Source organism: Phoxinus phoxinus (genome assembly GCF_949152265.1).
Source record: "Phoxinus phoxinus genome assembly, chromosome: 10".
Classification (NCBI taxonomy): Eukaryota; Metazoa; Chordata; class Actinopteri; order Cypriniformes; family Leuciscidae; genus Phoxinus; species Phoxinus phoxinus.
The window spans coordinates 35,628,152-35,772,330 of record NC_136885.1 but is presented as its reverse complement, the minus strand read 5'-3'; the positions used below and the strand labels follow the sequence as shown (position 1 = coordinate 35,772,330).

The following is a 144,179-nucleotide window of genomic DNA, read 5'->3' as shown; positions in this document are numbered from 1 at the left end:
AGGGGAGGAGGGAAAATTCTGTGCGAAGTGGGTGCAATGGATCCTCCAGTATCCTCAGTGCCAAATTGAGGGTATACTGGTCAGTAAGATTTGTGATGCTTTTCACATCTGATCCAGTAATTTTCCTACCCATTTTTTTTCAAAAAATGTTTCCAAGTTATACAAGATTCAACTCTTTTTTAAATAAGTTATACAAGATTCAACTCTTTTTTAAAAATAAGTTATACAAGATTCAACTCTTTTTTAAATAAGTTATACAAGATTCAACTCTTTTTTAAATAAGTTATACAAGATTCAACTAGTTATACAAGATTCAACTCTTTTAAACAAGTTATACGAGATTCAACTCTTTTTTAATAAGTTATACAAGATTCAACTCTTTTAAACAAGTTATACGAGATTCAACTCTTTTTTAATAAGTTATACAAGATTCAACTCTTTTTTAATAAGTTATACAAGATTCAACTCTTTTTTAATAAGTTATACAAGATTCAACTCTTTTTTTAACGCGTTATACGAGATTCAACTCTTTTTTAATAAGTTATATGAGATTTAACTCTTTTTTAAATAAGTTATACGTGATTCAACTCTTTTTTAACAAGTTATATGAGATTCAACTCTTTTTTAAATACGTTATATGAGATTCAACTCTTTTTTTAATATGTTATACGTGATTCAACTTTTTTTTATAAGTTATACAAGATTCAACTCTTTTTTTATAAGTTATATGAGATTCAACTCTTTTTTTAAATAAGTTATATGAGATTCAACTCTTTTTTTAATATGTTATACATGATTCAACTTTTTTTTAACAAGTTATACGAGATTCAACTCTTTTTTTATAAGTTATACGAGATTCAACTCTTTTTTATAAGTTATATGAGATTCAACTCTTTTTTTAACAAGTTATATGAGATTCAACTCTTTTTTTATAAGTTATACGAGATTCAACTCTTTTTTTAAATAAGTTATATGAGATTCAACTCTTTTTTTAACAAGTTATATGAGATTCAACTCTTTTTTATAAGTTATACGAGATTCAACTCTTTTTTAACAAGTTATACGAGATTCAACTCTTTTTTTAACAAGTTATACAAGATTCAACTATTTTTTAACGAATTATACGAGATTCAAAATCTTTTAAACAAGTTATACAAGATTCAACTCTTTTTTTAATAAGTTATACGAGATTCAACAATTTTTTAAGTAATACGAGACTCAACAATTTTTAATAAGTTATACATTAAACTCTATTTTTAAAAAGGTATACAAGATTCAACTCTTTTTTAACAAGTTATTTCAAAAAAAATTTAGTTGAAATAGGTAGACATGTTTTACAGTAGTTAAAAAACAAACTAAACAGAAAAAAATAGAAATGCTGCCACAAAAATATTAACTCAAACTGTAAGTTAGACCTAAATAGCAATATATATAAAAAAATTAATACAATTATTTAAAATCAATCCAAAATTAATATGAAAATAAAAAATAAAACTAATTCAAAATATGATATACTAAAACTAAAACTCTGATCTGAATTACACAACATAATTCTATAAATGATTTATGAACCTATAATTTCACATTGAGCGTTAGCTAATAGGTTATGATGTTTGACATGCAATCCATGCGAGTATAACTCCATAAATAATCATTATTAAATTAAATAAAAAACAGCAGCAACAACATGCCACTGGGGAGCTTCTGGCCTGATTTCTGCAGGATTCAGCAGATATACTGTATACTGTGCATCGTCGCAGATTTCCTGACCCAATACAGCAAAGACTCAATGTGTGTTTACAGTTTCCAAAAGTTTGACTGTTTAACACAGTATTGGATTAAATACACAATAACCATCTTCAATTCCGAGGTATAAACTTTAAACATGTGACAAATGTAGCATACTAGCATTTTAAATGCTTTTCATTGGATATATTAAGCCTACACAGTTTGCATTAAACTACTAATGAATGAACAACCAACAAAATACACTATTTTAGTTCAAATCAAAGCTAGCATAACACACGAACAAGCAAGACATATTAGTCATGTGATTAACCTTCGCGTAGCCCCTCACAACCTAACCCTAAGCTCTACTGCTAACATGCTAACAGCATTTAAATCATGCTAGCAACATGTTAAAACATGCTAATGCATGGTAGCATTGTGAGAAATCATGCTAGCACTGTGTTTATTCTGGCAAGCAACATGCTAGAAATGTGCTAATTCATGCTTGAAACATGCTAGTGAAGTGTTAAATCAAGTCAAGTCACCTTTATTTATATAGCGCCATCTAATTATCTAGAAGAAAATTCTGTCATCGTCCACTTTAAGTAAGGCAGATCAATAATATTGTTGAATATTAAATGTCTCCAACCCAGCAAGCCAAAGCCAAGGCAAGCCAAGTTAAATCAGGCTGGAAAGATGTTAGCAACAATGTTCTATAGGATGCTCACATGTTAAAACATGCTAACAGTGTGCTAATTTGTGCTAGAAGCATGCTAGAAATGTACTAAAGCATGCGAACATTGTGCTAATTCATGCTAGAAACGTGCTAGAGAAGTGTTAAATCATGCTGGAAACATGTTAGCAGCAATGTGCTTAAGAATGCTAACAAAACATGCTATAATTAAGCTAATTCATGATAGAAACATACCAGCGAAGTGTTAAATCATGCTGGAAACACTTTAGCAATGTGCTTAAGAATGCTAACAACACATTAAAGCATGCTAGAAATACGCTAATTTGTGCTAAATTGTGCCAATTCATTCTAGAAACCTGCTAACAGCAATGGTAACCACATACAAACTATTTTTGTTTAAACTTTAAAAATGATAACTGGAATTTTTTTACTAAAAAAATGCTTGAAATAACACTTCATTTCAATTATCCTTCTCCACTCATATGCAAAGCATGCTGGGAACTATACATTTAGTAACTAGAAAGTTACTACAACTTTAAAAAAAAAAATTTCAGTTAAAAACACAATGTTAAGTTGATGCAAGGATCATTATGTCAACAGAACTCAAAATAATGTTGGCAGCTTAAAATGTTTAACTAAAGTGATGCATTTTAATTTTTACTCAGCCATGTATTTATTCAAGTTGTGGTAATGAATTTTAGAGTGTACAAAAATAGAAGGCAATAAAGTGCATAATTTATAGTTATCAAAACACAACAGAAATGGTGCACTTTTCCACCACAGTTTTGAGCTAACATGAAAATAATACTCATTAAAAAGTGAATGGTGACATAAAGTGGGCTCCAAAATAATGATGCATTACTCAATCAATACCTTTTATTGCTACGCTCCATCTAGTTGTTTAAGCCGTCAGCAATCAGAGAGAGAAATTATTCATGCTTCGTTCTGAAGCCAAACGCTACGGCTTGCCAAGAATCCAGAGAAACTGTTCAAACGATGAGTCCAGCTGTTCCTGCAAGACTTACACCGGAGCAATTAACAAAACATGGCTAACAGTTCTTTATCTGCAGGTTGGTTGGATAAAAAAAAAAAAAAAAAGCAGAATGTGTTAAACTGTTGATGGCTGAGAAACAAAAATCAATAAATGCCATTCAGATTTAACAGGAATTACGCCTGACAATTCAGTGACTGGGATTTTAACAAGTCAGTGTTCATGGATGATCATCTTTTGATGGTCCTGGAAAAATAAAGGAAAATCAACAGCAAAAAAAAAAAAAATATTACAAAATATATAGGCTAATCCTGCATGCACACTTGACAGAAAAGTTGTTTCGGGACCATCAAGGATTTCAAGTCCAGTCGAATGTTTTTCGAAAATTATGATGTTAATGTTTATAATATCTTGACATCTTGCATTATAGTTTCATTTAGTTGCATTTTGAGACGATATAAGCAATCAAACAATTGAGATTAGCTATACAGCCCTGCTTTACGCGAGTTTACTGTATGTATGTGGATCAAATCGAATATACTATATTTATCCAACTGTATATGGGTGATAATACAGATACATTATGAGACAGATTTAAAAATAAATGGTAACACTTTATAATAAGGTCTTATTTTAGTTAATGCAACTAACGTGAACTATATATTCGCATAGCAGTTAAAACTTTAGTTAATAAACATGTTCATGTTAGATCAGAGTGCATTAATTCATATTAGATATTTCATCTTGAAAATGTATTAGAAAATGTTGAGATTACCATAACTAAGATTAATAAATGCTGCAAAAGTATTGTTCATGTTAATTAGTTGTTGACAAATTAAACATTGTACAATATTACCAAATAAATCTGGCAGTTGAGATTTGCTTATGTAGTTTATATTGCTTTAAGTGAGTGTAATGTAAACTGTAAACCTAAAGTGATGCATTAATAATTCACATTTTTTAATGATATTAACAATCATGCAGCAGAGGTTTACAATATATATTGCTTTGCATATAAGTATGCGATGTGGATAAAGTTTTCGAGAAGTGGGTCGAGAATTCCCGGTTTATATCTGACACGGAGATAAAGTAGTGCGGTAAGGTTACGTTTTGAATTAATTAATTCTAGAATTTATTTGAATTAATTATCAAGATATATATATATATATATATATATATATATATATATATATAGAGAGAGAGAGAGAGAGAGAGAGAGAGAGAGAGAGAGAGAGAGAGAGAGATATTTGTGTGAATTACCTGTGTCTGCGCAGCATCTCTCTACTAACAATGAAGCTGTAAGTTGAATTACTTAAAAACAGCAATTTAATAACTAGCTGCATATAAAGACAATATAAGTCTATGCGATGTCCGTAAACGTGAGTAAAGTTAACGTGTGCATGTGCATCAATAAAGGCAGCGCATTAATATGGTACATTACCGAAAGAAACTGCATTAAATGGTTATACCATTATTATTATTATACCATATTGGTTGGTTATACCAACGGCAAAAGCTTTCATGTCCTCATATAACCACTTGTACCGCCTGACTGCTATAGATTCATATTGACAATGATAGTGTTGTAATAGCATTGCGTGAACAGCATTAATGCACATTTTCCAGCCAACCAGAGTCAAGTATTCAGACAGACCATGGTAGAATTTGTTATTCACTACTCAGTTGTTAGTTAAGTTGGGTTATTAATTTGTTATGTGGAGATATTGAGAATTCGGAAACCTTTGAGGTTTTGTGCAATTTAAAACAATTTGACATCTATCCAGAAACTTCTCAGTCCTATTTAAAAAGAAAAAGAAAAAAAGATCACAGCACACAAATCAATAGAGGGAAGTTTAATTCTATGGCATCAATCCTCAACCGTCTAAACTCCAAACTCTCCAAACTGATGTCCGTGACTATAGAAAGTTTTCCCGGCGTCTGGGTGAATCACAGTGGCACCGATGAGAGACCGAGATAAGCGATCATCTTCGTGACCAGCTCAATTATTTACTTCAGCAACACTTCTACAAACTCTCACAGCAGACTGAAAGTTTCAATCCAGTCGCATCCATCTGGCCGGCGATGATAAAAGATGTAACAGGAGGAGAAATAAATGTCGAGCTGCGAATCCAAGGTCAGCAAGCTCGCCTATTCTGACTCCGGCCTCGAAGCGTGCGCCGTTGCACAAAAGCAACACAACCGGCTCCAGAATAAGTTTTTATCTGGGCTTGTCACTAGTGAAACACGGTTTCACAGCAGTCATTAAATCCTTTAGCTAAGGGAATCGTCCCAGCGTGCTTTACACCCCCCCTGTGCTGTAGTGGGTGTCCAGTGATTTGTAACAATTGATATTTCCTGACACGAGTCCTTTGGGCGGTTGCCTTTAGGGTTGGTATTGACGGATCGCATTTGGCGGTCGAGTCGACTTTTGAGCTAGAACAGTAATTCACCAGTGGTCTCTCTTCAATGCCACCGTCCAGACGGGGAAATAAAGTCATGGAAAGAACATTTTCGGATGAGTCGGGGTAGTCCTGCGTGACTTTTGGCTTAAAATATGAGAGAAAGAGAGATGTTATATCAAGACAATTTGCAAATCATTTACGTTTGGGAAAATTGGTAGCAAATTTATATGATCGAGTTGCTGTTATTAGACCTTTTTTTCTAAAAATCTTAAATTTTCCTACAATTCACACTGTACATATTCATATGAAATTGCCATCTTGTAAAATAGTTACATCTTCCCGTTGGGATCCTCTCAGTGGCAGATGGATCACATTTTTTTTAATGGCCTTCAATAGAGAAAGATGCATTTTGCCTGCATATGTATCTACAGCATCAAGATCTGTCTGTTTAGCATTTGGGGTTCATGAAAAACTTGACCACTTGTGTCCATAATGCAGTTTATCCAACTCATTTTGCAATGCAGAATTATAAGCTCTTTTCATTGAATGTACAAGACTTCCAATTCATTGTCCGCTATAGTGAAATAACTACAAGATCAAAGTGCAGTAAATGTATTTGTGATACAACCAGTGTTCATGATTATGATAATGAAATCAAATATGATCATTAGAAATGTGCAGTATAAAGCAGCATAACGGACTGTTTTGGTGCAGGTAAAATAACCGGAAGTGAATGACACTGGAGGCTAATATATACATTTCTGAAATATCCATGATTTTCCAATTTTTGTGATTTTTAGTAGAAACCCTGCATACTGAACGGCAATAACGGAAGACATATTAGTGGAAGATACATTTCTGCTTGTGAATATCTAGTATACTTAATTCTAAGTCAATCAAACAAAGATTTGATGGTATTTACATGCCAAACTTCATGATCCAGTGAGAAATTCTCTCAACATGGGTCTCCTGCAAACATCAAAACCTTCCAGGATGAACTGGTGGTGGCGCTACAGAGTTGGTGCTAGAGACCCCAAATTTGGTCAGATTACTATTTAGGACCATCTCTATCAGTGCACCAAATTTCACCATTTTCCTGTGTACGGTTAAGCCTGCCATAGACTCCCATCTGGGAATAATAATAAGAAAACCAACAGAAACGGCATCTTCAGTGCTTGGCATCTAACTAAATATGTAAATGAATCACAGAGACAACATTTCTGCATTGACAAAGTAAGAGAATTCATTAATTGTTAATGAGATTTAACAACAGCGACATTTTGTGATGCCATTTTTAATTTATGCAAATGAGCATTGATGCAAATAGTGGCGAAATTGGGAAGAAATCCCAATTCTCCTGCCAGAAAGAGAGAGCATGCAGTATGCATGCGATGGGTAAGTGAAGGGTTCAGTGCACGGACAACACATTGTAATGCATGGAAAATTGCATTAGTTTGTAAATTACAGTGCATTATCTGTCTGTCACACAGTGAAGATGTCACTTGTGCTTCTGCGCCCATGATGTTTTTTGTTTTTTTTGGTATTGCATTCAATTGTAGGTTTATAAGATGGGAAAAGCCGCATAATCTTTTTGGAAGTCATGCCACACACTTCTGAGCTCATCGCCTTTGATGCGAGTGTGTGTGTGTTTGTGTTTTGTGTGTGTTGACAGCTCTGGTCGACGAAGCCGCTTGCACTTGTTTATCTGTTTACTCTACCCTTGTCTTCTCCAGCGGCTCTGACACAACACTTTGTCAAGAGTTCAAGAGAGGATCTTGCAATCTTTGCGCGTGTTTGCAGATTCATGTGCACACGCATATCATTTATTCAATATAATTCAGCCATTCCACACTAAACAAATATGGTTTTGTACAAGGCTGCAAGATTGCTTTGGTTTGGCTGCTTAGGACTGTTTTACAGCATGTTTGCCTTTGAATGAAATATTTAAAGACACACAAAGCCAACAGAAATAGAGCAAACCTGTTGTAGAGGGAAGTAGGAAATGAGTTTTAGCGAAGCAGCAGTTCTGAGGGTTTCACCGAGCTCAGGACATAAACACCCCACGGCGCGCACTAAACAAAGTAAATCCTCTAGTTTCTCACTCGCAAACATCATCTAGTTTCCCTAATACTCCTGCTTTACTCACGAATGTTTCCTTGTCACCACAGAGGAGCCTAGTTTTGATTAACTGCGAGGCTGACGGGACTCTGAGCGAAGCTGCTAGACCATGAATGGTCATCTTTATCATACCTGGAGAAAGCCATCCATTAGCATTCACATTCATCTCAAGCAGGAGGCATTAAATCTGCCATCCGTGCTCAGCTCTGGACACAAGAGACAATCACCTGAGCTGTAAATGATGCTGATGGAACATCATCTCCAACCCTTCACGAGTGACTATGAGCTATGATGCCGAAGACAGCCGACAGAGAAAGTCTATTTCACACTTTCGGGAGCTTCCAAATAAACATGTCTCTGGATATAATATTGCAAAAATACTTCTGAGGGTCTGTTGCTTGCTGCTGGGTTTTCTCCCAATGTCTTTTAGTGGGGAGATGTGTACACAACCAGTGAAATGTTTGGGGAAATTAATACTTTTATTCATCAAGGATGAATTAAATTGATTGAAAGTCTGAAAATTACAAAAGATTTCCATTTAAAATAACCGCTGCTCTTTTGAACTTTCAATTCATTCGAGAATCCTGAAATTTATCAAAGTTTCTGTTTTCTATGGAAGCTTGTTCCCGCCACAGAATAAAACATTTGAAAAAAATTGCGACTTTTATCTCACAATTGCAAGATATAAAGTCACAATTGCGTGATATAAACTCACAATTCTGAGGGAAAATGTCTTTGTAACTTTATAAAGTTATAACTTTATAACTCGCAATTGCGAGTTTATATCTCACAATTTTGAGAAAAGATGTCATAATTGCAAGATATAAAGTCACAATTGCGTGATATAAACTCACAATTCTGACTTTTTTTTATATTATCTATATATTTTCTATATCTCACAATTCTGACTTTATAACATGGAAATTATTACTTTATATCACGCAATTATGACATTTTTTCTCAAAATTGTGAGATATAAACTCGCAATTGCAAGTTATAAAGTTATAACTTTATAAAGTTATAATAAAGACTTTTTCCTCAGAATTGCAAGTTTATATCTCACAATTCTGACTTTATATCAAGCAATTGTGTGTTATGAAGTAATAATTGCGAGATATAAAGATGCAATTCTGAATTGTGAGTTAATTTCTTGCAATTGCGAGTTTATATCTCACAATTTTGAGAAAAAATGTCATAATTTTGTGATATAAAGTAAAAAGTTTTTTAGTGATATAAAAAAAATTTTTATCACGCAATTCTGACTTTATAACTCGCAATTGTGAAAAAAAGGTCAGAATTGTGAGAATAAGTCGCAATAACTTTTTTCCTTTTTTATTCTTTTTTATCATCATGTCACTTAACGTTAGCTTCATTAACGTATCTGTAAATAACCGAGATAACGAATGTTAGCATGTTGTGCTGAATGACTCATGTAAATACTGTAGCACCGCACTAGCGGAGCGGTAACGTTAGGCTACTCTCGGTAAAGATGGTCAAAAGGCTTGTCCTGGAAACGTATGCAACTTAGACCTGTACATATTTAATTTGATCATGAACCATTAATTACATATTGAAGCACAACATTTTAGGCAAATTTCTACCAAAACAACTGGGGAACTTTGTGGTGTTGTTTTTTTGTGTGTGTTTTTTTTTTTGCGGTTTATCACGTTTACACTGACCTGTACATTTTTGCCTGGAGCTGAAGCTTTTCATCGACCTTCTCAACAATAAAATTATTAATATAACCCTCCAATGCATAGTTAAGGCCCTTTTGGTGACTTCCAGATGATATATAATCTTTCTGTCTCCAAAAATCATCAATTGCCTCCTGTGAAGTGTCTCCGACTGTGACCGCGGCCATAGCGCCCGCCACCGAATGTTGACCGTCCGAGTGAGTGGAGGGGGCGTGGCTTAGCCATACGTTAATTGTATTTAAGCGTTTGTTTTGCCAACCAAATTAAAAGTTTAAATAAAACTGACAATCTTTTCCTCATCCATACAACCAATTAAAATTGTTCTACTTCACCATTGAAGCCATGAGACTTGTAGCCAAATGCATTCTGGGTCAACTCTCCTACCCAAACAACGTTTGAGAGCAAATTGGACAGATGGATGAATTATTGAAATAAATAACCGCTTTACAACCACCTTCAGCCCCTCTTCTGAATCCCAACCACGCCACAGTTCACTTTCAATTATCTCTGTGAATGATAGACGAGTTAATCGTCTTCATCAACTCTCAGCCAAGTAATTCTGGAGATCCACATCTAGTTTTCTCTCTGCTAATGCCAGAGAAAATGATTATATTCCCGGCTCGTACACCAAGCCGATGGAATGACACAGATACAACGATAAAGATTTTAATGGAGAGATTAAACGTCCTGCTCAGCCGACTTCTTCATTTTTACAGAAAATATCTCTGTGGTTTACGGAGAAACGTATCTTGCGATGCACGTCTGGCCCAGAGCTCAGACTTTAGAGAGTTTATCTGGTTAGCTCATCTCCTTTCATGTCTGGCATTCAAAACGCTTGTCTGCATCACGATAAGCCACATTCAGGAGGAGCGTTCTTCCTCATCCTACAAACACTTTCACAAACTTTTAACACGTACAGCTCTGTTCCGCTTTGGTAAGAAGTTGTGGAAAATATCCAGGGTTAGTCATGGCTTTTCAGACTCTACTGAAATCACATGGATGTCCCAGAGTGGCTTTATTGTTGGTTGCAGAAATGGTTTCTAACTGCAAAACTGGCCAAAGCTTTTAAAAATCAGATCAGAAACGAGATGCTTTGTCCGCTATTCCACAAGCAATCAGTTTTCTTCCAACTAAAATGTTTGAATATAAATTGGAGCAGTGCGAAACACATCACGAACAAGACGAACGATTATGAATGCATGAATCAAACTCACTCAGACGGCAGACAATTCATTGCACGGCTTTCCACTGAGCTCTTATTATATCCCTGTATGTGGGCAGAGAAAAAACATATTACAGTGAAAAAGGAGACAGATCCCACCAATTTCTCCACTATTTGCGTCAATGCTCATTTACATAGAATTAAACATGGTATCACCAAATGTCACTGTCGTTAAATCTCATTAAAAATTAATTCTGTTGCTTTGTCAATGCAAAAATGTGATCATTTACATATTTAATTAGATGCCAAGCACTGAAGATGCTGTATCTGTTGGTTTTCTTATTAACGGTAGTCAAAGTCAAAATTCAACTTTGATCACAAGAATATTTCCAGCGATCATCTGACCCAGTTTTGTTGAGATTTGGACATTTTGAAGCAGGAGTTTAGCATAAAAACAGATATGTTTTAAAATGGTGACTACTGTAATGTGTGGAGTCTTGATTTTAGACATTAATTGTGATCATTATGAGGAGAGGAATCTGGTGTACTAAGAATTTAGTTTCTAGGACAATGGGTTCAAAAGTAATCACCATAAGTGAATTTTTGAACTGGTGGTGGCGCTACAGAGTTGGTGCTAGAGACCCCAAAGTTGGTCAGATTACTCTTCAGGACAATCTCTATCAGTGCACCAAATTTCACCATTTCCCTGTGTACGGTTGGTTGATAAGACTGCCATAGACTCCCATTTCGGTAGTGTAACAGTGATTTCCAACCAGGGGTACTTGGAAGGATTTCGATTTTGCGTCATTAAACATAAAAACTAAAACTTAAAATATGTTAGGGTTGACGACAGGTTAAAAGAAATTAAGGAAATCCATTGAAAAACTCTGATACAGTTTAAAAACTACTCATGACTTCACATTCGATTCATACAGTCCAACTCGATGACTTTTTACAAGGGAAAAGTTAATGTTAAACAGCAGGTCTTCTTAAAACCTAATGTTCGGCCTCATCTGAAAACAAAGCTCAGCGGCGCTCACAGAAGGAATTGGATCTTTTGACGGCGTGTGACCTCTCCATTATTCATACGCTGTTGTCCGGAGCGCAGGAACACTAATCATACACATACGCCGGGCTATAAAACCACAGATACGCCGGCCCAGGATTCACACAGGCAGCTGGACGCCTGCAGTGCCGTGGAAATGAGCGCCTGCCATCACTATCAGTCACACAATGGAGAGAGCTTCATACATTACAGCGGGTTTATGGTCCTTCAACTCTATGTCAATGCCACAAAAACCTCTGAGAGCCGTTTTATTCCACCTTGTGCTTTCCAAAGTCCTGCTTATATTGAACTCTGGCACCGGCTGTCCCGCTGAGCCCATCAAGCCATCAATCATGTTTTGTCAACCTTGATATTGACTGCCCAATGGAGACGTGACAAAACCGCGAGTCCCAAAGCACTTCTCAGTGGCTGCATCCCAAAATGTCCTTAAATAATATGCGAAATTACTGTACATGGTCAAAAAGCATGCCAAAGATGAATTTTGTTAACCTTCAGACGCATGTTAGCAAATAAGAGCTCAAAACTGACTCGTTTAATTGTCATTAAAGTCCCTAGTCAATTTTATTCCTTTAAAACTCATCTTTGAGTCACCAAAAGGACAAGTTTTTTCATGCCTTAATATATCTTGAATGTAACTCGACACCCTTGCCTCATTTAGTATTTGCGGCTCTATGAATATGCAAATGAGCCCCGCCTCCTCTCACTCACTCAGCTCAGAGATCCACTGGTTGACGATCACGCGTTGATCTGATTGGTTACACAGTTCTATGAATATGCAAATGAGCCCCGCCTCCACTCACTCACTCACTCAGAGATCCACTGGTTGACGATCACACGTTGATCTGATTGGTTACAAGGTAGTGTGTGACGTCAGAAACACCAGCGATTTCAAACCGTGTTTTTGAGACTGTCTTTGGTTCACTGCAGTTTTAAGCAGAAAATACTCAACAATGCTGTCCACTTATGAACTTACACATGGTTTAAGCGTATTAAAAACACCATATAGACACATAAACAACATTAAAAGCTGGATTTACACCACAGGGGGACTTTAAAACTGATTGACCAGTAAATATTAAATAAGGAAAAAGGTTGCAAATGCTCTTTAGAGGAGTGTAAGAACTGCATGATATTAGAGGAAACATTAGCTGCATAAAACAAACAAAACGCCATTAAAAAAAAGGCTTGGAAATAGTTGAAATCAAATCTTGCGCTATAGGCCCTGCGTGTCTTTTATGAGGCAAAACAACAAACTGCAATTGATGCCGTTGAACTTTGTGTCACGTCCGGCCATTATTAATATTCTCCAACCCCTAAATAGCTCATGAGTCGTGACACAAGCTGGAGAAAAAGGGCAAATCATTCCTGTGCGTGACGGCAGAGCATTCGATCCTTTCATCCGGAGTCAGAGGCGAACGAATGAATCACAAAAGCTAATGAGTTACACATGCAGTGTGTAGGTAACGTTACAGAATCTGAATACTGCAAATGATAAGCGAGTAAGATAAGATTTATTTATTTTTATTTAGATTTACTTTTATAAAAGCAAGGATGCATAAAATTTATCAAAATAATCCTCAAACAATGTATTGTTTCCACAAAAATATGGAGCAGCACATTTATAATAATCATAAATGTGTCTTGAGCATCAGATCATCATATTATAGTGATTTCTGAAGGATCATGTGACACTGAAGACTGGAGTAATGATGCTGAAAATTCAGATTTGATCACAGGAATAAATTATTATTTATAATAAGTTTAAACAGAAAACTATTTTAAAGTGGAATAATATTTCACATTATTAAAGTATTTTTGATCAAATAAATTCAGCCTTGGTGATTACATTTCTTTCAGAAAATGAAAACTTTGGCTGTGTACTCAGTGCCAATGAGAATACTTCGACCTCAATGACTGTCTTTTCTGATAATTCATGGTTTAAGTGCTCACGTCTGGGTTAAATTCTTCATAATCTGTCACGTCACCTTCATTTATACAGCGCTTTTAACTATATATATTGTTTTAAAGCAGCTTTACAGTGATAATATGAGATTAGAGTAACAGAGAGTGTTTAGGCTCTACAGCGGCTCTAGAATAAAGTTATTGCCCAGATAAAGTTTTGATTGATTCACTTCCTAATACAAAGATCATTAGTTATTATTAACTTGTGGGCCGCTAACACGACACCGTTCATTTGCACACAACAGTGTTTGGTGCTCGAGAGCGCAAACTTTGAAACAGGATCCAAGATGCAAGTTTTTAACTTTTTTTTTTAACAAAAAAATGACTTTTTAATTTCAAAAACATGAATCTGCTAAAACGGTAGCGGCGTACACAAGCATATTACGTGTTTAGTCTATGCGTGTTTGATTATATATGTGCGCAGATGTGCATATTACATGTCTGGCATAATACAGATTATTTTGTCGCTTCCGTGAATAAATGTGAACTGGAATAAAAAATTTTTTTTGCATTTTTGATAGTTTTGTTCCAACAGAACAAACAAAGCTAACTAAACAAAATAGAAAAAAAGACAAAAAAACAAGGCAAACAGGACAACAGTTCAGGCAGACCTTAAATGCACAATTCTCAAATCAATAAAATAAAATAAAATAGATAGGTTACAGGGGAAGATGCATGAACATTCACAGGAATAGGCTTCTCGTTTTGAGCCAACAACAGCTTTCAAGAAAAATGTAAGCAATCGTCCAAAGTGAGAGAAACAGTCCAAATCGGGCGTCCATATCCGTGAATACGTCTGTAGAATGTAATATGCATGTTTACAATTCCATCGGGATGAGCTCGTTCACAAGGTTATGCCATTTTTTAATTGAAGGAGTTTTCTCACTTATCCAGAACATCAAAATGTTCTCTCTTGCAGCAAAAGTTAAAATACTAAAAAGTCTTTTATGATATTTATTCAAAATAATACCAGCCGGCAGAATAAATGAACAAGGATCAACATCAATTATCATTCCCAGAATATTGTGGTCTGCAGGACCAATTACATACAGTGAAGATAATTACCAACGGATATTTAGCATGTTCTGGGAACTGGAATCATTTGAATAATGTTTTATCTGTACAGAAGTAAAGGGAAGTGTGTAGTTGCAGTGGCCTTTTCCGCAGTATTTGCTGTAAAACTGGGACAGGACACCAAAAACAGGGATTGTCCCTGTAAAAACACTATTAAGCTCCAGAACCTTAACGGCAGCCTTGCTGAATATAGAGGAAGCATGTATAAATGGCACTTCATAAACAACCAATTTATTCTAAATATTGCTCCTTATACACACCGACTCACGGCTGGCGTCTACTATAATTTAGCATGTTGCTAGGCTTCGCTAATATACAGTCCATTTTACTTGCATAGGACAATTTTCTATACTTATAGACATTAATAAATTGTATTTATATTAAACAATGTTCTCGGTTTGCTATCTTTCAGTGCAGTGTTCTTATAGAAAACCTCATTTAGGCCATAATTATGCAGCCAGCCTTTATGTAAAAGCTTTCAAATCTAAATATTGAAATGCTGGCTACTTAGGGAGCTCAATATGTTTTAGAACAAAGCTTATTTTTAGGGTTTGGGGGGGGGGGGCACCTCAGTCATGCTGATGCTGAGAATACATAACATTTACAAAATGTTCCAACATAGTGCAGATACAGAAACATTAGGATTCACCTCGAGCTTCAGTCGTTGGTAGTTCAGCGGCGTCATCCTGCAGAGATCTGGGCAGAACTGCAGAAAAACTCAAAGTTCAAAGGGTTTCAATGTTAAAATATCTTATAATATTCTATGTTAATATGCAGAGGTTGTCCAATCTGATGTGTTGAGCGCCTCAATCACACTGTAAACCCGAATAATTTGGCAAAATTCACTCTAAAAAATGCTGGGTTGTTTTAACCCAAATTTGGGTCAAATATGGACGAACCCAACCGTCGGGTTAACATTTCTAATTAAAAAATGTAACCCAACGGCTGGGTTTGTCCATATTTGACCCAAATTTGGGTTAAAACAACCCAGCATTTTTTAGAGTGAGTAGTCAATACATTTTTATTTTGTACTCATACATTTTACTTGTTCTTAACTTGAAATGTTTGAGTACACTAATTCATACATACAATTTTAATGTAACCTCAATGTGAACATTTGTATTAGGATTAACTTAGCTAGCTATAATAAGCTAGTTCAAAAATGCTAACTTGCTAACATATTAACAATAAACAATGTTTAGCACTTGCTGAATGAGTGCAGCGTTAAAAAGCTTTTAACAAACTTGCTCTCAAACCAAGCTCATGCACCACTCGTCACCAAGTGCTAAATACTCATAAAAGTTAATTTGACGGAACTAATTAGTTTAATTTAAGTTAAAACCAATTAATTATTTTAAGCGTTATGGTTTACAGTGCAGCCCAACAGCAACACTGACTCAACCAATGGCATTGGTTGGGGGGGCGGGACTATCTGTTTGGGTGACCAATGGCATTGGCCGGGGGGCGGGACTATCTGTTTGGGTGACCAATAGTCTCGTGTAGCCAGACCTTCAGACTGACGGCTGAAGGTCTGGAATTCATAGCAGCTTTCTTTGTCCAAGGCCCGCCCATAAGGCCGTTTGACCGACATGTCAAACAACCAATTACAGTTCTTTTCGTTCAGCGTCACGTTTCGGGGCATGTCCCCACAACAACAGACCGGCGTGCAACAAGTCTCCACTAAGTGCCTCAAACAAAACTCCTGGACATCTCTTAAAGAGTCTATGCCGTGAACCTCGCATACTTTTGAGAATCCTACGTTTAGCTGATCTTGATAAATGCTCATTGTCACTCATGTAAACACAACAGTTTTTCTACCGCAATCACACGTCTGCGCTTTGTTTCCCGGCGGACCGGAAATAAACGCGACACTCGCGCCCCCCGGAAATCCTATAAAATTCAACCAATCAGATGACGACTTCGACATTCCTGAAGTGTTTCCAGTTAAGTGTACCATATGCATCAGACGTTTAGCCAACGTTCCGTGGGCGTGACGTCTGAGGCTGAGACTAGGTGACCAATGGCATTGGTTGGGGGCGGGACTATCTGTTTGGGTGACCAATGGCATTGGTCGGGGGCGGGACTATCTGTTTGGGTGACCAATGGCATTGGTTGGGGGCGGGACTATCTGTTTGGGTGACCAATGGCATTGGTCGGGGGCGGGACTATCTGTTTGGGTGACCAATGGCATTGGTTGGGGGCAGAACTATCTGTTTGGGTAATCAATGGCATTGGTCGGGGGCGGGACTATCTGTTTGGGTGATCAATGGCATTGGTTGGGGGCGGGACTATCTGTTTGGGTAATCAATGGCATTGGTCGGGGGCGGGACTATCTGTTTAGGTGATCAATGGCATTGGTCGGGGGCAGAACTATCTGTTTGGGTGATCAATGGCATTGGTTGGGGGCGGGACTATCTGTTTGGGTAATCAATGGCATTGGTCGGGGGTGGGACTATCTGTTTGGGTGACAAATGGCATTGGTTGGGGGCGGGACTATATGTTTGGGTGACCAATAGCATTGGTTGGGGGCAGGACTATCTGTTTGGGTAATCAATGGCATTGGTCGGGGGTGGGACTATCTGTTTGGGTGACAAACGGCATTGGTTGGGGGCGGGACTATCTGTTTGGGTGACCAATGGCATTGGTTGGGGGCGGGACTATCTGTTTGGGTGATCAATGGCATTGGTCGGGGACGGGACTATCTGTTTGGGTGACCAATGGCATTGGTCGGGGGCGGGACTATCTGTTTGGGTAATCAATGGCATTGGTTGGGGGTGGGACTATCTGTTTGGGTGACAAATGGCATTGGTTGGGGGCGGAACTATCTGTTTGGGTGATTAATGGCATTGGTTGGGGGTGGGACTATCTGTTTGGGTGACCAATGGCATTGGTCGGGGGCGGGACTATCTGTTTGGGTAATCAATGGCATTGGTCGGGGGCGGGACTATCTGTTTGGGTGACCAATGGCATTGGTCGGGGGCGGGACTATCTGTTTGGGTAATCAATGGCATTGGTCGGGGGTGGGACTATCTGTTTGGGTGACCAATGGCATTGGTCGGGGGCGGGACTATCTGTTTGGGTAATCAATGGCATTGGTCGGGGGCGGGACTATCTGTTTGGGTGACCAATGGCATTGGTTGGGGGCGGAACTATCTGTTTGGGTGACCAAAGGCATTGGTCGGGGGCGGAACTATCTGTTTGGGTGACCAATGACATTGGTTGGGGGTGGGACTATCTGTTTGGGTGACCAATGGCATTAGTCGGGGGTGGGACTATCTGTTTGGGTGACCAAAGGCATTGGTCGGGGGCGGAACTATCTGTTGGGTGACCAATGGCATTGGTCGGGGGCGGGACTATCTGTTTGGGTGACCAATAGCATTGGTCGGGGGCGGAACTATCTGTTGGGTGACCAATGGCATTGGTCGGGGGCGGGACTATCTGTTTGGGTGACCAATAGCAAGTCACATTTATTTACATAGTGCTTTATACAATACAGATGACTTCAAAGAAGCTTCAAGAAACACTAACATGAAAACGAAGGCTGTAAAACTCAGTTATGAAAACAACATTAGCAGGTTCAAATCTGTTTAATTGTTAATGTTGCAAAGTTCAGCAACAACAGTCAACATTTGAAGTGGATCAAAACCTTTCATCAAAGTTCTACATGAGTTTTGAACAATACTCGATCTTGTCTTGGACAACTTTGATTAACTTTTTTTTGATCCACTTCAAATGTTGATATAAAAGGAGTTAAACTCAGTAATAATCAGTGTTCAGATCACTGTTGATTCAGTTTTGTTCAATAACTGAGAAAAGTTTCCACCATTATCCAGCAAAACTCAGTTGAAACAGTGTCAGTGCAGTTAAACTGATAATATTACTATTAGTGTTCAGAAACCGGTTTCAATTAGTGGCGTTATAGTGGCAGAGAAATGACTCACTTTAACTTTAAGGAACACATTAGAAGCAGAAAAGAAAAAAGCTTAATTATCTCGCTAAAGCTTTATTATAATTAGGCCTAATGGTTTGTAACTATTCCCTTCATGGGCTGTCAGAGCTTTACTCGTTCATTGTATGAAGATCTGTTCGTACGCTTAGCTAATGGATGTCTTAATAGTTGTCCCTTGTGTCACACAGGTTTTGATCACAGATGCTTTCAGCTCGTAGTTCTGGATTAGACACGTATTTGTCATCTCATTACATGCACATTGTCAAATCTACATAAAACTAAAGTTGTTGCGACTTCTTGCGTCACCAAACGGAATTTTTTCTGAACGCTTCCTCCATCAGTCAAAGAGATTTGGTGATATTTCTGCTTGTTTTATCATCTTCATCTAGTCACAGATCATGAGTGTGATCCCTCAGAAAAGCAGAAGCACATCTCTCCTCCTCAACTGCATGATTTGAGTTTGTATGCGCGTTAAAAGTGACAGTTGCCTTATTAAGTACTTCTATAAATATGTCCATTAGGGAACATCTGTCTTCGTAAATAAGTGTGTTTGCGCCCAGATCATTAGTTTGTTTGTGTTCATAAAGAGTTCATTGAGCGCGAGAGCATATGGTCCGCTCGCCGGGCTTTAAATATTCCTGCAACGATCAGCTTTTGACAGATCATTTGTTTCGGTGTGACAAGGTTTTGCAGCAAACAACTTATTCATGAGATGCAATAACAAACAAAAATGTAAAAGACCATCTAAAAATGCAACTCGTCTCATTGGAAAGTGGAGATTTCACATTTGCAAAGTCACTTACGCCATCAGCGAGAGCTCCGAGCTGTTCCTCACGAAGGCCATAAAGGAGAGGGGAAAAGAAGCTCTGAAAATTGCCTGAGAATTTATTCCTCGGTTCCTGAGGTAAGCAATGTGAAAACGCTGACACTTGGGGAGAATTTACCGGCGTCCAAACCTTGAACGAGTTTCTCAAACCCAAGGTTAACCCGCACAGAAAGCATTTGTCTAAATCACCTGCAGGCGTCTGCAAAAGCCAGTCTGGGTCACTGTGACAGTAAGTGCTCTCGGATTATCTGCTCGAAATGTTAAAAACATCAAGCTTTTAGAGTCACAGCTCATTCAGCGGCTTCTGGACATCGTTACTGGGCGATTTATTAACAGTGGCCGCTTGAAATGCAGCGTGCCGTTGGTAATCACATCCACTGGGAACCTGGGGGTTTAAATCAAAATTGACTATGCTTATTTTTTTTGGGGGAGGATATGGAATATTGCAGGGCTTTTTCTAACCGATTTACCCATGCAGTTTTTACAAATCTTTGCATTTGGTATCAAAAACATCAGCTTTGCCTTTTCCCCTCGCAACAACATCCCTTCTCTGCTGACAATAACCCGACCTGTCACTCACATGACATCACAGCAATTAGCAAACAACAATCATCCAATCCCTGATGGGCAGAATCAAGCCCCGCCTACATTTGAGCTCGTTCAAGCAGACGTTTCAAACACACGTCATAATACGGAAGAAAAAATGTGTCATGCAAAATTAAGACCAATTTTTTAACAAAGATTTTAAAAAATCATTAATTCAATATTTTTAACCGAAGTTCACCATATCAATAAAATGTATGAACTGGTTTGAAAAGAGGTTATATGGGCTGGAAAATATAGATAGAAAAATATATTAAAATAATAATTGTATGGCTCCATTAGTTAACATTAGTTAATGCATTCCATGAGATACAGTAATCTTTGTTAATATTAAATAAAAATACAACTGTTCATTTTTAGTTCATGTTAGCCCAGATCCTTTAAAATGTTAATTTTTGAATATAAAATGTTGTAATTAATAATGCTTTAGAAGTATTCTTCACTCTTATACTGTAGTTCATGTAAACTATAATGCTAACTAATGTAATCTTAGTGTTAACAAACTATAATTTCTTTCTATTTTTTATGATATTTATTAATTCAGTGTTGTATTTCTTTCACTGGTATCTAGAATTTTGTTGTCATTAAAACAGTTTCATGGCTGTTAATAATGGTTATGGCTGGTAGATATTGTGGAGTCACGAGCTATTGGCCGGTTAGTGGGCTTTAGGCCAGACTGCAGGTGTGTCGCGCCGTCATGTTTATACTGGGAAAGTGAGGTCACTGAAGCCGTCACTGGTTTGTCTTTATCAGCGGCTCAGCTCGCAGAAACTCTCTCAGGACAACACACTCATAATTATCCCAGACAGGCTCGTGCTTTGTGACGAATCATCATCATCATCTTCATCATCATCATCATCTTCATCATCATCTTCATCATCATCATCTTCATCATCATCATCATCATCTTCTTCATCTTCATCAACATCATCATCATCCTCATCTTCATCATCATCATCTTCATCATCATCATCATCATCTTCATCATCATCATCTTCTTCATCAACATCTTCATCATCATCATCTTCATCATCATCTTCATCATCATCATCTTCATCATCATCTTCATCAACATCTTCATCATCATCATCTTCATCATCATCATCTTCATCATCATCTTCATCATCATCATCTTCATCATCATCATCTTCATCATCATCTTCATCATCATCATCTTCATCATCATCTTCATCAACATCTTCATCATCATCATCTTCATCATCATCTTCATCTTCATCAACATCTTCATCATCATCATCTTCATCTTCATCATCATCATCTTCATCTTCATCATCATCATCTTCTTCATCTTCATCAACATCTTCATCATCATCATCTTCATCATCATCTTCTTCATCTTCATCAACATCTTCATCATCATCATCATCATCTTCATCATCTTCTTCATCATCTTCATCATCATCATCTTCATCATCATCATCTTCATCAACATCATCTTCATCATCATCATCTTCATCATCATCATCTTCATCATCATCATCTTCTTCATCTTCATCATCATCATCATCATCATCTTCATCATCATCATCTTCATCATCATCATCTTCTTCATCTTCATCATCATCCACTAGGCGGATTTAAGCGACATTACGGGAGGTCTGTCGGTATCTTTATGACAAACACATGCGCACACACACACACACACACACACACACACACACACACAGTATTTCTTGTCTTGGTCTGCAATCTTCCGTATTCTTCCTCTCATCACGCAAATCCTTCATTCATCTTTCCCGCCCACACCTTCGCTAAATCAATATTTTCGTTAGGTTTTGAGGATTTACCAGATTACCTCCAGAAGTGCTGAGGCTCCTCCGCCGCACGTCGAAGGGAATCTGCAGTTGCCATGGCGATTTCACAGATGAGGAAGAAAAAAAAGGTTAAAGTAAGAGAGTCATGACTTAACAGCGAGATAACTCGTTTCATTTTATTAATCCGATGCGATGTCCATCATTACTGACAAGCTGATGTGAGCCGCGCAGCTGCTGTGTTTAATCAACACGACATATTTCAACGGGTGGCCATAACACACACACACACACACGGAGGCCATCGAGATCTCGAAACATCTTCTGCTCTATTCCTCACACAACATGAAGTGCTTTCAGGAGTAAAGGACACACAGTCTTCAATGGGGATGCATCGTTACACTGTAAACACGGAAGAATATTCTCGAATACGTTTACCAATAAAACTCGTTCTACTTTAGATTACTTTTCTAATTTATGGAAGCTCGTTTCCGCCACAGAATGAAAAATGAACAAATAATTGCTACTTTTCTTTCACAATTACGAGTTTACATCTCACAATTCTGGCTTTTTATATCAGCATTCACTTGAGGAAAAAAAAAATCTACTCTGTTTTTCTGAATTAACGAGTTAATTATCTCAGAATTACGAGAATTTTTTTCTTGAAATAAAATGTATTAATTCAGAAAAAAATATGAAATAATTAAGTCATTAATTCAGAAAAACAGAGCAAAAACTTTTTCCCCATGAAAAATTATCTCGTAATTCTAATTGAATTTTTTTTTCTCAAGTGAATGCAATACGCTTCCGTAGAATTGCATAATTGTGTGTTATAAAGTCAGATTTGCGTGTTAAAAGGTCTTAATTTTGAGATATAAACTCTTTATATAAACTTTTTATGTATATGTAAACTCGCAATTTTGAGATAAAAAGTTGCAATTATCTTTTAAAGTGTTTTATTCTGTGGCGAAAACAATATCTGGGTGAAAATGGTTTCTACTCATATTTTTCCCCCATGCACACTAAAAAACATTGGCTTGACAAACCATTTCTTGAATGTTTAATAAAAAAATAGTATCAAGAAGCATCAAATTTGGAGATTACCAAGAATATTATTAGAGATTGAGAGAAACCAATCCAGCAAAACTTCACATTTTAAAGAGCCCTGCAAAAACAAATTAATAAAACTAATTGAGCCACTAGTGCATTTGACCAAAGATATTATTTATCATATTGAACCATGTTAGATATATAGCATAACCCTCGTATATCCAGGTGTAAAGGACAGAAATACAGTTAGAAAGGAATTGGAAAAGCCTCTCAACGCTTTTGTCTCCAAATTAATGTTGTTTCGCCCACGCTCTGCTGCTAATGGAAATTATGAATACGTGAGTATAATCTTTACAGGAACCAGATCAGACTTCTTTCCGCTAACTGAACTCAGTGCACATGTGTCTTCGAAGTGACAAATATCTGTTCAGTCCACTCTTGATGTGACAAGTCCACTTTTGAAGCACATTCAAAGTGTTTTTTTTTTGTTTTTTTTTAACTCAATGTGATCAAAAAATGACAGGAACGCATTACTGCACAGTAAAGTAAAGACATTCAATAATAATACAAACAAAAATAAATGTATAACACATTGGTAGCATTAAAATAGCAATTAATCAATGTTAATGCATTAAAGGGACACTGTGTAGTTTAAATATTTTATTAACTAAAATCAATGTCTTTATACATAAATATATCCTCAATGGTGTACAATCACCTCTCCCAATGATCTGACTTATCCTCGTACGTACGCGAAGCATTTCTTATCTTTATTTACATGGGACGGGTGAGTCCACGGAGGCTTCCATGTCGCTCCGCCATCTTGAAAAACTATAATAGCAGAGAGGGACAAAAAGCACTAGCCTAGCGTAGCGCGTGTTCGTCCAGAGCCGGCGTCACGTGACTGACACTGAAGCGGACGAGGAGAGAGTAATGTGTGTCACTGCCCCGGCACATTTGAAATGTTGCACTGCACGTACTTCATAATTCAGGATCTTATGCCGAGACACAGGAGAAATGCCAACATTTAATTTAATTATCAAGCGCCCCCTTTTTTTTAATAGACATGAAAATGCACATTTCGAATTTAAAAGGTTGTAATTCAAGAATGCTTTGGAATATAGATGTAAGATTGGTCTTGTTTTAAAGAAAAAATTAAGAAAGTTAAACAGAAAAAAAGTTATAGCAGTTTGAGTTTATGAAAATGTCCAATGTTAAATAATTTATTCATATTTTATATAAAATATATATTTTCAAAACCTGGAGGACTCTAAAAATGCAAAAAAATCAAAGTCAAAAATCTGGACAAGTTGTGTTTCAAATGTTAGGCTGATATCTCTTGAAATGAGCGTTCAGTGAGATTTAGTTTGGGCGCAGTACCACACTTCTCCACTAGTGGACATTACTGCCCATATAAGGGCGCCCCCATCTCCATATGTTGTTTGAGTCTGAACCATTATTTTTACAATTTTCATACAATTTATGAAGTAGATCCTATTCAGAAGTAGTGTTGGAAGTTTGGCAGATTTTGAAATGAATTCAACCTCTAAGAAACACAGAAGATCACGTATGTGCATTATAGCTCGCTGCCACATCACTAATGCTGAATCTATTATTATTTTCTTTATATTTAAAACATTTTCAGAGCTTTTTTTCTAAAAGAATTGAATGGATGCTGTCTTTTGAACTCTTGGCATGAAAACAAACTGAGGTTTCTACCATTCTTTCATGATTTTTCATGTTCATCACTATTTCAAAATAAAGGTCTGAACACGCCTTAGGAGTATGAACATATTCTTGCTGCAAATTGATAAATTACGGCTCCTCTGTAATATATTTTAAAAATCACCAAAAATGAAATCTAGAGATTGTAAGCTTTCAAATGATATATAGTTTGTCAAGATTGGTTTAGGTTTAGTATAGGATATTACTGGTTTAAATATATAGTGGCCGGTGCCAATATAAAGGAAACGTGACCGGCGAATTCAAAAACCGAGGGTAATAACGGGATAGCTTTACCCAGGTGGAAAGGAGAATGAAGGAGAAAGACTTTGAAAGGGACTCTGAAGTTTCCTGCTTTCTTCTCGACGGGTAAGTCAATGTTACTGTCTAAATTACAAGCTTTTTTTCATTGCTTGGTTGTGTAACTCATTATATAGGCCGCATAACAGCAGAACATGTGACGTATAGCTAAACTCGACGGAGGGCTATTGTTGTCAGAGCTTCTTGGTACATAACGGCTACCAAAGTTGCAATACGCGTTTGAAAATGCGAGGCGCTGAGAGCACTATTCGCTTGAATGCAAAATACAATTTCACCGCTAGATGGGAGTAATTCCTACACACTGTCCCTTTAAAACCAAGATTTTTTTGGCTGAAAATTATTTAATTAATTGTGCATCCCAAAATCTACTATAAGCCTTATTTTAAAGTAAGACATTTGTAAATTAAATGTGTTGTGGCTTCCGATGTCAGTCGGTTTCCAGATATATTTATCTGTTCAAAAACGCTCATTGCAAACTGGTATTTTTTACATATTATTTTAATGTATTGTTTTAATTATAAACACACTGGTTTGTAACGCAGTTTTTCCGTTTACTGCGCTATATTGCTTTTGTGCTGCCGCCTTTTCCAGATTTATATTTCGCATTCATTTTCTCCATAGGGATTTAATATAAAGTGTTATAAGCCATGAACCAAACCAACCAGCTGCTCACATTACAAACTTTGATTTGAAGCTAAACTTGGCAAGAAAAACTATAGAGAAACAAACTACTCATTTAAAAAAAGTTGATATATGTATAAAACATTTATTAAAACAAGATATATGTACAGGTGATTATGGCGCACAGCTTATGAAAACCCCAAATTCTAAATTAGAATATTGTGAAAAGGTTTTCATGAGCTGTACGCCATAATAATCAAAATTATAACAAATAAAGGCTTGTAATATCTGACTTTGCATGTAATGAGTCTATATAATATATTAGTTTCACCTTTTATGTTGAATTACTGAAATAAATGAACTTTTGCTCTATATTCTAATTTTTGCAGTTTCACCTGTACATTATATCTTGTTTTAATAAATGTTTTATACATATATCAACTTTTTTAAATAAGTTGTTTTATGTTTCTCTATAATTTTTCTTGCAAATTTAGCTTCAAATCAAAGTTTGTTTGTATTATAAAAAAAGTATAACAAATATTTTTACTGAATTATTTAAATGAACTTTTGCACGATATAATTTTTTTTTGAGTTTCACCTGTATATATGCGTGTGTGTGTGTGTGTGTGTGTACACATATTTCAGTATTTGAGTGTAGGGAGATGGAGTTGATTACAAGACTGAAGCCCCACAGAAACCCTGATAATGTAAAATAAAGTTGCATCAACAGTTTAGAAGTCGAGAGCCACCGATGCTTTAAAATGCACTGAAAGTGTTTTTACCATTACAAATAAATCGACCGCAGATGCAAGCCTTCGACCGCATGCAATCTCTCTTCCTCTGCAAGGAAATCTCAACGTACCCTCTAAAATGTGTGAAACGAAAGAGCAGATAACCTGCAGTCTCAGTGCATGTGATTATTCCAGATCCGACAGCCTCATTAAGACCACAGGCATTCACGGCACAGACCCAGTGTGAAGACAAGCCTGTCTGCGGAGCTTTCACAAGTGAAATTCCAGAAAAACGTCACCGCTTTATTCCTTTCGACAGCAGGATTCTTCCTGCAACTCGGATAATGAACAAACACCACAAAGAAAAACAGACAGTTATGAGAGATGCATACATTTTTATTGTACAAATTGCACAAAAATCTGTACAGGATCTCTCCTTGAGCTCATCATAATGGTGTGTGTGTGTGTGTGTGTTTAGAGACGGTTTCTCTCTTTAGCTGTTGTGACCCTGAAGACCTTCGGCCATGAACAGCTTCCCGAGGTTCTGCGAGGTGAACTCCTTAATGTTCTGGCAGTAGTTGTTGATTTGTCCTTGTGAAGAAGAAGAAGAAGGAAAGATAAGTTATAGACGACAGGACTGAGCGACACGTGTTATTCAGATGTGATCCACACATGCACAGATCTGGAGAAACAGTAAAACTGCAACAAAACAAGTTTGAAGTCACAGATCCGTGGTTCTCCATCAATCCCGAGGAAACCCAGTCTGAAAAATGAGCTCATGATATCAAACGGATGCGAAAAGCAAAATAAAGTTACAATTATGCACGGTTTTAGCTAATTCTGCTTATTCGATGTGGAGATAATGGCGTTTAATTGGCTAACGGATGAGTGTGTAACAGTCTTCGCTGGAAGGACTGAAAATTGTAAACGAATCAATAACGGTTTCCATCCAGCTATTTGTGTGCATTTTTGGAAATCGCATAAATGCATAAAAATGTGCATAAAAATGTGCATAAAAATGCGCATAAATTAAAAAAATGCGCATAAAGAAACTTATGGGCTCAATCGAGGTGGATGCATTTTTCATTCGATAAGATGACGTGCAAAAACTACGATAGAAACATATACTGAATAAATCCCAGGGGCCTCATTTATAACCGCTGCGTACGCACAAAACCGGCCCTGAGAGAGCCGTACGCCACTTCCGACGCATAAGCTGTGATTTATAAAAACAAACTTGACGGGAAAATGTGCGCACCTGCACGCAAACTCTGACCCGTGCGCACGAACCGTTTAGTGAATATCTAACGGCAGATGAGTCCTAATCATAAGTGCATGTTCACAATAACAGTTGAAACACAATAATGATTTAAACTATGTTTTACTTCATTAATTAATCTCATTAATGGAGTTAAACACTAGGCCTACATGAAATTTACTGAAAAGTTTAAAAAAAATATATACATATTCAATAAATAGCCTATAAATATGTGTTGTGGTGCAATGCTTTGGAACACTTTTCCTCTGGCATGCTGTGTTTTAATGTTTTAACTACAGAGATTATTGCTTCTCATGATAGTAGCAGATTGTGCAAATATAATGCACAACAAGGTCGATCCGTTTCCATTACAAATATAAATCAATTAAAAATACTATTTGGTCAGTGGAAAAGATTGAGAAAAACGTTCTCTGAAATGTTGTTTTATATGTTATGTATTTATTCAAAAACAAGGCAAGGATCGGCTACTAAATGATGTTTATTAATGTAGTGACGGCACATCCGTATTTCATATTTTCCTAACGTCTTGTACCGTTAAACATGTTATCACGTGGATGAATAATCATATGCAAATGATATGCAGATGAGGATATGCATAGTAAAACGAGGCGTTGTAAGCTCATATATGGTTATTTCGGGGAGGAGACGCATGTGCGCACAATCGTCCGCTGAGTGGGGTTTGTAAAGTGTAAAGTTCTGGCGTACGCACGCTTTTAGAAGTCTGAATATTTTTTGCGCACGGCATTTTTGGCTTTTGGGCGCACGCACACTTTTAGTAAGGATCCTACGCACAATTTTATAAATGAGGCCCCAGGTGACTGTCTCAGCGCCAGCTGTGATTGGATAACTGGAGTGGACCAATGGCATCGCAGCATCGCTCTTTTTTTTAGTTTGATCTGACCACAGAACCTGTGCCGTGTGAAGGTCCAGTCGTGACTGACAACTGAGTTTGCTTTTGGATGAGCAACATGTGGGGGTGTAGGGGTCGTTTGATATTTTTTATAGGCTTTCTGACCCCAAGACTCCACTAATCTGCAATTCTCCATCTGTGATTCTTGAAGAGTCTTTGGCCACTCTAACTTTCATCCTCACCGTGCATTAAGGCAATATAGACACACGTCCTCTTCCTGGCAGACTCAGAACATCTTTAGTGGATTGGTCAAAATGGGGATTTTCAATTATTTAGCTATTTTCTAACAGCCACTTTTTCTATTTTGTGAAGCTCGACAATCTTTAGCTGCACATCAGAACTATATTCTCTGGTGTTACTCTGATGGATGATGAAGGGAATTTGGCCTTTGTGTTTCCTCATATTTAAACTCCTGTGACACAAGAGGTCATGGCTGGACAATTTCATGTTCCTAGTCACCCTGGTGTGCTAAAAAAATGTCAATATTAATGGGAATATACTTCAGAGATATTTACTCATAAAAATTCTAGGGGTGCCAATAATTCTGGCCATCGTGTTTTGGAGAAAAACATTTATTTCATAATGTGATTTCCTCCCACTTTCAATTCTTTTACTTCAATGAAAGGTTTGATTTTTGCCAATTTTTTAATGAAAGATCAAAAGGATAGATGCATATTTATTTTTACAGACATTTTTGATCAGATTTACCAGGGGTATGATTAATTCTGAGCACGACTGTGTCATATATATATATAAATAAGCAAAAATCTGAATTTCTGGCCAAATTGGGACAGAAGAAAAACAATCTGTATTGCAGGAGCTATGACTACATTTAGAAACAAAATGAAATTTAATTAAATGAGATTAATCATGTTAATAGCAAAAAAGAAAAGATGATTCTCTGATAAAAGAGGGCAAACCTTCCCGCTTCTCCATCAGGATAAGAACATAGTGTGAAGATTTAAGACCTGCAGTAATTCCCATTCCCATTTAAACTGATCCGTTTATTGCTGGATTGACCACTTCATGGATCAGTTCTTCTGGACGGAGACACTAAACGTCCGATCGGAGTGAGGGAGGGCAGTGAGAGAGGCGGTGTGGCGGAGGCGGAGGTGTGTGTACCTGCGATGAGGAGTGTGTCCATGCGCGGAGGAGCCTGAGGAGGCTTGAACATCTTGCTGATGTCTTCCTCAGGTAACGCTGGCTCTCCACGACTCTGGCGCTGCGTGTTTTCCTGCTGACGCCTTTGGAGATACTAGAGGATGCAGAGAAGAAGAGGAGATCAGCCGAGGAAGGTGAAAAAATAAATAAATCAACTGTGGAAACTTTTCATGGAGGAACCGGCGAGACTCGGGCCGTATGAGGAATATACAGAGATTTCACACTATTCTCAGATGATTGAGATTATTATTTTCATTACAACAATAAAAAACCCTAAAAATATTATAGAATGTGGCTTATCTAATCCCAATTTAGAGTCATATATATATAATTTATACAATATATATATATGAGTATAAATAATTAAAGAGCAAAAAAAGAAGAAAAATAAAGAAATAAAAAGGACAAACCAGGAATGAAGGAGAAAAGGAAGGAAAGAAATAAAGAGGGAAAGGAAGACAATAAAAAAATAAAGGAAAGAAAGAAGAAAAAAAGAAAGGAGGAAAGAAAGCAAAGGATAGAAGGAAAGGAAGGAAGGAAAGGAAGGAAGAAAGAAAGGAGGAAAGGAAAGAAAGAAAGGAGGAAAGAAAGAAAGGAAGGAAGAAAGGAAGAAATGAAAGGAAGGAAGAAAGAAAGAAAGAAAGGAGGAAAGGAAGGAAGAAAGAAAGGAGGAAAGGGAAGAAAGAAGGAGGAAAGAAAGAAAGGAAGAAAGAAAGAAAGAAGGGAAGGAAGAAAGAAAGGAGGAAAGGAAAGGAAAGAAAGAAGGAGGAAAGAAAGAAAGGAAGAAAGAAAGAAAGAAAGGAGGAAAGAAAGAAAGGAGGAAAGAAAGAAAAGGAAGGAAGAAAGTAGGGAAGAAAAAGAAGAGAAGGAAGAAAGAAAGAAAGAAAGGAGGAAAGTAAGGAAGAATGGAGGAAAGAAAAGAAAGAAAGAAAGAAGGAAATTAAAGGAAGAAAGGAGGAAAGGAAGAAAGGAGGAAAGGAAGAAAGAAAGAAGAAAGAAATTAAAGGAAGAAAGGAGGAAAGAAAAGAAAGAAAGAAAGAAAGAAATTAAAGGAAGAAAGGAGGAAAGAAAAGAAAGAAAGAAAGAAAGAAAGAAGGAAATTAAAGGAAGAAAGGAGGAAAGGAGGGGATGAGTAAAGAAGAGAAAGAGAGGAAATGAAGGGATGAGTAAAGAAGAGGAAGAGAGGAGGACACTATATGGCTGTAAAGCGAGTGACGCGTCACATGTCCAGCTGTGCAGTTCACGAGTCCTCCATCCGCCACAGTCTCCACGAGCTCGAGCACTCTCCTGCTATAAAGATGCTGTAGATCAAACATGAACATGAAGATATATGAGGGATTCATATCCTAGTGAGTTTGTGCGACTGATGTCACCGCCGAGGATAGCGGCCATTTCTGCTGAAATTAGGCTCATGATTTAGGAACGCAAACTGCCAACACAGCGGCGATCCTCTGCGACATTACCCGGAGATTGATGCGGGTCACCGGGTTTATGTGGCGCACCGGGGCCGGAGTGTGTGTGCAGTGTGTGTGGAGACGTGATCGATGACAACAGTAATTACTGTAGATTTCAGTGTGGATGATATAGACGACCGCTCGTGACCAAGCCTCGGTCAGGACACACTTTAAGTTTCTTTGAAAGGCTCAACCATCCCGTCAAACTAGCGGCGTAACACACACTGGAGAACCTCTCCCTGACTGCAGAGTGTTTCGTTCCGGAAGAAAGCAATGTTTTGTAAAAGTGCTAATGAGGCGAGAGCACAGAGGAATACTTCACCCCGAAAACATAAATCATAACCACACCATCAAGCCATTCGAAAACCAGGTGAATTCATGGAATCCAAAATGAGAAGTACCAGTGTCGGGAACAGTGTGTGCCGGAAGCAAATCTCCAGAAGGAAACTGATTTTTAACAATAAACTTATAAAGTGTTTAACTGAAGAATTAATGGTGAAAAACTACATTACCCATGATGCTGCACAGCAAATTCCACCAATCAGAGTCAAAGCAAGCAAAATGCTCGTTAGCTCCGCCCACTCCCATGAAGCACTGCGAATTATGTAATCGAGTCGATCTCTCTACACTCTCAAAAGTGTGTGTGTGTGTGAGAGAGAGAGAGAGAGAGAGAGAGTGTGTGTGTGTGAGAGAGAGAGAGAGAGAGAGAGAGAGTGTGTGTGTGTGTGTGTGTGTGTGTGAGAGAGAGAGAGAGAGAGAGTGTGTGTGTGTGTGTGTGTTTTAGAACTGCTTGAAATACGATTGAAATCACTTCAAAAAAGGAAATGTAGAGTTCAGTGCAACATGTGCAGCGGAAGTCTGTCATATCGGCTACATAACATTATAATGAGAACATAATTGTGTGTTTGGGACGTGGCTTTTAATGGTGAGACTTTTTTTTTTTGTAATCAGGCTCTCAAAATGTATATAAAAATTAAGATTTTAGGTTAATCGGCCAATATATCGGTTATCGGCTTTCAAATATAAAGAATTATCGGTATCGGCCAAAATCTTCATATCCGTGCATCCCTATGCAAAACTTCTCCATTTTTGGAGCTCAACAACTTTCATATGACACTCAGTGGCTGTCATTTCGGCCGGTTCACACAGATACTGCAAAATTACATTCCAGGACTTTTAAAGCACTACTTTTTTGGTTTTCAAGGACGACAATCAAGAGTTCTAACTTATCTAACAGTATCTTTCCTATCCTCCAAAATCCACTTTTGTTTGGTTTAGGAAACCGCTTAAAAGATGGCTGAACAATAATCAAAACTGTGAACATTAGGTAAGAACTATACCACAAATTAGCATTGTGCACTTCCAGATAGGTAGATTTATATATTGATAACAAGGACTTCGGGATGTCTATGCACAGGCATTTTAAATAACTATTATATCAAGTACTTTATATAGTAACACTTTTAATTTTCTTTAGCTTTAGATGTCTGTTAGTTATGTTTTTTTTTTTTCTATGTCTGGGACTACGGATGGAAATTAGCATTGTGCTAAATCCAGCGTATTTACGTCAACTTATATTGTACGTTCACCAATATGCACTGTCCCATCCAAACAAAGAAAAATAAAGAAAAACTCAGACTATTTTAAACATTGTCTTTACTAACTTTCTGGGCCGGCAAGTTTCAATTACAACAGAAGCCTCTGGAGGAGTGAGACACTCTCAGATTTAATCACTAATATCTTCATCTGTGTTCTACTGTATGCTAGGGCTGCCAAAATGATAATCACGATTATTTTGATCAATATTGAGATCACGATTATTTGTTGATTTGTCACACAGGCTAATTATAACTACTTTTTACATCCATATTGTGCTACATTTCCTGCTAATGTACAAATATGTGCATCAAAATAAAATGGGTCCTCTTATTCACCAAAATCTCCAGAATAAATACAAATAAATAATTTATTAATATATTGTATTTATATTTTATATACATTGTATTTATAATAATTATAAGGATAGACTAGAGATATTATCTTCTGTTATAATTATTATTAGCTATTATTACATGGCTTGGTTAAATTTTAATGTAGAATGCGTCTGTTATTTCTTGATAACACACCGTTGCCATGAAAAACAGAGCGTTGTCATGGACACGGAAGCAATACAATCGTTTTTAAATCAATACACTCCTTTTTAAATCAATATTTTGTGTCAAATTATTGATTGATTTGGAAGGTAGCCATGTAAGCGGGATCCCGATGTCAGTGAATAAAATTCTGTCATTCTTATTTGAAAAGTCTCTTGTTATTTGAAGTCTCTCGCGCACTATCGCTCGCGCACAGACACACTCGGTCTCTCTCGCGCACTATTGTTCGCGCGCAGACACAATCTCGCCCAGTTCGCTTCGCTTTTGTCCAGTCCGGCAAAACATTCTAGTTTCTACATCTAGAAACTAAGCTGTGCAGTGCAGGGAACAACTCTGATTATTGGCTCGTCATGGAGCCAGCGCTAGATTGGCTTTGCAAAAAAAAAAAAAAAACTTTCATATGGAGCGTTCTATGAATGACGCATTTAAAATATCGCACGATCACGCGAATTTGATCATGGGAAGCCAAAATCGTAATCGTGATTAAAATTCGATTAATTGTGCAGCCCTAGTGTCCCGAAGATGAAGGAAAGTCTGACGGGGAACAACATCAGTAATTACTGACAGAATTTACATTTCTGGGTGAACTAACCCTTTAAAGCCTTTTGTATTTTATCCAGACATTTCTTCGTAAATAGCATTCTCCATTGAGCTTCGTTCTCTTTAATAAGTCTCCGTTCGCTCTCCACAGTAGAAAATAAAAACCGACACAAACTTTGAATAGTTGCACATTTGTCAGTCACATTCCCCGCGTGACAACATGTCATCATGCGGTGACTGGAGGAGTAGTGTTGTGTTATCTGATATCAGCGCCGGCCTCTCTTCATGATCCTGTTGTACTCGCATACGGTCAGATATAAAGCGACTCGCAGTGACTCTCGTTCCTCTTTCTGTTTCCAGAACTCATGTTTACAAAATGCCAGCAATGCAAAAGCCTGCAAATGTCAAGGGCATTTTGGCCAATTTGTCAGCCTGGCGAAATGGATGAAATTATGAATCTGAAGCGAGTTGGGATTGTAAATGAGACGGCCATCCTGAACCCTAAATAACATCTATTGAGCGGGTTCATCTCCGCGAGAGCCACAGCAGACATTTATAGTGCAAGTATGCAGTGGACTTTTATGTCCCCCTCATCATATATATTGGATAAAATATTAAATTCCCAATGTCAAAGATGGAAATCACATTAGTTCGTTTTCTTACCATATATAAATTAAGTGAACATAAGGGAGACATTTGAAATAATATTCACTACTTGCATTTGACAATGTTATTTTTGTCAAGATATATATATATATAGCGTTTCTTGGAGTTTCTAAAAAGTTTATTGGAATATTCTTTTAATTGATCTATTAATAGTAGTGTTATTATTTATATACTATTATAGTATTTAATAACATATTGAATTAGCCTTTATGTTTGGTAATTTTCATTCTTCATTTTAATTTAAGTTTTACTCATTTTGTTTTGTGCTTTGTCATTTTACAAGTTTATTAAATTTCTATGTATAGCTTTAATTTATTTCTAACTTCAGTTTTAGGTTTAGTCATTTTAGTAATTCAACAAACTTTTTTTTATTTCAGATTTGTATAATATATAATTATAGTGCTTTATATGAAAATATGAAAAATATAAAGCAAATTCAATTTAAGTTTTATTTTGTGCTTTTGTCATTTTAACTAGTTTTTCACATTTCTATTGAGCTTTTCAATTATTTTTAACTTCAGTTTTAGGTTTAGTAATTTTAGTAATTCAACAAACTTATTTTATTTCAGATTTGTATCATATATAATTATAGTGCTTTAAAATGAAAATATGAAAAATTCAATTTAAGTTTTATTTTGTGCTTTTGTCATTTTAACTAGTTTTTATTGAGCTTTTCATTTATTTTTAACTTCAGTTTTAGGTTTAGTCATTTTAGTAATGATTTTATTTCAGTCAGTAGTCCAGGCAACATTTCTAATTAAGTTCACCTCTTTTTTTCAATTATATCTGTATTTTATTTCAATGAAAACGGTTTTAATAGGCTTTAGTCAACAATAACAGCTCTGATATATGCATTTTCCTGCATCCTCAATATAATTTTCTAACTTGTTTTGACATCATTTTGGAAAGGAAAACAATTATAACTCTTTACCGATGCCTGTAAATTGTGACTATTCATTATAAATAATAAAGCTGGCGTGTCTGGGCTTGACCAGATCATATTCCTGAAAGTCTGATATATAGGAATGATGTAGACTTCCACATTTGATCATGCAATGGCTCTTTTCTCACTGTGTTGTTTTTTCCTTTTGTAAAGTATTGACTGTGTAATTGCACACTGCAAACACTGCATTTATTCATATCAAAGCCTCTGCATTTCTTCAAGAGCACACGTGCACCCAATCACACTCCCCTAGACCTGCGCTCTCGTGATTACATATTTCAGCCTCTCGAAACAGAAAAGCATGCAATTCATGCGAGAGAGAGACGATGCATCGGACGAGGATAAACAGAGTTTAATTTAATGCCATGTCAGCATCTAAGGCTTTTTTCATGACAAAAAATAAATAAATTACAAAAATACAAATATCATATAAATACAATAAAACCAAGTAAACAAACAAGTCATATTATACTTAAAAAAATTTTTTTACATTAGGCAGGGGTGCAAACACATGTATGGTCAAAAAAGAGAGGTAATCGAAGCCCTCGTCAAATATCCGGTATATTACTGCTATTTCATGAAAACAATTTCACCTGATGATTTGAATAGCTAAAGAATTAATAATTCTAGGATGATTGAGGTAATTGTGTAAGGTAGGCTTAGTGCATCTGCATAGAAACTAATAAACAAAATACAAATATAAATACAATAAAACACAAATACACGAGAAATAAAGCAGTGCTTTATGTTTTTCAGGTAAATTAACTGTATTTAGTATTAATACAGTTTATCTTTCGACAAAACGTGATTTTTCTCTTTCTCTTTAGTTGTTTGATTAACTTTGGAGACACAAACAGCTGCAGGTATATTGGGTGCTGTCCCTTTAAGACGAATGGACGTATACTGGTAATGACACGCATCCGTTTTGACTGCGTTTACGGGGAAACTCGTTGAGACGGACACTGGCTTATTTTTTCGTGCACATGTCTGTTCAAACACAAATAGATAAGATAGAAAAGGGAATTCGGTGTTCACGAACTTCACGTGCTGTCCTCGACTGCGTGGCTCTGTGCGCCGACAGACCATCTACATTTGGATGTGAAACATAATATATCCTGATACAGCAAAGACAACGTCGGCAGTATTGACGGCAAAATAGGCTACAGAATATTCCGTTCTGTAGGCCTGACACGGGCAATATTTGAAAATCGATAATTAGGCCTATTTTTTAAATTACAATTATATATGCATTTGTCAAAACCGAGAGACTTTCAAGCATCAAAATGTAATTTATTAATATGTATTTGCGCCTTCTATTTTGTCTGAAAACTCCCAACACTCTTGCGTGTCGCGTGAAAAATAGGCGTCGGTTGCGGTTCTATTTCTAGCACGCGGTTTTCGGCGTAAATTTTTTTTTTACTTAATAAGTCCTTAAGTGAAATAACTTCATAAAAGAGCATTCTACTTGTGTTAAACCCAGGACAGTTGAATAAAACATGTTTAACAGAGAGGGGGATCTCGACGGTACCTGCTGCTTCTGCTGGGTCTGCTTGCTGAGGTTACGGCAGTACGTGTTGTACTTGACGATGTCTTGGTTGGCGTCGTCCACGCGGTCCATCAGCAGCTGGAGGCTCTTCTCCAGGTGGTTACTATGGCAACAGATTGACAGACAGTTTAGTCCAACAAAGTTTGCGTAATAAACGGCTGACTGCACATCAAAGAGTAATTGCTCCACAGTGATCATCTACTCAATTAAAAACCCAAGATGACAGAAGCATGATGTGCCTGATGAGCACGACTATCTGCTCTGAATCTACAGGGTTCAGAGAGACGTCTAACCGCAGCGTGTGCCACCAAACATCATATATCAGATCTGTTCACAAACCTATCATGCCTATGTAGGGAGCGTATAAAAGACCTGTGCAGAAAAGACAAAGCCTGCTCCAAAAACTAAGTGTGCATACATGCTTTTCTAGAAAAAACAATCCTAAAGCAGTATTGCATGCATCCTTCCTTGAGAAGGCAATCCCATAATGCACTTCCCAGGTATTTCAGAGCGTTTTGTGACCAAAGTAGCTGCCTATGTAGAGTAGGGCTGTAATCAACCAAAGAAAATCTTGGTCGACTGAAGTCCTGAAATTTTCGACTAAAATTGACTAAAAATGACGTTAGAAAAAAAAAAGTTAAATGAATTAGCAGCGCACTGTGTGAAGTACTTGTCCGCCTAAATTAATTATAAATAAACAAAAAATAGTAGGCTATTTGTAGTTTTTGAATAGTTTTTGACCTGATTATTTTGCACTGAAATGAGTCTGACACACGATCTGTCGGCTCCGACAGCGCTGCATCACGCGCACCTGCGCAATATCATAGCCTATGATCTCCGAAAATAGTACTGTTGTCAACTAGTGATATCATCACAAGAACTTTTGAGGAATATGCAACATAATTTAGACAATTGTTTTTATCATATGTATTATAATAACTGACAGGCACTATCATTATCACAGACTATATCACAGAGCGAGGCTGAACACAGGAGCGCAGCTTCGCGGCTGAGACACCAATAGACTATTAACTTAAATATTATTTTTTTATTAAAATGGACGTGCCTTTTGTGTTTAAGAGTAAAAGCTTTATTAAACAAACCAGATCAAGAGCAAAAACTAAATAAAGTGCATAACTGAAAATAAAGCATCTAGGCTCAAAACTAATACAAACATTGCGCATTAGGCTACAATAATTTTTTCCCATTTTCTATAACAAAAAAAAAAAATTGCTGCAACACTGCCGATGTCTTTGACATGGTAGAGGAGGACTGACTATGAATTAAACGCTCTCAATTAAATAAATAACATCAGCAAACCTTCTAGTAGCCTACTTTCTTCACTCTGTCTCTCTTCTCCGAGAGGGATTTTTCACAGCAATGCCATAGAAAGTTCTTAAAATAACGTTTTCTTAGTGTGAAGAACATTTTTAAATATTTTTTTTTCACTATAATAAATCGTGTGTAATGGAAAGGTATGAAAAGTTCTTTATAGAAGCACCGATGCCCTTAAGGAACGTTTAAGAGAGCATTAGGGGTGTGCGATATATATATTTTCAATGATAATATCATGATTGCAGTCACTCACTTCACAGAAACACATCTAGAGAGCGCACACACACACACACACACACTACGTGATGAAGTCTAGTGGGTTACACTAGTGCGCTTGAGCATTTAGACTATTAATGCATTTATAACGCCCTCAAAATTCAAGATAAGAGGCAATAATACCTTTTTATTTATTTACATAATTTAATATAGTTAATCAAAGATTACAAATGTGATTTTGAACAGTTCAATAAACAATTTAATATTTAGTGACTTACATTTTAGACAATATTGCCTGTTTTTTCTCTATTTCGCCAAAGAAAATCGTTATAAACTAAGACACGACTGTTCTGCGTCTCTGAGCGACACGCCGTTGTTTCATTACTGAATGAACGAATCGGTTGAATGAATGATTCAAAGATTCAACTCATTATTTCCTGAATGAATCAGCCATTTGAATGAATCGGTCGAATGAATGATTCAATGATTCAACTCATTATTTCCTGAATGAATCGGTCGAATGAATGATTCAATGACTCGACTCATTATTTCCAGAATGAATCAGCCGTTTGAACGAATCGGTCGAATGAATGATTCAATGACTCGACTCATTATTTCCAGAATGAATCAGCCGTTTGAACGAATCGGTCGAATGAATGATTCAATGACTCAACTCTATTTCCTGAATGAATCAGCCGTCTGAATGAATCGGTCGAATGAATGATTCAATGATTCAACTCATTATTTCCTGAATGAATCGGTCGAATGAATGATTCAATGACTCGACTCATTTCCAGAATGAATCAGCCGTCTGAATGAATCAGTTGAAACTCAATGACTCGCTGACAGTGACTTGCTGCCTCCTACTGGCGGCTTTAATTTGATTAAGTATCTTGTCATTTTTTAAATAATTTCAAAGAATGACAAAAAACGCATACATATAATTATATTTAAAAAATACCCCATATATCACACAGAATATGAAGAATATCAAAAACTTTAGGAGTCTGTCGTCCACGGCAGTCCAAAACCTGACAAGGTACAAACACAATAAACACTCAGCAAAATATAATCCAATTCATAATTATTGTTATCGATAAAATCCCAGATAATATTGATTGATATATTCTTAGTTTTGTCAATATCACACACTCCTAGAGAGCACAGAGCAGGCTTTGGTACAGTAATTCCCCAAAGGCTAAGTGAATTACTTTATTAATCAAGATTAGGCTCCCGAAGGAAAAGACATTTCCATTTTTATCTGGGGATAACGTGCCTTCTCATCCTTCTGGAGTATTAGGACAAACGTGACATCCGTCCACAGAAAACACCTTGAAGACAGCGTAAGTCACAGATCAGAGTTCACATGTTTAAATGATCTAGCTAACATCAATCAATGCATCATTGTTTAATCATCATGTTCCCATCATATATATATTGGATAAAATATTAAATTCATAAAGTCAAAGATGATATATCACATTTAGTTTTCTTACAATATAAGAATTTAGTAAACAAGGTAGACTTTTGAAATAAATTTCACTAATTTGTCAATATTTCAAGTGTTTATTTCGACTAGAGCGAGAAAAACAAGTTTCTTGGGAATAGTTTTAATTGATTATTAATAGCAGTGTTATTTGTTTATTATTTATATATATTGAATTAGCTTTTGATAATTTCAGTTTTAATTTTAATTTCAGTAATTTTTACTAGTTTATTATATTTCTATTTAGCTTTCATTTATTTTTAACTTCAGTTTTAACTATAGTTAACAATGAACTATTTGACCTTTTTTTAATTAATTTATTCATTATATTTTCAGTTTTCACTTTAAGTTTTATGTGCTTTTTCAATTTTTACTATCATTTTTACTAACTTCTATTTAGCTTTAAATAATTTTTAACTTGAATTTTGGGTTTAGTCATTTTAGTCCTTTAACTTAAACTTGTTTTATTTCAGTTTTGTATAATTTATATTCTATAATAGTATTTAATAATGCTTTGAATTAGCTTTATATTTTTAATATTTTAATTTAAGTTTAAGTAATTTGATGTGCTTTTGCCATTTTTACTAGTTTACTTACTATTACTAGTTTACTATTATAGTTCTATTCAGCTTTAATGTATTTTTAACTTCAGTTCGAGTAATGCCAAACCGTTCTTGACTTCACCTACTACAAAATAAATGAAAATGAATGAAGACGCATCAAAAAATATGGAAAAGCATCATAAAAATAGCATAACGGTTTATATGACTCGTGCACAATACTCAAAGCCTAAGCATTTTATAGTGATAAACCATGTTTACAAGCTGTTTAATTCATAATTTAAAAAAAAATTTAAGCACCTTTGCACCCTTTAGGCCCGAATTCATTGTAAATGCATGAGAGAAAAAATTACTTGAAAATAACTTTTGGAACGACATGATGGACAAGCAAATGAAGACAATTTTCATTCATTTACCGTTCAACATTACATGCTTTCAAGTCTGTTTTTGGAGTGACACATCTGCTCTATAGACCTATTGGTATTTGCCAAGAAAGGAAAGGGCATCCGTGTACACCGGAAGACTGAAATTACACGCTGAATACATTATCATTATCTGCGCACTGAATGATTTCACCAGCAGGGCCGATTAAACACACCAACTCCTGGGATGTTCTGAACTACAAATGAAAGACTTCGTCAAAATGGCAAAGATTGTGCCGACTCAAAGCATTAACTATAAAGACCAAAACACCTGCTCACATCCCAAGTATTTAGTCTATCAATTAGTGTGATTGAGACGAGGGTCCTGAACAGCTGTGGCTGCTGGGAAGCATGAAGTCAGAAAGATTACATTTTTAGCTCACATGTTCATAAAAATAAAGATATTTCTTGCTTTTTCGAAATAAGACATCAATGCATTCTCTAGATCAGTGATATAGCTAAAAAAAACTTGATATCCGTCACCCTTTTGATGATATTCTAAATATATCTCAGTGTTTATCTTTATGCACTGAAATGGCTTCTTTTCAATAGTTTTTTTTTTTTAAACAGTCACTGCAGCCTCAATATGTCTAATATAGAAACTAAACTGAGGTTAAGGTCTAGTTTAAAAATAGTCACGGCATGCTTTCCATGCATTTTTTCACTAAATTAACAATAATACTTAAACTACCGTGACATGAGAAACCAAATGTGCCTTGATCTTTTGGTATATAAGAGGTCTTTGTACCATTAAAACGTCCTGCAAGTTTCATAGCTTAAGACGTCCTCCCCATTATAAACGAATCATTTATTTAATCAAGCTCTAAATACAGCTCGTTCTGGATCCATGGTAAGAAGTGACGTCACGGTGCGAAGTGACGAACCAGCGTTTGCATATGACCGCCTCCAGAACAAGACAACTACGACTAAATGACGATGCCGCAGATGTGCTGTTCCTGGCTGTGGACAAACTACATCTTTGAATACGCTGCAGAAAGATCCAGTCGTCAGGGAAAAATGGATGCACTTTATTTTTTGCGGACGTCTCAGTCACGGCAGTGTTAGTTTAAGCGTTTGTTCTGTACATTTAAGGATGACTGTTTTGAGAACAAATCCCAAAATGATGCAGAAAACTGTTGCTCAAAGATAAGTCTGTGCCGACTATTCTGGGCTCAACAACGACGACGCAAACTTACTTTTTATCACTGGCTAATATAAACACATTTGTATAAGAGAATCTTGAAAATATGTCGCCTTTCTAGTAGGCCTAACGTTACATGTGATAGAAAATTAAAAATGTTGCCTTCATCAATGCTGCATCTTCAAAGATGGCCTGTGCATTTCTGTCTGTCGTACACCCGATCATTTCATTGGAATTAGTTAAATAATGTTAAACTGTTAGCAAATTAAGCTATAGGATAATTATGCAACAATAATCCGTTTTCAAGTGTCTCGGGTTACAATTTTTGTATTAATTCAAAATAGTTTGACGTTCCATGTGGACACGGGCTGATCCAGTCTTCGTTGTTGTGGTGATGCTTCATTTTCCTCTGATTCCGGCTCAAACATAATAAGGTTTTATCATTGCAAGAGCCATCGCTTCGCATGCATCAGCCGCTATTAAACAGTTGCGCCGAATCCGCAAATGTTCTGGCTGGGGGCGTTAATAATGATGCATAGGCACTGACGTTAGCCAATCATAACAGTGGGCGTTAACACTGAACTCTTAAAGGGGAAACACCCCCAAAACAGGCTGTGTGAGTCAGAGGATGAGAAACAGGGAAAAGGTCATAAATCACTACATTTTAAAAGTTTTTTGTAAAAAAAACTATAGTAATACTATAATTGCACCTAAGGGAACATAATAATAAAAAATAAAGACCCATGTCATGACCCCTTTAAGATTTTTAAAATGTAAATTTAAAAAAAAAATTTTTTATTTAATATTATTGCAATTTAAAAAAGCGTAAAGTAAAGTGTAATTTATTCCTGTGATCAAAGCTGTATTTTCAGCATCATTACTCCAGTCTTCAGTGTCACATGATCCTCCAGAAATCAGGATAATATGATGATTTGCTGCTTAAGAAACATTTCAAGGCCTATTCAATATTCAACAACTTGGCAAAACAGACATAACTCACATTCAGAAGTAAAATAAAGGAAAGAGAGCCAGAGTGGAAATGCTAAACTAGCGCAAGAAAAATAAAAAGCTATAGAGTACGGCCCTTTTATAGACTAATCACTGCTCTTAACTCCACACGTTTAGCATGCTGTCCTTGAAGCTCATGAGTAAAGGGAAGAGAGAAAATTCCTTCCGAATGTAATGAGGCTCATTTCTGGGAACTGCTCTCCTGGAAACAGACTCGACTCAATCTGTAATACAATTCAGTGGAATCTAACTGGATTAGCCAAATTAATTTAGAAGAGAGGACTATTTGCAGGAGAATAAAACGTCCAGCTCCGGATAGCAGCGTTATTGATGGACCCTCGAAAACGTAATTTTAGGTCAGCGGCTCTCATCTGGTATAGGAGATGATGTTACATGCAAATAAAATGCATTTAATCATGCAAAATAAATAGGCTTATGACCTTTTTTACAATGCTTCCCTATCATTTTTGACGTCCGGTTACACAACAGTTTTTGGCACAGATTCAGCTGGTAATATTGCTAATGCTAAAACCATATTAGGTCACGCTTTATATTAGACGTCTATACTTGAATCAATGTGCTTTTTGTGTTGATGTGGGATTTATGGGTAAGGTTAGGAGATACGAATAGGTTTTAAAGTCCCCCTGTGGTGAAAATCCAGCTTTTAATGTTGTTTATGCGTCTATGTGGTGTTTTTAATATGCTTTAAGACAAACCATGTGTAAATTCATAATTTTTCATAAGTATTTTCTGCTTAAAACTGCAGTGAACCAAAGACAGTCTCAAAAACACGGTTTGAAATCGCTGGTGTTTCTGACGTCACACACTACCTTGTAACCAATCAGATCAACGTGTGATCGTCAACCAGTGGATTTCTGAGTGAGTGAGTGGAGGCGGGGCTCATTTGCATATTCATAGAACCGCGCATACTAAATGAGGCGAGGGTGTCGAGTTACATTCACGATATTTTAAGATATGAAGACTTTTTTTCATGGAAAAACATTTAAATATGTAATTTTGGTGATCAAAGATGAGTTTTAAGGGATGAAATTACTGACTACAGGGCGACTTTAAGGGGTCAACAGTGTAATTATATTACAGAACTAAATATATGTAGGCATTTTTTTTAAATCCAAGTACAATGTAAAAACATTAAGTGCATTGCATCAGATTAGTTTAAATGTTAGTAGACAAAATAAAGTGGGACCCAGTATTTAATATAAACCCAAGTAAGAAGCACAGCTTTTGGGTTCTAGTGAGGGATGATGATATATTTGACTATATTTGCAAACGCTGGATTAAATCCCTGCTTTGCATTCGCAGCATTTCTCTGCTCCCAGAAGGCCGTTTCTGTAACTACTGCAGGCCCTATTTCGGGTGTCAAGATTAAACTGTGCCATCAGGGCATGTCAGCATGTATCGCATTTCCTCGGTCAACCTGTGCGAGACAGACTTGTGGCAGAGAGGCTTAAAAGACACAAACTGACCAGATGAATCAGCAAACAACATATTATTCCCCCAAATGGCAATGTGAGCGCTGGGTCGCAGAGGTCGGGGTGATTCTGACCTGCTTGACAGATTGAGCAGCTCGTGCTTGTCAGCCACCGTACTCTTCTCCTGCAGATCCCACATGAGCACGTTTATGAGATGAGAGTTCTTGATGACGATGGGGACTTCCTCGAACATGTGCTCGAAGCCAACGCACGCCTTCTTCAGCCTGGGGGAAAACACAGCCATTCAGAGTTACTCACCAAAAATATACACTCAATTCAATATATACTGTATATATTTAAAGAAATTAATACTTTTATTTTGCAAAGATTGTGGGAAAACATGCATCAGTGAAACAAAGTTCCTCATGTTATTTTAAAGGTTTTGCATTTTGTTTGAGTCTCCTAAAATGAATTTAAATGCATTGAAGATAAAAAAAAAACACTTTAATGCTCAAAATATACATCTTGGCATTTCTGAAACTGTTCATTCGAAGATTCAGTCTCTAAACTCCGCCTCTCCGAGAGCTGCTCTGCTCTGATTGGTCAGACGGCCCAGTCTGTTGGTATTGGTCACTTTAGGAGACAATAACTATATACACTGATTTTTTTTAAACTTTGCAGACCTTTCACATCCACAAACAGCTCTATTACACACTACATGAAAGGGAATATCCGAAAAAGCATATTAAAATAACAATGTAAAAGTTGTAAGTCAGGCTTACAATGTGAAGGAGACTATAAACTGCTAAACGGCTGTGAGAACTGCAAATATTACAATAACCTCATCACCATTACTTACATTTTGAATACTTGGTGTTCTATTAATTTAAGAGAACTTATCTACAACATTAACATCCATCTCATGTGATCCAGAAATAAATACAGATGTAAGCCGGGTTCAAAATGTTGCATTCAAAGAACGTAACGTTAATACAAAAGCACAGTTGAAATACTTTTAATTTCTTTTTACATCTTGATGCATCCAAACAACACCTAAAGACGGCGTACTCAAATGTCAATCATCTACTAAACTTAAAGAAAATTATGATTCAACACGTGGAAATGCCCAGATTGGGGAATATCTCAAAAAAGAAAAAGAGATTTGTGTTCCAAACACCGATTAAAATGCGTTAGGGCTGTCAAATAAAAATTTTTTTCTTCTAATACTCGTAAAATAAAATGCAATAATCCGTGCATTCGATTTTTTGCTGTGTCAAGAGGTGCGCGAGAGACATGATGGCGGCGTAACCAACGCGGTTTGTTAGCTTATCCAGTGCACAGTATGCGGAGCGTGTGTGTCATCAGCTGGAACTCAACAGAACGCGCTCCGCACTCGCTCAGATCAAGTGAGTGTTTCTGAATGCTAGTTTGCTATTGTGTGTTCATGTGTAACCTGAGAAAACACTTCAACAGACGTGTAATGAACTAGTTTTATGCACTATTGTAACCTAATTTTCCTTGCATCCACATTTAAGGAAATTATATTTTATTAAGAACAATTGTTTTAAAAAGTAAAAGCACTTTAAAAAGTGAATATTTAATTTCAATAAATGATGCGATGCTTGCTTTGGTGTATATTTGCTTGTTGTGCTTGCTTGCGTCCTCTTGTGGGCATAGGAGATAAAGGAGATAGACATATTGCCTTTAGAATTCGAATCTAATTAGAATTTTGCTAATATTTAAAGGGGTCATGACATGAGAAACCAAATGTGCCTTGATCTTTTGGTATATAAGAGGTCTTTGTACCATTAAAACGTCCTGCAAGTTTCATAGCTTAAGACGTCCTCCCCATTATAAACGAATCATTTATTTAATCAAGCTCTAAATACAGCTCGTTCTGGATCCATGGTAAGAAGTGACGTCACGGTGCGAAGTGACGTACCAGCGTTTGCATATGACCGCCTCCAGCACAAGACAACTACGCTTAAAGCGCAAGACAACTTTGCTCACTTCGTATCGCCGCGCGCCTCACAAGTGTTCAGTCGCCGGACAGCGAGTGGGTCTGTGTACAGGGAGATTACGATGCCGCAGATGTGCTGTTCCTGCTGTGGACAAACAACATCTGTGAATACGCTGCGAAAGATCCAGTTGATGCACTTTATTTTTTGCGGACGTCCCAGTCCATTTGAAGGATGACTGTTTTGAGAACAAATCCCAATATGATGCTGGCTTTGCCAGAAAACTGTTGCTCAAAGATAAGTCCGTGCCGACTATTCTGGGCTCAACAACGACGACGCAAACTGTAAGTAATGTATTTAAAACTTTAAACTACTTTTTAAATACGCTGAATCCGCAAATGTTCTGGCTTGGGGCGTTAATAATTGCTGCATAGGCACTGACGTTAGCCAATCATAACAGTGGGCGTTAACACTGAACTCTTAAAGGGGAAACACCCCCAAAACAGACTGTGTGAATCAGAGGATGAGAAACAGGGAAAAGGTCATAAATCACTACATTTTAAAAAATTTTTGTAAAAGAAACTATAGTAACACTATAATTGCACCTGAGGGAACATAATAATAAAATAAAAAAACCCATGTCATGACCCCTTGAAGAAAGAAAGAAATTCGAATTGAGCTTTTCAGCCATTTTGACAGCCCTAAAATGCAGCAATATATTGAGAAGCATGTGCGTCTGATTTCATGCTCTCTCAACATGCACTGATGCAAGTACGCATGAATACAGAGAGCCCCCCCCCCTCAACTCAATCAATGCAGTTCAATGAAACGCAGGCTATTATCAGGTGTAAACGGCCATCAGTCTTCCAGACGACCCACGAGCGCCTCGTTCTGAGCAGTTACAGGGTCACTGGACCCACCGGCCCCAACACTATCCATCATCTCAACGAGTCGGTGTGTTCGGCCATTCAAGCTGAATTGCAGAAACTTATGGAGGAGCAGGAGAATGTTTGAGGAATATCAATATCGCACTGCCTCGCACAGATTTCAGATTGATATTCCGTATGAATCTGACAAGCGATCTGTATGCATCATTCACGATGACCCACCCCGCTTCCTTCACTACACAAATACAGGCTTATTTTCATAAATCAATAGCAGTGCTCTTCTTAACTGGCTGAATATTCAAGAGGCGTAGTCGAATGACGAGTGTCGAGCCGGGAGATGACAAGGTCAACACAGGCCATGCGAACATGTCTGATGTCAACATGAGGAACACAGTGCTTTACCCATTAAATCTGTAATGTGACATGTTTCTGAGAGAAACCAGACGTTCTAGGAGACCTCAGCTGAACAGAGTACTGTACAAGCTTTCATTTTAACTGCGGGAATGTGAATGTAAAATATCTGCAAGGTGTAAAAGATCAAGATCCTTCTAAGGATTGTAACAAATTTAATAGGCGTTTGGTTTACGACACTAAGCGACCAATCACAACAGACTGAGCCGTCTGACCAATCAGAGCAGATTTAATTTATATGCTCAATTTAACCAAGAGCATATAAATATAAAATAACAATAAATAAATATAATTCATTAAATTATTTATGGATTAATTAACGTATAATACAATTGTATACATACAAAAATTATATATGTATACACACAGAATAGCAAATTCAAAGAGAGGCTCCAACAATAAAATAAATGTATATGTATATACATATATATAAATGTGTATATATATAAATGCATAAAATAATAATATTGGATAAATAATTATATTATGTATTAATTATAATAAATAAATAATCTTATTGCATATAAAAAACATACTAATTGTAGATCATGTAATATTCATTTATTTATACATGTTATCGTCTGATAATAATAGACAATTAAAAAACACTTCTCTCTCTCTCTCACACACACACACCATTTTAAACACGAGTTTATATATTGACCCATTGAAATACTTAAAGCACTGCAAAAATGACATTTCATTGTATTAATATATTGCTCAGCTCTAGTTAAAAAGGTTGTTGTTTTGATGAAAGATTATGAAAGAAATAATAAAATTTCATAGATTAATTATGCACAATCAGATCTGTACTATCGAGTCCCAAGCGAGAGACGGTATTTCCCCCCCGATCGCTCAGACGTCACTGCTTTGCTGATACACTCCCCCATTAGGCTTATGTCTAGCAGCAATTTAAAACTAATTACCATCTGCCGAGAAGCCAGTGAGGTTGTAAACTTTGTGCATTTGTTTGTTTGGCAGACAGTGCTGACGAAGACGCCCATCCTGATAAATAAAAGCCATGGCTCTCTCCGAGCCGAAACACTTCTGTTTGAAGACGGTCCTCATTAGCAACAGATTAATAGTAACAGGGAAGGGAAGTGACATGGGGAATGTAATGAAGTGCTTTAAAGGGATAGTTCACCCAAAAATTAAAATTAGCCCATGATTTACTCACCCTGAAGCCATCCTAGGTGTGTATGACTCTTCTTTCAGACGAATACAATCGTTATATAAAAAAAAATGTCCTGGCTCTTCCAAGCTTTATAATGGGAGTGAATGGCTGTGTGTCTTTGGAAGTACATCAAAGTGCGTGTAGTAAAAAAAAAATCCATATTTAAACTTTAGCCATGTGGAGCACTTTTATCATGAATGGATGCGCTTTAATGGACTTCCACAAAAAAACATTGACTCCCATTATAAAGCTTCGAAGAGCCAGGACATTTTTTAATATAACTCCCGATTGCATTCGTCTGACAGAAGAATGTCATATACACCTATTCGTTTAAGTTGGTAAGAAAAGAAAGTGTCTCACCCCTCCGGAGTGAAGTCCTTCTCCTTGCAGATCTCCATTAGTTTGGGGGTCAACCTGTAGGCCTTCAGACACAGAGAGCCCTGCGCAGTCTTTATGGGATCTGTGAAGGAAAAAGACGAGCTAGATTCACATAAGCAGTTTCTCAACATGTGTTCTTGTGAAGCTTCATCAGTCTTTGCCAAAGTACTGTTTAGTGTTGTCAAAAGACCCGGTACTTCGGTACCATTTCGGTACTAAAAAAATTAAATGGTTACGGTACCAGCTTTTCTTAAGTACCGGTGGAACCGAAGTATCGGGTTAATCCGGTTCTTGACGCGCTGTCCGAACGGTGCACAGTTGCGTCCTCTTCATAAACACACTGAGACATGGCGACCAGCGGCGCTGCTAATGCGGTGGCTCTGAATCCACTTGTTGACAAGAAAGGAGGAAAGAGCCGTTCACAGCGCGTTTTTTGCGCGTGCAAATTCGAGCTTTCCATGTTGTTACGGAAAAGCCGCTGGTTTTTGTCACATGACCTGTTGAGATGCATTGAAGTGCTTCTCACTGAATTTATTGTATCTAGTTTAAAAGGCCTTTTAAATATGAACGCAGTTTTGGATTAAATAAAAGGACAGTCAAGTCAAATAAAACACGTTTTATCTCCTGTTTAGTTGGTAACACTTCAATAAGATAACATTCATTAACATTACTTAATGCCTTATCTAACATCAACACATTGAGTGAAGAATATATTTTTACAACATTGATGTATGTTTGTGAATGTTATTTAATACAAACACTTGATTGTTCATGAACAGATAAAACTTTTGATTTTAAAAATGTATTAGTAGGCTACATTTTTTAATTACCCCAAGGAGAATAATTGCTTCAGTGTATAACTATTGTTAGGTCATTTTATCAAATGTTATCTAACAAATGGATATACACTTTAATTTATGCAAATTTAATCTAAATTAGCTTTGGTACCGAAATTGGTACCGAGAACCGTGGATTTTCACAGGTATCGGCACCGAATACTGAAATTTTGGTACCGTGACAACACTAGTACTGTTCCAGTTCGACGTTCACATCTAATCAAATACAGGTAAAAAATCCCCAGATATGTTCTTGATCCGCCTCTTTTATCAAGGATGCATCAGGAGGTGCTTAAGACAGCCAGGTATCCCAGAATGCATCTCGCACCAACCAGCAAGCGTCAATGGAGGAGGCGAACACCAACGTAATTTTTAAAATACTACTTCTATTGTGTCACGAAATGTAGCTAAGCGTTTATATTAGGGATGTGCACGAATATTCGATCTGTATTTATTATTCGAAAAATAAAATACTATTAGAATTTTATAGAATTTATGAAGCTGTAAATGCAGTGAATCCCTGATAAATCCCAAGCACTAACTCGCAGTTAAACATATATTGTTGTGTATATTGCCTAATCGTAAGCTTGTTCAGAAATGGCGACAAAACCTTTAAAAAAAAAAGTACTTCAAAAATAACGTCTTTTTCGTTAAACGTAATTTAAATAAACTAGTATTCGATTTTAATGAGCCTAAATATTCAAATGCAATGTTTTTGAAAAATGCCCATCCCTAGTTTATATACACACACGTATGTATGTGTATACACCGGAAAAAGATTTCCACCTCAGAGCCACACTCACTTATTACATCATCACCACACCGACCAATGGGAGTTCAAACGTTTTAACCAGCCAGAGCGAACATTTGTCAATTTTGCTTTGGCAAACCACTTCAAATTCCGGAATGCACCAGTTCCTTCTTAACAGTATGTCCTGCATGTAATGGGAGACACGATTAAAATCAATGTTGAATGAACATGGTGTCTGATCTACACTGGATCGTAACTCACATACAGCATCAGTACCTCAATATTATGAGATGGTTTCTTTCAGCGGCATTAAATCACAAATATAATGGTTCAAAAGGACAAAGGAAGAAATTGAATATTCTCTCTGGCAATGCAGACTAAAGCCTCCGTGAATGGCAGATTTTAGGGCTGGGCGATGTAACTATAATCAATTACTTTTCATTATATCTGTAATGATATTTGATGCACAACACCATTCAAAAGTTTGGAATCGGATTTTAAATGGGCTTTTGAACTGATGCTTCTGCTCACCAAGAAAGCATTGAATCGATTAAAAACAACACTAATGCTGAGAACTAGAATTACTGCTCGAAACGATGGGTTTTATTCAGTCTTCACCTGCATTAAAGTCTCTTACTCCAGTCTCCTCAAAAACCTCATCCTTACGAAATAACTGCTAATTTGCTACTACAGAAACATTTCTTATTACTGTTCGGCATGGCTCCGCTACTTAATGAAGTGTGGAAAGGTAATACAATGTCTTTGTCAGTTGTTGAAATATTGAGTACACTTTTCCTCAAGCCCAATTTTAGTTTTAAATAGAAACTGATTTTCCTAGAAACTCTACAGTCTATGGCGGTCTGCATTGGAAGGAAGGAAGGAAGGAGCAAAGCTTTTGCAGAAAAGCAAAAAAATATTGCAGCTTTTTTAAATAATAAACTAGAATGAGCACAATGGATTTAAAAACAGTCTCAAGACGTGAAATAGCATCTTAGAAACGTAACAATCGCTTCTGAAAAAAAAAAAAACTTCCCTTTTCTTTACAACCAAACTTCATTCATGCAGAAATTTGAAGACATCCATCATTGTCAACATCGCAAATACATTTGTTCATGCCACATTTACATCCAAGTCATTAACAAACTTGTAAACTATATTGATACTAGGGATGGGCAACGATTAATCGCGTCCAAAATAAAAGTTTGTGTTTAAATAATATATGCATGTGTACTGTGTATAATTATTTTGTATATATAAATAAATACACAAGTGCATATATATAATTAAGAACTATTTGCATGTATATATCTATACATCATTTATATTATATATAAATATGTGAGAGAGAGAGAGAGAGAGAGAGAGAGAGAGAGAGAGAGAGAGAGAGAGAGAGAGAGAGAGAGAGAGAGAGAGAGAGAGAGAGAGAGAGAGAGAGAGAGAGAGAGAGAGATTCATTTTGTGACTAAATATCAGGTTTATCTGAGAAGAGAAGACGGCCGGCCTTTTAGGAGTTTCACTGAAAAAGATTTACTAACAAGGTTCAAATGCACAAGAGATCAGATGGTGGGTGTTCTGGATGGATGAATCCACACACAAGCTAAACCACACCGGCTGGAAGAGCTGCAGAGAGCATGAGATTTAAAAACGTCACATAAATATTAGCGATACACCAATATTTTCTGCCAAAAATGCTGCAAAAAACAAATGGATAAAAATGCAGAATGCACATACAAAGATCCAGGTTTAATCATATTTAATGTAAACACCGGCTGATGCTGCTATCTTGCTAGGAAGATGTGTGAGATATCACACACACGATGTGTGAAATACACACATTAGCACTTGCATTTTTTTTCTGGAAGCAAAAGCAGCTTCTCATTTAATGCATTACAGGGAAGAATATGGGTTTAGTTTATCAAATAGCATCTTAAAAAAATTATAATAATTTTCAAAAATTATAGATTATAAAAAATGTAATGTGAATTATAAAGACATGCATGCTTTTTTGCCAATGGTAATTTTTTTATAAATTAAATCAAATAAATCAAAGTCTTATCAAAGTATATTAATGGTCATAAAACGGTATTTTGCATTATTATATAGTATTGTCCATTATTCAATGGTGAGTAAGTTATACAAAAATAATGTAAAAAATGAATAAAATATAAATATAAAATAAACAATACTTGTAATAAAAATATATAATTTATATTAAAAAAAAGTTTTTTATTAGGAATTATAAAATAATTTTAGCAAAAGCAGGCAGTAATGACTTTATAGATATTATAGATACCAGTAAACAACATTATAGATACCAGTGAAAATTCACAATTCTCTATTCCAATACCACAGCTAAACGAACTAGTCCTACTAATATAAAATTAAAAATATTATTCAAGGCAAGTAAACAATCAATAATAAAATAAGAACAATCAAATTAAAAGAAAAAGCACAAATAAATACAATATAACAAAGATACAAATGAAATAAACAGCGCTTTTCAGGTACAGAAATTAATAAAGCAAAATAACTCTTTCAGTCAGAATAAAGCAAAATTATTTAAAATAACACTGTAGAGACTTTTAAATTAGCTAATGCACGCGTTTACTTTCTCAACTGCCAAACAAAAGTGCATTAAAACAATTTATTAATATTCAAAATGTGCTTAAATTTATCACCAGCAAAAATCATACATTTATTGTGAATGTTCAATACATAACCCAGCCCTAATAGTTAATTTCATGCATTTTAAACCACAGATTCAGGCTACGTTTACAGATTCAAGTTACGTTTAGAGATTATTATTAATATCATTATAGATTAGAAACAGATTATCTTTAAATAATGTCTTTGAGTAGAGGAGAATACAGTGCCTTTAATGGTTCATCTGAAACGGGAACAAAGCGTATGACAATAACAGAAAGGTCACAGAGTTAAGCGCCATAAAACAACCACTTCCATCCAGCGCCTACAAGACATTTATATTCACCCGACGGATAACCAATCTCAGGCACGAGGGCCAGGAGGTCACGCAGAGAAGCTTTTCTCCTCTTTCATAAAGAAATCATCGACTGCAGGTGCTGTCAGGTTTCATATTCAAGCTGCGCCAACCACACAAGCCCTCCACTGCTTTTAGTAAGAGAGTTGTATTGAATTAATGTGCTTGTCAGAGATGTCAAAGCCTTAGAAGTGTTCACACAGGTCTTATCAGAGCTGCCACTCACACACACACACACACGCGCACACACACACACACACACACACACACACACTGCAGAGGGTCCTGCACACTTTACAAACGTCCTTGCTTTGCCAGAGGAACGGCCATCTAGAGTCGCGGTGGCCATTTTAAATGTTAATACAATGATAAAACAGAAGTCAGTGCAAAAAACAAAACAAGGATGCACAATTTATTTTAGCATCACTATCGATGTAACAAGTCACATTGCAGAATGTGCAATGCCAAATTAAATTAAGTAAAAAAAATTAATTTTATATATATATATGTATATTAGGGGTGTAACGGTACGCAAAAATCACGGTTCGGTACGTACCTCGGTTTTAAAGTCACGGTTCGGTTAATTTTCGGTACAGTAAGGGAAAGAAATGCAAAACATTAAACTGCTGGTTGTTTACTATAAACTTTTTTTTAACAATTTGTTTACACTTTTTTAAAACACACTTTTTTAATAAAATATAGGCTAATAAATAGAAAATATATAAAATAAAAAAAGAATAAGAAATAAAATACTGCTGCAAAGTTCTCCACTAAATAAAATACTCTCAAACCAATATTGGCCGTGACGCTAGCTAGCGAGAGGCTGGGCTAAAGCGAGCGTGCCGTGTATGTGGTGATCTTTATTTATGCGATATTTATGTCCGAGCCCGACCCGAGTTAAAATCCTATTTTTTTTCTCATACTAATGACACATGTACGTTTGTTTGTGTGGAAAGCCCGCTTTTAACAGAAAGGCATTCGGAAATGTCCACAGATGAGCGCATCAGCGCTCTTAACACAGGCGCGTGTGCACGTGTTTCGTTGTCACAGCAACATAAACAAATTTCCGCACACAGGAAGACAGATGTAATGGTAATATTTTACATGTATTTGAATCACAAAAACGATTAATCAGATTTAATCAGTGCAACGCGGAGACTTCCGACACTTAATATGTTCGTGTGGAAACTCGGAATTGACGTATGTTCCGCACACAAAACTAGCCTAATTTACGTGAATGATTGCATTCGGTGCACATGTGAACCGTACCGAAAGTGCTGTACCGAAACGGTCCGGTACGAATACACGTACCGTTACACCCCTAATATATATATAAAAAAAGTTATTCAGTCAAGACCGAGTCTTGTTGTTTGATTGGTGTTAGAGACGGCAGCAGGAATATCAGACTGCCGTCACTTTAAAGGAACACTTTTTTTGGATTTACAGTATTTTCCAGACTATAAGTCGCACTTTTTTTCATAGTTTGGCTGGTCCTGCGACTTATAGTCAGGTTCGACTTATATCAAAATTAATTTATACTGACTGAGTTGAACCAAGAGAAAGCATTACCGTCTACAGCAGCGAGAGGGCGCTCTAGTTAGCGGAGTTGTTCAGAAGCGACACCGAGGAAGAACTCAATGTATTCAGTGTTGAGGAGTGAGATCGGGAGCTTGGTGAACTTGCTGACCGCTAACTTGTTGGACTCGCTGGATAATGTTAGTTTAGCCTATTCAGCCTCAGGTATATGTTCTTTATGCTGTTGTGGAGCTGAATAACTGTTAATGTGTTACGGTAACACACCGGACACTATTCAGCTGTTGTTCTGTGTGCTGTTGTGCAGCTGAATAACCTTTCCAGATTAAATGTCTGTTCTTGGTCTTGGATTTTGTGAAATAAATGCGACTTATAGTCCAGTGTGACATATGTTTTTTTTTGCCCTCTTCATGACATTTTTTGACTGATGTAGGGATGGGACGGTATGAAAATTTAATATCACGATTATAGTGACCAAAATTATTGTGATTATCAATATTATCACGGTTTTGTTCAAACAAAATGTGTGATGAATGTGTTCAAAAATAACTGATGCTCACATTGAAAACATTTCAACAAGTTTTATATTTGAAAATCAACAAACAACAAATAAAACAAGCAGCTCTATGCACTTTTTTAACCCCTTATCAAGCGCCCCTATTTTTGAGAATTTTCTGAAAACGGCATACCCAAATACAAATGTCTGTAGCTCTTAAACCCTATGGTCCACATTCATAATTCTTGTATTTTTTTAAACTAGACAATTGAAACTGTTACCCAAGAGTCAATTTTAACTCAAAGTTGAATAGGAAAAGAGTAAAACAAGGTAAATTGACATGAAAGTGACTTACGATTTCTTTGAATGAACTTAACTTAGGGAAAAATTGATCAGACTTTTATGTCAAAGGCCTGAAAACACCATAAAGATAAAATTGAATGTATGGACATGTTTTGAGTCAAATTTGAGATTGATACTCCCAAAAATGTAGTTTCTGTAAGCTTTTATTGATGAAAAGTATAGGCGTCCTTTCCAAAAACCTATTTGGAGACTCCAAATGGAGACCTGTTACCAAATGACATAAGAGTAAACAGTACATACTACATGCATGCATATCAGTTCAAGACTGTTTTGCCCATCAAACCACACAATAAAAAACTATTTCAGCAAAACATTTTAACATTTTAACAAAATACCCTTTATTTTGATCAATTCTAATAGCAAAAACAGTGAAATAAAACATCTATCATTAAACGTATAGCCTAGACATTCCAGAAGTGACTGTTTTCCAACTAATGTATAAAATATATTTATATATATAAAAAATAGTTTTAGAACATTTGTAATTAGAACAGTGTTTTTTACTCAAATAAATTACAGTAAACGGATTATTATAATGGATATCCTATTACTTTCTGCTGCTCTTCGTCGCTTCTTCTCTCCACCTTCTTCAAAACACCACCAAAGTATTCTGTAGTCGACGATCAATGGTAGAGATGTTCAGATATAAGCTTTGGATTAAATCCGTGTGTTTATATACTGTCTATGGTTTATTCGAACTCCGTGGGCAAAACAATGTAAAACAACGCTATGTGTGTGTATGTGTCGGCGCACTATGTGTGTGCGCACTTGCGTGTGGAATGGCGAAAGCGCACGTGTGAATGAAAAGTTTGCGCTTTGTTCTTGTATTACACGTTTCATGCAAGCAGATTCGTCAATCACTGCATCGATGTTGGTTGGTCAATACTCCCATCAATCAAAACTTTGCTGACTAGACATTGGCTGGCTTTATCCAGGCTTTTATCCAGTTGAAAACCGAGGAGCGCGATTGACAGTTCGCGCAGCCGGTAAAATGCTCCCTTTTTGTTTCAGTCAATAACAAAGCCTGTGATTGAAGGATAGACACGAGGGAGGGCTCAATTTACCCGGAAGATTCCAAACTACGGGGGAGATATGGCTTTTGAACGTTGGAATCGATATTTCATTGAAAATGAACATGATGGATTACTCTAACTCAAAACGCTCATGTAAACAAAGGAGGATATTTCGTTTTTTCCCCTATTTTGTTGTTGTTTTGGATTAAACAGTGGGATGCATTTTGAAGAGTAGACCCTTACATTGAAATGTATGCTGGTGTTTATTGGATTCGTCCGAACTGATCTGAACCATACGCGATCAAAGATAAGTATTGCCGTTCATTGTGTTCATGTTTACAAGGTCAGTCAGTCAGCATTTAATTTAACCCTTTCCTCTCTGGTGTATTGATTGCAAAAACAAGCTCAGAACATGATTCTTGAGTGTTTTAGCTTTCAAATGATGCATAGTTTATGATAGTTGATTGAATATTTGTTATAAAACAAAGCCGATAAAAAGTAATAAAAGTTTAGCCACGCCCCTTCGGCCCGCCCGCGGTGCTTGATAAGGAGTTAAGCAAGATTCTATTCTGTGGCATTTCCTTTCTTATAATGACCGTCGTCATAGCAACGCATTATAACACAGCGCACCTCCATGCATCACAACGGGCGCGCGCTCTCGTTTCATTCAAATACAACTTGCTGTTTTGCATCTCCGTTTTTGATTGTATTGAAAATGAAATCAGAGTTGATTTATTGTTTACAGAGATTGATAATATTGTTGAGATCATCTTGACTGGACGATTGTTTTGTACGCTCGCTGTACAAAATCGATTTATAAATCGACGTTCGCTATACAACAGTGTGTGCTGGTCACACAAGACGACTCGGCAGATTTGAAGTGTTTCTGTTGCAGCGTCTTTTTGTTAAGACCGACAGAAAATGAAAAGTTTTGTTTTTCTAAGCCAATATGACTAGGAACTAAACTCTCATTCCTGCGTAATAATCAAGGAACTGCTGCCGTACTGCAGCGCAATATTACAAACTTAGTGCCGGTCACGCTGGAAGTTACCGAGCTGGGGACTATTTTCTGGCGCTGTGTAATATCTTTGCGAATGAGAGTACAGTTCCTAGTCATATTGGCCTAGAACAACTCTTTGGTCATTTTTTTGAGAGAGATGCTAACGGTCTAATCAGATTCAATGATCTATGCTAAGCTATGCTAAAAGTGCTACCACCAGACCCGGAGATCGGCTGAATGGATTCGAAAACGGTAAAACTGTTTACCTCTGGAAAATTAACCTATTTTCAAATAAAGTGGAGTGTTCCTTTAAGATCTGCACGGATCCACTATACTGATACACGTGCAGCACTGAAAACAGAGGCGCCTCACGCTTTAATGGGTTAAAGTCAAATTGAAACACTCAAAGGAATCGAAATTAATTTTTCCGAATCCTGACCAGAATTGGAATTGATTTTCGATTCCCAACCCTAGATGCAACTGATTTAAAATACAGAGTTTAACACTGAATAGGTGTTCTCAAGCATAAATGTAAAGCAGAGAACATAAAATCTTCATTCTGTACAATGCCAAATTTAATTTAAAGTCCCCTGTAGTCTATCATTTTATCCCGTAAAACACTTCACCAAAATGACATTTAAACTTTTTTATTTATGGCTTGAATGTAACTACACCCTTGCCTAGTAAATCTTTATAAAACTTATAAAAAATTACAATATTCACAATATACTAATATTTTTCACCTGATGAATGCAATGCAAGTCGCTTTATGTAAATATTAAGATTACAAGTCTGCTAAATGCATATTTTAAAAAATATGCAAAAGTAAAAAACGACGTGTAAAAAAACCGTGTCATGTGCGATTTGTCTTGTAATGCACTGGAGTGAATATCCTCCACACACCGCTCTCTCAGAAAGAGTCAGATCTGCTAAACTCAAACACCGACACTGCAAGACTTCTGTGCTCGGTATGCAGAGAGATGTGAGCAGATTCTTATTTAGACTTTAATATATCAGCCTGCATTATTGATGGGTTTAAAGGGGGCATGATTAAATATAAAGCACGGCAGCCGTGAACCGGGTCTAGGATACAGGGCAGTGAAATACTCGTGATCCTGAGTACACACTTCACCCGCCATTGTACCAATGCACTTTACATTCACGCCATTGACAGATGCATTCATCTCAAGCGACTTGCATTGCATTCAAGGCATTTATTCTGCAAGTTTGTGTATTGAACCCTTGACCGAGCGTCAGGAATACACTGATCAACAACACTTCAATCCTCAGCATATCGGCATCATGTACATATAGACACTCTAAAAACTGCTGGGTTGTTTCAACCCAACTTTGGGTCAAATATGCACAAACCCAGCTGTTGGGTTACATTTTTAACCCAACGTTTGTCCATATTTGACCCAAAATTGGGTTAAAACAACCCAGCATTTTTTAGAGTGAAGAATGCAACTAGTGTTGGGTATCGTTTGAATTAACGATTTTGATTCTGCTCATTGATTTTGATTCTTATTGATTCCTAATTTCGATTCCAAGGTAAAAAAAAAAAAAAACTTCAAAGATATCATTCACATTTAGTCTTATTGGAAAAAATTTAATTGTAGCTGAATATCATGAACAAAAATGAACAACACTTACACAAGGAACGGTTGCCTGTGGTTTAAAAACACCATCGAAAAACAACTAGCTGAACTAATGTAAATTTCAAGCATTAAAGACAAGTAAAAACAGCGTTATTAAGAAATAAAAATGTGTACAAATTGCAACAAATAGATAAAACTGAACAAAGATACAATTGAAATAAACAGCATTTTAAGATTTTTAGGAGCAGAAACTGGAATCAAATGTAAAATAAAACTGCACTTACTAATTTTATTAAGTAATTATTCAGTCAAGAACGAGTGAGTTTTCTCTGTCTTGTTTGATTAGTGTTATTATAGAGACGTGGCAGGAATATTAGGCTACTGTCACTTTAAGAGCCGCACGGATCCAATATACCGATACACACGTGTGTGGCACTGAAAACAGAGTCGTCTCACGCATTAATGGTTTAAAGTCAAATTTTAAATAGGAATTTACATTTATTTTACAACAAGTATCCGAATCCTGACCTCAAGTATTCAATTCCAGAATTTTAATCTATTTTTGATTCCCAATCCTAAATGCAACCGATTAAAAATACAGACTTCAACACTGAAAAGGTTTTCTCAGGCATAAATGTAAAGCAGAGAACATAAAATGACCGTAACAATGGGAAAATCGCTCAAAGCGCTCGTAGAAAACAAACGGGTGACGCAGTGGTGGCAATAAAAATAAAGAATTGTTGAAACGAGAAGCATTCTGGACTTATAAACTTAAAGAACGGGCTTCCAGTGGCATGAATAACGATCTACATCTTTGTTTTTCTATAATGATCTGTTGATTTTATATATATATATATATATATATATATATATATATACACATGCATGTATACAGTACACACACACATATATTATGTAACCACAAACTTTTATTTTGGATGATTAATCATTGCCCAGCACATAAATATAAATATACATACTTAATTCAACATTTGAAGTGGATCAAAAAAGTTAATTAAAGTTGTCCTAAGACAAGAGCGGGTATTGTTCAAAATCAATGTATAACTTTGATGAAAGGTTTTGATCCACTTCAAATGATCCACTTTAAAAAAGTCTTCTCTGCAAACACGAGTGAAAAGCTCTTACTGTGGAGCCCTGGGTTATTAACTCATGAGACTCACCATAGATGAGCACCACAGACTCTTCGATGGCGTGCTGGTAGCTGAACTGCGAGTCCAGAAGAGCTCGGCTGACGAAAGACCCGTAGAACGTGGACTGATACCAGCCGACGTGGAGGTGGTCGATGTTCACGTGCCGCAGACTCCTCATCATCTCCATCTGGTATTGAACTGGAAGAGATCGAGAGAGAGAGAAAATGAGTTTATATCTGCTTTATGAGAAATGATCGTGCTGGGTAACAAAAAGTTTGACATTTCCAGGGCCGTTCATTAGTCAAAGCGAAAGGCTTCGAGCTGGTGCATCATGGGAGGTTCTGGAAGAACAATGGCTGGGTGGGTTCCCAGTATCACTTCCATTTGACCAAAAGCCTTATAACAACAGTGACTTCCCAACATCGTGTGATGGATTAGTCCTAACGCACCGGTTTCTCTAGATACTCGCACAGATTTGATAAAAGTGCAACAAATTATTATTGGATGAGGCATGTATAAACCATAGACAACCTGCCATTTAAAAGGCAGAATAACTGTTTATTCGGATTATCGAGGAAAAGCACAACATTTTAAAGAAGCATATTTATATTAAGGCGAGACACGGCAGGCAAAAACATCGGGGTTTTTTCACTGGTCAATTTTAGGCTATTTGTCTTCAATAACATCTTTCAGACTTGTGGTGAAAAAAAGTCCAAAATACACATTTAGGTCTTTATTTTACTAACTTTGTCTATTTGCGTCTGTAGATTTCTCCGAAATTCAACAAAAGTTGCCGTTCTGAATCAACATGACCCGCGATTGCCGTCTCCCTGTCATCACACACACCGCTGGAAAGCTCTCTCTCTCCTGTACAATGCTGTCAGATCCAAATATGCTAATTTCCTTTTTATCAGCAACCAATCGTGAAAGTACAATGGGCATTTAACTGTAAAAGCGAAATCTCATTGGCTGATGTCAATGTCTGACACCGTGATTGGTTCAGATGCATCACGTGACGCGCTCTGACATTCAGATGTGTGTTTTTGACTGTTTTTCTGCTCAGTTAAAGGCCATAAATGCTGTGTTTATAAGTTTTGATGTGATTTAGGTGGTTTGTATTGTTGTTGCTAATGATTTGATAAGATATTGTGTCTGTAAATAGTTGTTTCCACTAAAAAAAGTATAAATTTTTACATTACAAATCTTTAAATGCCTTTTTCTCAAAATGAGTTTGTCATTCTCCAGTATAAACATCTCAGCCGATGTACACCAAACTCTCCAGTTACACACTTAGCAGTATTCTGAAGATATGTTCAGATTTGTTAATAAATCATTCCTGCCCTGGTTTATCTGACATTTTAAATCAACAAAATATGGAGAAAATCTATTTTTTAAGGCTATGGACAGTATATTTAGATTTCCTAGGTCATGAAAGCATATATCCTGAAATCCCTCTGAACATCTTTCTTCATCTTGTGTGTAATCAAAATGAAAAAAAGAGTTTTGCACCTGTCTTTATCATATGTTCAGATCTATCTACCGAAAATATATGCAATCATCTCTTCCTTCTAGTTCATTTATAGCATCAAATAAACATGAATGAACATCAGAAGGAATGTTGTTTTAACTGCGGAAAGACGTCAGTACACTCCGCTTCTCAAGCTCAAATCCTCCATGTTAATCTACTAACTCTCCTGACTGCTTTGTCCGACGAAGTATGATTGGTCAGATCACCTGTCAATCAAGCTCCTTGCGAAGGGTCAATTATCGTTATCAATAAAATCCCAGAAAATCGAGATATTTGTCAATATCGCACACCACCTACGAAAACTACATCCTAATCCAATGAGCCTCAAGGCAAATTTTAGATGCGCCGTCTGTAAAAAAAACAAAAGTCAAGCCTCTGCAAGTTTGCAGGAGTGATCCGGCACAGCCAGACAGAAGAAAAGAGAAGAGAGAAGAGAGAAAAGAAGGGCAGCAGATGATGAGGAGATGTCAAATCTGCAGAACGCCGGGTGAAAAGGGGACAGCGTGAACTTTAACAAGGATTTACACAGGGACAGCTCACTTTCAGGAGGAGGAGAACACACGAGACCGACTGCTTATAAATAAACCCCAGCTAATGTGTAGTGCACACTCCAGGAGACAGCGCTAAAGACACCGGGATCCTCTCCGAGGAGCTCGACTCAAACCCATGCGCGGGGGAAAGTTTAATTGCCTGTGCCAAGCTCTTCCAGTGGGATAGAGAAGCGTGGGATGAGGAACGCCGAGTCCTGTTGAAGGGAAGGATCCTGACATGCTGTCGCCACTCGTGACTGTACGGGATTCCAGTCACAGCGGATCAAAGAAGAAAAGAGAAGGATTCCTCATGGAAAACGCCGGCCTAAAGTTGCTGGAGAATAGGGTTTTTCTCCAGACTGAGGCTCATTCAACAATACTTCCTTGTTGAACACAATTATGTAAGCCATTGCGCTTTAATGGTTATACCAAACCTCAGAACTCCGAGTTAACTTCAGAAGTCTGTGTTAATAACCTGAAGAGAGAGATGAACAAGTCAACTTGCTTATCAATGCTGTCATCAAACTGGACATCGTATTGGAGATCAACTATTTTGTTTATTAACTAATACTACTATTAATAATAATAATAAATTGGTATGGAATATATGCTATTTATTATAGGATTTCTTCCTCTTCTTCAGGGCTGTGAAACGATTAATCGCATCCAAAATAAGTTTGTGTTTACATAATAAATGTGTGTGTATAATTATTTTGTATATATATATATATTAATACACACACATGCATGTATATATTTAAGAAAAATGTGTTATTTATAAATTATTTATATTTATATATAATATATATTATAAATCTATATACAGTATATACATGTAAATATTTCTTAAATACACAGTACACACACATTTATTATCTAAACACAAACTTTTATTTTGGATGCGATTAATCGCGATTAATTGTTTCACAGCCCTAATTAGTAGTAGCATTGAATGCTATTTATGGGATATAATTATCATTATTTAATAATATATGCTATTTATATCCATTTTTAGGAGTTATTATTGTTACTATTATTATTAGTAGTAATAGTATTATGCTATATGCTATTTATTTTTGTTAGGAATTATTATAATTATTATGACTTCTACAATTATTATTACTACTACTACTACTATTACAATAATCATTATAATACTATTTATATTAGTAGTATTATAAATAATAATAAAAATTACTTATTTTACCTGTGAATACTATGTTTGGGCACTTTTCTTTTGGAACCTCAGCTTATCGGCAGAATATATATATATTTTTTAAAGTTGGTTAAATATATTATTGGTGTATCTGTAATATAAACTAACAACCATGATGAAAAGCAACACATACTTAAATACAGACAAAATGCAACAAACAAAGAGCATGCTTGCATATAGCATAAAGAGTGTTTACAGTCTCAGCTTTCGGAAACACAACAAAAATAATGCAAAAACACAACTATTAATCAGGATGGATTGAAACTCAACAGGTGTGTATCTGAGGCCTTCTTGACCGTCTCCACGTCATCACATCCACAAGATGCTGCAAACCTCCACAGACACAATATTTCACCAAACAAACAAAATCTCATCAAATATCAAGAGGATTAGGCCTCGATCACAGTGTGCGCATGTACAAAGGACAAACCCAAGTCTAAAATTGGTGTTGGCTAAAGAAAAAAACATTAGATGAGATCCCTTAACCATAATATTTCCCAGAGGAGACTTGAGCGGTTGACGAGCACAACTCAATCTCATGTATGCATGAAAGTATACGGCTGTAATGCATAAACCCCAAACATAAAGCTAAATATTGGCTTGCCTTAAAGTGTCATGATTTTATCCTGTTTTATCCTGGTCGTTCACACCTCAGAGTTGGAAAAAGTCTCAAAAATAGGAGTGTAAACTGTGGGAAAGTGGGAGTGTATCAATCACACACTCCGAAGGCTCTTCCACCTCACATTCAGCCAATCACACACTCCAAAGGCGCCTCTACCTCTCATTCAGCCAATCACACACTCCGAAGGCGCTTCTACCTCTCATTCAGCCAATCACACACTCCAAAGGCGCTACTACCTCCCATTCAGCCAATCACACACTCCAAAGGCACTACTACCTCACATTCAAGTCAAGTCAAGTCAAGAATATTTGTATAGCGCTTTTCACAATACAGATTGTATCAAAGCAGCTTCACAGTATTAAATTAAAATAATAATAAAACGTCCATGTTTGGTAATGCTAATCAATAGTAATATTGATTGATTCATTAAATTGAATATCCCCAACTGAGCAAGCCAAAGGCAACAGTGGCAAGGAAACGAAAAACTCCATCAGGTGACCTAATGGTGACCTAAAACTCCATCAGGTGACCTAATGGAGAAAAAAAACCTTGGGAGAACCCAGGCTCAGTCGGGGGCCAGTTCTCCTCTGGCGGTTATGAACTAGAGGCCGGATTTAACTGTAAGATTAAAACATTTATATGAATGCCTGGTTAAAGAGATGCGTCTTTAATCTAGTTTTGAACTGGGAGAGCGACTCTGAGCAACGAACAGTATCAGGAAGGCTATTCCAGAGTTTTGGAGCTAAATGTGAGAATGCTCTCCCTCCTTTGGTGGACTTAGATATCCTAGGTATAACCAAAAGCCTCGAATTTAGCGAATCTTAAAGAGCGCGATGGATTATAGGGCGATAGAAGATCCGTTAAATAAACTGGAGCTAAGCCGTTTAGGGCTTTATAAGTCAGTAACAATACCTTATAATTAATACGGAACTTTATAGGTAACCAATGTAGTGATGATAAGATATGTGTTATATGATCATATTTTCTTGATCTGGTAAGAACTCTAGCGGCTGCATTTTGGACTAACTGTAGCTTGTTTATTGAGGATGCAGGACAACCAGCTAATAGAGCATTACAGTAATCTAGTCTCGAGGTCATGAATGCATGAACTAACTTTTCTGCATCAGAAACTGATAGCATATTACGTAGCTTAGCAATGTTTCTAAGGTGGAAAAATGCCGTTTTTGTAACATATGAAATATGATTTTTAAAAGACAGGTCGCAGTCTAGTATGACACCCAGGTCTTTTACTGTAGAGGATAAAGTAGCAGGACATCCTACTATGTTACATTCAGCCAATCACACACTCCAAAGGCGCCTCTACCTCTCATTCAGCCAATCACACACTCCGAAGGCGCTTCTACCTCTCATTCAGCCAATCACACACTCCAAAGGCGCCTCTACCTCTCATTCAGCCAATCACACACTCCGAAGGCGCTTCTACCTCTCATTCAGCCAATCACACACTCCGAAGGCGCTTCTACCTCTCATTCAGCCAATCACACACTCCAAAGGCGCCTCTACCTCTCATTCAGCCAATCACACACTCCGAAGGCGCTTCTACCTCTCATTCAGCCAATCACACACTCCAAAGGCGCTACTACCTCACATTCAGCCAATCACACACTCCAAAGTAGGGCTGCACGATATGAGGAAAAGCTGCGATGTGCGATAACATTGTTTAATATTGCGATGACGATATGACTTGCGATAAATGTGATTGTTAACTATACTGTTCCCATGTCTTAGTGCTTTAATAGGTTCTTTGCGTGATATGTCAAACGTTTATTACCTGCCTGGTTCAGAATACACGATTTTAGCGCGATTTTGGCACGATCCGTTTGACGTATGGGTGTCGTGGAGATTCGTAATAACGACAACGGGCGTCGGGACGCAAGATTCGATCGTTTCATCTCGTATAGTGTTTCATAGTGGGCGACAACCTACGTCGCGTCTGCAATGCTTCACGACAGAAAGACTATAGCATGTTTAATTCTTTAACAGTCCTCCACGACGGGTTGAATATGTGAGCGAGGTGAGACGTGAGTGAGTGCAACAGTGAGTGTGTGCGTGCGCCAGTGAGCGTGTGTGTGCGTGAGTGAGCGAGGGACAGTGAGTGTGTGTGTGTTTGTGTGTCTGTGCGTGCGAGTTAATGTGTGTGTGTGACGGCACGCGATGACTGGTCGGAAAGCAACGTAGTCTGACATGTTTCTTGTCCACGACAAGATTTTAGGAGTCAAAAACGTTTAAGTTAGTGCTAATCTGAACCAGGCATTATTCATCGTGTCAGGCTGTCTGTTGCGATGTGTTCATCGCGGGAGTTCATATCGCGATGACGATGAAAATTCGATGTATCGTTCAGCCCTACTCCAAAGGCGCCTCTACCTCTCATTCAGCCAATCACACACTCCGAAGGCGCTTCTACCTCACATTCAGCCAATCACACACTCCAAAGGCGCCTCTACCTCTCATTCAGCCAATCACACACTCCGAAGGCGCTTCTACCTCTCATTCAGCCAATCACACACTCCAAAGGCGCTACTACCTCCCATTCAGCCAATCACACACTCCGAAGGCGCTTCTACCTCTCATTCAGCCAATCACACACTCCAAAGGCGCTACTACCTCCCATTCAGCCAATCACACACTCCGAAGGCGCTTCTACCTCCCATTCAGCCAATCACACACTCCAAAGGCGCCTCTACCTCTCATTCAGCCAATCACACACTCCGAAGGCGCTACTACCTCACATTCAGCCAATCACACACTCCGAAGGCGCTTCTACTTCCCATTCAGCCAATCACACACTCCGAAGGCGCTTCTACCTCCCATTCAGCCAATCACACACTCCGAAGGCTCTTCTACCTCCCATTCAGCCAATCACACACTCCGAAGGCGCTACTACCTCACATTCAGCCAATCACACACTCCGAAGGCGCTTCTACCTCACATTCAGCCAATCACACACTCCGAAGGCTCTTCTACCTCCCATTCAGCCAATCACACACTCCGAAGGCGCTTCTACCTCACATTCAGCCAATCACACACTCCGAAGGCTCTTCTACCTCCCATTCAGCCAATCACACACTCCGAAGGCGCTACTACCTCACATTCAGCCAATCACACACTCCGAAGGCGCTTCTACCTCACATTCAGCCAATCACACACTCCGAAGGCTCTTCTACCTCCCATTCAGCCAATCACACACTCCAAAGGCGCTTCTACCTCACATTCAGCCAATCACACACTCCGAAGGCGCTACTACCTCACATTCAGCCAATCACACACTCCAAAGGCGCTTCTACCTCACATTCAGCCAATCACACACTCCGAAGGCTCTTCTACCTCCCATTCAGCCAATCACACACTCCAAAGGCGCTTCTACCTCACATTCAGCCAATCACACACTCCAAAGGCGCTTCTACCTCACATTCAGCCAATCACACACTCCGAAGGCGCTTCTACCTCACATTCAGCCAATCACACACTCCGAAGGCTCTTCTACCTCACATTCAGCCAATCACACACTCCGAAGGCGCTTCTACCTTGCATTCAGCCAATCACACACTCCGAAGGCTCTTCTACCTCACATTCAGCCAATCACACACTCCGAAGGCGCTTCTACCTCACATTCAGCCAATCACACACTCCGAAGGCGCTTCTACCTTGCATTCCCTGATGTCGCCTCGACTTTGCTTTTTAACCAAGAACGAAATTGCTCGGAAAAAAAGCATAAATAACCAATTTCCACTCATTGATAATTCATGAGTGCTTTTAGTGTTTTCAGTGATGTATATCTGTTCACATCTCAAAAATGGTGTTTTGGGGTTTCATGACCCTTTAAAAGCACAGCCGCTCTACAAAGCACAACAAAGTGGAAGAACTATTCCTCATTTCCGTTCCAGCACTCTCAGCTCTCTGAAGATGATATTCTACTGAGAAGAGCACTTCCACCAATCACGTGCACCGATGAAACCTTTCCTTTTGCTATTGGCATCTTACGTATCCAGTGATCGGATCGGTCCCAGAGCTGCACGTGTGTGGAATAAACCGAGCACAGGCGTTTGCTTTTGCAAATTCAAGCGTGCCCATCAGGCCTAACAACTAAACTCATCAGCGCTCGCTCCTGACAGGCGACGCTGAATATGAATGAGACCCCGAGATGTAATTTGTTTCGAAACTCTTGGTTGGCTTCCTCCGAGCGAATGCACGAGGGGGCGACGTTTTAAAGAACTAAATTGAAGCCAAACAAGCGATTCAAATCTTCAAGCCCCAAAATAAACACTCTCAAGGCCCCGCTTCCAGTGGAAAGACAGCTCTGCCATAGTAAACAATCCCTACAGTGCTGTAAGAGCGGATGGGCATGAGGCAATACATTCAGCCCGGGATGCAATTTGCATTCCTATGGAAGCCTCACGATGACACTTCCTTGATATGAAACCCTCTAAAAATACCCCTCTTAAATGAGACGAGGACCTTAACGCAATTTATACAATAGTCACCAAATGGTGAAACATTGCAACTGAGAAACAATGGCTTTTACCTCTACAGCAGAACATTCAATGTTTGTTGGGGGGAATTACCATATAATGTGGAACGCAAATGCTAAATATCAGTCCTTTGAATAAAAAGGGTGAAACATCCCAACCAGGGTTTGAAATTAAGTTTTTCTACTCACCGGCTAATTTGGCTATACTAAACTAAGTTACTGGCCATTCAGAACTTCTACTAGCCAAAAAAAAAAAAAAAAAAGATGAATAAACCAGATTAACCAAGTCACAGATAATATTTATATAAACACACAGTAGTCAACATTTGAAGTGGATCAAAAAAGTTCAAAGTTGTCCTAAGACAAGAACGGGTATTGTTCCAAATTTTTATAACTTTGATGAAAGGTTCTGATCCACTTCAAATGTTGACTTCTGTATGTATGCATGCATGTGCGCATATATATATGCATTTATAATAATTTGGATTTCATACATTCATTTCTTATTCAAAATCCTGTCATCAGCATCTACTCCATCATCACCAAAAATGGGTTTTAGGAGGACAGATCAACAGTACAATGAACATAAATATATAAAAAAGTAGGATGCTGGAAAATACCAACGTCTTTTCTGTTAACCAAATGCTTTTTTAATTTTTGCCATTGCTTCAATGCAAACAAGGAAACATCATCTCTGTGAAATCGATGACTGTGTGCACATGCATATTATGCGTTTAGTTTATAGGTATGTGCAAATAAATATATATATATATGTGCGCAGGCGCGTAGTCTTTCTTTACAAATTGACCTCGCCAAATTACATATCTGGCATAATACAGAATTTTTGTCGTTTTCACATATCCATGCGAACAAATAATTTTGATAACGTTTAATCTGTACACAGGTAAAGTGAAGGAGGCCTTCCCAACAGAACATTCAATGTTTTTTGGCGGGAAGAAAAGAATACCATATAATGTGGGATGAAAATGCTAAATATCAGTCGTCGGCTACAAAACAAAACCTTTGCATAAAAAAATTAATTAAAAAAAAGTAGGATGTTGGAAAATAATGTATTTTCGGTTCACAAAATGCTTTAATCTTTGCAATTGCTTAAATGCAAATGAACAAGCGCGCCATTATTTGTGGTTTTAGTGACGTGAATTTGAAAGTAAGCCAGATATGAGCAGATTCTGTGCAATACACTGCATTTAATATATCATGATGACTTACGAGTAGGGTTGCAAAATTCTGGGAATTTTCAAAGATGGAAACTTTCCATTGGAATTAATGGAAATTTAAGGGAATTAACAGGAATTTATGGGAATAAACTGGGAATTTTCAAAGTTGAGGGTTGGCTCTTCATAGGGAACTTAAATATAGTTGAGGAAAGTATATTTTAGCATAATCTTGACTAAAACAAACAGATGCCATTCCAATACACTTCCATTCCTCAATCACATGCACATAGCACACTGCTTGCATATATATATATATAATATATTAATATTATGGGGAAATATTTATAAAACGTTTGAATTGCAAATATCACATACAAATGTATTCATCTAATAGATAGCAAGCTGATAAGTTAGAAGCTAAATAAGCTAGCATAACTTTATTTACCACATAAGGCGGATGCTAGCTACCTCATGTGGCTGTTTTTCTCTGCCTCCTGCAATATGTTTTGAAGATCATTCCAGTTGTTTAGCTAGCCTAACTATTTATACATCTGTTTATGCCATTGCATTAGTAATCTTACAAGCTCGTCTTATTTTACAGAAAAATGCCACATTATTTCCAAAATTCCCCAGCTTAAATTCCCATGGAAATTTACTGGAAACTTTCCGGAAATTTACCGCCCCTTTGCAACCCTACTTACGAGTCGAGTATTTGTGCTAAATCTGCACAGATTTGGCTACACAAACTTCCCCAGCAAAGTGACTTAACATAATAACAGAGCAAATTGGCTCGTGATCTGAAAGCGTTACCCGCCACTGTTGATTTTAACCCGCATTTGGCGGGTTGGCGGGTGTTAATTTCAAACTCTGATCACAACAATGAACACAATGGCTTTTACACCTACAGCAAAACATTCAATGTTGTGGGGGGGTTGCCATATAAGTGGGGTGCAGATGCTAAATATCAGTCGTCGGTTACAACAAACATGCAAGGGTGCTCTCTTTGCATAAATGTCTTTTGAACAAGACGATAACTCGCTCCCTTGATCTTCAGAGAAACCTGAAGTCTCATTTAAGCCGGGCGAGAGCCAGGAACGCTGCGATTGCAGAGCATTGCGTGCCATTGTTGTGACGACTAAGGGTTTTCACTGTGGCTGTATAATTCAAAGGCTTTTGTGCACAACTGGCACTTGAGGGTCAAACCCCACCCGACCTGAATTACTCAGAGTTACGCCACCACAGAAAGAAACATTAATATCATGAAACACTGGGTTCTGCTGTCAGGCCTGAGTGTGAAGCACAAGCCGAGTGGGAGGCGAACACGTCATTACCTGGACGAACGCTGACATTTGATTTGTGCCGGGAAATTCTCCCCCTGACGAAATCCACCATTAGTCCAACACGGTCCTTCTATGTAGAGTGACACAGGTAATAAGAGCTCGTGTCAGGCGGGAGAATAATTCATTGCCTTTCTTTAGACCCGATTTCTTAGTGTCAGGGCAAACCATGAATTCAGTTTGGCAAACAGGCCCGTCAAACACGAGAGCAATAACTGGCGTCTAGAATTGCACGCTTTCACATCCACCACTTCTCGGGTCATGTACCGCGCAGGCACACGTTGCAATACATCAAGGCATGGAGTTGCAAATGGATTGCTTATTATTGGCCGGGTCTGATAGACTTGAGCCGTAGGCTAGAAGACGTGAAGTATAATGCCAGCGCAATTTCATTCGAGACTTCGTCCATTAACAGTCTGGCGATACCAAACAGAAACGGCATACGAGAGCGCACATCAAGGGCATGTTGTGCACCGCGGGTCCGTCGGTAATGTGTTCTCGCACGCTGCTAAATACTCACGACACGCTTCTGAGTTACGAGCAGTTGTGCGAGAACCAGCCGAGGGAAACATGTTCCTGATCATGTTAGATAGGAGATCTTTAACATTCGAATCCTTGGGGAATTTGCATAGAGGCACTAAAACAAGCAATATCCTGTTTGGGTTCAATAATATTGATCCAAGGTTAAAAAATAAATGAATTTTAAATATATGACTTAAGAAAAAACAAATAACAGGGTTCGTACAGATTCTGTAGAATTAATTTCCAGGACTTTTTAGGGATTTCAAGGACTACAATCAGCACTTAGATGGTCGATTGCAGGCTCTCCGATAGTAATAACCTGTTCGGGTTCAATAATATTGATCCAAGGTTAAAAAAAATAAAATAATGGGTTAAATGGAAAAATATATGACGAATAAAATAAGTGACTGTCAAAACACCACAATTAGAGGACAAGTATTTTGTATTTTGAGTAAATCAGCCTTTCTTTTAAACCAAACTGTTCAGAAATTTCATTCCAACATTAATTCCCATTAAAGCTGCTATTAAAGTGTACGATTAAGAGTGAGTTTCTCAGTTTTGATGTTTTATTATTAAAAGGAAATAAAATTGTCATTTACTCCCTCAAGTTGTTTTAAACTCGATTAAGTTTCTTTCTTCAGTAGAGATGGGAATTGATAAGAATTTAACGATTCCGATTCCATTATCGATATTGCTTATCGATCCGATTCCTTATCGATTCTCATTGGGTGAGGGAATAAGTACAAATTTGTTTAACTCGCTTTAATATCTGATCAGAAGACACAGCACAGAGCACATATACAAATTATGTGTAGCAACCTCAGAACAAATCTAAAAGTATAGGTGAGCTACTTCTCAAATTGAGTGTGTGTGTGAGTGAGCATGTGTGCGTTTGTGTGTGAGTGAGCGCGAGAGAGTGCGTGTGTGAGCGCGAGAGAGTGTGTGCGCTAGTGAGTGAGCGAGAGTGTGTGCGTGAGCGCTAGTGAGTGAGTGTATGTGCGCGCGTGTGTGTGTGAGCATGTGTGCGTTTGTTTGAGTGAGTGAGCGCAAGAGTGTGTGTGCGCGAGTGTGTGTGCGCGCGCATGAGAGTGAGTGAGTGGTATGTATGCGAGTGAATGTGTGTGAGACGGCAAGCGATGGCTGGTCGGAAAGCAACGTGGCGTCCCGTTAAAGGCCTCATTATACTTCTGCCTCTGCCATGTTTGCTGCGTTCTGAATCAAAACAACGCAACGCAACGCAAAATCAGCACAAGAAAGAAATGTATACAGGTTTGGAACAACAGAGTAAATAACCACACAATTTAAATTTTTGTGTGAACTATCCCTTTAAGGCGAGACACTACAGGTGAATAGGGTAAAATTTTAAAATAATAGATATCACCATGAAACTTCATCTGTTGATTACTTACACAAGTTCATAAAAAAAATGTATTACAAGTTTTTGAAATTTGTGTGTTTAATAAAAAAATGCAAATTAGGCATTATCTCGTTATGTTCAGAGGGATTTCGGGATATATGCTTTCATGACCTAGGAAATCTAAATATACTGTCCATAGCCTTAAATTGATTTTCACCATATTTTTCTGATTAAAATGTCACATAAATCAGGCCAGGAATGATTTATTAATAAATCCCTCTGAACATATCTTCAGAATACTGCTAAGTGTATAACTGGAGAGTTTGGTGTACATCGGCTGAGATGTTTATACTGGAGAATGGCAAAAAACTAATTTTGAGAAAAAGGCATTTAAAGATTTGTAATGTAAAAATTCATACTTTTTTAGTGGAAACAACTTTTTACAGACACAATATCTCATCAAATCATTAGCAACAACAATACAAACCACCTAAATCACATCAAAACTTATAAATACAGCATTTATGGCCTTTAACTGAGCAGAAAAACTGTCAAAAACACACATCTGAGTGTCAGAGCGCGTCACGTGATGCATCTGAACCAATCACGGTGTCAGACATTGACATCAGCCAATGAGATTTCGCTTTTAGAGTTAAATGCCCATTGTACTTTCACGATTGGTTGCTGATAAAAAGGAAATTACCATATTTGGATCTGACAGCATTGTACAGGAGACAGAGATCGCGGATCATGTTGATTAAGAACGCCAACTTTTGTGTAGTAAAATAAAGACCTAAATGTGTATTTTGGACTTTTTTCCACCACAAGTCTGAAAGAAGACATGTTATTGAAGACAAATAGCCCAAAATCTCAAAATTGACCAGTGAAAAAAAAAAACGATCTTTTTGCCTGCCGTGTCTCGCCTTAAGGACAAGCGGCAGCTTGTTTACTATTAGGCTACTGTCACTTTAAGACCGCACTCATCTAAAATACACACATCACACGCTCCAGATGTTCTCTTAAATGTTGCTTTCACTTTAGACACAACCAACTGTTTAGGTAAACCTTGTGTATTTGACAGTATTCATTTGAATACTGGACATTTTAAATCGCCCACGATATAAAAATCGTGATATCGCACACCCCTAATTGGTGAATAAGGAAAAAGTGCATTTCATTGTCTTTAACATGTCAATGTATTTTGAGTAAATCAGCCTTTTAAAATCAGATTGTTTCAGAAATTAAGTTCCAATTGGATAATAAATTCTGGCATGAAGCCAGATATTTCATGATAACTCATTTACAATGATATTCCATTGCAAGAAAGTTTGACATTATTGTATTGTTCACAATGCAAGAAAGTTATCCATTCCCGATGGAGCACACAAGTCTAAAAACCATTACGAGCCGCTTCATCTACACCTCTGAATAACATAGCCGAAGATTCATGCCTCAAATAACCAGAGAGCCACAGCAACGATTAGATAAATTACAACCATATTCAGCCCGGCGAGTCAAACCAGAACCTCCGAGGCTAATCATCATGGATTCCAACTTCATTTCTCCTCCCAATGAACCCTGAAAATGAGCCACAACCAAACCGAAACAATGCCACGGCTCCTTCAGGCCACAGCAGCGACAATCAAACAGATCGAGATCTGCATTATACATGCGTCTCCGCTTTCCAAAGCTGCAATTCTCTAATTTGCTACGGCTGTGCGTGATGGAACTGCAAAACGGCCAATCCGAAACGCTAGCTTTATACCAAAAAAAAAAAGATTAAAGCAGATGATTTGAAACCACAACTGTGCACGTTCAACCCACAAAAGGTCAACACTGGGGCCTTTGACACACACCATGCGTCCATTTGGAGAAACAAAATGTCTCCCGTCGGGGCAATTGATTGCGTCACTGATTCCACTCGGCAAAATCTGCCAACACCAGATGAGGATGCAGGACGGAAAATGGGATTTTGGTTCATTAAGCACCAACCATGGTGAGAATTAATACAGAGACAGCAGGCCAACAGCATTACCTCACTCTAGAGCCTTGTGGGCATTAGTCAGGGTAAAGCGCCATATTTAATTTAACGCAAATGACACAGGCTTTGGCGGCAAGTATTTAGACAGCAAAATATTCTGTTGCATTCAAGGTTGTGCTCGATTCAGGCTCTCGCTCGATTCATCAGTGTGATGTTGAATTGAACTGGTGACAGAAAGTTAAATTAGAAACCGAACGCACTGGAAAAGGGAATTTACTGAACTTCAACTCAGGTAATGCATTCTGTGAAAAAGCGTTTTTCCATCTAAGCCAACTTATTAAATGATGAAATTTTAAACTTGTATATCTGGCCTACAAACCTTCAAACGTTTTTCAAAACTTTCAAAGACGACAACATTCAAAGTTTGTCTTGACAAACTTTGCTTTTCTAGTTCAAAATAGGGTTTTGAATTCATGTTTTCTTTTTTTTTTTTATTAGGAATGTTCATTTGAATTCTACTTTATTACATTTAAAGGGTTAGTTCACCCAAAAATGAAAATAATGTCATTAATGACTCACCCTCATGTTGTTCTAAGCCCGTAAGTTCATCTTCGGAACACAGTTTAAGATATTTTAGATTTAGTCCGAGAGCTTTCTGTCCCTCCATTGAAAATGTATATACAGTATACTGTCCATGTCCAGAAAGGTAATATAAACATCATCACAGTAGTCCATGTGACATCAGTGGGTTAGTTAGACATTTTTGAAGCATCGAAAATACTTTTTTGGCCAAAAATAACACAAAATAAGACTTTATTCAGCATTGTATTCTCTCCCGGGTCTGTTGTGAATCTGCGTTCACGACTCCGCAGTGACGCTGCTGACGTAAGACGCTGATGACGTGTTATCTGGTGCGCCCGAGCTTCGTTTACAGTCTGAGGGAGACGCACGCTATATTCAAGCTATTCTACATTGTTTGAGTGGATATAATTTTTTTAATGGTGCGTAAATGTGCATGTCGCGGATGAGACACTTTTACAGCGTGCGTTTCCCTCAGTCTATAAATGAAGCTCGGGCGCACCAGATAACACGTCATCAGCGTCTTACGCCATCAGCGTAACTGTGAAGGATTGACAACAGACCCGGGAGAGAATACAATGCTGAATAAAGTCTTATTTTGTGTTATTTTTGGACCAAAAAGTATTTTCGATGCTTCAAAAACTTCTAACTAACCCACTGATGTCACATGGACTACTTTGATGATGTCTTTATTACCTTTCTGGACATGGACAGTATACTGTATATACAGTTTCAATGGAGGGACAGAAAGCTCTCGGACTAAATCTAAAATATCTTAAACTGTGTCCCGAAGATGAACGGAGGTCTTACGGGCTTAGAACGACATGAGAGTCATTAATGACATTATTTTCATTTTTGGGTGAACTAACCCTTTAAACTGCATTCAAATACACGATGCTAACTCTGGTATTAAAAATGCATTCTTACTTTAATACCTCAGTTTTTAAATCCCTTTCCACAAGCATTTTTAAGTCAATAAAGAGTCTTAAAGTCCCCCTGTGGTGAAAATCAAGGTTTTAATGTTGTTTATGTGTCTATGTGGTGTTTTTAATATGCTTTAAGACAAACAAACCACATGCAAATTCATAAGTGGACAGCATTGCTGAGTATTTCCTGCTTACAACTGCAGTGAACCAAAGACAGTCTCAAAAACACGGTTTGAAATCGCTGGTGTTTCTGACGTCACACACTACCTTATAACCAATCAGATCAACGTGTGATCGTCAACCAGTGGATCTCTGAGTGAGTGAGTGGAGGCGGGGCTCATTTGCATATTCATAGAACAACGCATACTAAATGAGGCAAGGGTGTCGAGTTACATTCAAGCTATTTGAAGGCATACATTTTATTCAAGGAAAAAAAAAACGTAAATGTGTCAGTGATCAAAGATGAGTTTTGAGGGATAATATGATTGACAACAGGAGGACTTCAAATCAAGACAATTGGACATTGTGTTTTGTCCTGTCTAGTAAAACAAACAAAAAATGTGTCTTTTATAAATTCCCATGTCCATTCAGGGTTAGACGAACCCAAAAACAGCCTAAAAACCAATTACCGTATTTTCCGGACTGTAAGTCGCACTTTTTTTTCCATAGTTTGGCTGGTCCTGCGACTTATACTCAGGTGCGACTTATATACCAAAATTAATTCATACTGACTGAGATGAACCAAGAGAAAACATTACCGTCTACAGCCGCGAGAGGGCGCTCTAGTTAGCGGAGTCGTTCAGAAGCGACACCGAGGAAGAACTCAATGTATTCAGTGTTGAGGAGTGTGATCGGGAGCTTGGTGAACTTGCTGACCGGTAACTTGTTGGACTCGCTGGCTAATGTTAATTTAGTCTATTCAGCCTCAGGTACATGTTCTTTATGCTATTGTGCAGCTGAATAACTGTTAATGTGTGACGCTAACACACCGGACACTATTCAGCTGTTGTTCTGTGTGCTATTGTGCAGCTGAATAACCTTTCCAGATTAAATGTCTGTTCTTGCTCTTGGATTTTGTGAAATAAAGGTCTAAATAAAAGCGATTTGAATGGACTTATAGTCCAGTGCGACGTATGTTTTTTTTCCTCTTCATGACGCATTTTATGACTGATGCGACTTATACTCCGGAGCGACTTATAGTCCGGAAAAAACGGTAATATAATTTGAAAAGAAATTCTGCGCATCTTTATCTAAGACCGGAGAAATTTGGTGGATTTAGAAGTGGAACGGATTCAACAGTCGGTGGGAAAGTTTATAAAGCACATTCTTCATTGAGACGCATGGAAAACCTCAGAAAGCGAGTGAGCCGGTGAGGAGAATCCCACGGGAGTAACGAGGTGCGCTTGCAAAGCAAGAGAAGCAAAAGGAGGGGCGAAGAAGCACAACAGCTTGAATGATGGGATGTATTTGTCAAATGAAGGGTTGCTTTGGTCGAATCTTGTCCCATTAGAGGCACAAGATATTGACTTGTATAAAGCAGCCTGATGTTTATTTTCCCCTCTGCTTTTCCGCAGCGCTGCGTATAAGGGTGTCAGGCACACACAGGGCTCTCTTAACTAAGATTAATTGCAGCTAATCTGCGATGCCCGGTGGAACAGAACAAAGCGAGCCTCGGATCCTATTATGCAGCCGCTCGCGAGGAGAAAATGAGCTGGCCGACGACGGACGAGACGTGGGAGCTCGACGTGCTGTTTGCTTCCAGTCACACATGCATCTGTCAATAAGACGGCAAGAAAACACGTGCGCCGGTGTGTCACGATGACATTCCCTTCGCATTTCACACATTCCCTGATCCCTTTCATAATTTTAAATCCCTCACCACAAGCATTTCCTTTATATTGGCACATATACTTTATACACAGCCATTACATATTTAAACCAGTAATATCCTATACTAAACCTAAACCAATCTTGACAAACTATATATCATTTGAAAGCTTACAATCTCTAGTTTACATATTTGGTGACTGATTTTTAAAATATATTACAGAGCCGCCGTAATCTATCATTTTGCAACAAGAATGTTCATACTCCTAAGGCGTGTTCAGACCTTTATTTTGAAATAGTGATGAACATGAAAAATCATGAAAGAATGGTAGAAACCTCAGTTTGTTTTCATGCCAAGAGTTCAAAAGATAGCATGTGTTCAATTATTTTTGAAAAAAAGCTCTGAAAATGTTTTGAATATAAAGAAAATAATAATAGATTCAGCATTAGTGATGTGGCGGCGAGCTATAATGCACATACGTGATCTTCTGTGTTTCTTAGAGGTTGAATTCATTTCAAAATCTGCCAAACTTCCAACACTACTTCTGAATAGGATGTGTACTTCATAAATTGTATGAAAATTGTAAAAATAATGGTTCAGATCACTCAAAAAACATATGGAAATGGAGGCGCCCTTATATGGGCAGTGATGTCCACTAGTGGAGAAGTGTGGTACTGCGCCCAAACTAAATCTCACTGAACGCTCATTTCAAGAGATATCAACCTAACATTTTGAAACACAACTTGTTAAAGGAACACTCCGACTTTTTGGGACTTTAGCCTATTCACCTTATCCCCCAGAGTTAGATAAGTCCATACATACCTTTTTCATCTCCGTGCGTGCTATAAGTCTGTTTGACGCACCCACCGCTAGCCTAGCTTAGCACAAAGACTGGATGTAAATGGTTGCAGCTAGCATACTAATCCAAATAAGTGACAAAATAAAACAAACATTTTCCTATTTACATGTTGTGATTTGTATAGTCACAGAGTGTACAAAAAACAAAGTCACATGAGACACAGACATATTTTAACCGTATAAATACTGGGAACTATATTCTCTGAAGGCGAAGCACTGCTACTTGGGCGGAGTGATAACCGCAGCACCTGAGACGCGCCGTTGTTTCTTCTGTCAACAAAACCAACGTGACTATACGTGAGTGACTCTAGCTCCGCTCAAGTGTTACTGGGACAACAGAGCGCGTTCGAGGCAACAATACTAACATTACAGGGGATACATGGAGCCCGTAAACAACTGCAATAGTAGTTACCACCCTATTCATATAATAGTGTCACTAACGTTACATTAGATCTAAGTTAGCTAATGGCACTGTTACAGTAACGTTAGGCTAAACATTTAAAAATATAACGGAACACTTACCGCAGCCGCTCCACTTTGTCCTGTATGTGATATCGATGGGATGGCTGTATCCTTCAGCACACGTTTCATGGTCCTTGTGGCAAATTCCATTTTTTGAAAATAGTCGTCCTCAGTGAAATGTACCGAGCAAACATAATGTCCCTTGATAATCTCATTAGGTGTGTTTTGATCAATATCCAGAGCAAGTAGCCATTTCTTCATCCGGTCAGCGTTTTTAGTTGGAATTCTATGAAACATCATGGTATTACCTGGTCTCCCCTGTTTATTGTCACAGTTCTTTACAATACAGCGAAAATCCATGATTGTAAACTACGCTTTTACTATTTATAAATTGCTGACTCTGTTACCCAAACTCTGAACGAACTCTCTGCTCCTCAACGGCGCGTCTCAGGTGCTGCGGTTATCACTCCGCCCAAGTAGCAGTGCTTCGCCTTCAGAGAATATAGTTCCCAGTATTTATACGGTTAAAATATGTCTGTGTCTCATGTGACTTTGTTTTTTGTACACTCTGTGACTATACAAATCACAACATGTAAATAGGAAAATGTTTGCGTTATTTTGTCACTTATTTGGATTAGTATGCTAGCTGCAACCATTCACATCCAGTCTTTGTGCTAAGCTAGGCTAGCGGTGGGTGTGTCAAACAGACTTATAGCACGCACGGAGATGAAAAAGGTATGTATGGACTTATCTAACTCTGGGGGATAAGGTGAATAGGCTAAAGTCCCAAAAAGTCGGAGTGTTCCTTTAAGATTTTTGCCTTTGATTTTTTTGTCCACCAGGTTTTGAAAATAAATATTTTATATAAAATATGAATACATTTTTTAACATTGTACATTTTCATAAACTCAAACTTCTATAACTTTTTTTCTGTTTAACTTAATTTATTTCACTTCTACATAAATCTGCCAAATGTATTTAAAACAAGACCAATCTTACATCTATATTCCAAAGCATTCTTGAATTACAACCATTTAAGTTCGGAATGTGCATTTTCATGTCTATTAAAAAAAAGGGGGGCGCTTGATAAGGGGTTAAAGTCAATACAGAATTATTATGAGTCGTAAAGTCCCCCTGTGGTGAAAATAAAGCTTTTAATGTTGTTTGTGTCTATGTGGTGTTTTTAATACGCTTAAACCATGTGTAAGTTCATAAGTGGACAGCATTGCTGAGTATTTTCCGCTTAAAACTGCAGTGAACCAAAGACAGTCTCAAAAACACGGTTTGAAATCGCTGGTGTTTCTGACGTCACACACTACCTTGTAACCAATCAGATCAACGTGTGATCGTCAACCAGTGGATCTCTGAGCTGGAGGCGGGGCTTATTTGCATATTCATGAAGCCACGTATACTAAATGAGGCAAGGGTGTCGAGGTACATTCAAGCTATTTTAAAAAGGCATTTAGAAATTCTCAAGGAAAAAGCACTTAACACTTGTTCTACAGAAAGCATGCCGGGCGAGCCTCTAATTACCTGTAGGAATTCAATATGACATTATCAGAACAAGGACATTCGCCAACAAGGTCCTCTTTTCACATCTGCACCAGGACTACATCTTCTCTAGACTCTAGAAGAGGACAAATGCAACAATGCACCACATGGTTCACCATGAACTTCATATTTCAAGCAGTCAATTAAGGGAGAATCCTCTGGGGAGGCGAACACAATAACTGTTTTACGCCGCAGTGGCTTATGGCAGCCGCCGGATGAAATATGGCCCTCCGGAGAAGCAGATTATAACCAGCATTACCCAACAGCCAAACACTAGAGCTACTGCCATTGCTTTACATGCTCATATCATTTTTATGTTCGGCGTCTTCACAAAACGAAAAACAAAGACCAATCCGAAATTACTTGAATGACAGGTTGGATGCTTCAAACAATTCGGTTTCATGAAATAACACATTTTTACAATATCTAACCCTTTAAAAACGTAGTAATTATCAAATTATGTATCATTCAAAAGCTTACGAACTCAAAATTCATCCTGTGAAACCGTTTTGAAATTGAATGTTGCGTTACCATAGAAATGGTACTCTAGATTATTTTAAGCAGGCTCCTCCCTTATTGGGCGATGTCAGGTTTCATATTACAAAATTTATTTTAACTACTTTAATCAAAATCTTTTCTTATCTTGACAACTCACATATCGTTGGAAAGGTCTGAGTCTCAAGGTTCCATATTTTGAAACAGAAGTAATATTTGGACATAAATGTATTAATTTGACACAAAAAATGTTTTATTTTGCATCAAGAAAAATAAACAATGGAGTGTCACCTGGTGGCTATTTTTAGTATTATGCCTAAAAAAAAAAAAAAAAATCTCATGGGAACTTACATTTTTGCAATATCAAATTTGGGATACAACTTGGTTAGACATATGGCTTTGATTTTATAGTAATTTTATAGAAACTTTGTACAATATATATTTTATTTTAATTAATATTTATTAGTACAGTACATTTGATTTACAGTCAATTATAACTTATTTAGAATTACCATACTCAATTTTCTTTAGTGCTTTTGTCTTTAAAACAAGACCAAAATTAGGTATATTTTACAAAGCATTCTTGAATTACAACCATTTAAGTTTGGATATTGCATTTTTTATTGTTTATTCTCAAAAAATGGGTTGACAGTAAAGGGGTTAAAGGTAATTTATACATTTCTTGTTCTTTACTCCCTATAAATATGCTATACTGGAATAAATGCAAATGCTGTAAAAATGTTAAATTGTTAGTTTGTTATACCTAATGTAATAACCATTAAAAGTTACCAAAAATGTATAATCTAAGCCATTCCAGATTGCCTGGTTGAATATGTTTTTTTGTTGGTTGAAAAAAAACAAACATTGAATTTAGTATTCAATATACTACTATTTTTAGACATTCTACTGACTATAAAGTAACTTTGTAGTTACTACATGTCAACTTATTCAACTAACCCGAAACTAAAAGTCTACTAATACTCTAATGAGAGTTAGCCATTGTGTAGTTACTTAAATGTAAGGTTACACTTCTACTATATCAATATTAATTTACACATTAAGTTTTTAAAATCTCCCGATGACCAGCAGGATTGATTTAGTCAGAACTAAAGCCCAAACTTACTCTTCTACCGCCTTGCAAGCGCTGCCATTTCCTTCTGGAAATGCAAATCAAGCTCGTAGATTAATTATCCAATGTGATACGATTGTGACATGTCAGTTCACAACCTTTCATAATTTGACAGATGGCGTTTAATTCTGTCGACGTGTTGGCAAAGTGCAACTCCAGTCGCTCCGCTGCTGTTCGGCTGGAGCGCTAATTCAGAAAATACTCTGCCTGTCAACTTCCCCAACCACGGTTTACAACCAATCTCTCAGTCTGCAATGATCCAATTGAAGAAAGCATTGAAATGCTCATGTTAACATCGCAATCATATGAATCACAAACTACATTTTCCAAACTTATTTGGTGGTTCTTTGGTTTAATCTTGCATCTGGATTCCAGTCAAATTCTGACTATCATTCTTCTTGCATAAATGCCATTTAGTTGTTCTTAAGGCGAGACACGGCAGGCAAAAACATCGGGGGTTTTATCATCACTGGTCAATTTGGAGATTTTAGGCTTCTTTCAGACTTGTGGTGAAAAAAAGTCCAAAATACACATTTAGGTCTTTATTTTACTACACTGTCTATTAGCGTCTGTAGATTTCTCCGAAATTCAACAAAAGTTGGCGTTCTTAATCAACATGATCCGCGATCTCTGTCTCCTGTACAATGCTGTTGAATCCAAATATGGTAATTTCCTTTTTATCAGCAACCAATCGTGAAAGTACAATGGGCATTTGACTGTAAAAGCGAAATCTCATTGGCTGATGTCAATGTCTGACAGCGTGATTGGTTCAGATGCATCACGTGACGCGCTCTGACACTCAGATGTGTGTTTTTGACTGTTTTTCTGTTCAGTTGAAGGCCATAAATGCTGTGTTTATAAGTTTTGATGTGATTTAGTTGGTTTGTATTGTTGTTGCTAATGATTTGATGAGATATTGTGTCTGTAAAAAGTTGTTTCCACTAAAAAAAAAAATGTTTTTTATGCCTTTTTAAATTTTAGAATTTTTAAATGCCTTTTTCTCAAAATGAGTTTGTCATTCTCCAGTATAAACATCTCAGCCGATGTACACCAAACTCTCCAGTTATACACTTAGCAGTATTCTGAAGATATGTTCAGAGGGATTTGTTAATAAATCATTCCTGGCCTGATTTATGTGACATTTTACTCAAACAAATATGGAGAAAATTGATTTTTTTAAGTCTATGGACAGTATATTTAGATTTCCTAGGTAATGAAAGCATATATCCTGAAATCCCTCTGAACATCTTTCTTCATCTTGTGTGTAATCAAAATGAAAAAAGAATTTTGCACCTGTCTTTATCATATGTTCAGATCTATCTACCGGAAAAATATGCGAAATTGCGCATATTTAAAGAGATAATGCCTAATTTGCATAATTAAACATACAAATTTCAAAAACTTGTAATACATTTTTTAATATACTTGAGTAAGTAATCAACTGAGGAAGTTTCATGGTGATATCTATTATTTAAAAATTGTACCCTATTCACCTGTAGTGTCTCGCCTTAAGTTGCCATTAAGTCAAACTTAACAAAAAGAGTTTCTTCTCAGTTCTCTAAAATGAAGAGTAAATTTATTAATTTATAAATAATTGTTGGGCATGAAGAGGAAACATAACCTTAAATGTTATTGCCTGTATCTTAATTAATTTCAAAACTTTTACTAAATCTTCCCAAACGCATATTATAAAATTAAAATTGCATGAATTCCAACGGTTTATTCAGTCATTTGGGATGATAAGGATAACTTGGATAAAGTCCAAGTTAACTGGAAGTTGCAAAAACTATTCTGATATAAATTGAATATTGAATGAGGGAAAATAAAGGGGCGTGGCTTGTTTATCACTTCTGGGAATTGATTGGATGTAGAAAAGTAGGCGTTTCATTCAGCTCGATCATCACAGATTCTAGAGGGAAAGAACGTTTTCAGATTTTGGTTAAAGATTATGATGACAAAACATTTTTTGGGGTGAATTAAGTTGCACGGATGAATTGTTTACTACAAGACTACTAATGTGGGCTAACAAAATAGTCGATTTTAATATTATACGTTGGAATTCATGCAATTTTAATTTTATAATGCGTTTGGGAAGATTTAGCAAAAGTTTTGAAATTAATTAAGATACAGGCAATAACATTTAAGGTTATGTTTCCTCTTCATGCCCAACAATTATTTATAAACGAATAAATTTACTCTTCATTTTAGAGAAATGAGAAGAAACTCTTATAAAGTTTGACTTAATGGCAACTTAAGGCGAGACACTACAGGTGAATAGGGTACAATTTTAAAATAATAGATATCACCATGAAACTTCCTCAGTTGATTATTTACACAAGTTCATAAAAATAAATGTATTACAAGTTTTTGAAATTTGTATGTTTAAATATGCAAATTAGGTATTATCTCATTAAATATGCGCAATTTTGCATATATTTCCGGTAGATAGATCTGAACATATGATAAAGACAGGTGCAAAATTCTTTTTTCATTTTGATTACACACAAGATGAAGAAAGATGTTCAGAGGGATTTCAGGATATATGCTTTCATGACCTAGGAAATCTAAATATACTGTCCATAGCCTTAAAAAATAGATTTTCGCCATATTTGTTTGATTAAAATGTCACATAAATCAGGCCAGGAATGATTTATGAACAAATCCCTCTGAACATATGTTCAGAATACTGCTAAGTGTGTAACTGGAGAGTTTGGTGTGCATCGGCTGAGATGTTTATACTGGAGGATGACAAACTCATTTTGAGAAAAAGGCATTTGAAGATTTGTAATGTAAATATTCATACTTTTTTAGTGGAAACAACTATTTACAGACACAATATCTCATCAAATCATTAGCAAAAGCAGACTCTCCTGCAAATTTCCCCAAAACAAGAAACTTTAATTCTAAAGCTGAGGTTTTGCTGTCTGTGCGGAGCGACTGAAGAGTGATTGGAAAACGCACATCGGTGGCACTCGAGACGTGACTTCATGCGTCGGATCGCTTCTCTTCATCCGAGACCGGAGTCACGATGGCGTGATTCCCGGAAGATACGCGCTCGTCACTGTGGCTGATCTCCCAGCACTTGTGATTAATTATGCTTTGAGAGAGGTGCAGAGCAATCCACTAAAGCCCTGGACAGGACACATCCAGTGGTGGCATCAGGGACCATTAATAAATCAGGCCATTTAAGTAGAAGATGGGAACACTGCCAGGGTCATGATGGCGGGCCACGTCCCCGGAGAGTCCAAACGGGAAATGGATCGTGATTCCTCACTGATTAACTTACCCTTAAGGTGCGCGTTAGAGTCGGGGTTCAGGTTCCCCAGCGAAACCTCCAGGGGTTTACAATGAAACTTCAGGAGTTTCGTCAGATCACGGTTGAAATGTCAAAGTCAAATTTTATTCTGAAGTCAAAGTGGTGAAAATCCAGTTTTTAATGTTGTTTGTGTCTATGTGGTGTGTTTAATACGCTTAAACCATGTGTAAGTTCATAAGTGGACAGCATTGCTGAGTATTTTCTGCTTAAAACTGCAGTGAACCAAAGACACGGTTTGAAATCGCTGGTGTTTCTGACGTCACAAACTACCTTGTAACCAATCAGATCAACGTGTGATCATCAACCAGTGGATCTCTGAGCGAGTTTGTGAGTGGAGGCGGGGCTCATTTGCATATTCATAGAAACGTGTAACCAATCAGATCAACGTGTGATCGTCAACCAGTGGATCTCTGAGTGAGTGAGTGAGTGGAGGCGGGGCTCATTTGCATATTCATAGAACTGTGTGACCAATCAGATCAACGTGTGATCGTCAACCAGTGGATCTCTGAGTGAGTGAGTGAGTGTGGAGGCGGGGCTCATTTGCATATTCATAGAACCGCGCATCCTAAATGAGGCAAGGGTGTCGAGTTACTTTCAAGATATTTTAAGGCATGAAAAAACATTTAAATAAGTCATTTTGGTGATCAAAGATGAGTTTTAAGGGATAAAATGATTGACTACAGGAGGACTAAGTTAAAGAGTCCCTTTCAAAATGGAAATGGCAGCTTGAACTCCCAAGTAAGAAAGAGGATCAAGAAAATGTCTTGATTTAAAAAAAAAAATTATATCTTAAAATATGGCAACCACATTAAAAGTAAAAATATAACTGACTTGGAACTGTTGAATTATTGAAAATTAATGCCACTTAAAGTGTCACACCATGACTGGATTACCGCCTGATGGTGTGCATGGATTTTCAATAATTCAACATTCAATCAATCACCATTAAAATGGTATAAAAGTGCTGTTTTAAGACTGTGAATCATACGCGCAGAGTGGTTAAGAAGCTTTCTGAAATCTAAGGACGTGCTTCAAAAGCCATAGTGCATTTCTTGCTGTAATTTCACTACGGTAAGTGTAAACACCACGCGCTTTTGCCGAATCTGCGAAACATGAGTGTGAGGGGAATGAGAAAAGGAGAGGGAGGCAAATCCATAACCAGAGACTTGTGCCTCGGTTGGTTAAAAAAAAAAAAATTTGGCCAATCACCATCGAGTATTTCCCTTTCAGTGATTAGGAGTGTTGAGAAAAGTCACATGTCAGAGGCGACTATCCTCCCTCGGTATAGCAACCAATCATCGACGAGACGTAAATTACGTGATATTAGTGTGAACTGCTACCGCTGATGCAACTATGGAGAGTAGAGATATTGAATATTTGATCGCAAACACACTTACTAAACTACCATCAAACAACATCTACAAATTAAAAATGAAGACCCGAAGCCTAAGGTTTATAAAGGCTACAGCTTCACTAAACGATCGAGCTCTTTAAACACGGACATTTAAAAGGACAGAAGGATTTTTTGCTTCCAGTGATTGGCTAGGACTAGCTGAGTGAACATTTATATTGTCTTGGGATGTCATTTTCTATAAATATTCACGTATATAAGTGACCAAAAATACATACTAGATCTTTTCCACACTTACCGTATTTTCCGGACTATAAGGAAAATTTTCCGGACACTTTATTTCATAGTTTGGCTGGTCCTGCGACTTATAGTCAGGTGCGACTTATATATCAAAATTAATTCATACTGACTGAGAAGAAACCAAGAGAAAACATTACCGTCTACAGCCGCGAGAGGGCGCTCTAGTTAGCGGCGTTGTTCAGAAGCGACACCGAGGAAGAACTCGATGGATTCAGTGTTGTGGAGTGAGATCGGGAGCTTGGTGAACTTGCTGACCGGTAACTTGCTGGACTCGCTGGATAATGTTATGTACCGACTTATAGTCCGGAAATAGTTTATAGTTTGAAAACGCATCTTTTTCTCTCCGTTTTGTCTTCCGTTCACACTTAAGACGGGGGTTTTTATTAATGAAAATGAAGCTTTTTGACAAAGCTCTCCAAAGTGGATAATTTGAGGCATTTAAAAACAATGACATAAGTGGGTACCATGAAAGGCGCTATATAAGTCCAAGTTATTATTATTATTTTTTTGTACATTTAGTCACGTGACGCATATTGTACTCATGATATTCATGTTTATAGCGGTATTGTGTCCGTTATGAGCTGTTCAGTATCACAATGTTGCTCAAATATGCTACTTTACACACTCTTCATATCACAGTAGGAGTGAAACAGGAGTGTTTGAGACCAAACATATAATGGTGAGTGATTGCGATCTGGATGATCAGTGTTGATTTGTAAATGTTTGCACAATAAAGGCACCATCTGTTCTATGTAAGTTGATAAAGAGACAGGATGATACAAGTAGAATCTCTAGGAGTTCGGCAGGTGGGAATTGTAGGATTAATGTTCGCAGGACTACACAAGGGCAAAGAGCCTTTTCTGTTGAGGGATCCAAACTCTGGAACTGTTGCCAAATGAGTTTTAGGCTGTATTCACACCTGCCTTGTTTGGTTCGATTGAATCGAACTCTAGTTGGTTTCCCCCCTTGGTGCGGAGCTTTTGGGCAGGTGTGAATACAGCAACCGAACTCGGGTGCGGACCAAACAACCGAACCGAGACCCAGCTGAAGAGGTGGTCTCGGTACGGTTCCAAACGAACTCTGGTACGGTTCGTTTACGATGTGAACATGAACCGACCCAATTGCAAGAAAGCACTGCACCTTTGAGTTAACAGGCCTCCGTAGTCGGAGTTGCGTTATGGGAAAGTGATCCGTTGTTGATTTACTACATTTTGGCATAATGGTTTGTGTTATTGTTCGTTCAAGTGCGAAAGAGAATTTCATTCCGGCGCGCTGTCTGGCCACACGATACTGTTGCGCGTCTTTCTGCGCGTCTTTCTGCGCATCATTGGAATGGAATGAATGGAGTGTGTGCGCATCAGGACATTCACATACAGTTCTCTTTAGTCTAATCGCGCATAAATGCTTTAAAAGCATTTGCATGAATACGAACGAGTTCATATAATGTAACGATAGTGGTGGGTGGGTGTGTGTGTGTGGGGGGGGGGGGGGGGGTGCTGCGTTAATTTACGTTAAACTGGTCTAACTTCATCGCAAGTGTTAACGTTGACAGCACTTGTTAGCAGTATATACAATAGCTTTTTTTTTTGCACTTCCTAATTTCCCTACTTGAGAATCCTTGTCCAATGAATGGACGACCTTAGCACACGTGTGGTGTTGTTTACACATTTTGGTTCACTTGCAAAAAGAGCAGTGTGAAAGCGAACCGTACCAAACAACAACAAAAAAAATTTTTATTTGGTCCGGACTAAAGCAAGTGAACTATCGGACTTTCCTGGTGTGAATACACCCTAAGGCAATACTTGAAATAAAGTCCTTTACATTGAAGGTAAAGCGGTGGTTTAAAATAAACCAGAACTGCACGCATAGTTAAATGTAATAATTTTAGAATTGAAAAGTGTAATGTGGAAGATTTTTTTTTTTTTTTATGTTAGAGTTGAAAGCTCCATTCTAATATCTATAATTTAGGTAGTTTATTTTTATTTTTTTGTCTAGAAAAGCCTTTCTAGGGCCTGAGATGCAAATTAGCTTTCGCTATACTCTCTATGTGCAATACATATTTCCAGCTTTGACTGGGATCATGTTTTTTTGTACTGTCCCTATACAAACAAACTTATAAATAAATAAATAAAATGAATGAATGCTGAGATATTTTGCTAAATAAAATGATCCTGTCAGAAGAATTTAGCAATAACTTATTTATTTTTCCATCTGTTTAGCTTTGCATTTACTGAATGAGCATTGTGCCACTGTTCGATATTAAAGTTTTAGTCTGAGAAAGAGCTAAGAATGTGAATGCTGGGCTAAGGAAAGTGAAAAGAATGTGCAAGTAAATGAAAGAAAAAAGAAAGTTGATACAGGGAAGTCGTAAGAAGATTGAAAGAGAATAGAAAGTTGATAGAATTAAAGAATTAAAGAATTAAAGAAGATTGAAAGAGAATAGAAAGTTGATACAGGGAAGTCGTAAGAAGATTGAAAGAGAAAAGGAAGTTGATAGATGGCAAGTCGTAAGAAGATTGAAAGAGAATAGAAAGTTGATAGATGGCAAGTCGTAAGAAGATTGAAAGAGAATAGAAAGTTGATACAGGGAAGTCGTAAGAAGATTGAAAGAGAAAAGGAAGTTGATAGATGGCAAGTCGTAAGAAGATTGAAAGAGAATAGAAAGTTGATAGATGGCAAGTCGTAAGAAGATTGAAAGAGAATAGAAAGTTGATAGATGGTAAGAAGATTGAAAGAGAAAAGAAAGTTGATACATGGCAAGCCGTAAGAAGATTGAAAGAGAATAGAAAGTTGATAGATGGTAAGAAGATTGAAAGAGAAAAGAAAGTTGATGCATGTAAGTCGTAAGAAGATCCTTTTAAAAGAAAGATCTATAATAGCTACCGGTCGATATAAAATACGTCCGACTGTTTGCACTGTATTTTATTTTTTTTATTTTATTTTCCAAACTGTGATTCAGGAAGATTTTATTAATTATCAGGGCTGTCTGATTGGAAGAGATTTTAAAGGGGAACGGGAGAGCTTCACTCCGACGAGGCGAGTGAAGATTATCTATACTACGGAGAGTATAGAGGTTCGCTGTTTGTTTAAAACAGCAAAAGTGAAACGTGCTCTGTGGGGGCCCAGTGGGGCAATACTGGTGTGGTACACCACCCCAGCAGAGGACGTCCCTGGATTGTAGGTCCAGTGGCACCGCAAACCTGCTCAATCACTTCCATCTCAGACACGGTTTTAATTATTCTTTTTTCTTTTGATTATTTTAATTTCTTCTATGTAAAGCACTTTGAATTACCACTGTTTAGCTTTGCATTTACTGAATGAGCACTGTGCCACTGTTCGTCCGACTGTTTGCACTGTATTTTATTTTCTAAACTGTTTTAATTATTCTTATTTCTTTTATTATCTATGTAATTATTTTTATTTTTATTTCTTCTATGTAAAGCACTTTGAATTACCACTGTGTATGAAATGTGCTATATAAATAAACTTGCCTTGCCTTGCCTTGCCTTCTGTATCATCTCAGTGAGGTTTAGGCATGCGCAGTAACGTTGAATTTAGCGTTTTCATGTGTTTTCCAGAAGATTCTCATCCGCACTGAAACGCCTGAAAGCGCTAGTGTGGACGGAGAGCTAAATTCGACCGCTAAAATTGAGTGAGCCGCCTCTATTTAAAAACCCACCAGCTGGACTTTAGTTGGTCAAGTTATCACAAAAGGGTTTGAGAACGCCTGACCCGCCCCGTCGTACATGTGAACAGCACAAGCCAAATGGAAAGTGTGTTTTATTCAATGCAGAGGGTTAGATAAGCTTATCTAAGGGCCACATTGTGGGCTAATCTAAGAGAAGCGCACCTGACTGGCAGTGCCCGTCCCTGTAGGGTCCGTTTAATCGATACGGCGCACACCTGAAGCTCATCGTGCCGCCCCGTGTCATCTCAGCCTCGCTTCACAGGAGCTCGCTGGATCCGCAGATCCCTGGGAGCTCGAGTCAGGTTCAGGGTCACTGATTTCATTGATGCGTGCAGATATTCACCCTGTAATCAAGCAAACTGCATCTTTTCTTCCCGGCGCTCACGCTGATACTGGGATGAGCTCCAGTGTAATCAATCCACTCTCTCCGAGTGTTTCCACGCCGGTCTGGCAGACGAACCGGGCAGAGAACCCTGGGAAGATGTAAAGTCTGGAGCTTAAACTTCAAGAAAAAGATGCTCGCCCACCTCAGCAAGTCATTCAATCATTTAGGTTTGGGCTCGGTGCGATTTTATCATGTTTTTGAAGCTTCTTCTGCTCATCAAGGCTGCATTTATTTAAAAAATCTGATAAATACAGAAAAAACTTGAAATATTATTCCAATGTAAATCATCAGTTTTCTATGTGAATATAAAGTAAAGTGTAATTTATTCCTGTGATCAAAACTGAATTTTCAGCGTCTTCAGTGTCACATGATCCTTCAGAAATCAGTATAATATGATGATCTGATGCTCAAGAAACATTTTTTATTATTATTATCAATGTTGAAAACTGTTAAGCTGCCGCTTGATATTTTACACTTCATATTTATAACCTTTGATGAATAGAAAGTTCAAAAGAACAGCATTTATTTGAAATTAAATAACTAAAAACATTACAAATGTCTTTACTGTCACTTTAAAAAAAAAATATATTGAACGTTCATGTAGGTGGTTGAATTGTTCATATTCAGACGTTTGAAAGCCTGTCATCAAAATGTGGGTCTAAATAGTATAAAAACACTCTAGCAAATAAGTAAATGTCAAAATTAACTGTGCAAAAATGGTTGCAGGGTAAAGTAGGGGTTACACTTCTTGATAGACTTTTAAGTCGAATGAATAAATAAAAAATATCTGTTTGATAATTTTGATTACAATAACTTGGTAACAGGTTTTAATGTTTGAGCTTGACAAATAATGTCAACACTACAATAATGTAAACTGCAGAAAAAGAAATTAGATATTTTCCTACTTGCATTACAAATGTAGCTTGTTTCCGCCACAGAATTTAAAAAAACGGGTAATAGCGACTTTTTCTCTCACAATCCGGACTTTCTCTCACAATCCGGACTTTCTCTCACAATCCGGACTTTCTCTCACAATCCGGACTTTCTCTCACAATCCGGACTTTCTCTCACAATCCGGACTTTCTCTCACAATCCGGACTTTCTCTCACAATCCGGACTTTCTCTCACAATCCGGACTTTCTCTCACAATCCGGACTTTCTCTCACAATCCGGACTTTCTCTCACAATCCGGACTTTCTCTCACAATCCGGACTTTCTCTCACAATCCGGACTTTCTCTCACAATCCGGACTTTCTCTCACAATCCGGACTTTCTCTCACAATCCGGACTTTCTCTCACAATCCGGACTTTCTCTCACAATCCGGACTTTCTCACAATTGCATGCATTTCTCTCACAATTCGGACTTTTTATCAGTCAATTGTGTGATGTAATGTCACAATTGCAGGTTATAAAGTACGAATTATGAGATATAAACTAAGAATTTCAAGTATATTTTTCTCGCAATTGCGACGTTATCTCACAATTGCATGTTTAGCCTATCTCGCAATTCTGACTTCATAACATCAGTTTGGGAGGAATAAAGTCAGAATTGTGAGATATAAACTCGCAATTGTGAGATAAAAAGTCGCAATTATCTTTTAAAATGTTTTATTCTGTGGCGCAATACATTACAGCCATTCATTTATCCAAATGACAGAATAAAAAAGTGGAGAACTAGATTAACTGGATAAAAAGGGAAATGCATACACATTTATTAGGTTAGCTGGATAAAAAGTGAATTGCATACACACATTTATGCAATTCATTTATTTATTAGGTAGATAACTTCACACAGTGCTGTAGAAAGAAAAATATTTCCCCAAAAACACCCTCAGCCTTTCCGCTTATCTTCCATTTTAAGGCGACCACAATACAAAGGAAAGCAAATAATGTCATCTGTTAAACTTCAGGGAATAAGCAACAGAAACCCAGGAGGCGGCGTAAGAAACTCTCCTTCGCAGGCACTTAAAGCTCCACTTATCCACATCCCATTACTCATCACGCAGGAGAAACATACCGGGCGCCTGATAGCACTGAATGACTGATGAGCAAGAGTGTGATCCGTGAGCAAGAGCTTCACAGGCGGCAGGACCCTTCTCTGTCATGTACAGAAGGCAAAAGGACCTGTACCTTCAGGATCAATACTAATATTAAACCAACAGCAACAAAATAATGTAAAGCCACTAGTCTAGTACGGTATCACTACAACAAGGCACTGATTTCTGGAGGATCATGTGACACTGAAGACTGGAGTAATGATGCTGAAAATTCAGCTTTGATCACAGGAATAAATGACACTTTACTGTATATTCACATAAAAACAGTTTTAAACTAACAATTTTACAGTATTATTGATCAATTGCAGCCTTGGTGAACGGAATAAACTTTCCAAAACATTAAAACTTTTGAATGTTAGTGTATGAAACTCCTCCATATTTGAGGCTATGTGACAAGTTTTAATTTAATTGTTAAATGAGTGGGTTCACTCACATGCATAATTTGTTGCAATATCATAATTAGTACGGAGAATAGTGAAATATCACTGGCGTTGGCTACTTCAACAACACTCGTGACCCGGACCACAAACCCAGTCTGGAGCCGCACGGGTATATCTGTGGCGATAGCAACTATACATCGTATGGGTCAAAATTATCCATTTTTCTTTTATGCCAAAAATCATGAGGATATTAAGATCATGTTCCATGAAGATATTTAGTAAATGTCCTACCGTAAATATATAAAACATGTATTTTTGTGAGTGAATGCAGCACAATCGTGAACATAAATGCACAACTTTAAAGGAGATTTTCTCAATGTTTAGATTTTTTTGCTCCTCAGATTCCAGATTTTCAATAGTTGTGTCTCGACCAAATATTGTCCTATCCTAACAAACCACACATCAGTGGAGAGATTATTTATCCAGCTTTATGTGATGTATACATCTCAATTTCATCAAATTGACCCATGTGACTGGTTTAGTGGTCCACAGATCTACTCGCTGCTGAAATAACAGTGCATCCCTGTGGTAAACACACAGTACCTGATCTCAGGCCTGCTCTTATCAAGGCAAGTGTATCTCTGTCTGTATTGATTCGAGCCTCGCCAGCATTAGGGAGCGATATTTCATACGCCGGCTGTAGAGATAAAGCCGAGTCTCTGAGCGGTCGTCCTTGGACAGGCAACACCGGTTTGGTTTCTGGTCCTGCTATATGTGGGCTTGTTAGCGCTCCGCTCAGCCAAACGGCTCAACTGTGCTAACAAGCAGCATCTAACGGCAAGGTCATCCACTCAGACAGAGTGCCAAGAATGTGTGTATGACCTCTTCATGACTCCTGACACCAAACCGATAAGGGTCCAGGAGATAATTACACAGCCACCAGTGGACCAGGCCAGCGCAGAAAACTAGTACACACTTGCTGCCATGGATGGACAGAAAGGCGTACCGTTGCGGCTGCAAAGCGAAAACGGCAATAATCGCAAGTCGAGATGGAAATAATTGCAGGTTAACTATTATACAGGCCTCCAGACGGCCAGCAAATCGTTCTTTTTTAAGCCATACCGGATCAAAACAGCACTGACGTAGAAAGCAGGAGAAACATGTGCCAGTTATACAAGTTATAGAAGCCTTTTCAATCCACAAATCACCAACGTTCAGCGTGGATTTAACATGGTAACGCTGACTGTAACCATGGTATTGTGGCAGAAATACTCGAACGCTTGTACGTTCATCATCTCAGGGTTCGTATAACCTTTTACGAGTGAAATTCAAGCTCTTTACACTTTCATTTTAGTTTTAATGCTATGATTTGTAAAGCTAAACGTTAAAAGATGTAGGAAAAATAGCACTTTGAAGAAAACATCACTTACTATTAAAAAAAAGCCATTAAATTACCACTATAACCAGTAGATGGCGGCAGAGGAGAACGTATTCGCTCAGCCATTCTAGTCACTAATATGTGGGAACGAGTAGGAAGTCAAAGTCTCAAAAGGCATTTAAAGATTTGTAATGTAAAAATTCATACTTTTTTTAGTGGAAACAACTATTTACAGACACAATATCTCATCAAATCATTAGCAACAACAATACAAACCACCTAAATCACATCAAAACTTATAAACACAGCATTTATGGCCTTTAACTGAGCAGAAAAACAGTCAAAAACACACATCTGAGTGTCAGAGCGCGTCACGTGATGCGTCTGAACCAATCACGGTGTCAGACATTGACATCAGCCAATGAGATTTCGCTTTTACAGTTAAATGCCCCATTGTACTATCACGATTGGTTGCTGATTAAAAGGAAATTAGCATATTTGGATCCGACAGCATTGTTCAGGAGAGAGAGAGCTTTCCAGCGGTGTGTGTGATGACAGGAGACAGAGATGTTGATTAAGAACGCCAACTTTTGTTGAATTTAGGAGAAATCTACAGACGCAAATAGACAAAGTTAGTAAAATAAAGACCTAAATGTGTGTTTTGGACTTTTTTCACCACAAGTCTGAAAGTTTATGCATAATTTACCGTTATTACTATAGTAAGTACATGTAGTAACGTGTAACTATGTCATCTTAAAATAAAAAAAATAAATAAAAACACCACCACCCAGTTTGAGAAGCCCTGGTTTAGACCGCTTCATTTATTACACTGGGAATGTGAGAAGCAAGCGGTTGAACTGTAGATGTGACGGCTTCAGGAATTACTCTCGTGCTTCTGCGTGACTCCAAAATATGAGCGGTTTTGTTTTTATGCCGCTAAGAGGATCAGAGTTGACCGTTTAGTCACTGTCTTGATTTAATGATGTATAAAACAGCAATTAATTAATTCAGGAACACCGCTCGCAGCTTGTTTCGCATGTGTGGAGAGACATAAAATACAGTTGCCCCACACACAGAGCAGGTATTTTAATGCAACTTCTATTAATCAAAACCAACCGTGAATATAAAATAAAAGCACAAAAGCGAAAAGCAATTCCCCTTTTCACTGCGCTCGCTCGCCCTCTCTCTCTCGCCCTCTCTCTCTCTAAAAATCAATATGTAATTGTCTGGACCAGGACTTTCCCATTGCAAGGGACCAAAAAAACCCATCCTAAAAATACAAATTACTCAAATTAAATAACTGGGTTTAATGTTCTAAAAGGTTTTAAAGTAAAAAAAAAAAAAAATGTGTTGGTAAAGAGTTATTTAGCACATTTTCTCTATGCACTTACTGATAAAAACTAGGATAAAAAAATAAAATAAGTTAAATAAGAAAACAACAGGTTACACTATATTTTAAGGTGATGTAATAAATTACTGAAATAAGTACTGTGAGTAACATTAATAAACTACAATACTTACCATAGAGTTAGGATTTGGGGTTACACTATTTTAAGGCGTCATTGTTACAGTGTAATTATATATTATATATATACTGAGTAATATTATCAACTACATGTACTTACTATAGGGTTAGAGTAGATTAGGGTTTGATTGAGAGTTAATTGCATGTAATTATGCATAATTTACTGTTATTACTACGGTAAGTACATGTAACATATGTAACAAGGACACTCTGTAAAATATTTTTATCAGTAAGTGCGTGGAGAAAAGATGTGCTTTCCCAGAGAAGTTTTAGTCATTTTAATTTTGACTTTAATACCTTTAGAACATTAAACCCAGTTAGTTAATTTTGGAGTAATTTGGATTTTTAGGAAGGGATTTTTGGTATTTTGAATCCTTTGGGATAATTTTTTTGTTAACTCCTGGTCTTGACAATCACATATTGTCTTAATCATGCATCATAACAAGGACACAGTAAAATAAAGTGTTACCGGATTTGGTACTTGTAATTATGCATAATTAACTGTTATTACTATAGTAAGTACATGTAGTAATGTATAACTGCCACCTTAAAATAAAGTGTAGACAAATTTAAATATCGTCACCAATAGGTATTTTAATGCAACTTCTATTAATCAAAACGAATCGTGATTTTAAAAGCAATCGCCTTTCCACGGCTCTCTCTCGCCCTGAGATCCACATATAATCCCTCTCTCTCTCTCTCTCCGATTCCCAGAGCGCCGAGTGCAATCATCAATGATTAACCGTCCCGAGACCAGCGAGCGCCTCACCTTCATCGAACTCGACGTCTTCTTCGGTGTGCTGAGGGAACGGGAAGCAGTTGGTGATCTCCAGGCGGTCCTCCACCACCAGGCCGAGCAGAACACCCTGCACCACCTCACTGCCCTGGCCCTCCTCCTGGTAGTGCTTGATGATCTTCAGCACCACCTGCACACACACACACACACACACACACACCGCATGATCAGGGACATCCAAGTTTGTGCCTGGCGAAGCAAACTGAATAATATCTGATGCAATTTCTCTCCCCTAAAGGCATTTGAAATGTCTTTGTGTCGCCTTTGCAGGAGCGCCGGTGAGCAGAAATAACATTTATATACATTTATTGCTGAAAGATTAGCGAGGTGTGTAACCAGGTACACAATTGCATGCACACACACACACCTAGTTAGCATCTTACTACGCATGTCAAACACCACAATTTCAAAATAATCGACTAAAATCTACTAATCAACGACTGAAGCTATTTTAATAATTATTTTGTTTATTGGGTCTAAATGTTCAAAAAACACATTATTAAAGGGGTCCTTGATTATGATTTCATTTTTTTTTAACTTTAGTTAGTACACAATTGCATGCACACACACCTGTCAGACGCATGTCAAACATCACGTTTTCAAAATCTACGAATCGAACACTAGCCGAATTAAGCTATTTGAATAATTAATTATTCTGTTTATTGGGTATAGTTTATTAAGATGCTTTAATGTTCACAAAAAAATAAAACGCTTTAAGACTTTTGTAATCATGCCCTCAAAAATTTAATTTGGATTTAGATTTATCGGCCGATATATCGGCTTTCAAATATTAAAAATTATCGTTATTGTATCGGCCAAAATTATAATGAGAATATAATAATATAATTGTGTGCTTGGGACATGGTGAGACTTTTGTTTTTGTAATCATGCCCTCAAAAAAAAATTTTATTTAGATTTATCGGCCGATATATCGGTTATCTGCTTTCAAATATAAAAAATTATCGTTATCGTATTGGCCAAAATTATAATAAAAATATCATAATATAATTGTGTGCTTGGGACATGGTGAGATTTGTTTTTGTAATCATGCCCTCAAAAATAAAAAAATTTGGATTTAGATTTATTGGCCGATATATCGGTTATCGGCTTTCAAATATAATATAAATATAAAAAATTATTGTTATCGTATCGGCCAAAATTATGAGAATATCATAATATAATTGTGTGTTTGGGACATGGTGAGACTTGTTTTTGTAATCATGCCCTCAAATTTTTTATTTGGATTTAGATTTATCGGCCGATATATCGGTTATCGGCTTTAAAATATAAAAAATTATCGTTATCGTATCGGCCAAAATTTTTATATTGGTACATCCCTAGATTTTAGGACTAAAATGTTCTATAAAACAGGAGAATGACAAATAAACCTTCAGAACAAGAGAATAAACTGAAGTGCTGCTGATTTCAGACTCAACTCATTTTGAGAAAAGGACCTTGCATTGAAATCGAAATCTCCAGATGCTATTAGATAAAATGTAATACACACTTAAGTGTATTTTGGATGTTTTCTCTCCATTAGTCAGAAAAACATGTTATGGAAGTAAAGATCTCAAAATTAACCAGTGCATTAAAAGCTCCTTCCTAATCCCAATCAGACATGTTTCTAAAAACACAACAATATTCAACTCTTTGCATTTTATGTGCAATCAAGACACCGTAAAAACAGTGATGCATCTCAGCGGACACATGCTATCGGGTCTCCTGAGATTGACGCTAATAGCAGGCTTACGTTCACATGTGCTTTAGAAGAGGATATTTATATGTGCAAGCTTCAATTTGCAGATTGGCAGAGATGGAAAATATCAATCTGTCTGAGTTGCCCAAGTTCGAGGGCTAAAACACAAGATTGCTCCTCTATACTAACATGGTACTTTGCGACCACTCAGAGCAGAAAAGCATGAAGACCTGGGGTTAATGGAAGAACAAATACACTCACTGTCTAATTACGCTGTCTGCAAAGCCTCTCTGAATACCAATCCACTGGGGTTTTTCTACAGAAGCAAGAACATCTTCAATCCCCTTAAGAGCGCCAGCTCACTCGCCCCAAGGCATGATGGGATACATTGGCGCTCCTCAGAAGGGACACATCATTTCATATCACCGATATCAGGAGGGGAACTAAAGTGCATCAGGACATCTGTAATTACACACGGAGAACCGAGGTCGGTGGAGCATTTAGAGCGAACGCATCGGAAGTCATATTTACTGATAAGAACAGCAAATCCAAATAATCACAGCTATAGGGTTCTGCAAATTATTGTGTGCCATTCGGTTCTAGGGCTGTCGAAATGCCTGGAAAGCTAAATTTGAAAACCACGTCAGTTACGTCATCATCATCATCATCATATCTCGTGCCTCTTGACACCAAAAATGTAAGTGTATTTTTATTTTTTTATTCAACGAATATGTGACCCTGGACCATAAAACCAGTCTGGAGCCGCACGGGTATATCTGTGGCAATAGCCAACTATACATTGTATGGGTCAAAATGCCACAGATATACCCGTGCGACTAAATTTTAAAGGTAAACTTTCCTTACTAAACTAAGGATTTTAAAGCTACACTGTAACTTTTTTAGTTTATTCTTAGCTAAAAAACACTTAGTTCTTTCAAAAATATGTGCTCATTATTGTATATTTACTTCGTTTTAAGTAAAGATCATGTTCCATGAAGATATTTAGTAAATTTCCTACCGTAAATATATAAAACGTGTTTTTGTGAGTGATGCTCCGATTAATCGGCCGATATTGGCTAAAAATAGCTTGATCGGCTAAATTTCAGAATTGCGCAAAAGCTACTAAAACTTGTCGTCGTGGAGAGCGCAGTGCATGGTTGCATAGCAACGACAGACGCCACGGGAAAATCGGACCAAATTTTACTATTAATAATAAAGATATGCTAATGTGCATTGTAAATGTCAGTAATTTATCTTTTTTTGACTCATTCTTTTTATATATATATATAAAAAAAAAAATTTAAAGGCTCAAATATGAGGTTTATCTTTTTACAAAACTTTTTTTGTCAAAACTTTATTTGCACTTGTACATGTTAGTAGATAACATGTTGCAAGACACTTTTAAAATCTAGCCATAATTTATGTTATTATTGTAATGCTTATGTAAACAAAAAGTGCATATTGATGCTAATTTTATTTGTTATTTGCTGGTTAATGCGTCGTGTAGGTCTTAAATTTCTATCTTTATGATCTTAAAATGGTCTTAAATTTGACTTACAAAAAATCTTTCATGAATTTTTGTCTGATTAACAACCTACTGGTTTTGGGGTGTTTTGCATAATTGGTTGTTCCAGAAAAAAATAGTTCTTGCCAGCTCATAGTTACCGGTAGTTTCATTTCTACAAATGGTGCAAACTCTGCTAGATTATAGATAAAAGTAGGGCTGCACAATTAATCGAATTTTAATCACGATTACGATTTTGGCTTCCCACGATCAAATTCGCATGATCGTGCGATATTTTAAATGCGTCATTCTGTTCATAGAACGCTCCATATAAAAGCTTTTTTTTTTTTTGCAAATCCAATCTAGCGCTGGCTCCATGACGAGCCAATAATCAGTTGTTCCCTGCACTGCATAGGCTACTAGATGTAGAAACCAGAATGTTTTGCCGGACTGGACAAAAGCGAAGCGAACTGGGCGAGATGAGACAGAGTGTGTCTGCGCGCGAGCGATAGTGCGCGAGAGAGACCGAGGGTGTGTGTCTGCGCGCGAGCAATAGTGCGCGAGAGAGACCGAGGGTGTGTCTGCGCGCGAGCAATAGTGCGCGAGAGAGACCGAGGGTGTGTCTGTGCGCGAGCAATAGTGCGCGAGAGAGACCGAGGGTGTGTCTGCGCGCGAGCAATAGTGCGCGAGAGAGACCGAGGGTGTGTCTGTGCGCGAGCAATAGTGCGCGAGAGAGACCGAGGGTGTGTCTGCGCGCGAGCAATAGTGCGCGAGAGAGACCGAGGGTGTGTCTGCGCGCGAGCAATAGTGCGCGAGAGAGACCGAGGGTGTGTGTCTGCGCGCGAGCAATAGTGCACGAGAGAGACCGACGGTGTGTGTCTGCGCGCGAGCAATAGTGCACGAGAGAGACCGAGGGTGTGTCTGTGCGCGAGCGATAGTGCGCGAGAGACTTCAAATAACAATGACAGAATTTTATTCACTGACATCGGGATCCCGCTTACATGGCTACCTTCCAAATAAATCAATAATTTGACACAAAATATTGATTTAAAAACGATTGTATTGCTTCCGTGTCCATGACAACGCTCTTTTTTTCATGGCAACGGTGTGTTATCAAGAAATAACAGACGCATTCTACATTAGAATTTAACCAAGCCATGTAATAATAGGTAATAATAATAATTATAACAGAAGATAATATCTCTAGTCTATCCTTATAATTATTATAAATACAATGTATATAAAATATAAATACAATATATTAATAAATTATTTATTTTTATTTATTCTGGAGATGCACTGAATATTGGTGAATAAGAGGACCGATTTAATTTTGATGCACATATTTGTACATTAGCAGGAAATGTAGCACAATATGGATGTAAAAAGTAGTTATAATTAGCCTGTGAGACAAATCAACAAATAATCGTGATAATTGTGATCTCAATATTGATCAAAATAATCGTGATTATCATTTTGGCCAAAATCGTGCAGCCCTAGATTCCTCTGCCATTCTGTGATCGGTATTAAGATCATGTTCCATGAAGATATTTAGTAAATGTCCTACCGTAAATATATAAAACATGTATTTTTGTGAGTGAATGCAGCACAATCGTGAACATAAATGCACAACTTTAAAGGAGATTTTCTCAATGTTTACATTTTTTTGCTCCTCAGATTCCAGATTTTCAATAGTTGTGTCTCGACCAAATAATGTCCTATCCTAACAAACCACACATCAATGGAAAGATTATTTATTCAGCTTTCAGATTATGTATAAATCTCAATTTAACCCAAAAAAAAAAAGACCCATGTGACTGGTTTTGTGGTCCAGGGTCACATTTTAAATTAAAAAAAATTATTTGACAGCCCTATTCGGTTTTATTATTTTTTTCTTGCCATTAAAGGAAATCGCAAAGCCACCGAAATCATCAAGTGAACAAAATTCCTTACGGTTCCCATCTGCAGCCCGAAGCCACAGGGAACAAACCCACCATCATTTACCACAGCATTCATAAAACAGAGCTGGAGGCAATACTACACACGATTCTCCGGGTGCAAGTAACATGTCAAGCCCAAATGACCTGACAGAGCGCACCACGTCCCAGCTGTGAAGATATATGGAGCTTTTCACAGTGGTGTTGAATTAATTATGGATGGACTCCCTGTAAACAAAGTTACAACCTTTAAAAGTGCGCACAGATGGTGGTCAGACACACGGCACCTCGTTTCCACATGAGCTCCGGCTCTCGATGTGCTTTCCCAGAGATTATTGTTGCTTCTTTTGAGGGTTTGTAACAGGCTTTAAGGTCAGACAGAAAAAAAAAAGTCAATATTCTCTGAGCTGAACCCTGCCAATCTGATCATTTCAAGTTGAGTCGTCGTGCTGGATGGAAGAAATGTGGAAAGCCCGTTCCCTTAAATCATTCAGGAGGAGACACAGACACACACACACACACCTGCTTCCTCAAATGAGCCGAGATCTGCTCGGATGGGCAGTGCAGTCGGTGACTAAACACAAAGCCAGCCGCAAAAGAGACGGCACACACACGGTCAAGCGCTTACCTCATCTTAGATGGCTTTATTTAATGCCATGTCAGCATCTAAGCAATTTTCATGGCAAAAAATGATTTACAAATATCATATAAATACAATAAAACCAAGCAATCAAAGTCATATTATACCGATTTTTTTTTAATTGTTTAATGCTTAAGGCGAGACGGAAGGGAAAAACAGTTTTTTTCACTGGTAAATTGAGATTTTGGGATATTTGTCTTCAATAGCATGTCTTCTTTCAGACTTGTGGTGAAAAAAAAGTCTGAAATACACATTTAGGTCTTTATTTTACTAACTTTGTCTGTTTGCGTCAACAAATTCAATAAAAGTTGGCGTTATTAATCAACATGATCTCTGTCTCCCGTCACCACACACACCGTTAGAAAGCTCTCTCTCTCTCTGCTGTACAATGCTGTCGGATCCAAATATGGTCATTTCCTTTTTTATCAGCAACCAATCGTGAAAGTAAAAGGCCTGAATGCGCAATCTCATTGGCTGATGATAAATCTTTAAAGCCCGTTTTCTCAAAATGACTTTTCTCTCATTCTTCAAGTCTGAAATCTCCACTTCAGTCGCACCGAGATACACCAAACCCTCCAGTCTTGTGCCTAGTTATATTATGAAGACATTTACAGAGGGATTTGTAAATATATTATTCCTAGCCTGATTTATATAACATTTTATTCCCAAAAAACATGGCGAAAATCTTTTTTTTTTAAGGCTATTGACAGTATATTCTGATTTGCAGAACCAAAAGTAGATATCCATAAAGCCCTCTGTTATTTTTTTTCATAAATTATAGTTTTATCTAATACCAGATCAGCATCTAAGTCTATTTTTATGGCAAAAATTAAACTACAAAAATACAGATATCATATAAATACAAAAAAACCAACAAAACAAGTCATTATATATTTTTCTTAAATTAACATGATAAAAAAAAAAAACATTCAGGCATAATCTTCCTAATAAACCCTTAATAGTGGCGAGAGCCGTGAGGGAATGCGAGTGCCACTAATTGCCTGAACAGTCGTAACGCATTAAACGAACAGGAAACAGCAGAATCCAATTTCCTGTTGCTCCAGTCGCAGTGTTTGAAGCATCACTCGTTTGATTCAAAGCGATTAATGTCTGATTAAACAACTAAACACGCCGTTTAAACGGCTGCACTCCTCCGTGATGCTAATTGTTTTACTGGCGTTTGTCTTGCAATTCTTCCATCAATGCAGTGCTTCTCTGCGCACTCTCCAAACAAAGAGCCAGACTCTTTTACATGTAAAAGTCAACGTCACACAAGACTGTAATCACACTGTAATTACATATTTCACATTATGAGGGTGAGCGGCATGACCAAAAATATCACAGAATATGGAATCAGGCAATATAATATGGAGTTTTAATATTAAAGTGAACTAAATTATACTTTATATTTAATTAAATGCATCAATCTAATGCATTAATTGTCTTTTTTATGCAACTTGGACAAACCAAATGATTTTTCATTATAAATTAATAAGTTTGGCTTCAGTGCAAAAACAGCTTCACAAAATGAAACTTGAGTTAAAAACAAACAACAAAATGTTATTCATATTTAGGGTTAGAACTATGTTTGAACATGAACATGTTTTATCATGATAAATCTGATTCAAGTGTAAATGCAGCCAGATGTTTATCGTGACAGACTTCAATCCTTTAGATACAAATGATGTTGGGTTATTTGTCAAAACAACTACAATTTTTGATTTTGTTAATATTTTTTCTGTAGAAATAAATATAAATAGCAATGAAAAACGAAATATTAAATGTCATGGATGTATATTAACGGAGTAATACAGAGGGGGGTGAAAATGACTTTAGAAAGATGGCAGCATCATTATTTTATTTTACACAGAGATTGGTATCTTAATATCCTTTTAGTTTTTGATTCTTAAACTTTTCTTGTGGTATATTCATTTTAAAGGCCCTCGGTGGTTCAACACCAGAGATATGGAGATCTTAATGAGGCTCTGTACACATGTGCAGTGGTCAAAAAACAAATGTGGGTCACTTTGCACACAGATTAATCTTTTTTTCCTTTTAAAACATGAACATCTAAAGAACAAATAATGTTAAAACTAGAATAATATCTCGTTATCAGATCAATTGCATAGAACACCTGAGGACCATACATAGATTTTTTTTTAGGGCAGGGCAACGATTAATTGTGATTTGTATATATATATATATAAATACACATGTAGATATAAAAAAACATTTTTTTATTTATATATAAAATATTTATAATATAAGTGTGTGTGTGTATATATATTTCTTAAATATTCATGCATATGTGCATTTATACACAGTAATTATACACAGTACACATTCATATTATGTAAACAAACTTTTATTTTGAATGCGATTAATAGTTGTCTAGCACTAATGTTTTTTTTGTGTTTTTTTTAAATTCGCATGCGTCTGGAACTCTAAAAGTACTAAAGATACCTTAATATCCTTCTAGATTCTCATTCTTAATAAACTTTCCTTTTGAAATCTTCATTTTCAAGGCCCTAGCCTATATATTTCAGTCCCATAGAGATGTGGATCTCAAAGCAGATCCGGGTTCAAACTGGTGAATTTTACACATTTTTCAGTGATCGAAAACCAAAATCATAAAAATTAGCCTCTAACATTAAAGGGTTAGTTCACCCAAAAATGAAAGTGCAGCGCTTCTGGGTTGTACGTCAAGAACGCAGGCTCACTATTGGCCGACGCTGGTCATGTGTGTGATGCTGGCCAATAGTGAGCCGGCGTTCTGACGTACAGCCCAGAAGCGCTGCGCTGTTACACTACAGAACTCACTCTGAGACACACACAGAAGAACATCAAGAGTTCAATAAAGTCATTATTTTTGCGCACAAAAAGTATTCTGGTCGCTTGATGAACTTAAGGTTGAGCCGCTGTAGTCACTCGGACTATTTTAAACATTGTCTTTACTAACTTTCTGGGCCGGCAAGTTTCAATTACAACAGAAGCCGATGGAGGAGTGAGACACTCTCAGATTTTATCACTAATATCTTCATTCAGAGTTTACATTTCTGGTAGATATGCAGCATTTACAATTTTCTAGACCGATTCCGATTTCTGATTTTTCATCGAGTTTGATCTGCCGATTCCGATTTAATTTTTACTGAAAATCCAAACTGAATAATAAAAACAAGTTTAAATGGGTACGTTTTTTTATAAATATTTTTGAGTCTTCATTTTCTTTTCTGACATAGCCAACTCCAGTTCTTGTTAAAACACACTTCTGTGCATTTTGGGCACTTTTTGTGTGAAATCATTTATTTTGTCCATCAAACGTGTGCTTTCACTTTAACTGAGCAGCGCAGCAGAAATGGACTCGCGCCGAAACCCGCGCTTCACGCGACGCTACTGCAATCGGTGGATCTCTCATTTTTGGGTGAACTAACCCTTTAAGTTTTGTCTTTAAAATTCATATATAATTCGTTGTTACGACCCGTCTAGGGCTTTTAAGAGGGGAACACATGTAACCATCTCAGAGACACATCAACATGTAACACTGAGAGAGGTGAGGAGACACGAGAGACCACTGAATAAAGTGAATATGAGTTTAATAAATACATGATGAATAAATATATACCATAACAAAAGCGAACCACAAAGGAAAGGGGAGAACGGATTGTGCCAAACAAACGAAAGTAATAAGCATAAAGGTTTTCTAAAACATTTAACTAATAATAATACGATAAAAAAAGAAAAGCTCAAAGGAAAAGTCTTCAACGTCCGTGACGTCGTAACTAAATTTATTTTCCTAAATAAGAAAAGAAAAAAAAATGATCGTTTCAGCCATTTTGACAGCCTTATTGTTCACACATTGGCAATAAAGAAAAGTGATTAATACGTGGAAGTTCTTACACAGGCAGAGCTAGTCATTACATTCTGATGCAGGTTAAAAGTCCAAATCTGTTTTATGCAAAATCATCTAATAAGCATCTGAGAGCAAAGCCGCCATTGACTCCCATGAACCCCATCAATCCGCCAGCCGAGCCGGAGGGTCTGGGGTTTTAACACGGGTTCAAAGTGCCACACACACACACACACACACCTCTATCCGCTAGAAGACAATCCCAGAATACCTAACGAAGACATGCTTTCCAGACGACACACACTCCCATCAAAGCAGCACAACACTTCATCTAATGATCCCGTGAACTCGGGAGAATTGCACGCTTGCCAGTTCTATTTTTGATATGAGCTTTGGTTGTGCCGTGACTAGCACTCTCTCTCTCCGCGGCGTGTTGCGGATGTTCGAAGGCTTTCTCGCTTTGAAACGCGCCTCAGCTGACGGGTGACGCAACCACACGCCTGAAGCCATCAGGTGAACGCGCTAACACCTGACGTGAACGCCTGTCCCTGTCAGTTAGCGGAGGACGGACACTGATGACTAGCGCTCTGCTACGCCGAGGCCTACGATCCATCTTCATAAAACAGTGACGAAACGGGATCTCGAACAGTCGCACGCTAAACGAACAGCTCGTACCTCAGATCTGCTACACCGGATGGAGGAATCTGCACCCGAGGACTCAGAAATAGCTCAACTTTAAAGTCCACATGAAATCTAAATTGAATAGGTTATCCTTACCGTTATCTAAAAGCTAGGTTATCCTTACCGTTATCTAAAAGCTAGGTTATCCTTACCGTTATCTAAAAGCTAGGTTATCCTTACCGTTATCTAAAAGCTAGGTTATCCTTACCGTTATCTAAAAGCTAGGTTATCCTTACCGTTATCTAAAAGCTAGGTTATCCTTATCGTTATCTAAAAGCTAGGTTATCCTTACCGTTATCTAAAAGCTAGGTTATCCTTACCGTTATCTAAAAGCTAGGTTATCCTTATCGTTATCTAAAAGCTAGGTTATCCTTATCGTTATCTAAAAGCTAGGTTATCCTTACCGTTATCTAAAAGCTAGGTTAGCCCTACCGTTATCTAAAAGCTAGGTTAGCCTTACCCGTTATCTAAAAGCTAGGTTATCCTTACCCGTTATCTAAAAGCTAGGTTAGCCTTACCGTTATCTAAAAGCTAGGTTAGCCTTACCGTTAACTAAAAGCTAGGTTAGCCTTACCGTTATCTAAAAGCTAGGTTAGCCTGACCGTTATCTAAAAGCTAGGTTATCCTGACGGTTATCTAAAATCTAGGTTAGCCTTAACGTTATCTAAAAGCTAGGTTAGCTTTACCGTTATCTAAAAGCTAGGTTAGCCTTACAGTTATCTAAAAGCTAGGTTAGCCTTACCGTTATCTAAAAGTTAGGTTAGCCTTACAGTTATCTAAAAGCTAGGTTAGCCTTACCGTTTTCTAAAAGCTAGGTTAGCCTTACCGTTATCTAAAAGCTAGGTTAGCCTTACCGTTATCTAAAAGCTAGGTTAGCCTCACCGTTATCTAAAAGCTAGGTTAGCCTGACCATTATCTAAAAGCTAGGTTAGCCTTTCCGTTATCTAAAAGCTAGGTTAGCCCTGTTATCTAAAAGCTAGGTTAGCCCTGTTATCTAAAAGCTAGGTTAGCCTTACCGTTATCTAAAAGCTAGGTTAGCCTTACCGTTATCTAAAAGCTAGGTTAGCCTCACCGTTATCTAAAAGCTAGGTTAGCCTGACCATTATCTAAAAGCTAGGTTAGCCTTTCCGTTATCTAAAAGCTAGGTTAGCCCTGTTATCTAAAAGCTAGGTTAGCCCTGTTATCTAAAAGCTAGGTTAGCCTTACCGTTATCTAAAAGCTAGGTTAGCCTCACCGTTATCTAAAAGCTAGGTTAGCCTCGTTATCTAAAAGCTAGGTTAGCCTCACCGTTATCTAAAAGCTATGTTAACCTTACCGTTATCTAAAAGCTAGGTTAGCCTGACCATTATCTAAAAGCTAGGTTAGCCTTTCCGTTATCTAAAAGCTAGGTTAGCCCTGTTATCTAAAAGCTAGGTTAACCTTACCGTTATCTAAAAGCTAGGTTAGCCTTACCGTTATCTAAAAGCTAGGTTAGCCTCACCGTTATCTAAAAGCTAGGTTAGCCTCACCGTTATCTAAAAGCTAGGTTAGCCTTACCGTTATCTAAAAGCTATGTTAACCTTACCGTTATCTAAAAGCTAGGTAAGCCTTACCGTTATCTAAAAGCTAGGTTAGCCTCGTTATCTAAAAGCTAGGTTAGCCTCACCGTTATCTAAAAGCTAGGTAAGCCTTACCGTTATCTAAAAGCTAGGTTAGCCTCGTTATCTAAAAGCTAGGTTAGCCTCACCGTTATCTAAAAGCTAGGTAAGCCTTACCGTTATCTAAAAGCTAGGTTAGCCTCGTTATCTAAAAGCTAGGTTAGCCTTACCGTTATCTAAAAGCTAGGTTAGCCTTACCGTTATCTAAAAGCTATGTTAACCTTACCGTTATCTAAAAGCTAGGTAAGCCTTACCGTTATCTAAAAGCTAGGTTAGCCTCGTTATCTAAAAGCTAGGTTAGCCTCACCGTTATCTAAAAGCTAGGTAAGCCTTACCGTTATCTAAAAGCTAGGTTAGCCTTACCGTCATCTAAAAGCTAGGTTATCCTTACCGTCATCTAAAAGCTAGGTTAGCCTTACCGTTATCTAAAAGCTAGGTAAGCCTTACCGTTATCTAAAAGCTAGGTTAGCCTCGTTATCTAAAAGCTAGGTTAGCCTCACCGTTATCTAAAAGCAAAGGTAAGCCTTACCGTTATCTAAAAGCTAGGTTAGCCTCGTTATCTAAAAGCTAGGTTAGCCTCGTTATCTAAAAGCTAGTGCGTGCGCTCCAAAACAACGACGAAATTCGCATTTAGAAGATATAAGCGTTCAAAACCTAGTCGTTTTACTAACGTCAATACGAGTTAATGATTCTGATGGCATCACTCTGCACTTCAGCTTCTCATCAGATTTTCTGTCCAATCAAATGCTCTATAGAATCTGAAGCTCCGCCCCCAATTCATTTTTTGGGTATCGTTCGAATTTGAGCGATTCCAGTTTCAACTCCGATTCCCATTCTTATAGATTCCAATATGGTAATAAACTAAATGAATGCTAATCTGAAAATTATTATTAATTAGTTGATATATTTTTGTTTAAAAACAGATTACATGTATACACACACACACACACAGTAGAATTTCCTAACCTTAAAATAACAGAACTGTAAATATTGTTCCCCAAATGTGAATATAACGTTGTCAAAACTGCAAAATTTAGATAAAAATAGGACACAGACTTGACCACAACTCTTATCACAAACATCACAGGAAAAGTTCACTCAATTTAAATGGTCACTAATTGATTGAGAAGAAGAAAATGTATTACTACCATCAAAACCCCCTGACATTATTATACAGATGATCTCCTCCATCACAGCAAATCTCATTTGTGTTCAATCTTCAATCAGTCATGTGACACGCGAGAACCAATGGCAGAGGGCGTCAATCAATAACACATCCACAGTCACTGTTTATTTTTATTATTATTACAATAACAAGAACTCTGGGAGAGATTGAAAAATAGCAATTTGGATAATGAGCTTCAGTTCCCCGAGCAAACACAAAATACTGAGAAAATACATCAAATACACAACTGAGTGTTTGTCTACGCTCATTAAATGTTAAAAGAGCAGCTCGATCCGTCTACATAATATCTGCTTTTGTGCTCACAGGAGAAAACACTAATACTGTGAGTTAAGGATGGATGACAATAATGCTAATTGGACAGATAGAGTCACCCAATGTCCGAAGCGTAGGCTGGTATCCACACGCTGGTGATCACAGAAAGTGTTTTTTCTTGAGACAACATCGCCCCCCTCTGGCAGGGATGTATAACGCACTGCATTCTTATAAACACACTCTATAATGAAGCAAAGGACGCATTACTGTGACGATAATTGGAGGGTTTTTTAGTGCAAACGACAAACTACAATCTCTGCACTCAAACTTCAGCCTTTAAGACACACAAGCAGAGCAAATGCAGGAGAATATTGGCCAGAAGAAGCAGAAATAACACAAGAACACGGACACTAAACGGATGAAAGAAGCTGCAAAAGTGCATTAAAGCATAAAAAATTTTAGCGTTGAAAAAAAAGAGACATTTTCCAGCCCTGAATCTCTTAAAAAAAAGAAAAAAAGTTGTGTTCACAGAGCTAATGATGCATCTTTCAACCAATTATAAATCACAAATCATTTCTATATCAAATAAATGTTATTTTGAACTTTCTATTCAAAGAATCCTGTAAAATAAAATCTTGTTTCTTAGCTTTCTAAATGTGTCTTGTTCATCAGATCAGATTATAGTGATTTCTGGAGGATCATGTGACACTGAAGACTGGAGTAATGATGATAAATTCAGCTTTGATCACAGGAATAAATAACACTTTACTGTATATTCACATTGAGAACCGCCATTTTACATTGTAATAATATTTCACAATATTTACTGTATTTTTTATCTAATAAATAAAGCTTTGGAGAGCAGAAGACTTATTTTTTTAAACATTAAAACATACAGACCCCAAACTTTTGAATGATGATATAAACTAAATGAATAAGATAAGAAATATATCATACATATATATATTAGTGCTGGGCAAAGATTAATCGCATCCAAAATAAAAGTTTGTGTTTCCATAATATATGTGTGTGTACTGTGTATAATTATTTTGTATATGTAAATACACACACGTGCTTGTATATATTTAAGAAATATTTGCATTTATATACTGTGTATATATTTATATATAATTTATATTATATATAAATATTTTATATACAAATAACAGATTTTTCCTAAATATATACAAGCACGTGTGTGTGTATTTACATATACAAAATAATTATACACAGTACACACACATATATTATGGAAACACAAACTTTTATTTTGGATGCGATTAATCTTTGCCCAGCACTAATATATATATATAGTATATATATATATATATATATATATATATATATATATATTTTATAGGAAAAAAAGTAATAAAATGTATGCTATGATTCTGTTCTTATATTTAAAAAAAATTATATATATATTTACTTTATATGTTGGGGAGAGAAAGGTTAATTGTATGTTGTGTTGTTGTAAATAAAAATATAATTATAATAAAATAATACAATATAATTGTAAACCTTACAGACCCCAAACTGTTGATCGGTAGCAAGTTAGTAATCAAGCACAAAAACAAAACTATCAAAATGTACAGTATAATATACGCGGTATACTTTGAAATATACCATGGTGAAATTAATTTAGAGTAAAGTAACGTTCCTCATAGTACTTTTAGAAAGGCCAGATACCATATTAACTTCAGTACCATGGTACATCTCAAACTACCACGGTATAGCAGATGGTAGTCATAGTACAATAACTATACATTAATACCATGTTGAAACAAATGTCCACAAAACTAGTAAGTTTACTGTGTTAGTGTTTCCCGGTGTTCTTCCTGTTCGAGTAAACGATGAACGCTGCCACCAATCTACAGCCCGAAACACAACACACACACACACACACACACACACACACCCCTAACAAACACGATAATAACATCAAACATGATCACTGACCAGCCCGTCGATCTGGATCTGCTTGACCGGGGAATCCAGCGGACTGGAAGCCGAAGCTGCGGGTTCTTTGCGGGTCGCCATTGTCGGAAGAAGAGGGGAATCGGGCCAAAGCACATGGAAGAAGGTTCTTCCGGAACGATGCGAGCACTTCCGGTGCCAAAACTCTTCAAAATAAGAGTCGCGAGTTACCTTTATTTATATAGCGCTTTTTATAATATAGATTGTTTCAAAGCAGCTTTACGGAGATAACATGAAAATAATGATTTCTAGAAGGAAAAAGCATCACAGACCAGCTTAAGTACGTTCAGTGATGGTTCATTTCAAAATAAGAGTCGCGATTTTAACCTAAATTTAAAAGCAAAAATGCTGCATTTTGGATATCACTCACGTAATAATTAAGCAACTCACGCATTAGTTGACTGACCACACAGCGCAATGGCTGCATACTAATTATTATTAGTATGAAACATTGCGCATTATCAGTAAACGTTTGAAACGGCAGTATGTTATTAATGTCGTCAAACCGTATTACTGCAGTTATCAGTAGAATACAATTTTAAAAAAAGATAGGGATTGTGTGAGTGTAATAAAAGTCTGGTCGAATAATCATTAAGTAGAACATTGCATTGTGGGATATAGTATCCCACACCGCATAATCTGCTGAATGCTGAGTGTATATGGTTATCTAGGTATTGTAGACTCATAATTGTACATATAGTTTTTAAAGATTAGGTTACAGATCCTTTAAATATGGCAAAAATACTGAGATTGGGTTATTTTAGCAATTAAACAAATTACAATATACTAGTCTTGACTCTTGCAATGGTCATATTATAACATATATACACACAAATATACATGATTTGTGTGTGTGTGTTTATATATATATAATGTGTGTATATGTATGTATGTTACACACACACGTATGTGTATATGCATGTATGTATGCATGTGTGTGTGTGTGTGTATATATATATATATATACTACATAATATAACACTAAAGAAGCAGGTAAAGAGAGGAACATAAGTGATTTCTTTTTTCAATCCATATCAAAATTTAATCAAGTGCATAAAAATTCCAATTGTATTTAGGAGTTTAAGAAACCTTTAATAATCATAATTGCCATTAAAAGAGAGATACAAAACATTGAACTTTTGTGTAATTAAATCCAAATGGGTTTCCAAAAATAAACCTTTGCCTCTCAACTGTGACATTATTAAAAAGTTAAAATGTACACATAACTAACTTACTACAAATGTAAAACTTACTGGGATAAAGCTTATGAAGGAAAATAAAAACAGAACAATGAGGTGGAGAGAAAACAAACAAGTAGTGAATCAGAAAGATCCCAACGGTCTTGTCAATATAGAGGTCCAACATGTACTAAGCATTTAACATCTTACTTTGTGGATACAATGTTTTCATGATCTATAGGGTTTGACTCAAAAATCTTTTTAAATTGGCCCCAAAAGAACAAAAACAGATACAAAAAGCAACAGTAGCAAAACAAAACTGTTAAATACAACTACTAAAAACAACAGATTATGCGTCTATACAATGTGGAAGCGCGGCCCGGGCGTGGCCACGATGTCGCTGTAGGGCTCGGTCTGCGTCAGCTCGATCGCCTGCTGCTTCTTCAGCACCAGGAAGCTGTAGAACTTCGCCGCCGCCTGCTTCTTGTTGTTGTTCCGGCACAGCTCCAGGAGGCTGATGGACTGGGCTCCGGTTTTAGCCACCACACGCTGTCAAAGCACACAGGAGAGTGAGAACACGGACGGCTTTCTCGGGTCATGCATGAACATTAGGGATCCCCTCGACTGAAGATTTTTCGGTAACACTTTGCAACATGGACGCGGGAACTAGGGGTGCTGCAGGCGCTGCAGCACCCCCTTTGGCAAACTGTGATGACAATAAAATGATAGCTTATAAATATTTCTGGTTGTTGTTTCTGTTCCACGACATTTTGTATGTCACGTTTGGTGTGTGGGATGAAGAGATGGATCATTTTAGTTATTATTTAATTAAAAATTATTTAATTTATCTTCAGTGTGTAGTATTAGCCAATCAGATGTGCCGTGACGCGCCTACGCAGCACGCACACTCACGGCCCACACACAAGTTGCGCAACTACTACGAGCAGGACAAGCTACTGTAGTTCCTGCCGGCGAACTTCCCAGTACCTTTGGTGTACCGAAATCATCGTAAGGTAGAGACACGGTGTCTTACATCTCTGCGTCTTTTTCCTGCCGCCATGCAGGCCCAGATTTATATAAAGGATCGTTAAGCGTTTAAGAATGTCCCTCGGATAAGACAGATTTGCATAGTCTGTTATTTTATGGCACTTAGGCCTTTTATTTGGCCGTTATGCGGTTTATGAACACTTAATCTACTTGTGGTTGTTTTAAAATAAACATTCCTGCGCGACAGAAATCCATGTCCGCGCGCGTCTGTGCATGTTTCCTAGCGACTGCAGCGCGCGCACATCTGAGCACACCGAAACGCTATTGAGCTATGAAAACATGACAACTAAAGTTTGTACATAATACAAATAAACGTATTTTTATTCATTATTTGCTTGTATTCCAATTTTTTGGCCTTCAAACACCTTAAAATGCACATATGTAGGTCCCCGAACCCCCCTAAGCTGCCTAACGACCCACCCTGTTTTATAAACAAACGCCCCTGCCTGCAGAACTGTATAGCACGGGGAATAAACTGTACTGTCTTTGATTGTGTGTCAGTATCCCCACCCCGCCGCCGCCGCCAGCACCCCCTGTCGAAAATGACTTCCCGCGCGCCTGCTTTGCAATAAGGTTCATTAGTTAATGTATTAACTAACAATGAGCAAAAAGTCTATAGTTTAGAAAATGGTAATAAAATATGACAAGAACAAGAAGTTGATTTCACTGGTTTTGTCCATTATTCTGTTATGCTGCGTTCACACCAAACGTGAAGAGAGCGTCTGGCGCGAGTGATTTCAATGTTAAGTCAACGTAAAGACGTGTTTACGCGCGTCTGGAGGTCCTGCGGCGCGAATGAGGCGTATTCGCTCCGTGCACAAAATGGTGACCGTTGACGTTCGAACCCCGAGTGTGCGGGCCAGTACTTCCAGTGAACACTTGAATATGTACCGTTTCGTCACGTTACAACAAAGTCACCTTTCATGCGTTCCCCGCTGACGCTGCGGTACGGGCCGAGTGGATGCAGAAGATCCAGGGGGGATGACTTCAATCCGACCACATTTTCAAATGCATATAATTTTCTGTGTATTTCACCTGTGAGTTTCTATGCTTTCTATCACTGCATATATTTTGTGCAGGTGAGTAAAGAGCATCTGTCTCATAAATCATTATCTGTCTGGTGTTTATAAGCACCACATACATTATTGTACTATGTGTAAAATATACACAAACGTAGTAATTTTTTGTGGTAACGTTACCTACAGTTAAAAGTGTAAATGTAAAATATGTGATGATAATATTGATCGAGTAAGTGAAAATATATACGCAGAATTGAGAAAATAGTATTTAAGGAGATAAATTGTAGCCTATCACAGGGTATCTGCACATTTTTTAAAGTCAAATTTAAGGCTTTTTAAGACCTGAAGAAATCAAAATTAATACGGTACATTAGGAGTTTGCAATATTAACAAAAATATATCTCGATATTTTCAAAGTTTTGTTGATAATAATTAGATGATATTTGACTGATTTTGTACTGGTACCATGGCTGGTTTAGGCCTGTTGTTGACAGCAGACTCACAAAGATATTCATATTTAACATATTCTATCTATGCAGTGGTCAGTTCACAGTAGTGACTGAAATAAAAAAAAATATTAAGGGGCAATATTTGCCACCTTAAATTGATTTCCAGGGGCATTTTCACCTAAATATGGAAATTATTTCTAAACGTATTTAGAGGTATGCATCACCTTTTATGTCAAATTCTAACATTCAAATTAAATTCTATTAGAATAAGACCGTACCACTGTCAAACTAAATAATTAAATAAAAAACCATCCTTGCAGTGCAGAGGTGACACAGAAGCGGCATCCGAACTGGCATTACTATATTTACACTTCATTTGCAATTGCATAAATAAAGCTATTCAATATTTAAATATGAAATTATTTATAATTTTTACATTTTAATTAAAGGGTACTTTAAATATGCAACTAAACCCGCCAGTAGGTGGCAGTAAGTCACTGTCTTAATAAGCGAGTTGTTGGAGTTTTATTCAACCGATTTGTTCAAACGGCTGATTCATTCATTGAATCGAATGATTCGTTCAAAACGCGGATTTCAGTTTTTAAAAAAGAATCGCTGTCTGTTGGACTACAGTTTCATTATGAAATTCTCGTCGGCGAAATAAAGGGGGAAACAAACAATATTGACAATATAAAAAGTAACACACAATGTTAACTTTATTGTTAATTTAACTGTTGTATAAAATAAATAGCACATTTGCAATTGACCGTTCGCAAAAGCCACGCCCCTTAGTTATTGTTACTACGCCCGTCAAACAATTGAGAACCAGACACATGGCTGGGTTGAGATCCATACATTAAGTGATTTGTTTTGGAGTAATGCAGCAGACATATCCTCCAGGGCACGACAGAAAGTATAGACAGAATAGCGCACGGGAGCACATGCACTAAACAGTTTTGTAAAATTATATATCAATCATTTTTATTTGATCATATATCATTTTACAAAACTGTTTTGCGCATGTGCTCCCGCCGCCGCGCGCGCTATTTCAGTCACAACACTGCAATCAGAGGACGCGCTGAAACATCAACTCTCGATGCAGTTCTCTTCATTCATAACTCAGCCTACTGAGAAGGATATATTTGTGTAAATAGTTGTGCAACTGCGCGAACTTTGTTTTGAAGTTTAATGTTTGAGTTCCAGAGGAATTTGTGACTGTGTTCCTGTTCAACCACATCAAAGTTGTGTCCTAATTAGTAAGTCCGTGCTCTTTCTCTTTTTTTTTCTCTTGTTTGCTGACTGATGAGGGGCCGCAGTGCCGTAGTGAAACAGTGTTTGTACATGTAGCCTATTTTTTTTATTATAGTTGCAAGCAATCATAAAATACAGCAAGTTTTAAGCCCGTGCAGACCTCACTGCCATAGGCGCATCGTTGCACTATCTTGCTGAAATCGGAATGTTTGACGGAGGTCCTTCTCCTTAGTTACAGTTGCTGAGCTAGGATTGGACGAGAACCGTTAGAGGGCGGGGTTTTGCGAACGGTCAATTGTGCACAGGAAAACGGCACTCTTGCTCGTGATATTCTAATATAACATAATATGATATAAATATAATAAGACAAAAACTCATTTGGGGACAGCCTACCTATAACGGCACTGACACATCACGCAGTGAAAGCAAGCATGAGAGACAAACGCGATGTCAGCTCGAACTCGCGGTGCCTCGTAGTTTAAACAATGATTACAATATCATCATAGTTCATAGACAATCCTAAGCACAAAGAATGAACTTACTATTGAACTGACATTTACTCGTTCTCTTATCTTCTCCTCTCGCGCGCAGGAGACAGACGCAGGCTAATACGCTGCCGTAAATGACGCGAATTGTCACGTGAACAAGCAAATCCACAAAGATAGAATAATAAAAATAATACGTACGCTAATTAGATAGTTTTCATTTGGAAAGCATTTAGATACGTCGTCTAAGTGTCATCTAAAATTTCAGACCTTTCATAAGTAAAAATAAGACTTTTCATAAGTAAAAATAAGACTTTAAGACTTTTTAAGGCCTTAAATTTTAAATATCGAATTTAAGACCTTTTAATACTTTTTAAGGATCCGCGGGGACCCTGTATCACAGGGCAAACGTGTGAATGTTCACGGGGTATTTTATTTAACAACTCTAATCGTAGTTGTAACTATATTTACAGTTGGCATAATTGTCATTGCGTACGCAGCATGAGTCCAATACAATCTTCTGTTCGTGAACAGTTGTATTTCATTCATTAATCTGACTATGCATCCGTGCATTTAATCGCCATTGGCTCGTGTGATAGTAATATGGATCTTGGTAGTTTTAAGTTATGTAATTGATTCTATAAACGGTAATTTTCGGCTTTCTCCGGCTCCCTGCAACGGGCATAATGCGAAACCGGAAGTGTCTATCCGCACACTCGCTGTTCAGAAATCCAAGATGGCGGCCACGTGCAACTAGTCCATAGCGCGGTAGATGCGCAAATGAGGCGAATTGAGCGTCTGGCGCGATACGCTCGAGTGGTGCTTTGTGCATTCACGCGTTTGACGCGAATTCGCATCTGGCGCACGAGTTGAAAAATTTTAACTTTAGCATCAATTCGCACCGTGTTAACCAATCAGGAGCCTGCTTGCAGCTGTCACGTGGTGAAGTGATGTGATAAACGGGGGCAGGCCCGCTTTTCCGTTTATAATGTCATTTTATATGATTGGCCTCAATAACTTATTTTGTAATATGACTAAATGCCCGCGTGAAAGAAGGAATGACACTGTTCAGATGTTAACTATGAATGTGACACTGAACACTTGCAGTCATAGGCTACATTTCTGAATGAGATGAAGAAAAACTCACATAATTAAAGAGGTCGTTTGACCTTCGTTTTAACGAGTCATTCATGTATTTTAACTTGTACGTTTCATATAATTTAAACATTTCTATAGTTTATATATACCAGCGGCAGACGTCAGTAGGACTAGCCGCGGTGAGGCTGCTCCAGCGGGTTAATGAGCGCCCGGTGATCGCCTGGATCTCACAACTCCGAAACGTCAGATCAAATTTTTAAATAGGCGCTATCTTTATAAACAAACCACAGATTTGAGCTTTAAACAACTATATTCTCGACTGAACAACTCTTAAAACTACATTTCGTGACACAATAACAGTAGAAGTAGTAAACAGAACCGCCTAGCACTTGCCTCTCCAACAAGATGCGGATTTCGCCTCGGACGCGCGTCAATTTCGCTTCAAACGCTTGCTTTTTACACGCGTCCATTTCACTTTAGACGCGCGAATGCATTCAAAATGTCAAAGCATCAAACTAGACGCGGTAGACACGAATTTGACGCTCTATTCGCGTTTGGTATGAACGCAGCATTATGACTGTCTCACACATGAATTATGTTGAATATCTGGCAGCTGTTAAATTTAACTACACACTTGGATAATACCAGTTTAGCTCAACCAGTGACCAAGCAATGCTTCATTGTGTTCAGTGTGTGTGTGTGAAAAGAGCATTAGCAATTAAAGACAAAACACATGATCAGCTCAAAGTGTCCAAATAATTTTTGGTCACAAATTTTTATAAATTTGACTGGTATGAAGAATATTTGTGTATAATATGTCAGTTTATTTTGCTCTCCTCACTTACATAAAGGAACTATAGTGTCCTGCACACACTAGTTAGAAAAAATAATATCTGGTGTCTGAATAATTTTGACTGTATATAGTCTGAACACAAACCTGAAGGCCGTGAAGCATCTGCTGAGTTCTCTTGTTCCACCGTCTCTCCTCTTGGTCCTGGTCTCCTTGTCCCTCCTCACCCTGGTGTTTAACACACATCAAACAAGTATCAGTAACACACGTGAGCTTATTCCTAAATGATAATGATTCATCTGCTACTCTATAAGATCACAGTGAGCGCTCAGATCTGCGTATTGGCTTTTCAAACGCACACTATCATTATTTCTGCTGCAAAAATTCAGATTATCACAAATGTACTGGGATAGTTGGGATATAAACACTGATGTCTATGGTAAAGTAAATAACCTTTTGAAAGTAACTCGATGCTTCAGATAAAGATTGTATGTGTTACATCGTTACGCCAGTAGGTGGCGACAAGCGACTTTTCAAAAATGTATTTGTCATCGAATCAAGAGTCGTTCAAAAACGCTGATTCATTTAGTAATGAAACAACGTAAGTCTCTCCGAGTGAATCATTGAATCATTCATTCAAGAGAGTCGTTCAAAAACGCTGATTCATCCTATAATGAAACTGGAGTCTCTCTGAGTGAATCATTGAATCATTCATTCAAGAGAGTCGTTCAAAAACGCTGATTCATCCTATAATGAAACTGGAGTCTCTCTGAGTGAGTCATTGAATCATTCATTCAAGAGAGTCGTTCAAAAACGCTGATTCATCCTATAATGAAACTGGAGTCTCTCTGAGTGAGTCATTGAATCATTCATTCAAAAAATATTTTTAAAAAAACGCAGATTCATCTTATAATAAAAACAAGTGAAGTCTTTATGAGGGAGTCATTGAATCATCAAAATCATTTTTACTAACTAATTAAATATTTCTTAAAATCGACTGCATTAACATTTTGTCAGAACCTCTAGTAAACTACATGATATTTAGTCGTCTATTCAGAACCGTGAACTATTCTGAGAGATGTTCTTCCAGCTGAAAGCCGAGCGCCTCACCTCTTCGTCGCTGTCGTCCTTGTCCTTGTCCTTGCCCTTGTCGTCTAACAGGTCCAGTTCCGGCACCAGTGCGGAGAGGTTTGTGATGTCCTCGGGAGGAAGGTCCACTTGGGGCATCTCCAGCTCATGGGACAGGACCGACTGGTCCACGGGCTGAAGCGTCTGATCCAACACTGGCATTTGCTGGAAACACAATTCTGCACTGTTAGGCTCGCTTTCAAAACATGTAGTAGCCCTCTGGTGCTCTTCGGCCATTTTTGGCCGAAAAATGCTGTTTTGTTTTACTTCATTGGCATGGTACGAAACTTGGTAAAGGTTTTGGCACTTGAAAAATTAAAATTCTGTAAAAAATAGTCAGTTGTGCTCCTCGCGGTCAAAAACGAGCGCACTGGAAATTAATGCGAGACAAATTTAATCTAGTGGAAACTTTTGGTACTGCAGCCTAACACAATTTTACCAAAAGCTAATTTTTTTGAGATAACGCTCAATTTTTAACTACTCGTTTAGATTTATGGCTTTGATTGTCCTGCAGTTTTAGAGTAGTAAAACGTGAGTTTGAATATATACATTTCATATAAAAATTTTAAACAGAATGTTTGTGCATTTTTCATAACAATACACGTAGAATTCGGTTTCTTTTTTTAAGTTCACTTTTTAAAAACTTAAATTTTCAGGTCTATGCTTAAAAAGTGAATAAATAGTTTATAAGTACAGCGTTAATAAAATTTACATTAAAAAAATCCCCTAAAATAAAAAATATTTTCAAACTAAAATATAGTACCGGCACATTCATTTCACTGACAAAAAAAAAAAAATCAGTCATTTTTGACATGACGTGAAGAGCACCGGAGGGCTAGGCATCAGATAATGATGATCTGTAGGGATGAACCAATACCTATCAATGTTTTTGTGCCTTTTGTGAAGCTTAACAATAACACACAACAGTGTACGCACAATATCGGATTTGGATCAGCCTCGCCTGACCGATACCCGATCCGGCAAAGAATGATAATCCCTAATTATCTGGTTAATTTAACTCACAGGCAACGCTGCTTCTTTCTCGAGCGACTTGCGCTTGACTCCCCGCTGGCGAGATGGAGGCGGCATCATGGACTCGTCAAGAGCGGTTCTGCTGCCCTCCATAGAGGACGCCTGGAGCAAACTGTGCTCCTCCATGATGGTCTGATCTGTAGGGCACAAAAACGCTTTAAAAGACTACAACACATGTGACCCTGGATCACAAAGCCAGTCACATGACGCACGGGTATATTTTTCCATTTTTCTTTTATGCCAAAAATCATGAGGATATTAAGATCATGTTCCATGAAGATATTTTGTAAATTTCCTACCGTAAATATATAAAACATGTATTTTTGTGAGAGAATGCAGCGCTATTCCCTTCACGGCCTGCTAAAGTAATTATGTTCCCTGTCAATTATGATTTCTTAATTCAGAATATGATCAAGATTGCGTAGGTGGATGTTTTCGGGGATTTTGGCTGTTAAAAGTATAACATTTAAAGCCACTTAAAGGATCGAATCGACTCGAAAAAAGATCCGTTCATTTTGATGAACGAGATGGAACAAGAGTCAGTAAAATGATCCCGACTTCCCATCACTAATGATATTGCATTTCTGTCAACAGATCCTCCTAAATATGACACATTTCACGTTTAAGCTACAGCAGGGATGGAAATTAGAAATGTTGTCCACCGGCCACTGTGGCTGGTGGATTTCAAAATCTACCAGCCACTCAATGTTTTTACCAGCCACTTTTTTGTTTTTAAATCGACAATGTGTAACTGCATGTGGAAATTGATACTAGAAGATCTACAATACTTAAGCAGTGGGCGTTTCTAAACAGTATTTTCATTTTATCCAGCTGGGCCGTCTTTAGGCTGGTAAGTGCCTTCATGGCAGCTGTATTCTCCGTAGAGATGGGAATTGATAAGGATTTAACGATTCCGATTCCATTATCGATATTTCTCTTATCGATTCTCATTGGGTGAGGGAATAAGTACAAATTTGTTTGTTTGTATTAACTCGCTTTAATATCTGATCAGAAGACACAGCACAGAGCACATATACACAAATTATGTGTAGCAACCTCAGAACAAATCTAAAAGTATAGGTGAGCTACTTCTCAAAGTGAGTGTGTGTGAGCATGTGTGCGTTTGTGTGTGAGTGAGCGCGAGAGAGTGCGCTAGTGAGTGAGCGAGAGTGTGTGCGTGAGCGCGAGATAGTGTGTGAGTGAGTGTGTATGTGCGTGTGTGAGCGCGAGAGAGTGTGTGTGTGCGCTAGTGAGTGAGCGAGAGTGTGTGCGTGAGCGCGAGATAGTGTGTGAGCGCTAGTGAGTGAGTGTGTATGTATGTGTGCGAGTGAATGTGTGTGAGACAGCACGCGATGGCTGGTCGGAAAGCAACGTGGCGTCCCGTTAAAGGCCTCATTATACTTCTGCGTCGAACTTCTGCCTCTGCCATGTTTGCCGCGTTCTGAATCAAAACAACGCGGCACGTGTGACGTCATTACACATTTGCAACGAGCGGAACCGATACGCGGAATTGTTAAGCAGGCATGCTAACGGTTCCAAGGAATTGATTCACTGGGCACCGGTTCTGAAGAAGAATCGGTTCTCGATTCCCATCCCTAGGGGTTCTGCTTTTCCTTGAGCTTTCTTTATTACATGGATGTGGCATTTTGACGATTCGTGGTCTTTTATTGCCTTAAGTTTGAGATTTTTTGTCCCAACAATGAAACTATTAGTTTTGGCCTCTTCTGAAGCGTGACGACGACATAACGAGCAGTGCATTGTTAGATTGGTCTCGTCATAAACTAACCAATCGCGGGACTTTCCGTTGTCTGCTTTCCTCCATCGTTCTTTAAAAAAACTTTTTTTTTATTTTTGCCTCTTTGTCCACGGGCTCCTCCTGAGATGTTTTCTCTGCGGACCTCTTAACACCTGCGATGTAACGCCACATTATTTTTGAAGGTGCGCCCGCCTCTAAAGTCTCCGGGTGACACAGTATGCTATTTTTATCTACCCGCCACGGTGGCCGGTAGGTGAAGCGAGTTTACCCGCCACAACACAAAATCACCCGCATTTGGCTGGTGGCGGGTGCTAATTTCCATCCCTGCTACAGTAGCTGTGCTTGAGCAAAAGCTCACCGATCACGTCACTCCTGTGACCCAGCGGCTCCTCTCTGGGCACTTCTGGGTTCTCCAGCTCCTTCAGGAAGTCCTCGAGACTATCCGCTTCTCCTCCCTTCCTCCTCTTCCTCAGCTCGTCAGGCACCAGCGGAGTCAAGCAGCGAGTGAACATCTACAACACACACATTTACAATCATTTCAGCCCTGGGCTTTAAACACACTGGGGATAGTTCACCCAAAAATTTTAATTAGCCCATGATTTATTCACCCTCAAGTCATCCTAGGTGTATACGACATTCTTCTTTCAGACGAATATAATCGGAGTTATATAAAAAAAAATGTCCTGGCTCTTCCAAGCTTTATAATGGGAGGGAATGGCCGTTTCTGTTTATCAAAGTCTATCCATCATAAAAGTGCAAAAGTGCATCTATCCATCATAAAAGTGCATTTATCCATCATAAAAGTGCATCTGTCCATCATAAAAGTGCATCTGTCCATCATAAAAGTGCATTTATCCATCATACAAGTGCATCTATCCATCATAAAAGTGCATCTGTCCATCATAAAAGTGCATCTGTCCATCATAAAAGTGCATCTGTCCATCATAAAAGTGCATCTATCCATCATAAAAGTGCATCTGTCCATCATAAAAGTGCATTTATCCATCATAAAAGTGCATCTATCCATCATAAAAGTGCATCTGTCCATCATAAAAGTGCATCTGTCCATCATAAAAGTGCATCTGTCCATCATAAAAGTGCATCTGTCCATCATAAAAGTGAATCTATCCATCATAAAAGTGCATCTGTCCATCATAAAAGTGCATCTATCCATCATAAAAGTGCATCTGTCCATCATAAAAGTGCATCTGTCCATCATAAAAGTGCATTTATCCATCCTAAAAGTGCAAAAGTGCATTTATCCATCATAAAAGTGCATCTATCCATCATAAAAGTGCATTTATCGATCATAAAAGTGCATCTGTCCATCATAAAAGTGCATCTGTCCATCATAAGTGCATCTATCCATCATAAAAGTGCATTTATCCATCATAAAAGTGCATCTATCCATCATAAAAAAGTGCATCTATACATCATAAAAGTGCATTTATCGATCATAAAAGTGCATCTGTCCATCATAAAAGTGCATCTGTCCATCATAAAAGTGAATTTATCCATCATAAAAGTGCATCTAACCATCATAAAAATGCATCTATCCATCATAAAAGTGCATCTGTCCATCATAAAAGTGCATCTGTCCATCATAAAAGTGAATTTATCCATCATAAAAGTGCATCTAACCATCATAAAAATGCATCTATCCATCATAAAAGTGCATCTGTCCATCATAAAAGTGCATCTATCCATCGTAAAAGTGCATCTATCCATCATAAAAGTGCATTTATCCATCATAAAAGTGCATCTATCCATCATAAAAGTGCATCTATCCATCATAAAAGTGCATCTATCCATCATAAAAGTGCATTTATCCATCATAAAAGTGCATCTATCCATCATAAAAGTGCATCTATCCATCATAAAAGATGGACTTCAAAAACACGAACAGCCATTCACTGCCATTATAAAGCTTGGAAGAGCCAGGACATTTTTTAACATAACTCCGATTGTATTCGTCATATACACCGAGGATGGCTTCAGGGTGAGTACTGTAAATCATGGGCTAATTTAAATTTTTGGGTGAACTATCCCTTTAAAAGAGGATCAGCCCATCACCTTCAGCAGACGCCCGTTCCAGAGAGGCTGAGCCGGCAATGAGAAAAGCTTCTCTACGCCTCCGGTCTCCTTCCACATCATCAACTTCTTAGTGGGAGGAGCCAAATCCAGCGTGGTGACGATGTCGGAGTAATCGCTCAGCTGGGCCCGGATGGTCTTGCTGTCCAACTCCTTCAGGCTGTCGACGATGAGCTTCCTCTTCCTCTTAGCCTTGGTTTCTTTCACTGAGGACGCACAAGAGTTGTATTAAGTGATATTCAGGCACAAAATTTACAGTTCCCTCACGTTTTGTAACAAATCCTTCCCTCGCGGGTCAAAATGACCCAAAGTCCTAAAATTATACTTTTGTTTTACTTTTTTTTTTTGTCTTATTTTATTTCATTTTTATCAATTTTTTTCTATTTGTTATGCAATTTTTATTCACTTTTAATTTACTATATTTGCACATAAGCACATTCCTCACATTCTTTCAACTTAAATTCAAAATATTGTGATGCATGAACCTTTTAATTCAGCTCAAAATATGTAACATTGGGTTTCTTGCCGGATTTTTTTTAATAATACGATATTTCATGACTCTTGCCACTAGATGGCCTTATAGCTCTATATGAGCTGTTCCTCTGGGTCCTAAAGTCAGTTTCTCTTCAGTATGCATTCAGATACACATGTAAACATAATAAAATATTTTTTTGGAAAATAATAAATATTTTTGGTACATTAATTCCTAATGGCATCAAATTGACCTGCGAGGAAAGGATTTGTTACTTTTTTAAATTTCAACCAAAAAATCCTTGAATCCATAAAAAAAAAATTGTGTATTTGTGGTTCAAGTGCAACAAAAGTCAGATGAACACAATAAAAAAATGTATTTACTGGTCAAAATGACCTGAGGGAATGATGAGGGTTAAATTTATGGTTAATTTTTACCAGTGATGTCGATGGGCTCGAGAGCGAACGCTTCGTCCTCATTGGGCACCAGAGTGGTCTGTTCGGTCTGGTCTGTGGTGTTGGGAAGAGGCTCGACTGGTCCAGACTCTGGACTGTCAGGACCGCCAGGAGCTGAAATAATGCAAAAGTGTCATGAGGGTCAATCGCATTACGTTCATACACAACTTAAAAATGCATATCCTACAGATATTGACTTGACATTTGAAGCCAGAAATTTCACATCACAGAAAGGATCCCTGTAAACCCTCATGAGTGTGAATCAGGGTAAGTTTTGCATTAAAAAAAAAAAAATTCCAATGGTAACCCCAAGTAATTAGTTACAAATATTTGTTGACACTCGAAAAATGAGAATATTGTGCAAAAGTTACATGCTCATTAAGACTCATTACATGCAAAGTGAGATATTTCAAGCCTTTATTTGTTATAATTTTGATGATTATGGGTTACAGCTTATGAAAACCTTTTCACAATATTCTAACTTTGAATTTGGGTTTTTCATAAGCTTATATATAATACATCCTACTAAAGTAATAACAGTAAATTATGCATAATTACTAAAGCAATCCTTAACTCTAACCCTATACTAAGTACATGTTATTAATTACAATTTCTCAGTTTTTAATTGTACAACCTTAGAGTAAAATGTGTTTGAAAATTTAGGATCAAGTCACTCACACAACTTTTTAGCTTGAGTTCAAAAACTTTTTCCAGAATAAATAAAATATATTTTTTTGAAAAATCCTTTATAAATATCTGGGGAAATTGATTAAGTGGCAAGAAAAATTTAAATAGTAAAAAATAGGTTCTACATCTTCCACAATTGTTAGTTATTTTATTCACCTAATTTTTAATCTAATTCCAGTTATTTTAACTGTGCAAATATATTGCAAACTGTTATTTGTTATCGTAATTAAACACTTGTTTGTATCTTACCATTCTGTGCATTATGTTATTCTCCCAGTTATCTACTATAGCAGCTGATGAATCAGAAGTTCACACACATTCACAGAAAACAGCTTGTTGCAAAATAAGTCGAGTAGATTCACTCAATAGCCACGAATGTTTCTGGGATCTACTCACGGGAAAAGTTATCGAAGTCGTCTTCGTCGTCGCCGTGGTCTTGAGGCATCATCACGCTGTCAGCGATCACAGGAGGGTCGTCGAATATACCGCCGCCATCGTCATTGCTCAGAATCTTATCCACTGAAATAAACACAGAGTTCAGCATCACATTATCACCACATGTATGGCTGGGAAACTTTTACTACCTCACGTTTCGATTTAAATCGATTCTTGGTCACGATTCGAATCAATATAATAATTTTTTTTTTTTACACAAAACATCAATGTTTAATTTAAAATGCTTAAAATGCATCTTTTCCAAATGATTGAAGACGGTGCTTTTTTCTTTTCTTTTTATTGCAGAATGAACACAATTTCAATTCGATAAGTGCATAGATTTGATTATGGTTTACTGATTTGTGTTACTTTTCTTATTTGACTGCGGTAGAGTTTAATAAGTCTAGAAGATTAATAAGATTAAATGTGAACCTTGAAATTTACTTTTTCTTCCCATTTTACTCTATAAAACAAATGCCTTTAAGCGGACTGCAGTCACTACACACAGTCTTCTGTAATAAAGCACGGCAGGCAATTATATTTTATTTTTGATATTAAAAATAGGAACAAAGAAGCAAATTACAAACAATAGGACAAATACAATAGAATTTTTTTTAGTTTTTAGGTACAGTAGCACATGTTTATTTAACATGTAGTATTAAGAAATAGGCCCTACTACAGAAATTGAATGGTTCATTAGTTTGTATTATTAACTAACATGAACTAACAATGAGCAATACACTCGTTACAGTATTTATTCATCTTTATTAATGTTAGTTAATAAAAATACAGCTGTTCATTGTTAGTTCACAGTGCATTAACTAATGTTAACAAATACAACCTTTGATTTTAATAACGTATTAGTAAATGTTGCAATTAATATTAACTAAGATTAATAAATGCTGCAGAACGGGCCCCTAAAGAGGTATCGTGTGCGGTTGTATCTAGTTTAAAAGGCCTTTTAAAATATATACGCAGTTTTGGATTAAATCAAAGGACAGTCAAGTCAAATAAAACACGTTTTATCTCCTGTTTAGTTGGTAACACTGCAATAAGACACCATTCATTAACATTACTTAATGCCTTATCTAACATCAACACATTGAGTGAAGAATATATTTTTACAACATTAATGTATGTTTGTGAATGTTATTTAATACAAACACTTGATTGTTCATGAACAGATAAAACTTTTGATTTTAAAAATGTATTAGTAGGCTACATTTTTAAATTACCCCAAGGAGAATAATTGCTTCAGTGTATATAACTATTGTTAGGTAATTTTACACAGTGGCTGGTGGACAAAAAAGTTAATTTCCCACCCTGTATACAACATCATCTAAAGAAGTGTAACACTTTAGAAAATCGATTTTTGAAATTTGTGAAACGATACAAATCTGGAATCGCGATTCATCCATGAATGGATTTTTCCCGAACCCCCAATCACAGGTCACATCCACATGAACTCACTCAGAATCCCGCCGTCGGTGTTCTCCAGGTTGTTGTCCCCGAAGTCGTCGTAGTCGAGGGTCGTGGGTTTGTCGGGCAGGTGCGCGGGACCAGGCTCTGCTTCCAGGAGCAGGTTCGAGGCAGAGGACCCATGGATGATGTCCACCTCAAAAGCATTCTCCTCTCTCATCATCTCACGGTCATCCATGCCAAAGTCCCCTGGGAACATCACGAGCGTCGAGTTACGGAGGCATGGACGTATCTTACTATTAGCGCTGCACGATTAAACGCAATTACCACGTAACCGCACATCAATAGCGTTGGCTTATCACGATTTTGAAATCGCTACGGCTGTGATTATTTGTTATGCGCAGCTTGTCAGTGATGATCGGCTCTGTAAAATGTGTGTGACTCTGGTGTTCAGGTGTGTGTGTGTGAGAGAGACTCTGGTGTTCAGAGGTTCATGTGTGTGTCTGGGTTTCAGAGGGATATGTGGTGTGTGATGGGTGTTCAGGGGTGTGTGTGTGTGTGTGAGAGACTCTAGTGTTCAGGTGTGTGTGACTGGTGTTCAGGGGTGTGTGTGTGTGTGTGTGAGACTCTGGTGTTCATGTGTGTGTCTCTGGTGTTCAGAGGGATATGTGGTGTGTGTGACGGGTGTTCAGGGGTGTGTGTGAGAGACTCTGGTGTTCATGTGTGTGTCTCTGGTGTTCAGAGGGATATGTGGTGTGTGTGACGGGTGTTCAGGGGTGTGTGTGTGTGTGAGAGACTCTGGTGTTCATGTGTGTGTCTCTGGTGTTCAGAGGGATATGTGGTGTGTGTGACTGGTGTTCAGGTGTGTGTGTGTGTGAGAGAGACTCTGGTGTGTGTGTGTATGAGAGAGACTGGTGTTCAGAGGTGTGTGTGTGTGTGTGTGTGTGTGTGTGTGAGAGAGACTCTGGTGTTCAGAGGTGTGTTTGTGTGTGTGACGGGTGTTCAGGGGTGTGTGAGAGAGAGAGACTCTGGTGTTCATGTGTGTGTCTGGTGTTCAGAGGGATATGTGGTGTGTGTGACGGGTGTTCAGGTGTGTGTGTGTGTGTGAGAGACTCTGGTGTTCAGAGGTGTGTGTGTGTGAGAGACTCTGGTGTTCATGTGTGTGTCTGGTGTTCAGAGGGATATGTGGTGTGTGTGACGGGTGTTCAGGTGTGTGTGTGTGTGTGTGTGAGAGAGAGACTCTGGTGTTCATGTGTGTGTCTCTGGTGTTCAGAGGGATATGTTGTGTGTGACTGGTGTTCAGGTGTGTGTGTGTGAGAGACACTGGTGTTCAGAGGGATATGTGGTGTGTGTGACTGGTGTTCAGAGGGATATGTGGTGTGTGTGAGAGAGACTCTGGTGTGTGTGTGTGTGTGTGAGAGAGACTCTGGTGTTCAGAGGTGTGTGTGTGTGAGAGAGACTCTGGTGTTCAGAGGTGTGTGTGTGTGAGAGACTCTGGTGTTCAGGTGCGTGTGTGTGTGTGAGAGAGACTCTGGTGTGTGTGTGTGTGTGTGTGAGAGAGACTCTGGTGTGTGTGTGTGTGTGTGAGAGAGACTCTGGTGTGTGTGTGTGTGTGAGAGAGACTCTGGTGTGTGTGTGTGTGTGTGTGAGAGAGACTCTGGTGTGTGTGTGTGTGTGTGTGAGAGAGACTCTGGTGTGTGTGTGTGTGTGTGTGTGTGAGATAGACTCTGGTGTTCAGAGGTGTGTGTGTGAGAGACTCTGGTGTTCATGTGTGTGTCTCTGGTGTTCAGAGGGATATGTGGTGTGTGTGACGGGTGTTCAGGGGTGTGTGTGTGTGCGCGTGTGTGTGTGTGTGTGTGTGTGTGTGTGTGTGTGTGTGTGTGTGTGAGAGACTGACAATCTGCGTATTAAAAAAAAAGAAATCACAGCCTTTGCCAAATCGCGTGCGGTGGTTTTCAGTGCGAGTAATTGTGCAGCTGTAATTACTATAAATATAAAACAGCTTGTGAGTTTTTACCAAAGTCGTTGTCGGTCATGAGGCTGATGTTTCCTACTTCCTCCCTCATGGTGATCTCCTCCACACGACTCTGGTTCAGCGTGAACTGCTGTGCTACATCTATATCACTGAAACACACATCATTCATTCATTTATAAATCACAAATGCAAAAGTGACACATTCAGGAGGAGAAATTATCGCAGAAGCACAACTTAATCCAGGACCTTGTGTAGTTTTATATCAAGCAAAATTACAGTGTTTTTGACCCACACACCGTCTATAGCCCTATCCGGACGGTACCTTCTACATTTACCGGGGTTAGTCTGAGATATTATTGCCGTCCGAATTCAAAATGTTGAAAACCTTAAAGGATAATTCCGGTATTTAACACCTTGAGTCTATATTGTAGTTTGTTTTGGATGAACAAGAGTGGTGGACAACATTTTTTTGACAATGGTTCCTCTCTCGAGTTTTTGACTATAAAAGAATTGGCCATGGACCCATTTAACATTGGAGTCAATGTGCATGTCCGAAAATGTCATTAAAACAGCCAATAATGTTCGTTTACAAAACTGTTAAACTCACCGAGTGGTTAGTGGTGTTCGTTGATGATTATAAATAATATATCGTCGCAATATATGACTCCAATCCGTTTATTTTGCTATAGTGGAACTATTTTTTCAGACACTTCACAACCGTGTAACTTCCGCTCAATATTTGAATCTGAAGCGTTAGCACACTCCCGACCACTTGATGGCGATAACCGATGTTTATGTCTCGCGGGACACTCACGGTCACAGTCGAGTTCAACTTCAAATTACAAGTAACAATTAATGAAGGTTTTGTTTGTTTATTTGGCTTACTCTCCCGGAGCACAGTTGCTCTGCTCGCTCGCCTTATGAGAAACGGAAGCGAGCAAAAAGACGACATCGACCAAATGTAAACCGCCCCCTTTCCGTTTCCGGTAGCGCATTTATATTAACGAGCACTCAGTCCTTCAACAGAATTCAATGGGATTTTACAAAATGACGAATAAAACACGACAGAAACTGTATTTCGCAACACTTTTTGTTTCTGGAACATCAACTAACATCACTAACCACTCGGTGAGTTGCAGTTTTGAAAACTAATGTTAAAGGTTGTTTCAATGACATTTTCGGACATGCACATTGACTCCAATGTTAAATGGGTCCATGGCCAATTCTTTTATAGTAAAAAACTCGAGAGAGGAACCATTGTCAAAAAAATGTTGTCTACCACTCTTGTTCATCCAAAACAAACTACAATATAGACTCAAGGTGTTAAATACCGGAATTATCCTTTAACATTCAAAACCAACTTTACTGTTTTTTGATAACTTATTTGCCGTCTGAATCCACATCTGAGTTTACAAGAAGAGATCACTTAAATATTCACTGTTTAACTCCTTAAGTGTCACCGGCCCACCGGTGGGCCCAAATTCATTACATATTTAAAATAGTAATATCCTATACTAAACCTAAACTAATATTGACAAACTATATATCATTTGAAAGCTTACAATCTCTAGTTTTCATATTTGGTGACTGATTTTCAAAATATATTACAGAGGAGCCGTAATTTATCAATTTGCAACAATAATATTTTCATACTCCTAAGGTGTTCAGTCCTTTATTTTGAAATAGTGATGAACATGAAAAATCATGAAAAAAAATGGTAGAAACCTCAGTTTGTTTTCATGCCAAGAGTTCAAAAGATAGCATTTGTTCAATTATTTTAGAAAAAAAGGTCTGAAAATGTTTTAGAAATAAAGAAAAACCATATATGGAAATACAGGCGCCCTTATATGGGCAGTAATGTCAACTAGTGAAAAAGTGTGGTACTGCGCTCAAACAAAATCTTACTGAAAGCTCATTTTTTGAGATATCAACCTAAAATTTAAAACACAACTTGTTCAGATTTTTGTCTTTGATTTTTGTGCAGTTTTAGAGTCACCAGGGTTTTGAAAAAATATATTTTATATAAAATATGAATTATTAATTTTTTATTTTTTTTATTTTCATAAACTCAAACTTCTATAACTTTTTTTCTGTTACACTTTCTTAATTTATTTAACTTCTACAAAAATCTGCAAATTTTCTTCTTTAAAACAAGACCAATCTTACATCCATATTCCAAAGCATTCTTGAGTTACAAACATTTAAGTTCGGAAAGTGCATTTTCATGTATATTCAAAAAAAGGGGGGTGACACTTAAAGGGTTAAATCCTTATTACTGAAATGCTGGAAAGTATTTACGAGAACAATACTTCATCACAGCTCTATCCCAGCGAACAAAAAGGAGAGATACAAGCAGGTAAACATTTGAAATGGGACGTTATTGTGGCAGCAATATATGATACAATTTAAATATGTAGGCTATCATACAAAAAAACATTAAAAAATTAAATAGGCAGCTTTATTTTTACCTCATGTTCAGGTGAAACTGGAAAAATGAGAATATGGTGCAAAAGTTCATTTATTTCAGTAATTCAACTTAAGAGGTGAAACTAGTATATTATATAGACTCAAAGTAAGATTTTTCAAGCCTTTATTTGTTATCATTTTGATGATTATGGCTTACAGCTTATGAAAAGCTTTTCACAATATTCAAATTTTGAATTTGGGGTTTTCGTAAGCTATAATATTCAAAATTATAACAAATAAAGGCTTGAAATATCTCACTTTGCATGTAATGAGTCTATATAATATATTAGTTTCATCTTTTAAGTTGAATTGCTGAAATAAATGAACGTTTACATGAGTTTCACCTGTAAATAAGAGGCTGCATTAACTTGTTTACACTAATTTCCATATTTTTAAAATTACATCCTTTGGAGATAAAATGCAAGGATATAAAAAGCATTTCATGGGATTAAAAAAACTCACTCCACAATCAATAAATCGCGAGTTTTATCACTGAGGTGGTGCCATGTAAATTATTTTTACAGATGTCCACATGAGAAACCATTATGGCTTTTGTTTTAATACAGGCAGAATATGAATGTATAATTTTTTTTTTATAAAAAGACAGTCTTACTCCAGATCAGGAAGAGGCTGGTCAAAATCGTGGAACTCCTCTGGTAAAGTGATGGCATTGTACGCAGCCTCACGGTTGTCTTCTGGCAGATCAACGACACCTGGAAACACACAATGCATTCCAGTAAACACACACACACACACACACAGGCAAACCCAGGTGGCTCCGGAATGAATGATTTAGATTCGATACCTGGGCGGAAAGCCATTTTGATCTTGATAAACGCCTCATTACAATCAGCCAGAAGATATTTGGCTTTTCTGTGGTAGATCCTCACCACGCCCAGGAGAAGATGGCCAGACGTACGCAGAGCCATTTTCACCTATTTAGTAGAGTAGAAAAATACAGAATTACCATATGCATGAACACACACACACACACACAAAAGCAGCAGAGAGACGTACCTTTGGTGAGATGATGCTTTCCACGCTGCTTTCCAGATTGCATTCGAAGACGTGTGCTTTGGTCAGTTTTTTGTCCCAATGGGCCGCCAGCCAGATCTTGGCCAGCGGCCCACGTTTACTGAGGACGAAGTGGGCGTAAAACATTGCCCTGGTGTCTGGTCAATCCTCTGAGACCTCTCTGCTACACCTGGAGGAGACACGAGAGCACTCATTCAAAACTATAGGACTACAATAAACTCTCATGCACAAGAAGATGCCACAAATGTTATCTAAAGGCAACTCACTAGACTAGGGTTTGAGACACAGTATATGCAGATTCATCTAAAACATGCATACGTCAAATCTAACGCAAGCAATCACGAAAGCATCTTTAGATTTACTGTATTGCATGCTTAGCATGCATTGCCCGCCTTTACACCAACATTAAAACATGGCGAATTCGAGGTTAAACACAGTTGCACGGCTCCAAAACGCCATATAATCCAATGCACAGTTTTTAAAAAGGTTTATTGCACGCACAATATGACAATAAAATGCATTTATTAACGATGCAAAACAATTCCGTTAATATCCACACAAGCGTTTGGCTAAGTTGTTGCTTAGCAAGCTGAGCTAGTTAGCTTTAAAATAACCAATGCTTATCACTTATAAATTATACATGATTATAAATAATTTTCTTTGTCACATATACCGATTAAAAGTTAACGTTACAACGGATTTATATTTTATTCCAGCTTGCACAGCCAGGTTATTTTCAAGCTATCGGTAGCAATTAGCATTAGCCAACTGTTGATTAGCAACGGCGTCAAATTTAAATCTCCTGCTCGCAAATTAGACTTCACACGCACATTAGTCCGCAATAATATACATTTACCAGAACGTACCATTCAAAATAGCTTATCCGTGTTGATTGCGGCCAGGCTTTTCTCTCCCCTCCCGCGGAGAGAAGTTAGCAAGCGTTTCCTCTCATTGAATCCGACCAAGATGGCGCGCGCTCTCGGCGGGATGTTTACAGTCAAAATTTGGCGGAGGGAGGAGCTTGGTCAGTGATTGACAGGCCGTGGCTGCAGTGGATGCTGCCGGTAGGCGGGGCTTGGTCAGTGATGGACAGGTCGGGACTGCAGTGGAAGCTAGAAGTAGGCGGGGCTTGGTCAGTGATTGACAGGAAGCGGATGCAGTGGAAGAGGCCGGTAGGCGGGGCTTGGCTGGTGATTGACAGGTCGTGGCTGCCGTGGAGCGGTTGGCAGAGGGCGGTGTTGTGTTACTAAACGAACAATGAGCAACTACAGGCAGTCGAACAAATGTATAATGTAATGCTGTTCTTTTGACCTTTCTATTCATCAAAGAATCCTGAAATAAAAATGTAAATAACTGTTTTCAACATTGATAATAATCATAAATGTGTCTTGAGCATCAAATCATCATATTATACTGATTTCTAAGGATCATGTGACACTGAAGACTGGAGTAATGATGCTGGAAATTCAACTTTGATCACAGGAATAAATTACACTTTGCTATATATTCAAATAGAAAACTGCTATTTTACATTGTAATAATATTTCACAATATTATTTTTTTTTTTTATCAAATAAATGCAGCCTTGCTGAGCAGAAGAGACTTATTTTAACATTACATAAAACCAGTGTTGGGGAAATGCATTACAAGTAACTTGAGTTACGTAATCAGATTACTTCTTCAAGTAACTAGTAACGCATTACTTTTTAAATTTACAACAAAATATCTGAGTTACTTTTTTAAATAAGTAACGCAAGTTACTTTGTTTTCCCATTTATTGACTGACAGCTCTCCTGTCCTCATGTTGAGATGTTGTGTGTTGAGACATGTGTGTGTGTGTGTGTGTGTGTGTGTGTGTGTGTGTGTGTGTGTGTGTGTGTGTGTGTGTGTGTGTGTGTGTGTGTGTGTGTGTGTAAACATGATGTTTATTGTAGTTCTAGACAAAATGTGAGCATTTACTCATCTCACTTGCACCAAAAAATATTCAATATTCCTCAAAATGAATAAAATGCAGAATCAGAATATTATGCAAACCTCCAATAACTAAATATGTTAAATAAAACATACATTTTTATGCATTTAATCTCCCTTTATTGACCAATGTACTTGCTTCTGCTTCTCGGTTAATAAGCAGAAATGACTATAGATAGATAGAAAGGTTTGCTTGTTTGCTTTCCTCTACTGTACACATGTCCTTCAGTCTGAGGATTATTATTTCACTTTTGGTGTGAAAGGGTCTTTACATTTGCCCAAAAATATAACTTTTGTGTTATAAAAAAACAAGCCCAGCCCAGTTGGGAAAAAAGTAACGTAACGTAACGCATTACTTTTTTTAAAAAGTAACTAAGTAATGCAATTAGTCACTTTTTAAGGGAGTAACGCAATATTGTAACGCATTACTTTTAAAAGTAACTTTCCCCAACACTGCATAAAACATTAATAATCTTACCGATCCAAAACTTTTGACTGGTAGTGTATGTTTTGGAGGGGATATTTAATAGCAAAAAATATTCCCATAGGCCTATAAATGAACAAGCGATATAAAATGAAAAATACACATCATTAGTATATTCTCTCGTCATCATCAACATCTACATGATCGATGTGCAGTCGAGAATAGTGTATGTCACTCGCTGCCTGTGTTTTGCTGCAGGCTTTGATTGGCTTCTGTTCAGGAGTTGATTCGGTTACCAAAGGCTAGTCATTAAAGGCCAGAGTCTCTTTCGCGGTGTTAAGTTGATTTAAATGACGGGGTCGTTCGCTGCAGACCCGAAGCCCTTCTCTGCCATTGATCCACTGCCGACACTAAATGAATTTAGACTTCACTGAGTCACGATGGAATTTTTAGAAGACGCATTTTTAGATTTCACCGTCACAAATGCTTTATTGAAACACTGTAAATGTGACATGGCACAGTCATAAACGTACATTTGTGTGCCTTGAGGCTTGAAACTCTAAGTATGTGAGTCTTTTCATACTCAAAAAGCAACATTAAACACACTAAAGAAAGATGAACATGGGAAAAAAGCACAATATGATATTTAATGCGGAGAATGCAATGCACACTTGTCAATGCATGAAACTATACTCTAAAAAATGCTGGGTTGTTTCAACCCAATTTTGGGTCAAATATGAACAAACCCAGCCGTTGGGTTAAACTTTTAAATTACATATTTAACCCAACGTTTGGGGTTTGTCCATATTTGACCCAAAATTGGGTTGAAACAACCCAGCATTTTTTAGAGTGTAGTTTCATGCATTGACAAGTGTGCATTGCATTCTCCGCATTAAATATCATATTGTGCTTTTTTCCCATGTTCATCTTTCTTTAGTGTGTTTAATGTTGCTTTTTGAGTATGAAAAAGCTCCAGTTACACTGTAAAAAAATTAAACCGTGATTTTTACGGTATAAAACCGTCGGTGAATAATTTCCGAGTTTGATGTGACGGGTGGAAGGATCGTATTGCTGATGATCACTGCGATTAATCACGGATGAATGTGGACCTGTAAAAAATTAAACCGTGATTTTTACGGTAAAAAAACGGCAGCTGTGGTTGCCAGAACTTTACCGTCAAAAATACGTTAGCAACGTTATTGGTTTTACAGACTTAACTTAAAATTTACAGTAATAAACCGTATTTTACTATTTGATATAATGTGGATTTTCCATCCTATTGAAGTATTAATATCTGGTTTGATATCTTTGTAATACTCTGATATCCACCAATCACAGCAGTGATGAGAGTCACATGATCAATCAACGCTCATCATAAGCAGATCTTCCACAAGAAAATTAATATACTGTATATAGAAGCTGCACAGTGTCATTCACACACACATTAAACACCATCATGGTAACACATGACATTATAAAAATCCAATAAACATTAATTTAACAACATTAAATGTAACATAAAACCCTAATGTACATAACTGATTAGAAAAAACTATGAAGAAACAGTTATTTCAACAAAAATACATCAAATGTGAAGTGTCACGCAGGGAATTGTGGGAATGTCAACGTTTTTTTTTTCACCATAAATTATATAATGAGTTGTTCTTTTTCACTTTCAAAAACTGTAAATTTAACGGTATTTTACAGTAAAATTACATGAAATGTACCATTAGATTTATCACAGTTATTTACCGTATATAGTACGGAAACTTTCTGTTAACCAATAAACAGTTTTTCACTGTAGCATTTTTACAGTCTTTTACTGTTAAAATCACGATCATTTTTTTACAGTGTCTAAATCAGTGTCAGTGTTTCTGAACGCCTGAAACGCCTCCATTGTAGTCTTGAGTTTCTTCCACATCACAATATTCCTCATTATAATAATTAATGCGCAGAATAAAGGGGCGGGGCCTGGTTGTGTTAGTTAGTAGTGTGTTAAACTGGCGGTTATGGTAATTAGGGGCGGGACATTTCCCCAAACACACTCGAAGCGCTCGACCAATCACAACACACAGCTCCGGCCGACCAATCAGAGCACAGTGTGCTTTTCAGAAGGAGGGGCTTCATAGAGACAGGAAGTAAACAGAGCGTTACTGACAGACTGGGAAGAGAGGAGCCGCAACAATGGAGAATATGAGGAAAATAATCAACGTTAATGCATTAAAACCTGTTGTAGTCGAGCCTGGAAACAAGTCTGACCAAGATGGCCGCGGTGTGGAGTGACTCGCCTATACTGGAGTGTCTCGGAGTTAACAAAAGCCTCAGGTCTGCGTGTTCAATCCTCCTGGCCTCCTCTAATGTCTGTTTGGCATGGTAATGAGAGAAGGTGATGGCATTGCTTAGCATATCAGACACAGTTTGTATTCATTGGGAACAGCTCTGAGAAATGGGACTAATCAAAATGTGCAAATTAAACCTCCCAGTAAATTGATTCCTTTTATCCAATTGAAATTCCACACATGCTCAGGTTCAATTGAAAAGTGTGCGAGACACCTATAGGGTTCAGCATCTCATATCACCGGGACATGTGGTGCTTTCAGCTTTTAATGTGAAATCTCTGTTGTACATGTTCCTGGGAGACCAGCAACATTTGTGTCGGCCCGAATCTGTTTGTTTATGAACACATGTGACCTCGTAACTGTGGCCCATAAACACATTTTGACTTATGAATGATAAATAAATGCTCTGACTTTCTAATTTTATATATGTAAACTTACTCCAAAACGTAGTACATGCAGTAAAAACTAAAAATATGTAAAATTTATTGCAAGATTTATCCCCCCCCCCAAAAAAAAAAAATTTTTTTTTTATTATTTAGTACATATATTTAACAATCTCCTTTTGAATGTTTTTTTTATAACCACATACTCTGATGTTTATTCATGTTTATTATAATTACAGTACAACAGAAAACATGATCGGCTGTTTCATATGGAAGTCCACTTCTGCCATAAAAGCATAAAATTATGACATAAAAGTCACAAATTATGACATTAAAAATAAAAATGATGACATTATAACTTTGTTTTTTTAATCTCATAATTTTGACTTGTAAATCATAATTTTGACCTTTTAATCCCATCATTTTAACTTTTTATCTTAAATGACAACTTAGTATGTAACCTATGACTGTCATATTTTATGACATTTTTTAAATCATATTTTTGACTTTTTATCTCCTAATTATGACTTTTTAATTTCCTTAAATGGGCTTCCGTAGTGCTTTAGTGATGTTACACTAAATAATCAAAGTAAAATAAAAATGAATATCGTAATAAAACTGACATGATTGTGAAACCTGATATGTCGTATATTACCAAAAATAACATTAAACATGCAAGTTTTTCTTGGAATTGCATTTTTCTCTAAACTGAGACATTTTGATGGAATTGTGCATTATACATTTACAAAAAGTAAATGGTGGCTGTAATAAAAACAAAAAATATGTAAAATTTATTACAAGATTTATTCCAAAAAAATAAGTGTAAAAAAATGCATTTATTATTTAGTACATATATTTAACAATCTCCTTTTGACAGTTTTTTTAAACCACATACTCTGATGTTTATTCATGTTTATTATAATTACAGTACAACAGAAAACATGATCGGCTGTTTCATATGGAAGCCCACTTCTGCCATAAAAGCACAAAATTATGACATAAAAAAACTATAACTTTGTTTTTTTAATCTCATAAATCATAATTTTGACATTTTAATCCCATAAATTTTACTTTTTATTTTATGATAACTTAGTATGTCACAATTTTGACATTTTACTCATAATTAGCCTATGACTGTCATATTTTAGAATTTTTTCTCACAATTATGATTTTTAAAATCATATTTTTGACTTTTTATATGACTTTTTAATTTATTTAAATAGCTTCCGTAGCTTCGTGCTTTAGTGATCTGTTCCACTACATCATCAAAATAAAATAAAAATGAATATCGTAATAAAACTGACATGATTGTGAAACCTGATATGCATTTCTCTATAAACTGAGACATTTTGATGGAATTGTGCATTATAATTGTATTTTTTATTGAATATTAGGACATTTTTTAAATATCTGACCGGGAAATGGTGCAGTATTTCAGAGAGCCGAGTGATAAATGTGGATCAGATCAGATAGTTAGATGAGACCTCGGATGTTTGATTTCAGACATGTCGTTTCTAAGAAGAAATATAAGCAAAAATCCATTTGCTCCATGAGAAACACTGAGATATTAAAGAGACCTCAGGTTTAATCAAGCTCATGAAGTATCATGCATCAACATTATTTATTTCCACGTTTAACGCCGCAGCCGCACTCAGATGCAGATAAATGTGAATCTCAGCAAGCTCGAAGCGTATAAGAAGCCAGACACACATGGAGAAAGGCGGTTCTGAGCATTTATAGGTGAGTGTCAGATGAAAAGACGCAACTGGAGACCTCAACACTCTGATCTCAATGCGTCTTGATCAAACGTCGGCCTTTTATTATGTGAACACATTGAAACTGGCAGATGTATTTGCATATAAATGGTCTCCATGGCCTGCCGTGAAACCGCAGGGCTGAAAACAGCTCTTTTAGTGTTTAGTGTTAGGTGTGGAACTAGGTATTAATATCGCACAAAAAGTCATATTATAACTATAAGACAAGTGTTTTGAACAAACCCTTAACCCTATAGGCATTAAACCTTGTTACTCATCCTGGTCATGATTCATGAATGATGCCTTAAAACATGTGTTTTGTTGAGAAGTGCAACGTTATATGGACTTATAGTGTTCTGGTCCTGCTCCACATTTCCCCACTTACTGATTATGCCATTGTTTGTTGCTATGGTTACTAATTACTTTCCACACCTGTTTCTTGTTCAGTTTTTTCTCGTGTATTTAAGGCCTCGGTTTACTTCTCCTCGCTGTCTTTGCTTTAGTGAAGCTGTTATGCTGATTCTTGCCTTCTGGATTGCCTTCTGGATTGCCTTCTGGATTGCCTTCTGGATTGCCTTCTTAGCCTTTGTTTTTGTTAAGGATTTCGCGCAACAATTTACTAAAAAACGAAA

The 144,179-nt window shown here is 37.4% G+C and overlaps 2 protein-coding genes across 2 annotated transcripts; both read right to left on the bottom strand.

Moving 5' to 3' along the window:
* Nucleotides 1-26,964: 26,964 nt before the first annotated feature.
* eif3ha (eukaryotic translation initiation factor 3, subunit H, a) lies at nt 26,965-114,890 on the bottom strand. Its single transcript, XM_079625760.1, has 8 exons — nt 114,391-114,890; nt 99,025-99,181; nt 61,317-61,484; nt 49,530-49,629; nt 44,874-45,023; nt 37,121-37,241; nt 29,798-29,930; nt 26,965-27,077 (listed from the first exon to the last, which is right to left on the bottom strand). The coding sequence occupies exons 1-8, from the start codon at nt 114,469-114,471 to the stop codon at nt 26,980-26,982; spliced, it is 1,008 nt and encodes a 335-aa protein (XP_079481886.1). The 5' UTR covers nt 114,472-114,890; the 3' UTR covers nt 26,965-26,979.
* A 488-nt stretch (nt 114,891-115,378) lies between these two features.
* On the bottom strand, nt 115,379-137,767 carry rad21a (RAD21 cohesin complex component a). Its single transcript, XM_079627001.1, has 14 exons — nt 137,543-137,767; nt 136,659-136,845; nt 136,447-136,576; nt 136,255-136,354; nt 133,218-133,324; nt 131,252-131,449; nt 129,743-129,865; nt 128,642-128,773; nt 127,715-127,938; nt 126,000-126,153; nt 123,877-124,022; nt 122,836-123,018; nt 121,873-121,953; nt 115,379-116,135 (listed from the first exon to the last, which is right to left on the bottom strand). Exons 2-14 carry the CDS (start codon nt 136,800-136,802, stop codon nt 115,944-115,946), a joined length of 1,914 nt encoding a protein of 637 aa, XP_079483127.1. The 5' UTR covers nt 136,803-136,845; nt 137,543-137,767; the 3' UTR covers nt 115,379-115,943.
* Nucleotides 137,768-144,179: the final 6,412 nt, after the last annotated feature.

Coding starts and splice junctions, on each gene's coding strand:
- eif3ha (XM_079625760.1), bottom strand. CDS start 114,471: ATGGCGACCCGCAAAGAACCCGCAGCTTCGGCTTCCAGTCCGCTGGAT. Junction 99,182..114,390: donor AGATCCAGATCGACGGGCTG/GTCAGTGATCAT, acceptor GTGTGTGTGCAG/GTGGTGCTGAAGATCATCAA. Junction 37,242..44,873: donor CTGCTCAATCTGTCAAGCAG/GTCAGAATCACC, acceptor CTGTTGCCATAG/TAACCACCTGGAGAAGAGCC.
- rad21a (XM_079627001.1), bottom strand. CDS start 136,802: ATGTTTTACGCCCACTTCGTCCTCAGTAAACGTGGGCCGCTGGCCAAG. Junction 136,355..136,446: donor CAAAATGGCTTTCCGCCCAG/GTATCGAATCTA, acceptor GTGTGTTTCCAG/GTGTCGTTGATCTGCCAGAA. Junction 127,939..128,641: donor CGAGCCCATCGACATCACTG/GTAAAAATTAAC, acceptor GTGCGTCCTCAG/TGAAAGAAACCAAGGCTAAG.